At 40.3% G+C, this 144179-nt stretch overlaps 1 protein-coding gene across 2 annotated transcripts; it reads right to left on the minus strand.

Moving 5' to 3' along the window:
- Window positions 1-51507: 51507 nt before the first annotated feature.
- On the minus strand, window positions 51508-109713 carry LOC149244438 (heptahelical transmembrane protein 4-like). Of its 2 annotated transcripts, none has more exons than XM_089374862.1 (3): window positions 108599-109713; window positions 106006-106345; window positions 51508-52401 (listed from the first exon to the last, which is right to left on the minus strand). In XM_089374862.1, exons 1-3 carry the CDS (start codon window positions 108883-108885, stop codon window positions 51748-51750), a joined length of 1281 nt encoding a protein of 426 aa, XP_089230988.1. In that variant the 5' UTR covers window positions 108886-109713; the 3' UTR covers window positions 51508-51747. The 2 variants fall into 2 exon arrangements, with proteins under 2 accessions (XP_089230988.1, XP_089230989.1); XM_089374863.1 differs by having other exon boundaries at window positions 106021-106345; window positions 108599-109712.
- Window positions 109714-144179: the final 34466 nt, after the last annotated feature.

Here is a 144179-nt window from a genome sequence, read left to right on the forward strand (position 1 = left end):
TTATGGAGATGTTGCAGATAAATAAAGAAGACCAAAGGCATGGTTGTGTCATAAGGAAGAAATTAAAGTGGCAGAGTCTACAAGAGAAGAGAAATCAACAGGTGAATATGCAGTTAGCAGAAGAGATGATGAAGCTTGAGCAGGTAGTGAATGTCCAATTGAAATCTCAAGAAATCAGAGAAGTTGAGTTGAGAATGGAAGTTTCCATTTGTGAAGCAGAACAGGGTGAAGTTCTGGGTGAAGATGAAGATTGGAGATCTGTGGTAGATCTTATGAACTATTGTGAGAATTCAAGACAACAAGAAGTTTACTTCACTGAAGAAGGAACCACTGATGATTTTTTGAACTGTTGGACAAATTCAGATCAACAGGAGGATGTAAAACCTTGTATTTTTGAATCTAATAATTTTGATGTGATTACAGGTTTTGCAGAAGATGATTAGTCTTTTGAAGCTGTCAAAAGTATGGAAGAGTATCTTTTAGAAGATAAATACTCTGAAGTAAAGAATGATGGAGAATGTCTCTTAAATGGGAAAAGAAGTGAATTATTGCAACAAAAAGAATTTAGTAATACATTGATGTTTGAAGCAGTTACAACACAGGAACAATTTTTTGTGAAAGGAGATGCGATTCAGTTTGAAGAGCTGATATGTGAAGCAATAGTTGAGACTGTTGAACCTTGTAATTTTCAAATTGATAAATTGTTTACAAATGCAAGAATTATAAGTGATGATGAAGTACTTATGAAGTGTCAAAGAGAAATTAAATTTCTGGAATATTTGTTGGAAAACTTAGAATATGACAGTGTGGTTGCAGAAGAAGGAGTTAACTACACTGGACAAGAGCAGAAAGACATCATTGAAGCATATGGTGTGGAAGAGAGTTTTGTTGATAGTTTCGAGAGTCCTTTGGAGAATTCTTTAAAGAGGTTGAATCAACATATTGATGTCTTGATAAAAGAGGAAAATCAGAGAAGCATACTGAAATGTTGCCAAAGGAAGAAGAGGCACTGAGGCCTTATGTTTTTTATTTTAATAATTTTTTTGTGAGTGCAGGTTTTGTTGCAGATGCTAGAGAAAATTTGGCACAGATGAGCATCCAAGTAAAGATGGAAGAGGAAGATTCTGTGGAAGTATTTGATCCATGGAACATAGATATTATGTTGCTGGAAAGAATGCTAGAGAATCATGATTTGATGCAGAAAGAGATAATCATGAAAGAGGAAGGAAAGTATGCTAGAATTGATGAACATCATAGTGATATATTTGAGGGGAGTCAAGTACAAAGGAAATTGGAGGACAATTTATTTTTTGAAAGTAAATTTGCAGATATTGAACAGAGATTGTTTGGAAAGTCACAAGAGGGTAAGAATGAAAGGTGGAAGTAAGAATCCAACAAATTCAAAGAGAAGACAATAACCAACAGGTTGAAGATGAGTGGACAGAGTACAAGAACAAATGGAAAAGTAATTATCAGTCAAAAGATAAATTGGACATAGAGATTTAAAGAATAATAAGATTGATGATGAAGGTGCCTTAGAAGAAAGCAACGACAAGAGAAAGACATCAACAGACTGTGAAATCATAGCTAGTGGGGCAAAGCAACATAAATTGTGGAGACCTGGAGAATAGCAACAAACAACAGAATCAACCAAAGACAAATTATAGAACAAAGTATGGGATCCAGGAGGACAAATGTCGAAAGCACATGATCAGGAGATCATGATTATTTTAACCTTGGGAGTCTGATGCAAGAGCATCCAGCTCATTAATTTCATTATATTATAGTTAACTTAGGGGGTCTTGTGTTTTCAAGGAAGTTGGATTCCTATGTATCAAATTAATGTTTTGAGTGATTTGGAATAGGAATTAATTAAATATTGAGAGGATTTTGTAAATGTTCTCGAATGTTGGAGAACATGAGAGAATTAGGACAATTGAGAGTTCATAGGGATTGATAGGTTTGGAAATTAATTGTAAAAGCTTAGATTAAGAATTAGTTGATGATTTTGTGGATTAGAGAGGATCCTTAGAGATAAAGAAGAGATTTAGGATTTTGTTGAGAAGGTTATGGATCTAAACCAGGAAATGGGTTACAAAACCTTTTGTATAAATGTAAGCCTAAAAGGCATAGAGGAGAGTTAGTTAGTTAGAGATTTTAGAGTTCAGAGATTAGATAGGGTTTGACTGTAAGCCTACGGGAAGGAAAGAAAAAGGCCACTGATAGTGAAGATCAAGCCAGAAAGGAATTATTTTGTAAATATTTGTTTATTAATACATATAACTCAATTTCTGAGTTTGTGTGGTGTGGATTGAGTAATTGAATTATAAATTGTGTGGATCAGAATAAATTTGGGTAACATAGGTTTGCAGGTGTGCAGAACCAGAGACAAAGTGCAAAGAAGAGCGTTATGGATTTGCACACAGACAGTGTCAGAGAAAACCTTCAATGTTGCAGCGAAGGTATAGCTACAAGGTTTCCTAAAATGTAAGGATTTATGAAGGAAGCGTAAAGGCGTGAAGAAATGAAGTAACAGAGTGGAGATCAAGATCAGAATAAGTGAAGGCCATAAGTGTAGGTTTTAACCCTGTACAAAAATTACCTGCATAGGTTTTTCATTATGTTCCTTTCAATGTTACAATACATATTTATACATGCCGAAGCATCCAATACCATGGATCGAAAACCATCGCGTCCAAAACCATGGACCAAAAGCCATCGCATCCAAAACCATGTGCGCAAATCATGCACAAAAACATAGGTAGGTCTGCCCAACCTAACATAGGGTCCAAAACCAAAATTTTCCGGGGCGTTACCCCGAACCCCATAGAGTGGGGTTACCTGCACCCCTCAAACCCCCTGTGACTCCCCCCGCTATGCAATCAGCGCAACGAAGGGGGGGCTTTGCCCCCCTCATAACCCCCCGGTTAACTACGTGGGCTGGTTGTGGAAAGAATATAACACAACCCAACATTCTCCCACTTGTTTCTTTATTTCCACAGGGGGCCACAAGAGAGCTTAGTCATTTATCCAGCCCTGCAATGCCCATTATCTGTCTACACCAAGAGAACTTCTTAGAGCTCACAGATTTTGTCAATGTATCTGTAGTATTATTCAAAGTGTCCACCTTTACCAACAACACATTTTTTTCTTCTATCATATTCCTCACAAAGTGATACTGAACATCAATGTGATTTGTCTTTGAATGGTTTTGCCAAGAAGATTGCACTTTGGCTGTCACAGTCTATCCTTATAGCTCCCTGTACTAACCCCATACTTGAACACAATCTCTGCAACCAAACTGCTTCCTTGCTTGCATGAGTGGTTGCCATGTATTCTACCTCTATAGTTGATAGTGCCACTACAGATTGTTTCTTACTCATCCAATTGACAGCACCTCCAAATAGGTTAAACACATACCCACTTGTAGATCTTCTCTGATCTAGATCTCCAGCCCAGTCTGCATCAACAAAGCCATGGATATCCAAAACTTTGTCCAATCCTGGTCTTCCTTGGTAGCACAAACCATAATTTCTAGTGCCACGCAAATACTTGAAAACCTGCTTGACTGCTGTCCAATGCTCCTTCCCTGGTTTTGACATAAACCTGCTCAATACTCCCACTGCATGTGCAATGTCTGGTCTAGTACAGACCATCACATACATCAGGCTAATGACTGCACTTGCATATGGAACATGGGACATATCCTCTTCCTCTTCTTGTGTCTTGGGACACAGTTCAGCAGATAACTTTACACCTACAGGAATAGGAACCTTCACCAGTTTACTATCCTGCATATTAAACCTATGCAATATTGTCTCGAAATACTTCCTCTGGTTTAACCAGAGATTCCTCTTTGCCCAATCTCTTTTAATTTCCATGCCCAAAATATAGTTTGCAGCACCAATATCTTTCATGTCAAATTTGGAGGACAACTGGGTCTTCAAATCCTGGATAATTTCTTTGTCATTTCCAACCAGCAACATATCATCCACATACAAGACCAGATAAATAACACGGTCACCAATTAATTTAAAATACACATAATGATCTTCTTTTCTTCTGGTGAGGCCAAGTCCTTGTATAAATGTATCAAATTTATGATACCACATCCTTGGTGACTGTTTTAACCCATACAAAGACTTCTTTAACTTGCATACCAATTATTTCTTACCCTTCACCGCAAAGCCTTCAGGTTGCTTCATGTAGATCTCCTCTTCCAGATCCCCATGAAGAAATGTTGTCTTCACATCCATCTGTTCTACCTCAAAATAAAAAGTAGCAACAACATATAAAAGTAATCTAATAGAAGTTACCTTGGCAACAGGAGAAAAAATATCACCAAAATAAATTCCTGACACTTGGGAATAACCTTTTGCTACCAACCGAGCTTTGTATTTCTCCACCTTTCCTTCCGCATTTGTCTTCTTCTTGAACACCCATTTTCTGCCAATGGGTTTCCTTCCAGCCGACAACTCCACCAGATCCCAAGCCTCATTTTTGTGCAAAGATGCCATTTCATCAACCATGGCCTCTTTCCAGAGTTTTCCATCCTCTGAATCTACTGCTTCCTTCACAGTTCTGGATCATCATCAGTAATAGATAAAGCAAAATTTGAACAGGAAGCAGATGGACTCTACCTTTATGGCTGCCTTCTTTCTCGAACTGATCTTCTCACACCCGGAGTTTGTGGCTCTTCATCTTCTAATTCCTCCTCTATTGTAGAGTCTAATTCTTCCTCCTTTAGCTCAAACTCTATCTTCTCAAGTTCCTTTGGTTGGAGTTCATGTTTAATAAAATCTTTCACCTCTCTGAACACCACATCTCGGTTGTACACAACCTTCCTTGTTACTGGGTTCCAAAGCTTATAACCCTTTAAACCATCCTTATACCCAATAAAGATGCATTTTTCAGATTTACTATCCAACTTGGTTCGTTTCTCCTTTGGAACATGTACATATGCATCACATCCAAATACCCTCAAATGTGAAAGAGAGGGTTTCTTACCAATCCATACCTCTTGTGGAGTCTTATCCTCCAACGCTGATGAAGGTGATCTATTGACCAGGTAACATGTTGTCTCCATCGCCTCTGCCTAGAATTCCTATCCTAACCCGACACCACTGAGCATGCTTCTTGCCCTTTCCATCAACATCTTGTTCATTCTTTCTACAACTCCATTTTACTGAGGTGTATATGGAGTAGTCTTCTACCAAGCTATACTACACTTCTTACAGAATTCTTCAAATTCCTTACTGTAAAACTCTCCACCGTTATCTGTCCTCAGCACCTTTATCTTCTTCTCTGTCTGGTTTTCCACCAGAGCCTTAAATTTTTAAAACTGTCAAAAACTTCAAATTTCTTCTTAAGGAAATATATCCATGTATTCCTTGAGAAGTCATCTATAAATGATACATAGTACAAAGACTTACCTAGTGATGGAACTTTCACAGGTCTAAACACATCACTGTGCACAAGCTCTATTATCTGTTTCACCCTCTTACAACTAGAGGGGAAACTCACCCTATTCTGCTTCCCATATACACAATTTTCACAGAAATCAAAATCAAGAGAGCTATTACTCATACCTTCTACCATACCTTTACCATGAAGTATTCGAAGGCCCTTCTCTCCAATATGTCCAAGCATTTGATGCCACATCATAGTCTTCTCTCTAGAGACCACTAGATTTTCTCTTCCACTTTCAGGAACCACAAAACTATTGCACCCATCAACAACAGTGCTACCTTGTAGCTTGTATAGAGTTCCAATCCGAACTCCCCGCATCAATACCAGTGCTCCCTGAACCATCTTGTAGGTATCCTTCTCGAACACTGTTTTTACACCTGCATCATCCAACTTACTTACAGAAATCAGATTTCTGGCTAATGAAGGAATATGTAGAACACCCGGAAGTGTTCTAACCTTTCCACCTTGCAACTTCAACTTTACTTTTCCACGACCAATGATTCTAGCCTTCCTATCACCCCCCTAAGAAGACATCACCACCATCGTATTTCTCATACTCGCAGAACCACTCTCTATGGGGAGTGAAGTGAAAGTATGCACCTGAGTTAATCAACCATGCCTCATGATCTACATGTGTACTTGAAGAATCCAAGTACACATCCCCACCTTCATCTGAGGTGGTTTTCGTCTCTGCAGAAGGAGCATCATCAGATCCCTTTCCTTTGTCAGGAGCTTTAGATTTACAGTCCCTTTTGTAGTGCCCTTCCTTTCCACATTTCTAGCACACCACCTTTACAATTTTTCCTAGAGATTTAGATCTCCCACTCGATGACTTATTTTTGTTTCTATTCTGGGACTGTCCTCGTACAGACAAGGAATCACCATTCTAGCTCTCCATATTTTTTTGTCTCATCTCCTCCATTAGCAAGGATGAGACTATTTCATCAAACTGCAAGGCAGTTGCATTGCTACCTATTGCAATAACCAGACTATCCCACGAATCTGGTAGAGAACACAACAAATTAATGCACTTATACTCATCTTAAATTTTGATGTCAATAGACGATAATTGACTTACCATAGTATTAAACGCATTCAGATGCTCTGTCATCGAGTCTCCATCTTTCATCCTCAAGTTATACAACTTTTTCCATAGGAACAATTTATTCACCATATACTTAGATTGGTACAAATTCCCTAACTTGTCCGACAAAGCCTTTGCCGTAGATTCCCATGATACATTCAGTAATACTGAATCTGATACACACAATCGTATTGTGCTCTTTGCCTTCCGATCCAACTTCTTCCATTCTTCATCAGACATTCCCGTTGGTTTAGTACCTAGATCTACCACAATCCACTGATCTTTATCCACCAACAAATCCTCCATCTTGAGTTTCCACAACTCAAAACTCTGACCATTAAATTTATCGATCTCTATCTTTCCACTGCTCGCCATCTTCTTTAACTACCAGAATCGATCCCGTAGATCTCCCACTGAACAGGGTCTACCACAGGCCCGAGTGAAACCCCTCAGCAATAAAGGCATCCCCTTGAAGCCAAAACAACTCTGATACCAAATGTAGGTTTTAACCCTATACAGAAATTCCCTGCATACGAATTATAAAACACAAAAAATAAACAATGTGAGAGTATAACACATAAAACACATATACATAGAGATTTCCCCTGTATCCCAAAACCGAGACTACCAGCTTGATTTTTCATTATGTTCCTTTCAATGTTACAATACATATTTATACATGCCGAAGCATCCAATGCCATGGACCGAAAACCATCGCGTCCAAAACCATGCACTGAAAACCATTGTGTCCAAAACCATGTGCGAAAATCACGCACAAAACCATAGGTAGGTCGCCCAACCTAACATAGGGTCCAAAACCAAAAATTTTCAGGGTGCTGCCCCGGACCCCACAGAGTGGGGTTACCTGCACCCCTCAATCCCCTTGTGACTCCCCCCGCTATGCAATCGGCGCAACAAAGGGGGGGGGGGGCTCCGCCCCCCTCCTAACCCCCCGGTTAACTACGTGGGCTAGTCGTGGAAAGAATATAACACAACCCAATAGTAAGGCGAGAACAAATACACAAGCAGAAAGCCGAATGGGGTATTACACAATAAGAAACAAAAGAACGTAATAGTGCACATGAACCGTTGGATCAGTTAGATCAATAAACATAATTAATGGAAGATGAGCGGCTGAGATCTTATTGCAGGAGATTAAGTTAAGAAATGGATGGATCACATCAAGGCACATGTCGACAGAAGGGTGGAAAACATGCAGAATAATGGAGTGGTCTTCGTAGGCTGTAAGCAGTATCTCGCGCGCCCTAAAAGTTGTAAATGGTATTCTACAATTTCGCACGATTACCCTTAGCAAGCGACACATAGCACGAGAAAACTACTTTTCTCACACGCTCTCGACCTGATATCGGTCGCACAAGATTTCACGTGAGATTGTGCAATAGTCGTTGGATCAAGCAAGATTGATCAACGATGGAGATCGGCCAAGCTAGTTGGCGAGCAAGTGACGTGATAACCATTGGATCGGATGAGATAGATCAATGGTGGAGATTTGGATCGCATAAAGTCAAACATTGAAATGAATATGTCAGCTATGCGACACGCGGTTGACAGTGATTGGTCAGGTTTGTGGTGGATCAGATGGTAAGGAAATCCACGAGTGTAATCTGATTAATATATGATTAAATAGCTTCTGCTTAAGCATTTAATTAAAGATAGTTAAACCTTGGGTTATGGAAGGTTTTACCAAGTAAGGAATTGGAAAATTCCCGGGACATGTATATGACATGCATACTGTGGGTAGTTCGGCTTGGGCTGCATCATTTCTTCTCTAGTTGTTAGGGAGGGTTTGTTATCATCCATATGGAAAATCATGCAATGCTTGGTATTATCAGTTTGTTGGGTCCCTATAATACTAGTGATTACCCCATTACTATTGTAGTTATACCCATTATTTATATTGTTGTGCCCCTATTACCCCCATATTGTTATTTCTGTGCCCCATAGAATCCCTCTATTGTTATTTTTGTGGCTTTATATTATTATTGTTAGGTCAGCTGGATTATATTGTGACTCCTTAGACTCCTATATATAGAAAGGAGGTTTTGTCATTTGTATCATCCAAGAATTGTTCATTTATGTAATGTAAAGGAGGTTGCCCCCTCGAAGAGGCTGAATTCTAAGGCGTTGATCTATCTTTTCTATCTTTTCTTGAGCTGGTTTCATAACATTTGGTATCAGAGCTTTGGATTCTAGGGTTTCGCTGCTCCAAACAGGTCATCGTGGAATTTTCGCTATAAATTTTTTTCTGTGACGTTTCAGAAGTCTAAAAAAAACCCATTTGAGAAGAAATCACGCTGAACCTTGGCTCCGAATTTCAGAGCTTTTCGCGAGATATTTTCGGAGATATGATCTGAGGAAGTTGGTCTTTTTGCAGACTCCTGAATTACACTCAAAACAGGTGACCTAGGGAAAATCGTCATAACTTTCTTTCTGAGCATCGGATTGAAATTTCGTAAGAAGGTACAGAAAGAGGACGGATTGTAGTTTCTTGGGTGTGTGTTTCAGATTCAAAGGTTGAAACAGTGACTCGTGGCACGTCGTACAAGTTCGCTCTACTGAACCAGTCTAAAATCAAGTCACTGTGGGAGATTTCACATAACTCTTCCTTGGAGAATCCAATTTGGCTCAGACTTGTGGCATTGGAAAGAGGACGCAGAAGGCTAATACAGGTAGCAACTTTAGAACTGGATGATTTGAAATTACATAGATACATCAGATTCAATATCAGGCTTCTATAAAGTGAAAAAAGGTGTGTAGTTTTTTTTTTTTTTTTTGTGTAAGCTGGGTTTAACGGAATTCAAAGGGCATAGTAAAACATTATTATCGGTAACTGATACCCCGAGGAAAGAAAATGCAAACACCTAATAAGGAACCTGAAAGCTCTAGCATGACTCATGAAGAAGATGAAGAAATGCTACATGATATATCAAAATTACAAGAACAAGTGCAACAAATGTCACGCTCACAAAAGCTAACAGAAGCTAAGATAAGTGGCGTGGAATCTAAGATAAATGGCGTGGAATCTAAGATAAAGGGCATGGAAGCTAAGATGGAGGATTCGATGGCAAATTTGAAGATAGACTTGAAGACAGACATGGAAGAATTGAAGAAGTTGCTACAAGAAAGGGTCACTAATGGTGAAAAGGTAGTAAAGGAAACTCATGATGAGAACAAAAGAAATGTTAATCATGATTCCATAGACGCTAATGTTGGATCGAAGAATCACCATATTCCAAAAATCGATATGAGGAAGTTTGATGGCAAGGATCCCGCCACATGGATATTACAGATGGAGCAATTCTTCGATCTCAATAATGTGCAAAACGCACAAAAGGTACGTATGGCAACTGTATATTTGGAACCAAATCAGTTTGTATGGTATCAATGGCTTTGCTCTCGTAAACAATTTATCACTTGGGCAATTTTTACGGAAGAATTGATAGCACATTATGAAGATACAAAAAGCAACACTTTTTTTAGCCAATTGATAAGTCTCAAACAAAAGGGTTCAGTAATGGAGCACATTGAGGAGTTCCAAAAATTGAACATAAGGGTAAAAGATATTCCAGAGGAGCATAGGATTGATGTGTTCATAGGGTCTTTAAAGGATAATATCCAACATGATGTTCGCCTTTGGGAACCTGATTCATTAGAGAAGGCATTCAGGTTAGCAAGAAAAATGGAAAGCAAAATTATGGCAACCAGGAAGCATACCACTCACAACTATAAAGACGGAAGTGTTGTTGCCCCTAGTCTTCCACAACCTATAAGGTTGACACCACAACAATTGGAAGAAAAAAGAGCAAAAGGGCTTTGTTACAGTTGTGATAGCAAATACACTAAAGGTCATAAGTGTGCTGAGAAGAAATTATTCTACATAGATTGTGAAGAGGAAGAAGAAAAGGAGCAAGAAAGGTCAAAAGAAGAAGATATACTCCAGGAACAAAGCCTAGATGAAGAACAAATAAATCCGACCATATCTTGTAATGCATTGGCGGGAATTACCACTCCTCAAACCATCAAGATAGAAGGACAAATCAAGAAGAAAAAGGTAATAGTGTTGATTGATTCAGGAAGCACCCACAATTTTATTCATTGTAGGGTAGCAAAAGAATTGAATTGCTTCCTATATCCAGCACCAGAGTGTCAAGTGATGATTGCAAATGGAGGAACAATAAATTGCTCTGGAAAGTGCCATAATATCAAGCTATCCATGGGAGAATATGTATTGACTAGCCCAATGCTTTCCATTCCAATGGGAGGTGTTGATGTTGTACTAGGAGTCCAATGGCTACAATCCTTGGGTACAATAGCTTTTAATTTTCAAGAACTTTTCATCAAATTTTCTTCGGAAGGAAAGGAAGTTGAATTAAGGGGTATTGCAGGGAAACCAGGAAAGATAATCAGCTCTAATGGCATGACAAAGCTTCTAAAAAAGGAGCAAAGAGGTGTAATTGCACAATTATGTTCGCTAGATGTTTCCACATTGGAATCATCTATTTCTCCAGATCTCCAAAAAGTCCTGGACAATCATTCCAAGGTATTTGAGACTCCCAAAGGTCTCCCACCTATGCGTGATCATGATCATGCTATTCATCTGATTCCAGGAAGTGTTCCTCCAAACATCAGGCCGTACAGATATCCCTATGTCCAAAAAAGTGAAATTGAACGTATGGTTGCAGAAATGCTAGAGGCTGGTATAATTCAACCAAGTCAAAGTTCTTTCTCAGCTCCAGTAGTATTGGTGCACAAGAAGGATGGATCATGGCGCATGTGTCCGGATTATAGGGAGCTCAACAAGCTCACTATTAAAGATAAGTTCCCCATTCCTGTTATTGATGAATTACTGGATGAATTGCATGGATCAATTTACTTCACCAAGTTGGATCTTCGTTCGGGATATCATCAAATCAGAATGAAGATTGAAGACATTCCGAAAACAGCATTTAGAACTCATGAGGGTCATTATGAATTTTTGGTCATGCCTTTTGGCCTTACCAATGCACCTTCAACATTTCAAGGTTTGATGAATTCAATTTTCAAACCATTCCTTAGAAAATTTGTGTTAGTATTTTTTGATGATATACTAATCTACAGCAAGTCTTGGAAGGATCATGTTGAACATGTTGACAGGGTGCTACAACTATTGGAGGAGAAACAATTATATGCAAAAAGATCCAAATGTTTCTTTGGAGTCCAGGAGGTGGAATATTTGGGTCATATTGTATCTCATGAAGGAGTTAAGGTAGACCCTAGCAAAATTAAAGCCATTAAGGAATGGAAAATCCCCACATCCATAAAGCATCTGCGAGGATTTCTTGGGTTGACAGGGTATTATCGCAAGTTTGTTAAGAATTATGGGAGAATAGCAGCACCTCTAACAACATTATTGAAGAAAGATTCATTTTCATGGACTCCAGAAGCAACAAAGGCCTTTGAACATCTTAAAGAGGCAATGTGCCAAGCACCGGTCTTAGCTACACCGGACTTCACAAAAACCTTTATTGTGGAATGTGATGCTTCAGGAAATGGAATTGGTGCTGTTTTAATGCAAGATGAAAGACCCATTGCTTTTGAAAGTCGTCCAATCAAGGGAAAGTTTTTAAGAAAAGCTATTTATGAGAAGGAAATGTTGGCAATACTCCATGCACTTAAGAAATGGCGACCCTACCTAATGGGAAGACACTTCAAGGTAAAAACGGATCATGATAGCCTTAAATACTTTTTAGAACAAAGATTATCCTCTGAAGAGCAACAAAAGTGGGTCACAAAGATGTTGGGTTATGACTTTGAAATCATCTACAAAAAAGGGAAGCAAAATGTGGTGGCAGATGCACTCTCAAGAAAGGATGAGGATGTGGAAGCATTGTTGTGTGCCATTTCTATTATCCAACCAGATTGGATAAACGAAGCAAGGGAGGAATGGAAGAATGACGAAGAAGTGTGGGCACTTATTCGAAAGCTACAACAAGATTCCAGTACTTCTGATACATTTAGCTGGCAAAATGATTCGTTATGGTACAAAGATCGCTTATACCTCTGTAAGAATTCCCAGCTAAAACAAAAGATTCTTATGGAATTGCACACTTCTCCCTTAGGAGGGCACTCAGGATTTTTAAAAACTTACCACAGGGTTAAGAAGGAATTTTTTTGGGATGGCCTTAAATCAGATATTCAAAAGTTTGTGGCGGAATGTTTGGTTTGCCAGCAAAATAAAGTTGAAACAATTAAGACACCGGGTCTATTACAACCTTTATCCATTCCAAGCCAACGTTGGGAGGAGGTTTCAATGGATTTTATCACAGGTTTACCCAAGTCTGAGGGAAAGAGTGTCATCATGGTGGTAGTTGACAGACTTACCAAGTATGCACACTTTTGTGCATTATCACATCCATTTAAAGCCAGTACAGTTTCTACTGCATTTATGGAAACAGTTCAAAAGCTACATGGAAACCCAAAGATTATTGTAAGTGACAGAGATCCCATTTTCACTGGAAATTTTTGGACAGAATTATTTTCTTGTCTTGGTACTCAGTTAGCTCATAGCTCATCTTATCATCCTCAATCTGATGGGAAAACTGAGATAGTAAACAAATGTTTGGAAGGATATCTTCGTTGCTTTGTATCTGATAAACAGACACAATGGGTCAAATGGTTGCCTCTGGCTGAATGGTGGTATAACACTTCCTTCCATACAGCAACAAAAATGACCCCATTTATGGCACTTTATGGGTATACACCACCATCCATCACATCATATTTAAGAGAAAATTCTAAGGTTCAGGCAGTGGAACATCACATCGAACATCAACAACAAGTCCTCCAACTCTTAAAGGATAACCTCGTGTTGGCACAAAATAGAATGAAACAACAGGCAGATCAACATCGCAGTGAAAGAAGTTTTGATGTAGGTGATTGGGTATTCCTACGGCTACAACCATATAAGAAAATGTCCCTAAAGCAAGCTAAGAAGGATAATAAATTATCACCAAAGTATTATGGTCCGTACAAGGTGTTGCAAAAGATTGGTACTATGGCATACAAATTGGAGCTTCCTGCAGCTTCTCGATTGCACCCAGTTTTCCATGTTTCATGTTTAAAGAAGGTTATAGGTGACAAGCTCCCAATTCAAACAATATTGCCAGAACTTGACGAGGAAGGAAAAATTATATTGGAACCGGAAGCAGTCACAGAAACAAGAACTCGACAGCTACGAAATCGATCAATTTCAGAGTATCTTATCAAGTGGAAGAACTTATCCGCTGAAGATTCCACATGGGAGGATGAGAATTTTATGCAGAAGTATCCAGAACTACTCAAGCATTGAGGACAACACTTTTTTGAAGGAGAGGGGCATGTTGGGTCCCTATAATACTAGTGATTACCCCATTACTATTGTAGTTATACCCCTTATTTATATTGTTGTGCCCCTATTACCCCCATATTGTTATTTCTGTGCCCCATAGAATCCCTCTATTGTTATTTTTGTGGCTTTATATTATTATTGTTAGGTCGGCTGGATTATATTGTGACTCCTTAGACTCCTATATATAGAAAGGAGGTTTTGTCATTTGTATCATCCAAGAATTGTTCATTTATGTAATGTAAACGAGGTTGCCCCCTCGAAGAGGCTGAATTCTAAGGCGTTGATCTATCTTTTCTATCTTTTCTTGAGCTGGTTTCATAACACAGTCTCATTTATATTATCAGTATTTATCTCACCTTGAGGAATTTCTAGTTCAATGTGTTCAACATCTTTTGTTGTTTCTAGTTGCTTCTCTAGATGATTTTCAGACACCTCTAAATCTTTAGACACCTATGAAATTTTATCAGTTTGCATGACTTTTAAACCTAATCCATTGTTTAGAGATAAGGCACAACTATGTTGAAATACATTTTCATTCTTGTGACCTGGGTTAGTGAAATATTAAAATTATGTGATGGATAATTATTTTTTTCCTCCTTATCTATAACTTCTACATCTTCAATAATTTCATCCTCATTGATATTAAGGCCAACTTCTAGAGTAGGTGCCAAGATTGGTGTTTTAAAAGTCTTTAATGATTTTGCAAGTGATATTTGTATTTGTTGTAATGATTCCTGAACTTCACTTAATGGCTCAATTGTAGATTTATGAGATTTTCTTAATTCTATGATTTTAGGACCTAAACTTGATGGAAGATTGTGCAGCAGGTAACGTCCAAAGGCTCGAATGACTCTGATACCAATGAAGCAAAAACCTATAGCTTGTTGTGTTTTAAATGTAAAATACCCAATTGTATTATAAATAATATGTTTATTAATAAGTTGATAATACAAGGATTATCAAATGTTACAATGAGGGCCTACTTATATACCTAGCCAATTGTCCTTTCATGATTGGCCATGATTGGCCATGTCTTTAAGACATGTCTTTTCATTTAAATAATGACTATTAATATAATCATTACTTTGATAATTTATTATTTACATTTATTTTTATTTATTTTATTTTATATAATTTATATTCATAATAGAACACCCGATCAAGGTGCGTGCAAGAGGATCGTCCCACTTGGAACCCAAGCCATGAATGATATTATGGTTATTAATGTGGGAGGGTGGTCATGGCAGGTGTGTGGCATGTATGTCAGATATGACATGATGCGAGGAAGCGTGGGAGAGAGAAAGTTGGGCGGCAAGGTGTGCCGAGAATTAAAAAACCAGGTGGTGGAGGATATCATCAGTTCTTTGAATGCAATTTGGTTGTGGTTTGTTGCGGTTCTGGGAGTTGAGGATCATGGTTGAGCTCCTTTCCTGTGACAAGTTTGGACGACATGCCTCGGTTGCAGAAGGTCTCGACAGAGGCTTCATGGCGATGGTTCTAGGGTATGTGTTGTCTCTTCCCTTTAACCCTTTCTAGAGACATACCAAAAATGTGATAGTAGTTCATAAGATTTTAGTTCCCTCCTGTGAATGGGTGACTGTGAGATTTAGTATGGTCTATTCGTTAGATGGGAATGTGGTTGAATATGTTGTTTCTAAACTAGTTTCGATCCTGTATGGTATTTTATTGCTTCGCATGGGAATGTATGGCGTAGTATGGACCTTCTGTCTTTGCGAGAAGGGTATCTGTCATGGTTGGTATGATTGTTTCTATATTTGATAGAAATTGATATATAATTAGGACCTGTAGGACGTCGGTTTTGGTTCATTGTTACTCTGAATTTCGATGTGGGAAATGACCTAAGGAGAAGGTTGGAAATCCCTTCCTCGGAAGGAGATCAACCCACCATGGTTTGCATTGTTTCAATGTGGTGTTAGAGCACGAGATGCTAGTAGATGGAGAAGAGTACCAATGGTAGGGGGATGCCAATTTCTATTGTATTTTTATCAGAAATAAACCTAATTTTATATGCGTTGTCTTTTTGGGGCCTCACCTAGGTTCAGAGTTAATTATCCAAACAAATCTCGTTACTACTGGCCCTTTCGGCAATAGTACGCGGAGCGCGAACTGAGGTCTCACCCGAAGTAGTATGGGAGGGTGCTAGAACCAAGTTTCCGCACCCTGGAGATGTCTGATGAGTTCGACTGGTCCTTTGTTTTCTCCTTCGCGCAGGTGTCTTTGTGCACCTTCAGTTCCTCGCGGCCTGATACCTTGCCTTCGTGCAGCCCTAACCAGGGGTTGTGCCACGCTCTATGCTATTTCCCGAGATCTTATTTATCTTCTCGTATTATTTAAGAACCTTCGCCTACCTAAATGTCTTAAATTACACTTAACAATACAAAACATTCATATAGGTTCGCGCAGTAAATAAACATTATATTTGCAAATTATATCCAATCATGCATTAAACTAAGAAAAGATACACAAAATTATAGAAAAACTTCTCTTTATTGATTTTCCAACGGTTACAGACTCGACTCGCCCTGCGCACTTAGCTGGAGGGGTCCGTGCACTCAGCTGTAGACTACTAGGCCTCTGCGCACTTAGCTGCAGAGCCTTCTCCTACTCTACAACCCACAAACACAATTTACACTTCAACTCAACTTCTTAGACTTCTCATCCTTTCATTTCCGTTATTTATTAGTTATCTTTTACACTTAGAGCCTCGCTTTATTTATACAATCCCATGGTCTGCGGACCATGTGTAGGCCTATCCAGCTGACATTACATTACAAAACTAGGGCAGACAACCTTGTGACTCTATCATACTTTCGCACCCCGTGCCCGCAATTTGCGGAGCTTTTACAACAAGGTTTGGTCAAAACTTGGGCTTTAAGCCCTAAAACATGCCTTGGGGGGATTCCATGCCCAACAGGCCCACAACACAAACATCGTGATTCGCCCTCGAGTCACTCTGTCGGCGCAAAGATCTTTGTACGGAGTCCCTCCAAATGTTCTCGAACTGCGGCAAGGTCAGCAGCACACTAAGATGCTGCTTGCTGGATCTGTTGCATATGTTGTTTCGAGGCCTCTCTGTTAGAACTACTTCTCTGCATCTGTGCTGCTATCCCCTGCTTTTGTTTATAGTGCCGCGCCTTTGTCCGGATCCTTGGAGCGCTAAGACTGTGCTTCTGCAGGTTAGTCAGATAGTCGAGCCACCCATGTAGGGCTTTAAATGGCTGCCATTCATTTTGCCTGGGAAAGGCTCTCCATTTAGTTTGACTAGCTGTACCGCGCCTCCGTCTATGACCTCCTTAACAACATATGGTCCCAGCCAATGCATTCTGAACTTCCCCGGGAATTTATCAAACTTACTAAAAACTAAATCATTTACCTTAAAGGTGTGCAATTTAATATGGCGATCGTGCCATGCCTTCTCGCACTGCTTTTGCACCTGCTGATGGAAACCAACTAGGAACCATTCTTCCTCCAGTTCTTCCAACTGCGTGATCCTCTCTTCCAAGGCTTCGCGGCTCACCATCCCTGTGAGCACAGCTATGCGTAGACTAGGTACAATATACTCCATTGGCATGACAGCTTCCATGCCATAAACCAACCGGAAAGGTGTTTGTCCCGTCAGTTTCTTGCATGTTGTTCTGTAAGCCCATAGTACTGCAGGTACGTGCAGGTCCCAATCACTCCGCTGCGCGTTGCATACTTTGGTTAGCGCAGTCTCTAGTATTTTGTTGAATGATTCTACTGTTCCATTGGCTTGTGGGTAATATGGCGTGCTTTTCTAATGATAGACCTGGAACTCTTCTGTTAGTGTGATGATGGTTTCATTTAGGAAATGTGTACCATGATCACTCAATAAGATTTTCGGACAGCCAAATCGGGTCAACACGTGTTCAAACAAAAACTTCATAGCTGTGGCGGCCGTGAAATCTTTGACTGATTACGCTTCCACCCAACAAGTCAGGTACTCTATCGCGGTGATGATGTACCATGTGCCCATTTTTCCCTGAGGTTTGATAGGTCCTACAAAGTCGACTGCCCACTTTTTGAAGGGCTACAGTGTCATTTGCAGATTCAAAGACATCTTGTTCCTTCATGATGGTTTACCTGTCCTTTGACATATATCACAGGCCTTGCATTGTGCTTTTGAATCCTGGTGAAGGGTTGGCCACCAAAACCCTGCGTGGAGAATCTTTTGCACAGTTTCTCGTCCGGCATAGTGTCCTCCTGCAGCGCCCCCATGTGCTTCCACGAGGATCTGACTTCATTCAAACTCAGGTACGTAACTTTGCAGTACCTTTTCATTTCCCATTTTGTATAGGTGCCTCGCGATGACAAAAAAATCAGCCGCACGCACCACTAGTTCCTTCTTCTGATGGACAGAGTATTCCTTCGGCGCAGTCCCAGTTGTCAGAAAGTGGATTATATCTTCAAACTGTCCATCCGTGACGTGCACAACAAAGAGTTGTGCGTCAGGTAATCCTTCCTCTAAACTAGTAGGTTCCTCACCTGTCTCAATACGTGACAAGTGATCCAGTCCCATGTTTAGGTGTCCAGGCTTCATCACGACCTCAAAGTCATATTCTTGGAACAATAAGAGCCACCTGCATATGCTCCCCCTCAACAAAGGCTTATTGACCAAGTATTTTAGTGTTGAATGGTTTGTATACATCTTGAAATGTCCTCCTAGCAAATAGTGCCAGTATTTTTGGAGCGCATACACCATAGCCAACCCCTCACGTTCGGTTGTGGAATAGTTCTTTTCTGCTTTGGACAACTTGCAACTTGCAAACGCGATATGGTGATCCAAGCCCTTTCCACCCTCTTGTGTTAGCACCGCTCCCAGCGCTATACATGATGCATCAACATGGACATGAAACTCCACATCCCATTTTGGGAAGACCAGGATTGGGGCGAAGGCCAATTTTTCTTTTAGTACATCCAGGCTCTTCATGCAGTCATCATTCCAGCAGAACATGACATCCTTTTTCAATAGTTTCTCCATTGGCGCGGTGATCTGGGCATAGATTTTGATGAACTTCCTGTAGTACCCCGTATGTCCCAAGGTAGCGCACAACTGTTTAACACTGTGTGGTGCTTCCAAATTCAGAATTACTGCAATCTTTGTGGGGTCTACCATTAGTCCATGTTTGCAGACCACATGTCCCAACAGGTTCCCAAAGGGAACGAGGAACGTACACTTTTGAAGGTTCATCATGATTTGGTGTTGTCGAAAAGTATCCAACATCAAGCGCAAGCTTGCTACGTGATGCTTAACCAATCCAAATACAGTCCATTCATCTAGATAGACCTATAGGAATTTGTGGATATAGTCTTTGAATTTGGAAACAACTATGCGTGAAAAGATGGCTAGCACATTCTTTAACCCAAACGGCATAACGGTGTATTGAAAGCAGCTCCACTCAGTCATGAAGGTGGTCTTGCTCCTATCTTCTGGCGCGATTTTGATCTGGTGGTACCCTGAGAACCTGTCCGTGAAAGAATATGCTTCTTGCCCACCAACATTTTCTAATACTTCATCAGTGAACGAGGTCGGGAATGGGTCGTGCACACAAGAATCATTCAATTTCCTGAGGTCCATGCATATTCTTATCTTTCCCTTCTGCTTCTTCTCTTGCACTACCATAGGGCTTACCCAGTCGGATTCTTCCACCGGCTCAATAATTCCAGCTGCGAGCATTTTGTCTAATTCTACACGGACCTTTTCCTTGTACTTCGGATTCAAGCAGTAAGGCCTCTGCTTAACCGGCTTTGCGTCGGGTTTTAGGGTGATCTTCATCATCCCTAAATTGCCCACGATCCCCTTTAAGTCCGTAATCTTGGTCGGGAATAAGTCTTGGTACTCACGGAGTAACTCAGCGACCTTATCCACCGTGGCATCATCCCAGTAGTCGCTGAGCGTTGCATACTTCGGTTCGACCTCCGTACCAATGTTCACCTGCTTCGTTTTTACTGGCGCGGTAATGTTAGGGTCTTCAATCAATGGTCCTTGAACCTCGCGATAGCCTTCAGTTTCTGGAATGCTAAATTTTCACGGATCTTTGTCTTATTCTTCAATGTTTACATCGTAACACTCTAGGGCACAGCTCAATTGGGTCGCCCATTCCGACTGAAGCACTTCCATTGGCTCCTGGGGTATTTTAAAGATAATTGCTTTTATTGCTTGTAGCGCATCATCAACAATATCCCACCAATGATCCTCAAACGTGAAGGTTAATAGGAATCCTTCGTGCAGATATCCCATTCATTCGTGCCATGGCGGAGCTCCATTTATATATACCAATTCATGGGTATACTGTCCAGGGTATGACAAAACAAGTGCATCCACTCGGGTTGTGGCTCTTCCCCATAGACCTTTGCGCATTTTGCGAGGCGTACACGTGGATCATCCCGTCCGTCATATTTTTCTTTTAACCACATCTGAGGATTCCCAAACCACGAGCGCATCATCCTTTGGCAGTCGTGCCAGTCCTCAAAACTCTTCTGGTGCTTACCCCACCACCTTGCGGGCGTAGCACATAGTACCCATTTCAGAGCGTCAAAATGTTGTTATTCCGACACTTCTCTTTCAAATTTATTCAGGAACTCGTCCACTTCACCTAACCCATCGTACGTAGGCAAATCTCTTCTCTCTGTTGTTACACAGTGCAGCGATCTCATCATCATGTTATAGTTGAGCGTGGTTACCTCGTGTAACCAGTTCTGCCATCGTTCTATCTCTTTGTCAGAATATGATGTACAGGAGATTTCGCATTCCCATGAGATTCGGCCATCCGCGGTTGTATTTACCCAATCTTGCTCCCCGCAATTATTTTGTAGATACAGTCCAAGTCATTGTCATTGTCGTAGTCGCGCATTGGCTCTGTGTAGCACAATCCTTCTGCAAGGTCTAAAGGTACCACTACGCCCAGTGACATTTTCTAAAAAATCATCTTGTGCTTCTTTAAATTTATCACTCCATTCATGTCAGTGGCCCAATCTATTCCCAGTAGCGCGGGGTAGGGATTGCTGTCATCAAAAATATCTATCACTTCGAAATCTGCTAGCGCGCTTGCTCCTTTGACATCTACTGTGATTCCTTGCAATCTCCCCATAGGTAGGATCTTTTGTTGGTTTTCCATTCGTAGTTGGATAGGAGACCATTGCAACGCAAGCCTGCCCATGTGCTCCCATGTCTGTTTTGGCAAGACGTTCGCGTCCGATCCTAGATCTAGAATCACTTGATCCATCTCGTATTCCCCAATCTACGCGTTCATTCTCATCTCCCTTCCTGTTCACGTCGTGTGATTCCCGAGCTTCTAGACTACACACAGTTCTCCTGGCGCGGTCCCAACACATCTAGTTATGAGTTCTTGCCACCCCTTTACAGCCTTGCTCTTGCGTAGCAGCTTCATGCAGGTCTCTAAGAATGTAGTGAACATTGATGGGTCCATTTATGACTCTAGTCCGTCTTTACTTCCTGAAGTGGAGGCATCCATGAAGCTCCTCTTAGCTTCCATGAAGGTCTCCTTAGTGCGCTCCAAATCAAATTTTGGTTCCTTCATTGGAGCCTTGCAAACCTAGGTACTTTCTTCAGGTTTCTTGCCTTTGTCATCCCCTATCGTAATACCACTCTAGAGCATGATATTTACATTAGGGTCTTCCTCACGTGACTCAGACCTCATCATTTGTAGGTTCTGAGTCGGGGGAGGTTGGAGTGCTCCTTTATCACACAACCTCGATATCAGTGTGGGACAGTCCTCCATCTCATGATCAAACTGCGTACAATATAAGCATGATGGTCTCGTTGTATTTATACAATTGCGGGCATAATGCCTCGACCCTTCACAATTGTAACATATCAGCTGTCCACGACCTCTTCCTGGTCTCATTCCACCTCGGCCTCATCCGCGCCCTGGAAATCCAGTGTGCGCCATTCCTGTGTTTTGATCGAGGGGTTGGGTTTTGGCTTGAAATCTGTAGGTAGGAGTTTGATCCATCATCATATCATAACTTCTACAGGGGCTCTCATTGTGTCGTACCGATTCTGCGTATACTTCTGTAATAGATGGCAGTTATCTGTAGCATTCTTTCCTCCTATCTGAAAAATCGCACACCATAATGTAGGCGTCATGCTTGGTCCTACTTGTGCCTCCAGTCTCAATGGCATTGGTCCTCCTCCCGCGAGGTAATTCGCGAACACCTGACATTGGTCCTTGTCATGCCCCTGGCCCTTGCACTTTATGCACCATACCTCGTCGCGCACTTCTGGACGAGCCATCCTATCTTATTTCAAACTATGCATCTCAAGGCACAAGTTTTTCCACTGCACGTGAATCTGCTGGACTCCCAAGTTAGGATCTTGTATTGAAGTCTCGTGCAATCTCATCGTGACCTCCAAAGCCTCAGCCTGAGTGGTTAGCATTTGTTGCGACAACGCGTTCCATAGATGCGGCGTTAACGATGCTACAAACCATTCATGGTGTTGCCCATTTGTTAAGGTCATGTTCACTTCGCAAATTGTGCACTTCAGTCTTTGATCCAACTCCCATGGGGTTTCACCTGGTAGCATTGTAATTTCCTTGAATCCAATGATCGAATGTGCGTCCGATTTTGGCCTGCTAAATTTCTTGTTTAGCGCAGCTTGGATATCCGCTATCCCCGCATCAGATTGTCATTGGAATTCTTAATGTACTAGGTCAGCGCGCGATCCTGCAGGGTGCTGACCAATGTTGCCTTCTTTATATTGTCGTCCGTGACACCCTATGCTTCCCATACAACTTTTACCACGAACCAAAATTGGTCCAGATCTTCATTCCCTACTCCCTTGAACACTGGTAGCTTTATTGCACTGGCCATACTGCTTCGCGGTGGTGGCGGAGGTGGGATGGGCGAAGTCGAGGGTGAAGATGGTGAAACTGGTGGTGGTGTGGGTAGGGGTGGTATGCACAAAATTCTCCGCCTTATTAGATTGATCACACTTCTTGGTGAGACCTTGGCGAGCTCTTCTTCGCCTCCTTGCGGAGGTGAAATCACGGGGCTAGTCTCTAGTTCTATGCTACCTTCGTTTCTGTAGATTCTCCCACTTCCCGTATCCCCAAACATCAATTTATTCACATAATCTACTTTTCACACAGTCACATTTTAATCCAAGTGTTCAAATATTTAACGTACTTACCTTGCGGTCCTTGAGGAAGCATCGTTGTGCCTCGTTACAACTGACTGAAATATCTACCGCGAATTTGATGATGAATCCTCCTATGATTTGATCGAGCCAATGATCGAAAATGCACACGATCTTATCTTCTGATGCTTCCAGTCTACGCACCAATTCTAGAGTCCACACAATAGGTTTGTCGAGTTTACACCTTCCTTGGCTATCTGCTAGCTTCGCGATCCACTCGTACAACTCAGTGGGGAAGGATGCAAAGAAAATTTCGTGGATCTCCGTATATAAGTAGTAGTCTAACCACTCTTCCTTTGATAGTCGCGGATTCCTATTTTCCTGCGCCATGAACTCGTGAATCTTCTTGTCCAACCAATCTTCAATTCCTTTCTTTGTCGGATTCTAGTGATATGACATCAGACATCTCTATGTAGATCCTGGTCCCAGCAATGGAACCATTTGTTGGCTTGTTGGGGCCTGACCTAGGTTCAGAGTTAATTAGCCAAACAAATCTCGGTACTACTGGCCCTTTCGGTAATAGTCCGCGGAGGGTAGACTGAGGTCTCACCCGAAGTAGTATGGGAGGGTGCTAGAACCAGGTTTCCACACCCTAGAGATGTTTGATGAGTTCGACTGGTCCTTTGTTTTCTCCTTCGCGCACCTTTCGTTTCTCGCAGCCTGATACCCTGCCTTCGCACAAACCTAACCAGGGGCTGTGTCGCGCTTTGCGCTATTACCCGAGATCTTATTTATCTTCCAGTATTATTTAAGCACCTTTGCCTACTTAAATGTCTTAAGTTACACTTAACAATACAAAACATTCATATAGGTTTGCGCAGTAAATAAACAGCATATTTGCAAATTATATCCAATCATGCATTAAACTAGGAAAAGATACACATAATTATAGCAAAACTTCTCTTTATTGATTTTCCAATAGTTATAGTCTTGACCCGCCCTGCACACTCAGCTGCAGGGGTCTGTGCACTCAGCTACGGATTACTAGGCCTCTACGCACTTAGCTGTAGAGCCTTCTCCTACTCTACAACCCACATACACACTTTACACTTTGAATCAACTTATTAGACTTCTCATCCTTTCATTTCCGTTATTTCTTAGTTATCTTTTACACTTAGAGCCTCGCTCTATTTATATAATCCCATGGTCCCTGGACCATGGGTAGGTCCATCCAGCTGATATTACATTACAAAACTAGGGCAGACAACCCTATGACTCTATCATACTTTCACGCCCTGCGCCCACAATTCACGAAGCTTTTACAACAAGATTTGGTCAAAACTTGGCCTTTAAGCCCCAAAACATGCCTTGGAGGGATTCCATGCCTAACAATATGTCCCTTCCTTTTGTTCTTTGTTAATGCACCAGGTGTTAGTAGGTTGAAAGCCCGCCCAATCTGCGAGCCATGGGCTTCTAGTTGACTGGTTGTTTGGCTCAAAGATTGTTTTGTTGTTCAATGGGAGTTGGCGAATATGGCTTGACCAACCGCAATGAAAAAAGAAAATGATATAGGAGGGCGTAGGAGTCGCCGAAATGCGATACCTAGGGAGGGAAGAGGAGCTTCATCCTCGCAACTGCCAAGGAAGACTGGCATAAAATCACAGGTTCGGCATATCAGTGCTGTGACTCAAGCTTATGTCATAGGAATCTTTTCCCAGTTGAGACAGATGATTGCAGGTTGGGAAGCAAACCTCAAAACACTTCGAGTAGGAGATATAGGAGGAGGAATGGAGGTTGTTGGTTCTGGATCCCGACAATACCCACGGTAAACTTATGCAGTATAAACAAACAATTCATCTCTACTAGATGATGGAGAATATAGTGGCTAGGGAAATTATGAACACAACAAGTTTCATTAAAACTAATCCAGGATTTCAAGAAATCCAAAAGGAATTCCAACTTGTCCAATTCCAAATTCAGTAGAAAAATGTTCGGTTGGGTCGTATTGAATGACACATTAGGTGCCCACCTCAGTCAGAGATTTTGGGTTCCAGTGCAAAGGACCCAACTCCAGTGGAGTCCTCAGAGGACTAGCTCTAGATGCTTCTTTTTTTGTGGTTGTTGTTAAATTTTGATGTTGTATATGTTGTTAAGTAGTATTATTGTTAGTAGGTTAAGAGTGAACTAGGTTTTAGACATTTAGGCCTATAAGGATACGATTGACAAACTTAAGAACTTCAGATTTTGGATGGCGTATAACGCATTTCGATGGACAACAAACTTGGTTTCCCGATGGGCAAGTTGAGGCCACAGAATGTCTGTTATGGTTGTAATATGTTTTTTATGAATGAATGAAAGGTCCTACTAATATTATATATATATATATATATATATATATATATATATATATATATATATATATATATATATCTAACAAAAAAGTGTTGGTCAATGCAGGTTGTTTTCACAGAAGTGTGATGACCCTTGAAATGAAGAAAATTTTAAAAACAATTTTGAAGCTTCCACTTCTAGAGGCTTTTATTGTGGAAGTTTCCATTCTGTGTTAAGGATGTCCTCGAATTCCTATAGATGAGGTCTTATCTCTTATCCTATGGATCTTATCCCCTTCTAAAGTGGATACCCTAGTTTAATGGATCTACAACCTCCTCACTTCTATAAATTCATTGCTTTCTATTAGAACTAGGTTGGCTTTTGGAGACTCTTAGTTATGCCCTCATACTTGTCATTTAGGTCTAGAGGTCCATAATCCATCCATGTACTTGAGGAATGATTGAAGACTTGCTTTTATGGAAAAGGAAGGACAAGATAGCTAGAAGAGATCTACTTATTAATACAAAAATGTCTTGTTTTACAATACATTATGTCTCATTTATGCACATGTAGAACAATAACTCCTTGGTAAGATTTTAGTTCTCTCCTTTGAATGGGTGACTATGAGATTCAGTATGGTTTATTCGTTAGATGGGAATGTGGTTGAATCTGTTGTTTTTAAACCAGTTTCGGTCCTGTATGGTATTTTATTGCTTCACATGGGAATGTATGGCGTATTATGGACCCTTTGTCTTTGCGAGAAGGGTATCTGTCATGGTTGGCATGATTGTTTCTATATTTGGTTGAATTGGTTTACAATTAGGACCTGTAGGATGTTGGTTTTGGTTCACTGTTACTCTGAATTTCGATGTGGGAAATGACCTGAGGAGCAGGCTGGAAATCCCTTCCTCAGAAGGAGATCAACCCACCATGGTTTGTATTATTTCAATGTGGTGTTAGAGCACAAGGTGCTAGTAGATGGAGAAGAGTACCAATGGCAAGGGGATGCCCAATTCTATTGTATTTTTATCAGAAATAAACCTAATTTTATATGTCCCCTCTTTTTGTTCTTTGTTAATGCACCAAGTGTTAGTAGGTTGAAAGCTCGCCCAGTCTGCGAGCCATGGGCTTCTGGTTGAATGGTTATTTGGCTCAACGATTGTTCTGTTGTTCAATGGGAGTTGGCGAATATGGCTCGACCAACCACAATGAAAAAAATAAAATGATACAGGAGGGCACAAGCATTGCCGAAATTCGGTACCTAGGGAGGGAAGAGGAGCTTCTTCCTCGCAACTGCCAAGGAAGACTGGCCGAAAATCACAGGTTTGGAATATCAGTGTTGCGACTCAAGCTTATGTCATAGGAACCCCTGCCCAGGTGAGATAGATGATTGTAGGTTGGGAAGCAAACCTCAACCAACACGTTGAGTAGGAGATACAGGAGGAAGAATGGAGGTTGTTGGTTCTGGATCCCGACAATACCTGCAATAGGCTTACACAGTATAAACAAACAATTCATCTCTACTAGATGATGGAGAATATAGCAGCTAGGGCAATTAGGAACACAAGAGGTTTCATTAAAATCGTTGCAGGATTTCGAGAAATCCAAAAGGAATTACAACTTTTCCAATTCCAAATTCAGCAGAAAAATGTTCGGTTGGGTCGTATTGAATGGCACATCAGGTGCCCACCTCAATCAGAGATTCTAGGTTCCAGTGCAAAGGACCCAACTCCAGTGGAGTCATCAGAGGAATAGCTCTAGATGCTTCTTATTTTTGTGGTTGTTGTTAAATTTTGATGTTGTATATGTCGTTAAGTAGTATTGTTGTTAGTAGGTTAAGAGTGAACTGGGTTTTAGACATTCAGGCCTATAAGGCTAAGTTTGACAGACTTAAGAACTTCAGATTTTGGATGGCGTATAACGCATTCTGATGGACAACAAACTTGGTTTCCTGATGGGCAGGTTGAGGCCACAAAATGTCTATTATGGTTGTAATATGTTTTTTATGAATGAATGAAAGGTCCTACTAATCTTATATATATATATATATATATATATATATATATATATATATATATATATATATACATATGAAGTGTTGGTCAGTGCAGGTTGTTTTCACTATAAGTGCGATGACCCTTGAAATGAGGAAAATTTTAAAAATAATTTTGGAGATTCTGCTTCTAGAGGCTTCTATCGTGGAAGTTTCCATTCTATGTTAAGGATGTCCTCGAATTCCTATAGATGAGTTATTATCTCTTATCCTATGGAGATTATTCCCTTCTAAAGTGGATACCCTAGTTTAATGGATCTACAACCTCCTCACTTCTCCTATAAATTCAGTGCTTTCCATTAGGACTAGGTTGGCTTTTGGAGACTCTTAGTTATGCCCTCATACTTCTCATTTAGGTGTAGAGGTCCATAATCCATCCATGTACTTGAGGAATGATTGAAGCCTCAATTTTATGGAAAAGGAAGGACAAGATAGCTAGAAGAGATCTACAAGGTCAAGGTCTTCAAGGGTTGCAATATCCTCCTACTTTTATTAATACAAAAATGTCTTGTTTTCTTATACATTATGTCTCATTTATGCATATGTAGAACAATAACTCATTGGCTTATTGTTTAGAGATGTTTTCATATGCTATTTGTACGTTTTGGTTCTCTTGATTGTTTTAGATGTTTTTCAAGTTCCACTTATAGCATTTGGAGTTGGAGATAAAGCTTATAAGCAGGGAGAGGAAGAGAGTTGACATTGTTTTCCAAGTAAGTCTTTCTTCCATATTACAAATTTCTTTAAGGAAAACATAGCAGATTTGTCTTAGTTGTTTCTAGATCAAACCACTTGGTCTATGGAGATTTCTTTTGTCTGCGGAAGGAATCTATCCATTAAACACCATGTGTAGACCGTCTTTGAATCTTTGGATGTCTTGCATACAATCATGTTCCAAAATACAAGTGAAAGAAGATAGAATCTACAAGTATAAAAGCCATCTAAGTTGAATATAGCCTTTCATCAAAATTTTATAGAATCTACCTCAAAAAATAAAGAAAAATTGAAGTTAGCAGAGATTTTTTATTTGATTCAAATCATGCCTAAAAGAGATCCAAGGATATATGTATCGAGTCCAATGAAGAAGATGTCCCACTATTTGAAGAACAAAAACAACAGGACAAGTCACTTGCAAACCTAGAGGAATAAGGTCCAAGTGAACGTATCATTGGATAGGAGAATCTACCAGACAAGCCACCATGCTTTTACTAAGCAGACTGAAAAACATCACGGTTATGGGTGACCCACAAAAGCAAGGTTATGGGTCAACCACAAAAATCCCTTATCATCAAAGTCCATTTTCTAGGCCGCACATTGGTATCACAGTCGGTCACGAGCATTACAGCATATCTCTATCCTAGGAGCTTCATTTTTCATGGTTATGGGTCATCCACAAACCCGTGCTTCGTTGAATTCCATTTTCTACGCCACACACTTTAGTTTCACAGTTGGTCACAAGTATTACAGGTTATCTATATCCTCGGATCATCGTTCATCACGGTTATGGGTTAACCACACAAAACCCCTCTCTTCAATGGTTCTTCATATTCAACAAAGGCTTCTTAGGAGGAAACTTTACGCAATGGGGACTTGTTGATGGTGTTGGACCCACCAAAATGTTAGAGGATCTCCCCGGTAAGAAGTCCCAACTAGACCTCAGACCATTTGGTGTAAGAGTCCTAGCAGTGGGTCGTACATTATCGCCTTAACCGTGATTGCGCGCAAAGGCTAGTAAGATGTCCTTGTTAGTAGAAAGGGTGCGACAGACATAACAAGCCAAGGAAGGTGCATGAACGGTTCTAACACACAGAAAGTGAGGTGAGTGCACCCCTTGGAAACCTGTGGAAGCACGTGGCTTGGAAAGGAACACATGAGCGAAGATGCATCACAAACTAGAAAGCAAGTAAGCTAACAATCCAAAGTGATGGTTAAACCAACAACACATCTCAGTAAGATTCATACATACTTATATAAAAAGAGTCCATACATTCATGCGTAAGTAGACATATACATACATCATTAGAGTAACCAAGATAACTAAAACACAATAACAACATATGCATGAAACGTGTTGCCTCTGTTATATTAAAAATGAAAATTCCAATCATACATTACAACCATGACCAATCACTAGCCTCGGTAACAGAACGTTACAATCACTGCCGCCTGCTCCTCTAAAGAGATGTACTAAATTTGCACTATGGAGAAGCCAAGGCTCATTACAATACTCTCCAAGCTTTCTCTAAGATACTCCTATCGAAAGCTTGGCTGACCAAAATACTCTACAATGAGTTATGATGTTCTATAAATAGCAAAGGGTGGGGTGACCTTTGACATTCCCCTTTGTGGCTTTTCACCTACCCTCATAACTCTTCACCTACTACATGACTATTACATTCAACTATCGACACTTGGAATTCCACTTTAGAAGATGTTACATATAATCTTCACATGTACCCATCTGAGACAAAATAGGCTTGAGCAAGCCATGCAAGCTATCACTAAAACTCGGACATTATCGAAAGACCAACTCTTCGACATCCTCATGACGGTCAACGGTGGTGAATTGATGCCAAGCTTGGTCGACCGTGATGATGTCCATGCACTCGAAGGTGACATCCTGCTGAAAGCAAACTCTTGCCATCGTTGCATACGGGTACACTGATATGGATCCTCTGTCCAACTCGTCTGATAACATGCGCATCATCGTCTTGAGTGGAGCTGGACCAACAACATATTGATGCATAGTGTGTGTTGGTGACCATGCACATCAACTTGTCGAAATACATGTCAAGCTCCAGTTGGAAATGGTTTTTGTCTTCGCCTCAGTGAGTTTGCAAAATGGGTGGGATCGCATGCGTGCACACAATGACATCCATGCTCCTGAATGCCCTTGCATGTAATCGACAACACTGCTCACCCTGTCTACTCCATGCCAGCTGTTGGATGGGTCCATAACCTGTATGGGCGCGGTTTCATCAGTGTGTGCATGTTGTGCCTCCTACTATGCATGTTCCCGCTGCAAATCCTATTTTCTTTGAAGCCCCTGTTCTGCCTTGAGTTGTCGCTTCAATACCTGCAACTCCTTCTCTGTTTCTCTCTCTACCTTCACACGATCCTCCTGTCACGCTGTCACCTCATGTAACTTTTCTCCACCTCTGCGCTGTCAACAACCTTCCTCTTGCATTTGTCGCATGCAGGTGTGCTCCCTTCTGTTGCTGCTGATGGTGCTTCTCGCTATGATGCCACTGCCATTTCATATTGATATCCTTGTCCATGAACAACTTGATGTATTCATAGATAGGAAAGTTCATAGATACTTGATCGACTGCATCCTCAGCTGCGCTCTCAACGGTGTCTTTGACTCTGCGCTCTTAGAAGCCATTGTTCCTGTGTTGTTGAGAGGAAGATGAACACCTGTGATACCTGGAGACATAAAAACACTCATGGTAAGAAATCTGTCAGTTGAAAACCAAAACAAACTGAAGGATTGACATGCAACATACCTGGGTGACTATCTGTGAAGATTGCACAATTTTCACCAGGAGGCTGGGAGACTCACTACCAAAAATGTGCAAGGCACAGTCTGGGCAGTTGGGAGGCTAACTGGTTGTTGGAATTGTGCAATGCACAATCCATCCTGGCATGCTGAGGACTGAAACTAGGAAATGCGCAATTTCATTCAGCAGTGACATGCAAACCAACAAACTACATTATGCAGTTTCTAGGGCCAACAAGGCACTGCCTTCTAGAATTGTGCAATGCAAGCCTGGAGGTTAGTGTTGGGCCAGACTTGCGCAATTTCTAGAGGGAACATAGAGCCTTCACTTCCAGAAATGCACAATGCTAGCTGGGCAAGGCAAGGTTCGGGCCAAGGTAGCCTAGACCCACCAACAGGCGACTGAAAACATGAGAAGTTTGAATGCATGGTGATACATAGTGTAAATAGGAGTGAATGATAATGCATGCAAACAATAAGTGCAGGATTTAGAAAAACGGTAAAACATGCATGCGTGTGAAGTGAGTTTCTGCAACGACAACCATTAGTGCAAAAATAGTGTCATGCATGCGAAAATAGTGAGATGCGAATGAAAACTAAAACAGTGCTTCTACAAGCTAACATACATAAAAACGACAACAATCGCTCATTGAAATCAAGCAGACAACACTTGCACAAAGCGAAACACAAAAAGTGATAGAAACGTAGCGCAAGACATGAAGACCAGACTTACCTTGAAATAGTTAAGTTGAAAGTGTCAAAGACTCCTAAATGCAATGTGGGATGTCAGAGTTGCAAGGTCGATGTGAATAATGAGCTCCGCAGCATCTAGTTCACAAGTTTTGCTAAGACCGAGGTTATGATGCACATGCCACAAATATAGGAAAAAGAGACACTTGGCGAGAGGTTTCTGGAATGATCTTTGCATGTAACCTCCAGTGGCTAAAAATAGATCCCTAGATCTAGGGATGCCTTTTGCATGCTGCCTTTTGCTATTTCGAGAAGAGCAACCCATGCATGCAAATCAGTTTTGCTCGGTCCCAGAGGGAACTGGTCAACCTGAAGGCACATGCAACAACCTGCTTGACTGAGAGATGGATTTGCGCAATTTGTGAGAGGAACTGGGTTGGCTGCCCGAGAGGGATTTCATAATTTTTGGGAGGAGCAAGTGACTGCTGCCCAGAATTGTGCAATTTCTAGGCTGAACTGCAGTGTTGGGCCAGATTGCGCAATTTTCCCAAGGAAGCCTGTCTAACTGTTCTACACAATTTTGGAGCTCAATAGTCTGTCCAACAAATTTGTGCAATTTCTGGGGGGAAGGCTGGTTCCCCTCCAGAATTGCGCAATTTTCTGAGGGAGATGCTCAGCCAGCAACTAACCCAAGTCCGGAATGGCAACCTGTGAGGGGAGTGAAGCAAACTGACATGCACAGGATGGCAAGCTGCTGAGAAATCAATGAAGTCTATGTACTTGACAATGCAAGACATGCTGCTAAGAATGGTTGGTAGGGAGGCTCCAAAACGAAGCTAAGGAAAATTTTTGAAGGGTGGTTGTAGCCACTACAACACTTGGTAACACACTGGTAGAACTCCAGCTCTCTGAATGGACCTTGTTCATGAAAAGAAAGTCTAACACCTCTGGAAGTATTGTTCAGTTCTCTTTTCATCTTGGTTTCCACACTTGCTTGATTGTAAGATGTAGCATCTTCCAAGATCTTGGTCGGTCGACACACATTCCAAGCCAAGCCAACATAGTTGTTTCGATTGGGGACTGCACAATTTCTGGGAGGAGCAGGTGGTTGTTGCCTAGAATTGTACAAATTTTGGGTTGAGCTGCAGTGCTGGGCTAGATTGCACAATTTTCACAAGGAGCTTGTCTGATTGTTCTGCACAATTTTGGAGCTCACTAGTCTGTCTAGAAAATTTGTGCAATTTCTGGGGGGAAGGCTGGTTCCCCTCTAGAATTGATCAATTTTCCGAGGGAGCTGCTCAGCCAACAACTAGCCCAAGTCCGGAATGACAGCTTGTGAGGGGAGTGAAGAAAATTGACATGCACATGCTGGCAAGTTGCTGAGAAATCAATGAAGCCTATGTACTTGACAATACAAGACATGCTGCTAAGAATGGTTTGAAGGGAGGCTCCAAAACAAAGCTAAGGCAAAATTTTGAAGGGTGGTTGTAGCCGCTACAACACTTGGCAACACACTGGTAGAACTCCAACTTTTGAAATGGACCTTGTTCGTGAAAATAAAGTCTAACACCTCTGGGAGTATTGTTCAATTCTTTGTTCATCTTGGTTTCCACGCTTTCTTGATTGTAAGATGTAGCATCTGCCAACCTCTTGGTCGGTCGACACACATTCCAAGCCAAGCCAACAGAGTTGTTTCAATTGGGGATGAGGGGTATATTGGTGCACAATTTTTATGGTCATCAAAGTTTTATTTTCATTTCTAGTGTTGCTCCGCTGCTAGCAAGCCTAGACAGTACCCCAACGGAGTCACGCAGAAACACAAGCATCACTCCACTGCCAGCGAGTCTAGTCAGTACCACGGCGGAGTTACTTGCATCATCTCTCTGCTCAAGAAGCCTTTCTCTTATTTTGCCTTATTCATTTTCATTTTTTTGAATTTTTTTCACATTTTCATTTTTCGTAACTGTGCATAGCACTTATTCATTTCAGAGGAGGAAGGAGGATCCCGACTTATTGAGAGTAGAAGAGGTTGTTCCTTTAGAGAATTAGTTTGTATAACTCTGACATGCTTGTTAAGGTTTTCCCTCTCACCTTACTCTACTTGACTGAGTTGACAAGGATTAACCCAAAACAAACAACTCGAGTAGGTGATACTAGTTAGCACGCAAGCATTGTGTTTTCACCAAGGTTCACTTCGAACAACACGTATTTTCCATTGATGTATCATGGACTAAAGACAACAAGTTCTTCATACATAGGCAGGACAACAGATAACCAAGTATTGATAACTGCACAAGTCCTCTTGTACTTTACCCATCTAGTTTCAAGAGTTGCGCATGGTGTCATGCGAGATTAACCTACAAACATGAACAAACAAAAAACGCCAAAACAAAGAAAAAGAAAAAGTAAATGCATAAGCAAAGCGAGTAAGCAAACAAGTAGACAAACAAACAAACATGCAAAGTAAGAAGCAAACATGCATGCAAGCAAACAAACCAAAAACAAACAATACTCCTACTCCTAAGCTAACGCTGCATGGGTCTACTCACATGAAGTGATACTTCCAATGCAGCTACCGACACATTGGTTGACCCAAGTTGGTGAAGGCATGGTTCGCGAACAACACAGCTGTGCGAACCAACAAACAAGAAAGATATAACAATGAAGACATACACACTCCGAGTTTAGATGTGTCCACAGAACATAAGTGAGTGCAAGTGCATGGCATGTAATTCGTGGACTTACCATGATGTTGTGCGACATTGCACACAGACGTTAAGCATACGCATACTCTTTACTGTGACATGCAAGAAAACGTGAGAAAGGTAGACCACTTACGTTGCGCAAGTGTGCTTGCTGTGTAAGATTCCTCCAATGCATGAGGGATGGGATCATGTAGTTCGAATGGAGGAAGAAAAATCTATGTGTGAGATTGATATTCAATGCATACAGATGAGTGATGAGGAGCCTTGGGTGTTTCAACAATTTCTTGATTGGAAGTGAAACCAACCTCATGACAACGAGGGCCTAACATAACCATCAACTCGAGCTGAAGTGCCTCAACAGTCTGCGGGTTTTCAACTTCATCAACAAATAGATCATCGTAGACTAGTTTCTTAAAAAAATTAACAACAGTTGAGTCAACATCATAACCAGATGAAGAAGTAGAGAAATCATGACAACCAAGATCAGAAAATTCAGGATGTTTGTCAGTACCCTCATGATTTGATGAATCACACAGAAGGGTAGATGAGAAGCAAGAATGTTCATCCTTTGCGTTTCCAAAAAAAGAAGATGAAAAATCAAGTGGATTTTCAATGAATTATTTGTCCTCTTCGTTGTCGGATGATGGACTAACATCCGATGTGTTCTGCGAATGATCAACAATGGGTGCATCTCTAGACAGAGATACACATGCAAAATCAAGGATGGTAGAATCAACAAAGATATCAAGAAAGAATGGGGGAGGCTTGGACAAAAGGATGACATCCTTCACCGAGGGTTGATGCTCAAGCTCCCGGTCATACTCCTCATGAATGACAATGCAGGTTGGTTGTGCAACACCAACTCCATCAATGGATTGATCCTCATTCACAACAAGTGTAGAGTCCAAAATGGAAGAACACAATATAGTGTAATCCAGAGGATCATCAGAATATGAAGACGGAGGTTGAGGTACGAAATACATGTGACAACTCTGGGATTTGCGACCAAGTTTGCGCGAAAAAATGAGAGAAGTGGTGTTGGGAGGATGTGACGGCTGAACATATGTGTGTGCCTGTTCTCACACATTACTCTATAGTGGTGAAGCTATTTGATGAGGGGACGACAGATAGTCACTTGTGACAACGACCATGTTTGTCTATGATTGCGCAGCTCCATCACCGAAGTATGTTGAGTGGGGCTTGGGCTTGAATTTCTTCTTAGGATTAATAGATTTGGTAAGAAAGTAATCAAATCTATCCATGAGATACTGGAATTTCCTCTGACTTTTCAGAGCTTGAAACTGCAATACACGGAAGCGGTCCCAAAAATCCATAGGCGATTCTTACGGGGTCTTCCATTGTTGTAACCGTTTTTTGTCAAGAGGTTCTGGATAAAAATGATGGAAAGTAGATTCAATGAGATCACAGCACTGGTCAAGTGAGTGCACGTTATTGGGTGGCAGACTCCAGTACCACCGTAGTGGGGATTCACGAAGTGTGTATACAAGCAGCACATTGGCCTCTTCTGCATAGAACTCGTCTGCAAGGAATGCATAGAAGTATTCTAAGTCCTCAGGCCAGGCTACTTCACCTTCACCATCATACGTGAATTCAGACAAGAGATCAACAAACTCCCACATGATGTTGAGAGGTTTGACATGCGAAATACATCGCGGAGGGATGAGTGTGACAATATCCATGATGGATGTGCAAAGATTCAAAACATGATGTAAGGGCTCAGCTTGTCATCTGGCCCTCCTTCTAGCGCCAGAAATGTTGATGGCGCTGGATCCGCCAACATGTCAGGGGATCTCCCCGGTCAGAAGACCCAACTAGACCTCAAATCGTTTGGTGTAGGAGTCCCAACATGGGTCGTACAATATCGCCTTGCCGCGGTTGCACGCAGATACAAGTAAGATGTCCTTGCTGGTAGCAAGGGTGTGACAAACGCAGTAAGCCAAGGAAGGTACATGAACAGTTCTAACACACAGGAAGTGAGGTGAGTGCACCCCTTGGAAACCTGTGGAAGCACGCGGCTTGGAAGGGAACACACGAGTGAAGATGCATCACAAACTGGAAGACAAGTAAGATAACAATCCAAAGTGATGGTTAAACCAAAAACACATCTCAGTAAGATTCATACATACTTATACAGAAAGAGTCCATACATGCATGCGTAAGCAAACAAATACATATATCATTAGAGTAACTAAGATAGCTGAAATACAATAACAACATATGCATGAAACATGTTGGATTTTTTATATTAAAAGTGAAAGTTCCAATCATACAATACAACCATGACCAACCACTAATCCGGATAGCGTAACATTATAGTCACTGCTGCCTTCTCCTCCAAAGAGATGTACTAGCTTTGCATTGTGGAGAAGCCAAGGCTCGTTACAATACTCTCCAAGCTTTCTCTAAGATACTCCTATCGGAAGCTTGGCTGACCAAAAGCCTCTACAATGAGTTATGAGGTTCTATAAATAGCAAAGGGTGGGGTGACCCTTGACATTCCCCTTTGTGACTCTTCACCTACCCTCATGACTCTTCACCTACTACATGACTGTTACATTCAACTATTGACACTTCGAATTCCACTTTACAAGATGTTACATACAATCTGCACATGTACCCATGTGAGACAAAATATGCTTGAGCAAGCCATGCAAGCTATCACTAAGACTCAGACAGTTGTGGGAAGACTAACTCTTCGACATCCTCATGATGGTCGACGGTGGCGAACTTATGCCAAGCTTGGTTGTCCGTGATGGTGTCTGTGTGCTCAAAGGTGACATCCTGCTGAAAGCAAACTCTTGCATTCATTGCATCTGGGTACACTAATATGGCTCCTCAGTCCAACTCGTCTGATAATATGCACATCATCGTCTTGAGTGGAGCTGGACTAGCAACATATTGATGCATAGTGTCTGTGATGATATCCAAGTGTGTGTTGGTGACCATGCACATCAACTTGTCGAAAAGCATGTTCAACTCCAGTCAGACTTGCTTCTTGTCTTTGCCTCGGTGAGTGTGCCAAATGAGTGGGATCGCATGTGTGCGCACAATGACATCCATGCTCCTGAATATCCTTGCATGCGATCGACAACACTCCTCACCCTATCTTCTCCATGCCAGCTGTTGGATGGGTCCATAACCTGTATGGGCGCAATTTCATCAGTCTGTGCATGTTACGCCTCATGTCATGCCTGTTCCCACCACAACTCCTTCTGTTGTCTGTGCAACTTTTGTTCTGCCTTGAGTTGCAACTTCAACACCTGCAACTCCTTCTCTGTTTCTCTCTTTGCCTTCACGCGATCCTCCTGTTGCGCTGTCACCTCATAGTCTCAATCTCCAAAGCTTCTTTCATCACAAGTGGATCTTCTTGAACTTGCAACTTTGCTCCACCTCTGCGTTGTCAACAATCTTCCTCTTGTACTTGTCGAATGAAGGTGTGCTACCTTCTGATGTTGCTGATGGTGCTTCTCGCTGTGATGTCGCTGCCATTTCATATTGATATCCTTGTCCATGAACAAATTGATGTCTTCATAGATAGGCAAGTTCATAGACACTTGATCGACTGCATCCTTAGTTGCGCTCTCAACGGTGTCTTTGACTCTGCTCTCCTGGAAGCCGTTGTTCCTATGCTGCTGAGAGGTAGACAAACCCCTACGATACCTGGAGACATAGCAACACTCATGGCAAGCAATCTGTCAGTTGAAAACCAAAATAAACTGAAGGACTGACATGCAACATACCTGTGTGACTATCTGTGAATATTGCGTAATTTTCACCAGGAGGCTGGGAGACTGACTACCAAAATTGCGCAAGGCACAGTCCGGCGGTCAGGAGGCTCACTGACTGCTGGAACTGTGCAATGTGCAATCCAGCCTGGCCTGCTGAGGACTGAAACTACGCAATGCGCAATTTCAGTCAACAATGACATGCAAACCAGGAAACTACATTACGCAGTTTCTAGGGCCAACAAGGCATTGCCTCCCAGGATTGTGCAATGCAAGCCTGGATGTCAGTGTTGAGCCAAACTTGCACAATTTCTGGAGGGAACGCAGAGTCTTCACTTCCAGAAATGCACAATGCTAACCGAGCAAGGCAAGGTTTGGGCCAAGGCAGCCTAGACCCACCAACAGGCCACTTAAAACATGAGAAGTCTGAATGCATGGTGATACTGAGTGTAAACAAGAGTGAATGATCATGCATGCAAACAGTAAGTGCAGGATTCAGAAAAATAGGAAAACATGCATGCGTGTCAAGTGAGTTGCCGCAACGACGACCATTGGTGCAAAAATAGTGTCATGCATGCGACAACAGTGAGATGCGAACAAAAACTGAAACGGTGCTTCTACAAGCTAACATACATCAAAACGACAGCAAGCGCTCATTGAAATCAAGTAGACAACACTTACACAAAGCGAAACACAAAAAGCGACAGAAACACAACACAAGACATGAGAAGCAGACTTACCCTGAAACAGTTAAGCTGAAAGTGTCAAAGACTCCTAAATGTGATGTGGGATGTCAGAGTTGCAAGGTCAATGTGAGGAATGAGCTCTGCAGCGTCTGGTTCATAAGTTTTGATAAGACTGAAGTTATGACGCACATGCCACAAATATAGGAAAAAGAGACACTTGGTGAGAGGTTTCTGAAATGATTTTTGCATGTAACCTCCAGCGGCTAAAAATAGATCCCTAGATCTAGGGATGCATTTTGCATGCTTCCTTTTGCTATTTCGAGAAGAGAAACCCATGCATGCAAATCAGTTTTGCTTGGTCTCGGAGGGAACCGGTCAACCTGAAGGCACATGTAACAACCTGCTTGAATGAGAGATGGATTTGCACAGTTTCTGAGAGGAACTGGGCTCGCTATCTAAGAGGGATTTCACAATTTCTAGGAGGAGCAGGTGATTGCTGCCCAGAATTGCGCAATTTCTGGGCTAAGCTACAATGTTGGGCCAGATTGCGCAATTTTCCCAAGGAAGCCTGTCTAATTGTTCTGTGCAATTTTGGAGCTCATCAGTCTGTCTAACAGATTTGTATAATTTCTGGGGGGAAGTCCGGTTCCCCTCCAGAATTGTGCAATTTTCTGAGGGCGCTGCTCAGCCAGCAACTAGCCCAAGTCCAGAATGGCACCCTGCGAGGGGAGTGAAGCAAAATGACATGCACAAGATGGCAAGCTACTGAGAAATCAATGAAACCTACAGTGCAAGACATGTTGTTAAGGATAGTTGGTAGGGAGGCTCCAAAACAAAGCTAAGGCAAAATTTTGGAGGGTGGTTGTAGCCGCTACAGCAGGACCATTGTTTCTTAAGTGGGGGGGAATGATTTAAATGGAAAGTGGCATCCACCCATGGTAATCATCCCCACATGAAATTTACCCATGGTATTGTAAGTGGTATACACCCATGGTATTCATCCACCCATGGTATTTTAAGTGACATCTACCCATGGTATTCATTCACCCATGGAATTTACCCATGGTATTGTAACTAAAAAACGCTATAAGTAACAAGTCACATTTTGTAAAAGGGGAGATTGTCCACCACAATGTAGCTTTTATAGTTATTCTTTGTTTTAATAAAAAGTTTATTTGTGGTTTTGTTTACTGTATGTTCTCCTCTTCTCTTCTGGCATCTCAATTTTTTAGATTGGGATCATGGATTTACAAAATCAAACATGTCGTTGATGGAAGCATAGACAAATGCAAAGCAAGATTTGTTGCAAGTGGCATACACCCATGGTATTCATTCACCCATGGTCTTTTAAGTGACATCTACTCATGGTATTCATTCACCCATGGAATTTAACCATGGTATTGTAACTAAAAAATGCTATAAGTAACAAGTCACATTTTGTAAAAGGGAGATTGTCCACCACAATGTAGCTTTTACAGTTATTCTCTGTTTTAATAAAAAGTTTCTTTGTGGTTTTGTTTACTGTATGTTCTCCTCTTCTCTTCTAGCATCTCAATTTTTTAGATCTTGGGGGCCTCCCCACAAGATCTGGGTCATGGATTTACAAAATCAAACATGTCGTTGATGTAATCATAAACAAATACAAAGCAAGATTTGTTGCAAGGGGTTTCTCTCAAAAGGAAGAAATAGATTATGAAGAAACCTTTGCTCCCACTGCGAGGTACACTACTATTAGATCCTTGGTTTTGCTAGCTGCAACTATGGGATGGAATATACATCAAAGGATGGAACCATTGATGAAGAAGTATATATTGAACAACCAGAAGGCTTTGAGATAAATATAAGGGATACTCATGTTTGCAGACTAAAGAAAGCTCTATATGGATTGAAGCAAGCTCCTAGGGCTTGGTCCACGAGGATGGATGCTTATGTTTTAAGGATTGGCTTTGTCAAAATTTATGTTGATGCAAACCTCTACATCAAGATAGTGAAGAATGAACTATTTATTATACTTTTATATGTGGATGATTTATTTGTTGTAGGTGTGGAGCACAAAATTCTAGAATTTAAGAAGTTGTTGGCCGCTGAATTGGAAATGAAAGATATGGGATTCATGCATTACTATTTGGGCTTAGAAGTTTGGAAGAAACTCAGTGAGATATATCTTGGTCAAGGAAATTATATAATCAAGATGTTACAAAAGTGTGGTATGATGGATACCAAGCCTATGACTACTCCCATGATCACAAATCTAAATAAGTTGAGAAGTTCTGACTCTAGTCTCGTTGATCCTACAAACTATTGTAAGTTTGTGGGCTCTTTGATGTACTTGGTGAATACCAAACCTGACATACGCTTTGTTGGAGCCTCATCATGACCATCAGATAGTTTCCAAGCATATTTGAGATACCTACGTGGAACAATTCATCATTGCCTAAAATATGATGGAAAAAAGAAGTTAAACTAACTGATTTTGCTGATTTTGATTGGGGTGGCAGTTGTTAACACTCAGGTTGTCCCTTAGCTCCTTAAGGGATACGGCCGAGGTAACCACAAACCAATATTTGGGCTGCAGGTCCTAGCCTACCTGCAGTTAGAGAGGGCTCTCTCTTTATGATTTAACTTTGTTTTGGGTTTATTTTAGTCTAGTTATGGTGTACAAGGGTTTTGTTTTGATTTTGGTGGGAAGGAGATGTTTTCAAGCAGAGTTGGGATGCATACTATGAGAAGTTCAAACCATTGGGCATGGAGTCATGGATTAAGGCTTGCTGTTGCGTTTTCTTGGTCACAAGAGGAATATAGAGCAGAATAGATACACATAGAACATTATCAGGCTGGAATAAAGATGGAATGAAGGTCAGAAATGAAAGGCAACTAAGAATCTTTCATTAGCTAACATAGAGGGAAGGTGGATGAAAGTTTGTTTAGGAGCAGTAAAGAATTCCTAAAAAACAGCCATATGTGAAAGAAACAGGGTAAACATGATCATTTAAGTATGCATATTCATAACCATTTCTGAGGAAAACATATAGAAATAACAAGAATTGAGCATAAGGTGCAGTCAAGCAAAACCTAAGCTATTCATTTTTCTTGCTATTTAGATGGTAACACAATTGTGCATAAACATAATAAAACTGTAAACAGAGGTAGAAAAACTTATTGAGCCATGTAGTAGCACAGGAATTCCACAGTCACTCTTTAACCATTAATAACACAACAGTCATTTCTTCATCCAAAGCATTCCAGCAGTCTTTGATTACAGAGCTTCTCAAAAATACAGCGCAAGTCCAGCATGAGGAATATCAACCAACCAACCCTTAAACAATGAATCAGGGTGGTTTATATAGAGAAAATAATATCCAAAAATATCTATTACAGCAGACCTAAACAGGTCTGAGGGAAATGAGTCCTTTTAACCTAATCTTGTCCTGAAATTAATGCAAGAAAATATCTTTGAGCTACCCTGGGGGCAGCTGTATCAAAATGAGTTAATGTGGTGTCCTTATGGCTCTGTATAGTGTTTCTGCAATAACTGTGTCTTGTCTTTTATCTTGTACTTCTAAGGCGGTTGTGCTGCTTTTAGGTGGCTTTAATGTGCACTAATCCCAACCTGATAAGCTTTGACTGGTCTTTACTGCTTCTTTGACTTTTGCTCGGGGCTTTCAATGTTCCCCTACTTTGGTATTGCCGATCTGATACTCTTTGTCGCTTCACTGATACTCTTCAATTTAATCTAGGCTTCATCTTTCCTCTGATACTCTTTCACAGTTGATTCAGGCCACTTTCTCTCCCTTGATATGCTTGAAACTGTCAAATCGCCCCTCTTCTGCATTTTCAAGGCAAAAATGGCTGCTGCAGATGTTTTTCGTGGCCTCTGGAATGATATCGGCGCTGGCCGATTTGAATATGAATATGAATGAAGAAATCCTGTCAAACTGCCAATTTTCGGGCCTGCTGGTAGCCGAGCCATGAGAGGGCTTCAATTTTGGTCAATTTTTCTTAGCGATGCGCGATTAGCGCTAAGCGCTAATCGCGCATCTAAAACTGCCTCAGTTTTTCATTCTGGGCATCCTTCGCTGCAAATTTCGCGCTTCGCGCCCTTTTTGGTGATGACGTCAGCAGTGGGTCCCAGTACAGCGGTGACGTCAGCAGGGTGACGTGGCAGTACGACAGGGTGACGTGGCACAGGACACGATGGCGGGGTAGGGACGGAGGAAGATGCGATGGCAGTTGACACGTAGCAGTGGGGGGTCGACGCAGGGGTGACGTAGTGCTGACGTGGCGCTGACGTCAGGGGCGGAGAGACAGAAGGCGATTTGTGGTTTCATTGGGCCGCCTCCTATACGAGGGTGGTAAATGTCAGAGGGGCTCTGATACAATCAAGGGCGGACACGCGTCCTTCTATACGATGGAAAAACCGCCAAGCTATCGGAGGATAACCGTCGGATGTCAGGGCGGCTCCGAGATGCACCTGGGCCGTTGGATCTGGGCAGGCGGATCGGAGGGCTGACGGAGTGCGGAGCTGGCGGCAGGTTTGTGTGCGGGGCCCGCTGGAATATTCGAATATTTATACAATGTTGCGGGGGTTTAGACTTTGGGTTTATGGGTTTTAGATATGGTTTGTGCGCCGGGGGTAAAGTTTAATCAAAATATTTAAACAAAACCCAAAAATATGAGCGCCAGGGTAAAACATTAAGGTTTTATGGGTAAGAAAGGGGAAGGGAATGGTTATTAACTTAACCAAATGTTAAGTTAATCCCAGGGTTAGGATGCGGATGGGCTAATGCTAAGCCCCAAATGGACTATCATTTCCCAAAACCCTATACACATAGCTATAATGCTATAAGGTGGGATATGTACATAGGGGAGCTATTTGGTGCTTTTAGTAAGGGGAAGGGGAAATAGATGGGGATTTACATAATGATGTTAGAAGTTAATATGAATTTGTGAGGTGAAGTGTAGGGAGCTAAGTTTGTGAACTGAAACTTAGGCATAGGAAGTGAATGGACTGTGGAGAAATGATTTTTACACAAGAAATGTGGCTTCTTTTCACTGAAAAAAGTCAAAGCTTGACTTAGTTTTTTTACAAAAAATGAAATGATAACAGGACTGGTTGGGCAGATCCTAAGGTCCTCAAGGGGATGTTAGTGAGTGATTTGGGGAATAAGAAGAAGGGGGAGTTAGACATGTCTTACATGAGCTCCACCAAAGGAAAATTGCCTTGTACTTGTGATCTGAATAGATATAACATTTGAAAACATGAAATGGATCACATAGCTTGATTCTGCAACCACAAAACTACTTACCCAGCCTACTTGCCTAGTATTTTTTCTTCTTTTTGCATGGGTGCACTTGGACTTGCAGACCCTGATTGTCCTCTTTTCTTTTAACTGCCTTCATATCTAAATGTACCCTTATTTCTTCCAAGGGCCTAGATTAAGCAGTTGGGCTCCTTCATTTCTCTACCTAGTTACTGATCTGCCAAGTTTAAGCTTTTTGGACAGATATTCATTCTCTATCTTCTAAAACAAGCAATTTAAACCTAGGGAAGCCAAGATTAAGCTGTTTGGCTTTCCCTTAACTCTTCAAAAAATGGTATGACTCTTCAAAATGGAACTTCTTGAAAATATGGAACCTTGCAGCATGCAAAGATGACATATTTGGCATGTAAAACAATCAATCATGAAATATGAAACCTATTGCAATAGGAGGCTAACAGTGGCTCCACTTGGGGATGGATTTTCCAGATGAAAAGTCAAGAACAACAGGTCAGATTGCCTTGATCTTCAAATGTTGTTGTATTCTGAAAAACTTCCCTTTGCTGGCTGCTTTATTGTATAAATATGATAGCATGCTTGAAGAGCTTAGGGCCTTCACTTCGGGCTTCAACTGCAGCAAGCTACTGTCCACAACAGAAAAACTTGAAATCCTACCTACTTACTCTAATCAGCACCTTCTTTGCTATTAGGTGAAATGAAACAGCCAATGCAGCCACTTAAGTATTATGAACATCAGTGAGCTTTGCTGCTTGTGCTTGTTGGTACTTGAAATGGAGATCTTGCAATCTGATATAGCTTTGTTGACCATTGAGAAGATCAGGAAACTGCTGATCTCCTTTGCTGAATCTAAACGTTGTACAAAAGGGTCCTGCAACATATATACACAATTGCTGAGCTGAATTAAAGAGCTGTACCAAGGTTTAGGATGACTATCATGCCTTGGAATCTGGAAACCATCAACATTTTGATATTGAGGCACACAGCCCGCTAATGGAGAAGAGCACTGATTTATTTGATCACTCAGCCTGCCATCTAATGGATTGCACAAAACTTGGAGCGATACTTGCAACTCATTATAAACAGGCTCGAATGGGACTTGACTGATCTGCACTTGTTGTTCATCTTTTTCTTTAAATAACTCAGAAGACTGAAAACAAAGAGGCAGGAGGTCCACTTGGACCATTTGATCATAAGCAGCTGCTTCCGAGTCTCTCTCTTCAATCTGACATTCAATGGCTCTTTGGGGCTGCAAATCTAGAGGTGATGCATTATAAGCAAAGATTTGATTCTCCTCTAGATGGTCCGTATCAAAGCAGGCTGACACTTGATTATTAATTGCATGATAATTCTCCCTAATAGACTGAAAAGACTCAAAACAAAAAGGTAAAGTTGCTTCACTGGTTTCAATATTTTCTGCATTTTCCTCCTCCTCTTCATAGCTGAAATGAACAAGCTGATCACTAGGTTCGAGCTGCTGAACCTGAACATTGCTTTCTGCAAAAATAGGTTCTGATTCCTGTGCAAGGTTAATTTGGATTTGAGGCGCAAAATCTGCATCGTATTGATGATATTTGGGCAGACCACTGAAAGAAGAAAAGCAATTATACTCATACAATAGATTTGGAGATTCATCCATATATTGCTCAGAAAATGAAGTTTCATTTTCGAAAGTAGCCCTTCTCTCAGCGCTTGCTCTGTCTCGTTTGGAAATCAGGTTTGCCTCCACACCAGTAGCTATATTCTGCATGTCTACTAAGGTTTGAGGGGATCTTTCCCTTAACTGATAAGCCATGTCTGAATCAAATCCATCAGGGAATTTGTATAAAGCAAGATCAGGTGGAGGTCTAAGGTTTTGTGGAATAGCGTTGTAAACATTGTTGAACCTGGCACAATAGTCCAAGACAACTTCTTGAGGGCCTCTTTTGATAGTGTCATACTCGGATAATATGTGCAACAGGTGCTTCTTCTTCTCCCATCTGTTAAGAAATGTTTGGTAAAGGGCCTCTGGGTCAGCTATGGAATTTGCAGGAAGAGCTCTAAACCAAGGCCTTACATCTCCTGTTAAACTTTGGACAAAAATCTTCATTCTTACACCTTCATCATCTATTTCATAACTCTCAAAATAGTCCTGTATTTTCTTGGTACGCTGCAGGGCTGTGCAAGAACTAGTACCATCAAAATATGTGATTTTGGTTTGATAACCCTGAGGCATATAAAGGTGCATATCTGTTAGCCATATTTGTCGGGATGAATGGAACAGCAAGAAGAAACAGAACAGTCGGAACAGCTGGGATGGAAGAGGAAATAATAGAAGCTGGAATGCAGCGTTGCTGAACTGTTTTAGAGGAAACTTAAAGATTTTCTCTTTCGGGTTCGTTCCTCCAGTGGAGTCTTGATTGGAAATCACGTGGAGTCGCCAGGTGGATGACCTAACTTTGAAGTGCCTAATCTCTGTCCACCATCAAAGATCAGAACTAAACATGAAAAAGTTCTGAAGAAAAGGAGCACTTTCTCCAGAAAACGAGATTTCCTCTTCGGAGCCATCTTCCAAGTTGTTTCTTGGATTTTTCTGAATAAGTCCCCAGTGGAGTCGCCAGCGGTGACACTGATGGAAGAAGCAATATCGGTGGTTGTTTCAATTTGGGATCTGCAATGATTCCATAGATGAGTAGAAAACAAGATCTTGTTGCTTTAAGTAGTGTTGGAGTTGAATATGTTGTTGCATGTGAAGTAGGAAAATAAGAAGTTTGGTTAAGAAAACTCTTGTCAGATTTGTTTGTAAGGCCATTGGATCCTACCATGATAAATTGTGATAATCAAAACAACATCAAGATGTTTGAAGACCATGTGTTTCATGCCAAGGATGAAGCATATCAATATAAGTACCACTACATAAGAAGTTTGGTACAGGATGGGCTTGTGAAACTATAGTATATTCTAACAGATGAACAGGTCACTGAGGTGTTGACAAAATCTCTTCCAAATAAGAAGTTTGAATATTTCAAAAGCATGCTTGGATTGGTTGATATTATGGATTTAGTAGATAAGGAGAGATGAAGCATCCTAGGGAGACAAGATGCTTGGGAGGACATCTGATTGGCTTGTGATGATGTCTAGATCCCGAAGTAGGGAGGGTGGCATTGGTCTTGGAGCTCCGTCCTTGGATATGCACCTAGATCCCTGGGTTGGTGTTAGAGCTAAATTCTGATGGTACCTAGTGGCTAAAGCTTGGAACACGCCTTAGTCCCACCTAGTTAGATACTTTGGTCAGGTATCTAACTGTAACATTGTGTGTGTTGTGACTCTTCATAGAGCATATTATTTTGAGATCTTCCATGTACCTTTGTATATATGTAATTATGAATACCTCCCTAATTAAGAGGGAGTGTTGAAGAATGTAACTAGCGTCAATCTTATGTATTTGTCAAAAGAAAACTTTAGTGTAAAAGGAAAATATTTTTGAAGCATGGGTTTCATGCACTTTTATTTATTTTCTAGGTCATAGCCCCCGTTGAATAATTCAAGGTTGTCATGAGTCAAAAGAGTATTTTCCACGTTTAATAGACCCTTCTTGCGCATTTGTTTCATGTAAAGAAATTTATTTTTAAGTCAAAAGAGTCATTTGTCACCTCCTCACCAAGTCGGCCCTATCCTGATGAAGTCGGCCTGGATAAGGGATATTTGACCCAACATAATCATTGTAAATAGAGGCAATTTAACTCATTTGGAAGCACACTCAAAAAAATTCGATCTACAAGAGAAAGAGGACATAAAAGAGAGTGAATTGCATAAGAAGACCTTATTGAAGGAAGAAACAAAATCAAAGCTTTGGGAATCTATCTCTTAGACGTGCAAAGACTCCTAGGGTTTATGGACGAGTCGTTGGGAACTGAAATATTGGAGTAGTTGCAGGTCTGGAATTATGTAATTGGGCGCTGAAATTCTAGAGTAGTTGTAGGTCCGAAATTTTGTAGCTAGGGGCCAAAATTCTAGATTGAAGCTGCATTTGGGGAGCTGACACTTGGAGACTTCGGAAAAATACATCTACTTGAAGGAGGGATTGACTTGGTGATTAAAGGTCTTTGTCTATGTCAAAAGGGTCTTGGATTGTCTCATCTTGATTTGAATGTACAGTGGAAGAGTTGGACTAAGTTTTCCCCTAGATAGGGATTTTTCTCTGGTTGAATGCCTATATCTTGTGATCCTTGTTCTTGTGATCTTCATACATATTAATTTTGTAATTGCTTGATGAAAGATAATATAATAAAGAAGAAAAAGAAGCCAACATAAATCACAATTATCAAGAAAAGAGAGATCAAGCCCTAATATCTACATACAATGATTTCTCAACATCTTGTAGGTTGAATGTTATGTTATTCTTCTTCTTCGTATTGTGGATATTGTGTTTTATAAGATAGATATAGGTATCCCAGGTTACACAAAGCTTCTTGGGTTGATCCAATGAGGGACTACAAATCATGTGGAAGGAAAGGCTAGGGCGCTAGCCCTCGTCTTCTTCTTTGTTGGTGGTTGGGTGCTATTAAATCCATTTTGCTTGACAAACTTTTATGAGAGATTCCTTCTATGAAAACAGGATCTCATTCAACACCACAATCGACTTAGTGGTTGGAGACATTTCAAGGGAAATCACTCCTAGTTGGATTTGGGAGCCAATAGAACTATCTTACTTTAAGGTGGATGTGAGTCTTTTCGACTCCAATCTCATTTCCTAGTCCAAATCACAAGGTTAAATCTAGAAAGGGTTGAGATCGCAATCTGAAACTTGGAAAAAGTAAATTGCAAAGCCAAGTAAGCCTCACCAAAATAACCAATATATTTTAAAATCCAAAACTTTACATTTTTGTTTTATAAAAATACAATACTAAAAAAATTATTACTAGCTTGTGCTCCAAGTTTTATTTCAAGTTAGCTAGTGGATCCAGGTTTTGGGCTTAAATTTTATATTTTATCCAATGAATGTTTTCATTCTTGTTTTCTGCACTCAACAGATCTGCGGTCATTTACAGGAGATTATAAATCAGATTTAACAAAATATTATATACAAGGAAAGCCCCCAAGTAAATATAAACCATATACATCCTCGTTTTATTTCCAAAATTGTTCTATGACATATTATTAGTATTTTGGATGTATATAGACATATTCTAGCCATCAAAAGTTAGAAATGCTTGCTAGAATAATTTCTACATTTTGTCCCAAGGGGGATTTGACTCCAAATCTCCACAAGTAGTTTCTAGCTCGCTGGAAACTCCAATTTAACTGTAAATCTAAACCTCTGGGTGTTAAATTGTTGTATATTGTCTACCCTAACTTCACGCACCTGTAGACCATCAATCTAGAGTGCTTCCACAATTGTGGGTGGCCCCCATAGGGGATTTATCTTGTTGTTTTCTACATTTTTCTACATCCTTTTAAACTTGAAGATACAAAACAGCAAGCAGTTTACAGCTTACAAAAACACTTCATATTCAGCAAGGGTTTTATTTGTTCACTCATTTGTGTTTAGAATATTATATATTTAAGTTTTGAGTGATTCGTATTTGTTGGTTTGTATTATTTATGCATTATCATTTTTAAATCAACAATTAACTCTCATCTTAACCCTAGACTCCATTACTAAGCATTGGTTTTTTAATGTCTTTGGTGAAGCATCTTACATAGGTAATCCTCTCATAGCCTTTGAATACGAGTTGAGCTTAAAGAATGGGGACCCACTCCGAGGTGACAGTGGACACTTGTTGTGTGTGGTACCACCTTAATGTCTCATGAGGACCTTGATGAGACCATTACTTTGGGCAGTAACAAGTTCCCTTCTATTTCTATCTAATATTTGTTTTGCAATAAATACATTGACTCAATGTATCATTGAATCAACACGTATTCACTATACTCTGGCAAGGCATGTGTTGCACTGCTTAAAGGGAACATTTTGTTAGGGTTGAGGTATGGAGGATGGAAGGAGGATGTTGCATGGCTTTATGGATCTACAATAGGCAAGGGGTGCTAGTGCTAGTGCTAGGAACAACACTTTTAAGGTTTTGTTTCAGCTTTAGTGTCAAGTATGATACCCTAGTTCCACAAGGCACAAGAACCGTTAGCATTGAGCTCAATAGAAGCAAAGTACATGGCAGCAAGTTTATAAAAGAGGTGATTCATGTATGTTGGAGCCAACAATTGTACACTATGATAGCCATAATTGCATTAGGCTCTTAGAGAAGCCACTTTTTCATGATCTTTATAAGCATATACACATTCAGTAGCATTTCCTCGAACAAAGTATTCCAAAGCGAGAAATGCTTCTTGAGCATGTTCCCTAAGATTCACAGGCAACAAACACTTTTGACTAAGCCCTTGGCAAAGGAAAGTTCAAGAAACTAAGGGTGACATTACCTTTGCTGGAGAACACCTTCCTCACAAAGAGAGGGTGTTAGACTTATACTTTGTTTTGCTCGACAGTTATTCTTCCTTGTAGCATGGCCGTGACAATATATATATCTGTAGGTAAAACAAATCCATACCTCTAGAATACAATATTGAAGGCAAATGGAACTAGGGGTAGGTCAAGTTTTTTTTGAAGGAGCATTGTTGTTTATGTGATTTGTACTATGTAGAGGGCACATGCATGCCTCCAATGTGCATGCACCATTGTTAGTTAATCTCTTGTTTCTTTTTTTAGTTTTAAACAAAGACAGCTCTCAACGGGCAGAGAGCACATTAGTTAATTTCTTGTTTCTTGTTTTAGTTTTAAACAAAGACACTGCTTTCTAGGGGCAGAGGGCACATTGCATGATTTGGGTTGATCTTCTCTATGAGGTGCATAGACCACAAGGAGGCCATGTATTGGTGTATCTTCAGTTTGGAGGCTTAGTGTGTGCATGTAGTGACTTCATGTTCTCTAATTAGGCACACTGTTCTTGGCAGCATTATCTATGCATGAGGGTGCTCTCACCTAGGGTTAGGTTTTTTACTCTATTACCTAGGTTGTATCACTAAATGTCTATATGCATTGTATCTGCCTTCAGTCTCTTGTTCCATAAAATAAACCTAGTGCACACCACTAGGACGGTTAGTGGGTTTTAGCTTTTCTTTTCAAATTTTCTAAAGATGTGCTTAAAAGTCCAGAGCTATGTATTTTGTTGTTTGTATTTTCAGCAGTTCTTATTTGTAGAGTATTACATTCAAAAGTTGTTTTAAATGGAATTTTCAGTTTTTTAGCTACCTGGTGTTTGAGTTATTTTCAAAGTGCAGAATCTGCTTGCCATGCTCTGAAAATCGACATTTGTAGCTTTTATCCCCCAATCCATATGTTAAATATGAAATATTATTGAAAAACTACAAAAATCCTTATACAGAGGAGAAATCACAAAGGCCATCAAAGCAAACCAAAACATACAATGGATGCACATACTATAACAATATAAGAAAGGCAAAAAGCACATGGAATTGATTTAATCATCGACTATAGCATGCAAATTGTTCAATTTATATAGAGCTGCCTACTTTAAGAATGCCCAAAACTGGGAATAATATTTACCCACCAGCCTTGGTCCAAAGTAGAGGTTTGGGAAGTTCTACATATTTTTAAAAATTTCCAGAATATATACAATGTTTTCCATTGCAAATGTACTTTATACTTAACATTGATGATTGAATAGGACTTAGCATTGCTTTGCATCACGCCATTCGAGATATAAAAGGCTAGCTTTGTAGTGTGTGCAGGCACCAGCAACTACGAGTACATGAAAAAGTTGGTGGCTGTTACCAGCAATATCAAATTTTCCAGGCTTCCATCGTTCTGGAATCCTTGTTGCATACACCACGGCTCCAAGGCCATAGCATACACCCATGGCAATTTCATATGCGGTAGTGTAGAGCGCCACTGGGTCATCCTTATAAAGTACCACCTTATGGAGAATAGGTGCAATACCAGAAACTCCCATTCCAAAAAATAATGATGCCCTGAACGTGCGAAATTTTGGATGTTGAAAAACAGGCAACAGGGATGCCAGCATCGTAACAACTCCCCCAAAAGTGATGATACCCAAATACATATTCCTGAAGAATGGCTTGCACATAAATGAGTAATAAACTGGAGGATAAAATGAAGTTGCTATAAGTGCAGCAATTCCAGCATAATCAAATCGTAACATGACATAGGAAAGTAGTTCTGAGTGGCATGAAAGCAAATGGCAGCTGCTGCTGGCAAGAAGACAAAACATTGCACCTCCAAGGAACACAAAAAAGGGCCATCGAGTAATTGGTCTTTGCAAATATGGAGCAATTATGTTTGCAATATCCTGTTTCATTGTTTGCTGCAGATGAAAGAGAAATTAGATATGAACAATCACATAGTTGCAATGCGCTCGATAATTTTCATGATTTTTTCATTTGACATTATCTTCTGAACAATAACAACATAAGGATTACAACAAAAACATGAAAGCAAGCAATAACATATTCACGAAGCTAGAAACAGCAGGATTCTGTTAAACAAGACATGGTAAGAAACATGCAAACAAACAATAATATATTCATGGAGCAAGACATTGCAGTCCATTTAAGTATTTGATCTAAATTCTGCAAGAGATGAGCCAAACTAATGTATGATGCAAATATATCACCCGTTAGTCCAAAAGTTCTCAGGTATGTGCCACTTGAATGAAAATCACAGATTTTCATCACGGTAATTTCTGGAAGTCCTTTAGGAGTTGCCATGAGCAAGTAAAAGACCATGCAAATTGTAACAAGTTTATTATTCTGGAAAATTTTATTTGTACATTGTAGGTGTTTGCCAAATTAAAACAGTCATAGGTGACTTTGTTAACCAAACTAAGATAGTAATGTGTTTGCAGCAATTGTGCTTTATTTATAGGTTCATGTAAAACTTTTTACTTTAATACATCATCCATAATGCTGACAAAACAAAAATAGAAGAATATGAAAGAAACTAAAACTTGCATGGCATGATTCTTGCAAAGATTGCACTAGCTGCCTTTCCCTCTATCCTAAAAAATAGAATATATTGCACAGAAAATGCAATAAGATATGACATGTTCCTTCACTAAAAATAAAAAGGAAAGTAGAATACCACAGCATGTACGGGGAACAATTGTCAGTCCCCACACAAAGGCTCTAGCATCATTTGACAATGTTCATTCAAATGGCAAAGTGAAAGTATGTTACAACCATTGCACAATCCAATTCAGACAAGAATGTTTGAATCACAAAACATATCACTTATCAGCAAGAACTGCGTTGTCACTATTTTACAAGGAATTTTTCTATTCTACTATGGAATAATCTTTAGCACTTTTTGGTGGAGATGTGTACGCCATGATTTCTCGATCTTATTTATAAAGGAAAAGACTATCTCACCACAAATAAGCATCATCCACTGGACAACCAGGACAAGGGAATTAATGCTAAGGTGTGGTAGCCACTTGAACCATCCTTTGGTGGGTAGGAGAGGCAGACCTTGGCTTGACACACATTCTAGACATGTCAGAGAAGACAGGCACAAGTCAAGGGAGTCATGTTTGGTACGACCAACCTATGAGACCCAACAATCACGATTCACGAAGAGAAAATGCCTGGCAGCATACAAGCAGACCAAATCCCAATTCTACAGGTTATTAGCCCATTGTAGCGGGCATAGGATTGATAAGGTATTTACATCGGCTTGATGTATAAATATGCACTGTACTGTAAGAATGTATGTAAGATGTCTTGATGTAACAAGATGTAACGATTACTCTTCAGGTGAATTTGCTCTAATATAAAATAAGAGGACAAGGATTTATGCTGGAATCATATGTGAATTTGGGGATATGTGCATGTTATTGGAGTTGATCACTGTTACATGTTTTTGCTCAAATGTGTGTTTATTATCATTTCCGCTGACCCCAATCTTTCTTGGAGATGCCAAATGCCAGTTATACAAAATACTAGATAGAGCCTTTATTTCTTATTTTCATCCCCCTCCCTATGCATTATTGGTTTGGAAAATGACCTTAAGCTTTCTGCTTCCATTGTCAATATCATGCCAATTATCCCTGTTCTCTATTTTCCAGGGGCACGAGAAGAAGTTATTGATAATATGAGGTTTTTCTTCAAGTCACTGTAATCCAAAATCCCATTCTCCAATTTTTGTGGCAGAAGTTGGTGATACCAGATCCAGATACCTTATTTGCTCTTGGCAACCACTCACCTTTGTAAATCCGTTTCGTCATGGGCTATTACGTAACATATTGATAATTTGATACCAAGCTGTGTTTGCATTTGCTGATGCCCAGATGGGATTGCAGGTTTGTCTCTTTGACCGTGTCAAAGCTATTGGCCCTCAGTTTTGGTCTATTTTTGCTTAGGGAAATTCTTATATTTTCCATCCATTTTCCATCATATCCATTTCATTTTGATGTATTTTATGCATATTCAGGTGTTTAATTTTAATTTTGCAATTTCTAGAAGTTTTTATGAAAATTGAGTTTCAAGTGCAATTTTGAACTGAATCAGAAATTCCCGTAATAGCTATATGTGAATGACATGTTTGCAGGACACTTGGGCTCGAGTTTGATGCATGGATGGACAGCTTGGGAACTAGGACTAAGCTAACTCCAATTGGTTCGGCCAGAACAAACTTTATTAGGCTTGGTCAAGGCTGGTTAAACATGACTAGCCACCAGAAAATCCCTAGAAAATAGGGCAATTTTGAGATTTTATGGGATTGACCATATTTCTTGGGATGAATTGGATGAGTTCGACTTAGATAGGTGGATAGGAGTAGATATGAGTGTTAGAGATAATATAGATCAGTTTGTTTCATTAAACCTCTATTTAAAGCCAAGACTTTGATGGCTTTTGTAATGGAAAATGGAATTTGTATGTAACTTTTGTATAATTGGAGTTGGGGGCTAATTTGAAGAACTTGTTTCATTCCAATTTGTTTTTCATGCTTGGTTGATTTACTAAAGTTGCTGTAGCTGAGATTTCTTCAAGTGTGCAAGGCAAGGGTGGAGGGCCCCCACACCAAGCTAAGTACACTTCTTGGTTCAATTTTCATAGTTTTCATAGACTAGTTTTTGTTTCAAATATATTTAGATGTGTGATGATTGTTGAATGAATATTGGTTTAATTCTAATCTACATATGAAGGGACACAAAGGAATTTAAGTTAAATTCCCCTTCTATTTGATCTTGAACTAAAACTGAATTTCATTCTCCATTTCTCATTTGAAGTTATTTTTGCATTTCTGGTTTGAAGCAATGGTGATTGTGATATAGTAGGATTGTGAAGAAGGACAATCTGGACCTCCTTAGTTAGGAGCATCTTCTTCTACATCTTCTGCATCATAAACCATTGTTAATAGTGCTCTTAGATTTATCTTCATGAAAGTAGTATTGTAGGGAAGGACAACCTGGTTCTCCTAAGTTAGGAGCCTCTTCCCTCATACATATATTACATAAATGAAGTAGAAATTGTTAAAATAGGTTTATATTTATAATATGTACTTCCTTAATTCTTCAAATTTTATCTTCTAAACTTGATTATATCTGATGTCCATATACAGTGGATTTGCCTCCAAGTTTTACAAACCCGAATTGATAATTAAATACTTGTGTTAATTTAGTCAATAAATTAGCCCAACAAAAGCTATGGAGGAGTCACCGGCCATCATCTTGCATGGCCCAAATCTATAAGGAGATTCCCCTGTTTTCACCAATTTGGGTGGGATGGAAGAATGGAAGAGTGAGAACATGAAACTTTCCAGATCTTGATCAAGAAACTAAATGGGAATTTTTTCCTTTTCTGGGCAGCAGATTCAGACTCGGTGATAAACCTGAAGCAACATATAGAAAGTGGGTTGGGCATTCTTGCAAAGTCACAGTGTCTTCTTCTTTAAGGAAAGTTGCTCCAGGATTATTCTCAGATGAGGGACTACTACATCACAAGAAACTCCATTATAATCCTGACCCTAAGGTTGTGTAGAGGTGCTTCAAGATCTAGGAACTCTGAAGGTCTCATCTCCTATAAGGATGCGGCACAAGGGAAAGGCTACAATCTAGCAGATCTGCCTCAGTACAACCCAGGACCTTACATTGTTGAACAAATGAAACAAGTGCCTTCCATGTGTTGGAAAATACAATGTGGCAGCTATTAATTCAATTTTTCCTTAACCATAATAATTGCTTGTGAACTTTATTTACTTTCTTGTGATTCTTTATTGGATCTTCTTCATCAAACAATTACCAAGAACAGAAAAACAATAAAGACAGTGAACACAAAAATTAGGCTCCAAAAAACCCCTCCAGGGGAAAACCTAGAAAAAACTCATCTCTTCTTATAGAATCTACTTCAAATGAGACAACAAAGACCCAAACCCTAGACCAAGTCCTCCTCCAAGTACCAAGTCAGCGCTCCAAGAAGTCCTAGATAGATTAGACCATCAAGGCTCAATCCAGCATCAATCTGCAAGTTTGACCATAGCTTCGACCCTGCAACTTCAGCCTTGTAGCAGCTGCAGAAACCCTAATTTATCTTCTTCAAGAGATCCTTCTTTGAGCAAGACAGATCTTCCCAAGGTCAACGAAGTCAAAACATAATATTTTCTCTCCTAACAACTTGATACTGCAACTCAGACCTACAATTTCAACCTTCCTCGAAGTTTCAAGTACCCTAATTCTCCCGCATGTGAGAGAGATAGAGCCCAAAAACAAGTTTTGTTCCATGTTTTCTCCTTCTAGATATTCGCTCTTCTTTTCTTCTTGCTTCCTAGCTACAGATCGAACTTCTCATGAGATCAAACTTGTGAGTGTGAGAGTGCCAAATGAGGTCGAATCTACTCCTTTATATAGCCTTTCCAAGGGATCGAATTCCCTCCTTTAGGCCGACTTGAAGCTGGCAAGGCTGATTTGTACTTTAGAGGTTTCCAGGATTTTTAGACTTGAAATAAATTCTTTTACAAGATATATTTTGCCTGGAAGGGTCTTATAAACATGATGTTGACTCTCTTGACTCATGACAATAAATCCTATGACCTAACAAACCCTAGAAGCATGAAGAACATGCTTTTACCTAGAAGACCATCAATAAAGAGCATGAAACCCATGCTTTAAAATAATAACTTTTTCTTTTCTTCTTTTGTTTGTTACATAAGATACATATTGAAATGAGTACAACAACAATTATGAAGACCGAAACTAGTTACATTTCCAACACTCCCTCTTAACTAGGGAGGTATTCATAATTGTACAACCAGTACAACATCATTCTCAAATTGAAGAGTTCTCATAAGAAGAGTCAGATTGATAAGCCAACTGTAAGCATCATCATTTTAACCAACACAATTTTCGAGGCCTAACTAGACAAGCTCATCTTCATTCAAGAGCATTATGCTAGGAGGCTTTATGTGTGATACCACACTACCTCTACAAGGCACATACCCCATCTGGATGTTCACAAGGTATGTCCTTTTAGGACTATTCTTATCTTGGATTTCCAAACCTGAATCCTCAAAGAATATCGGTCCTCTTCAACCACTCTTATCTTGGACACTTATCCTATCCTCAAAGAGTGTCGGTCCCTTTCCTTTCTTGGATGCTTTATCCTCAAGGAAACCACAAATGCTTATCCAATCCTCCACCATTCTCTCTCCAAGGCCTTCACTTAGACTTACGGTTGTTAGTCTTGGTCAAGTGCATGACACATGAAGAAGAGAATGCATATGTGATGTCCATCATCACTCCCTCTCAACCAAAGAGGATATCCCCATTCCCTCTTAGTTTAGGGAACAAATCTTTGCTCCTATTCAAGGAGACTCCTTTACTTCCTCTCAAATCCATAGGAGATTCCAAACTTCCTTTCAATTTGGGAAGTCAACATCACAAGCCTTATAGCTTGTTTTTATAAGAATATCAACTACGAATTATTTATAGCTGCATGGATCCCTCTTTCCTTCGCATCTCAATATATCGAGCTTTCTTCCTTCCTGGATATCATGGAGCCATCTTCTTCCTTCAATCTTGTGACAGATTTCAGGTCATCAATCTTGCACATCACTTTTGTCTTGTCATCATCAACGAAGGCATTATATTGATCCTTTTCAAACTTCAAGCTTAATCATAGCTTCTTTCATGAAAGTGAGCTCCTTGTTGTTGTACGAACTTGACCTTCAGGTTATCTTCTCATACTGCTACCTTTCAATCTCAAGATGAAGGCATCTTGACTTCATAATTGCCAAGTATCATATGTTGAGCTTGTCTCAACATCCTTCATATATTCTTGCAATATCCTTCCAGGTAGCAAAACAATATGTTAGCCAGATAACCAACAATAATTAAAATTAGACTTACCTCACCATGATAGCTTTCTCAGCCAAGCATCAACATCCTCATGGTCCATCTCCACTCGAATCTTCCTTCATGCATCAGAGTGCCCAAGGATCAAACTTGATTACCAAGTTAGAACTTTCTTCCAGAGATTATACTGGATGTTAATCATTATTCTACATAATCTAGAGTAAGTCAAATTCTTCCATTATCACATAATCATATTAAGCATATTCCAAGATTTTGTACATATGAATCTTATTCAAGAGTTAATTTCAATATGCATTCCTATGCTCTTATTCCATCATCTAGCTATATGTCCTACAATGAGCCTGCAACTTGACCAATTGCATTACTTCATCCCTTAAGAGTATTGTTTCCATACTATATGGAATGTATACTAACCTTGTCATAATGCTTCTTCCAAGAACCTTCCATGATGATGGTTCTAACAGGATCATGATGATCCACTTTAGCAAAATGACTACCTCTAACATAATGTTAGATAATACTTGGATGAATATTATGCAAAAATGGTCCCAATCTTCTCAATTTTCGAAAGACTAGATGATTCCTACAAAGCAACTCAAGGCTACCATCATATGCTTCTATCTATGATGCCATAAATAAAAGTTCTTCTAGAATAAACACTAATGCATTCTATTCTAAAGGAAAGACCAACATCCCAAGGAGCCTAATGAAGAGGATGCCTTCCTTAATAGTAAAGACTTTGACATATTCTTTTTTCGGCTTCTTCTCAGGTTCTCCCATTTCTTCGGCTATGTGTCCTTCGGTTCTTTCCTTTCTTTTGTTGTTCTACGTGTTTGGACATGTTGGAAAATGTAACTAGGTTCGGTCTTCATATTGTCTTATGTAATCTTGATTTTTGTATTTGATGTAAAAGAGAAAAATAAAATTTATTATTATTTTTATAGCATGCGTTTCATGCCCTAGGTCAAATTATTTTTAGGTCAACCACCCATTGAGTGCTTCTAGGGCTTCGTCATAGAGTCAAATAAGTCAAAAAGTCATTATAATATGTAAAAGACCCTATTGGGCATCATGTATCAAGTCAAAGGAATTTATGTAAGTCAATTGTGTCATGAAGACCCACCAAGATCAAGTCGGCCTAGCAGTCAACAACTTGGCCTACAAGAGAAGTCAAGTCAACCTATTTAGGGCTTCCTAGAAGACTGTATATAAGAGGCATTCGACCTCATTGGAGAAGCATCCAAGAAGTTCATACAAGGACAAGAAAGAGATCTAAAGACAAGTGAAGAAGAGGAGAAACAAAGAAAGGAAGAGTGAAGTTTTCAAGGACTATTTTAAAGCTAAGTCACCTCACATGTGCAAGGAATCTAGGGCATCATTATGCTGCAGCTAGACGGAAAATTACAACCATCATAAAAGTTAAAGTTTGGGGCTCAAAAGGATAAAATTTGAAGGCCGAGTTATCAAGGAAAGAAGATCAAACCAAGCTCAGGAGAGAGAAGGAAAAATTCGCCATCTTTTCCCACACGTTCGAGTTAGGGTTTCTACAGTTAGGCCAAAAATTGAAGTCATAAGTTATAGGTCTAAAATTTAGGTCGAAGGAGAAGTTGCAAAAGTTTTGAAGCAAGTTTGACTTGGGTTAACAAGCTCATCAAGGAAAAGTTTGACTTGGTCTTGGAGGGGTTTTTGTCAAGGGTCTTAGGTCTTGGAATTCATCATTTGAAGATTCTATAAGAAGAGAAGAATTCTTGTGGGTTTTCCTCTCAAAGAGAGAGGTTTGGGCCTTGGCTAGCAACCTACATTTTGTGTCCTCTTGTCTCATTGATCTTCATAGTTTGGTAGTTGATAATAAAGTGAAAGAAGAAGCTAATTACAAGTACATCAATTTAAGTAAAAGAACAATCACAAGCAGTTATCAAAGTAAGAGAAATCACTCTAATCTAGCTGCCATTGATTTCTCAATAGGACAATCCCTCTTAAAATGTCCACATTCATTGCATCCAAAGCATTGAACCTTGGACATATCAAGGTTCTTCATGGACTTTCCAAGCTTTCTCTTCTTCAACTTCTTGATTCTAGCAGTGAAGGCTTGAGATTGTTCATCTGATTCAATGTCATCCTTTGCCTTGATCCTGGTCTCTTCCAAAATGCATTGACCCCACAACTCATCAAAAGGAGTTGAGTCCTTCTTAAAGTAGATGCTCGTTCCAAAACTGCTCCATTATGGTGGCAAACCATTTAGTACACATGTTCATTTCGGAGTCAAAAATTGTCTCCCAAAGCCCCTACAACTAATCTCTTATTTGAGAAATCTTCATTAGAAAGGAGGACATGTCCTCATCCTTTGATTTCTTCATCTTATATAGTTTATTCCTCGAAGACGTCTTTTGCCCCGATGTACTTATAGAGTAGAAATTCACTAGCTTGTCATACTAGCCTTAGAAGTCCTCAAATGAGCAATAAATGGAACAAGTTAATCCTTAATAGACTCAACAACGATACTTTGTGTCCTTACTTCCCCCCTCTTGTATTTTGCTAGTTCTTGAGTCTTGTCTTTGCCAGGTTCAATAATTATACCGAGAACAAATTTCATTACTTCATGCTCTATATGTGTCAGATCAATCATTTTCTTCCATGCTAGGAAATTTGTTGAGCCAAGGAGCTTATTGCTTTCCTTATAGAAAGAACCTATATGACTTGTAGATTCAGACATAGAGCAACAATATGATACTTGTTAACCATGATTCTTTCCTCTTCTGATGATGTCTTCAACTATCTTGAGACTTTCAAGATCTTCAAAGAGACTTCAATATCAATTTCCAAGAGTGACAAATAATGCCAAGATCCTTTGATGCTTCCTTCAAGGATGTCTTTCAATGATCCTTCAAATAGAATTTTTCCCAAGAGAGAACAACAACCTTCTCATAATCTTCCTCTTCAGGCTTTACTTTGATGAGAGCGTGATGTATTCCTTTTCAACGAAGACTTTGTTACCCACCACCCGTGGGTGACACCCATAGGAGAAAATTTTCTCCTAGATGGTCCTCAGCCGACAGCCAACAGCGCCTCGCAGCCATCAAATAGCTCAATGTGCCACCATCTCTGCCATCTAAGCCAGCCATTATGATTCCTCAACCATCTATTATGATCGTATGTTTAAAGGTGGTCCTTCCAACCTTGAAGGTACGGCTTTTCATTATGTAGTTGGGTACTTTTGCTTACTTGTCATGGACACCTTGAACATGGATTAGTGGGGGGATTCAGTTGAAAGAATGGGCTTGGTTTGTACTCTTGTCCCCTTGTCCAATTTGGTGGTTAACCTTGTATCCTAGTCCCGTGGGATCTCCTTTATTGGCTACTAGCTTTAGGAGTGCCACTACATGGGAAATCCCGATTTTGTTTGCATGGTCCCGCTTCCTGACACCACATACATCACTCCCCTCCATTCATTATAACCCCTTTTCACATATTTCCCATCTGGGTCCACATTTGTCCATTGGGCCCACAAGGAGTTAGCTTCCCCCTCCCCTTGTCCACACTTTGGGTCGGGCCTGGAACGATGCCCCGGCGATTTATGCAACTAAAAAGAAAGTTAAAACATAATTTGGCCACTCTCAATAAGAAAAGTACCATAAAATGCAAAAGATGGTCAGCACATACAAATTTCGCACGTGGACAAAAGCCATCATGAGCTCTACCCCTATCATCATGGCCATCACCCTGGTTCCTAGGGCCCCTCATATTGGTCCCTTGCGTCATTAAAGAACCATGATTGTCCCAACCCCTGGTGGGCGATGAACTGCCCAACTTTAAGGGGGTATTCATTGCTATATCATTCACATCATGTTCTCATCCCCTAGAGCCCCAAGTAGTTATAAAATAAAAGAAATCAATAAAAGGCAAAAGGCATGTGAAAGGGTGGAAAACAAAGGTCGGGGTAACTCATGTACCACAATTTCTCCCTCCTACATCTACATACCCAAGTGTGGGCTTCCCTTATCATAACTACCCTTGTACTATGGCATGTGGCTTGGAGCCTTCCCCTGATGCCCCTATCCCGTTCCATCATTATACCACATGACACCTACCACTTGAGGGATGTACCATGCACCTGTCACTCCCTTAGAGGTTGAAACCACCTAATAGGGTCCTTGGTTAACGTTCTTCTTGAACTTGGAAACACTTGTACATTCTAAAACCCATTAGGGAAAGGCGTGCCACTATGAAGTGTCCATGTGGTTGCATGATTTATAAGCTCATTTACTGAATTGCAGTAATGATTTATTGTACTAGAAGGTGAGGAGACGCATTGGATCTTATACAGGATTGCGGGTGGGTCTTCATCTGGGGTATGGTCTCCCTATATGGAGTCCACGCCCTTCAGAGGGTCATATTGGCATTTGTAAGGTGAGCATTGAGAGCCATGGGCCTCCACTATAGAAGAGAGTAGATTGCCACATCATGGGATCCTTTAGTACTTGTTTGTGTTCCATTTATTTGACAATGTTGATGCACCTAAACCACCTTTCCCAACTGGCTACATGTTTACACCACACACTTGGCAATTGATCCAGGGCCCAGATGATGATGTGTCTCGCCATGGGAGACAATGGGAGGGCTTGCATCATTGTTCTAGCACTTACAGATGGGATATAGGCTTTTCGGTCCATTTGGAGACCCATGAGGATGTTTTTGTGCCCCCACAGCCACTTGGGGGGCACTACAGGTCATTTGCTTGGGTCCAACCCTTCATCACTATGTCTGGAGCCCATCCATTCATTTTGGCACACATTGGACTCCACTAGGCCTCTTCAATGGCCCTTCTATCTATTGCATCTATCATTTTGCCCTCTTGAGAGGCTTATTTTTGTACTGAGTTATCTTGGTGGGCTTGTCACAAAGCACTATTACTTTGCACAATATTTTATCAGTTGGGGCATCATTAGGCCTAATTAGTAATATCAAACCTTTAGAGGATGTTATAGATTGATGAGAGGTTCATTCTCCTCTCATCATCACTTAGATTTGGATTTTCTCTCTTCTTGAGAATTTCGATATAGCTATTTGAGGATGAATTCGATAACCTTTGATACATTTTGATATTTGGAAATCTTGTCTTAGGCTTGCAGCTTTGATTTTTGTCTCTTAATGATTGCATAGATTCGCTATACTTGTAAGTGCCTTTTTCATTATCTATCTTTCTATTCATGTCACATGTATAATGTATGAAATTTTCACTCATGAAGTTTAAGTTGTTGCCCTAATAAGAAATTTAAATTTGTTGAGACTTGATTTCATGAGGGTTTTTCATGCGTTTCATGCTTAGTATAGTGAACAAATGTTCCTAGGGGTATATGATTTCCATAATTGCCTTTACAAGTCATCAAATGCAGCATTAAGAAGTATAGATTTTCCTAGCGACCTAATTGTTGCCTTTAGAGCTATACGAAGTTGCTAGGGAACTCCTTCATTGGGTAAAAGAAACTCTAAACATTAAAATATCATTGTCTCCATTCTCCTAATAGACTAGGCACTCGTCTAATCCTTGATGATCTCCTAAATGAAAACCTTTTCACCTCTCTCTCTCTCTCTCTCTAAGCCCTAACCGTAGTGTATTCTAGGGCATCACCCGAAAGTTATTGTAGCTATCCATTTGGTGAGCGAGTTGGTCCATAGTTGCGTTGGGGTGTCCTCTAGCCCTCCACAAATTTTGAGATCAATCCCATGGTTAGATTTGGAATTATTCGAAGCCTTAGCTCCAACTCCATTCTTCGCTCTAGGTCTCATTTGGTTAGTGACTTCATTGAGGATCATTACACTAAATCTCAAGACAAATCCAATCTCTTTGATCCACTTCCTATCCCTTACTTGGTCAAGACCTTTTGTTTGAAGTTTCACCCTAAACCTTTGACCTTGTTTGGGTCCACTAAGGTTTCTTTGTGGTCCCACAACCATGTCACCCTAACTTCACATGGATCATTTAGAGAACCACATTCTTCTAGGATTCTTCGGTCTAGGGAACGTTATATCAAGAAATACCCCTCATCCTGTTGAAATGTAACTAGTATCGGTCTTCATAATTTGTACTTGAGTCATGAATTGATGTAATTATTAATGTACTTGACAAAAGAAAAGAAAAGAAAATGTATTTGTAAAAAGAAAAAGATTATTTTAAATGGGTTTCTTGCCCATCATGTTGTAGTCCTAGGTCAAAGCACACATTGTGTGCTCTAGGGGTCTTGTTGTCAAGTCAAGAGTCAAAGTCATGATCGTCTAGCCCTTGTAACAAAAAGGAAATACTGAGAGGGGGGGGTGAACCAATATTTAATTTAAAATTGTTATCTTTTATGCTAGTTAAGATCACTTGTAAAACAAAACACAAAATGAACAATAAAAATAAATAGTTTTATTAATAAGATTGATGAGGACTCTGATCCTCTTTACAACAAATCAAATACAATATTGCTTTAGGGCTCCAACCTTAGATGAAGACTCCAATCTTCAATCTACTAGGCACCAACCTGTACTTTACACCAAGCATCAACTTGGTCTTCTTGAGGACTCCAATCCTCTAGGGCTCCAACCCAGGGTTGCGGGGAGCACGCCCCCCCCCCCAACCTTGAATTCGCTTCCAGAGCGCACTCTGCTCGGGAGCGACCTCAGTCTCATTTTACTTTTGCATAGAAGCCGACAAGCTTCTCTTACTGAATGCGTTCAGCATTTACAAAATATAATTTTGTTCCTTGTTTAAAGTTGAATAAAATTACAGGGTTTTTCCCTTTGGAAAAAACATATTGATACCAATGACATATTCGCATAAAAATATCTTCAAAGGAATCTCGTTATTTATCTATTGTTTAAGTATCCATATTGTTGGAAACACTGGGGGGGAATCAGTGTTTCCTTTTAGAATTGTTATTTTACCAATTAAGATCACTTAAATAAAACACAAAAATGAACAATAACAAGATAAATAATTTTATTAATAAGACTGGCAAGGACTCCAATCCTCTTTACAATGAAGCAAGTACAATAAGAGTTCAGAGCTCCAACACTAGATGAAGACACCAATCTTCAATCCACTAGGCTCCAACCTATATTTCGCCAAGCACCAACTTGGTCTTCTTGAGGACTCCAATCCTCTAGGGCTCCAACCTAATCTTCTTGAGGACTCCAATCCTCTAGGGCCCCAACCCTCTGCTTCAGATCTTCAATGTGGGTTCAACAATTCTTCAAGGCTTCCAATATCTTCTACAACAAGCCCTAATAATATCTTCAAGATTGCCTTCAACAATGCCCCTCAATTAATCTTCAAAAATACTTAATTCATCAATGACAACTTTAGTAACCTTAGTATGTGTCTCCAAATCTCTTCTTTAAGGTTACTCCATGAGGGCTTCAAACCTGCCCTTCAAACATGCATCACGAGGTCAACAAGGTCTCCAAGAATAACTCCAAGTTCTGCTTCTAGAAGTGACTTTAGTAGGTCTTTAATAATGCTTCTAAACAAGATGTCTTCAAGGAACTGCTCCAAGATACTCTTTAAATCAAGTTGCCTCTAGATGACTGGAACGAACAAAGTTCGTTCTTAAGGTTAAATACTCTCGAAGACTTGGAATATGTATATCTCCATTGAGATACAAGAATATATATTAAAAATGTATGAATGAGAATATGATACAAATGAGAGTGAGGGGCATCCTTATATACCAAGCAAGTATCCCTTTATGAACAGTCATGTCTCCTTAGACATGCCTCTTTGTTTAACTAATTATTATTTATTTACATATTATTATGATTATTATTTATTATCTATATTTATTACTTTTACATAAATTATATTCATAACATTGCCTTCCTCTTCAAAAAGCTTTGTCCTCAAAGCTTGCTGATGAAAATGCTTGATCTCTTTTTCTGTTTCGAATGTCTTCTCGTCTCAGAATTGTCATCTTCGTTGATACAAGTTGATATGATCCTTGGAGTGATAAATAAAATTGTTGAACTAAGAAAGGATCTGACCATCTTAAATTAATCTTCTGTGGAATCTTTCAATTACTAGAAACTTGTGATGAATTGTTATCACTGGACTGGATTGAGCTTACTTCAATATTCTTTGGAACATCAGTTTGTTGTTTCTGTTTTGAATGGTACATATACATAGCTTGATTGAGTTGTCTACTCTCATGATTAAGATGTCGATAGAGAATTATTTTGGTTTGAATTTCCATTATTAAGTGTGTAGCAATTTTTTGCTTTTCTTCTGGTACTGTGGTTGTTGAGTTGGGTAAAAAACCTTCACTTGGGATGTTCATTGTCTGAGTTGTAACATCTAAGTGCGTCTTTTCTTCAACCGGTTTGCCTTCTTGAGTTTTGATATTCACTGGATCGATATTCGTTCCCTTATCTTCAACTTGAACAGTTACAACTAGAGATTTCGATACTTCTTCTTGAGTAAGTTGTTCTAACTTGTCTTTTAATGATTTCTTATCATCCTTAAGTTTCTTAATTTGAGTGAGTAGACTTTGATTATGGTTTCTCAGACGTAAAAGTTCTTTGGTTTTTTATTTATCAACCTTATTTTCAATGTTTTGACTTTTAAGCTTTTCATCTTTTAGATCTCTGATTTGTTCTAATAGATTTTTATTAAGGTTCTTTAAACGTAAATTTTCCCCTTCTTGTTCTGATAAGTGATTCTTGAGTTCCTTCTTTGTGACCTTAGTCTTCTTGACTTGTGCAATTAATTTTTCAACATGGTCCTTGAGGCGAGAGATCTCTTCGTCCTTTTTCATTACTTGTTTGTGATGCATAACTGCAAGATCTTCATATTCCTGTTGCAACATTTTCTTGTTTTGTCGAAGTTTGGCTATTTTGTCTTTCTTCTGATCTTTCAGCTGCAATTCCTCGGTACATTGGATTACATCGTTTTGTAGGGGTAATGATGGGCATTTATCTTGTAATTTGGATTTCGTCTTCTTCATTTCCTTATTAAAAGTTGTATGTTGTTTCCCAACTGTTGCCATTAATTGTTTCATATCTCTTGCTAATGATTGTTTTTCTGTATCACTTAGACAATCAACTAAAGTTGAAGTTTTGTAACATTTTGTACAAATGACGTTTTGATTTCTAAATGGGATATCCTTCTGAACAAAAATGACATATTGAAAAGAAACGCATATTTTTTTTCTTCAAAACCTTCAAAACTTTATTATTCTTTTGGACCTCAATGATAAATCCTTATTAGTTTTTTTTTTCCTCCTTCCAAATCTTTGTAGATAAATGATTGACTTGAAAAATAGTATATTCCTCTTTAATACTTTCACAAATACCTCTTTATGATCTTAGAAGTATAATAATTTGACTTTGACTTTAAAATAATAAAGTATATTTTATCAACCTTTTTAAATACTTTGAATTTGAGAGGTACCTTTCATATTATTTTATTATAATGCTTCCTCTCCCTTTTCTTTTATTTTTTTTTCTAAATTTGTACTTTTAAATACCCTTTTTTTAATTGATTTCTCTCTCTCTCTCTCTCTCTCTCTCTCTCTTTTTAAATGGCTAAAGGCCTAAATAGTGAAACTGAGAATGGAGAAACTCCACGGACGATATAGCGAAACACTTCGATCACAACGACAACAAAGTTGGCGAATTTCAACAGTGAAAGACCTATATCAAACTGGCTTTGTGCAGGAGTTGAGTAGCCAGAGGATCAACCTGGCTCTGATACCAAATGGAACAAACAAAGTTCGTTCTTCAAGTTAAATACTCCAAAAGTTCGTTTTATAGACTCATGCTTGGATGTGCCTATGTCATTTTAAGCAATGGATCGATAAGATTGCGAAATGCACAGACAATGAAGCAGTAAACAAAACATAATAGACAACACATGACACAGCGAATTTAATGAGGAGTTCACCCAATACTCCTAGGCTACATCTCCTGGTCCAGCCTTCAATGGTGGCCTCTCTATTATGTCTTCAAGCAGAGTTCTTTTTACAACAGTGAGCTCAATCTGAGCCTCACACACAACAGAATACAATAACAAGAGCTTTAATTGAACCTCTCAAGTTTTCTCTGAGTACACAGACTCCCTCAATGCTCTTTGTCTCTGTCCTAACTCTGTCTCGGCATTTGCCTGCACTACTGCCTCCTTTGTTGCGCTCTCTGTCTGTGGCTTTAAAGCCAACATTGCCTGTTCGTTTCAGGTTCCTGTCTCTCGGTCTCCTCGGCCTCTGCACGCTTTGAATCCCTCTGCCAGCGTTATACAATCATTGCTTAACGCATAGAGAGGAGGTGGCCACCCATTCTGTAACGCCAGAGTGCCTCGGGCCTCTGCAACTCCTGAAACAACCGCGCTCTGTTAAACATAGGGAAAATGGATTTTAACAGAGAAAGTCCGCCAAAACTCAATATATCGGACTTCAAAAGTCCTTAAATCCTCCCTATTCTCCCATCGGGTCTGCCTATTGTCGCTATCGCAAATCGCAATGGCTCTGTCCCTTTGTGTTTCGTAAATATTTTAAAAACTTTGAAAATGCATTATAAATGACTTTCCTCCACACTTGAAACTATATCTAATAGCCTTAAGGTACCCTTCGGGGTTCGGGATATCACATCAGCACTTTCCCCTTCGCATTTCGTTTAACAAACGAAACTGCGAAAATACATTAAAACTGGCTTTTCCCGCGGACCTCAAATCTTATGAAATATTACCGATAAACTCGTCGGGTCCGGTTCATCGGATCGCACCTTATGGTTGCTAATAACCCCTGGGCCGTTGTAAGTGCTTCTGCAAGCCTCGATAGCGATCCAGCGATGTAATATGGGTCGTCAATTTGCGCGCTTGATCGACGGTCCAGATTAACTCCGCAAATTATCATCGCAACTTTCATGAGCTCTGTGCCGATACCCACTGTCTGTCTTGGCCAATTGCGATTCGCCGATCGGATCTGGACCGTTGATCGGCCAAATCTGGCGGCTCTGATTCAATGCTGCTTTAAACTACTGATATGCCTGTTTCTACTATTTTCTCAGTCTTTTTGCTTCCCGATAGTGATTTCTAGCCATTCGAAGGGCTCTTGGCATGTGGTTTTCTTTGGTCTTCGCTGATTTTCTTTAAGTTTTGAAGACAGAGAGTGTTTCTTGGATCCATTTGGATCAATGTAGATGTCCATTGACATACAAGAATATATATTAAAAATGTATGAAAGAGAATATGATACAAATGAGAGTGAGGGGCCTGCTTATATACCAAGCAGGTGTCCCCTTATGAACGGTCATGTCTCCTTAGACATGCCTCTTCATTTAACTAATTATTATTTATTTACATATTATTATGATTATTATTTATTATCTATATTTATTACTTTTACATAAATTATATTCATGACAATGACTCTCTAAGGAACTCACAAGACTAATCTTCAATCTCAACAAGACTGCTCTTAAAGTATCTTCGCGTGCACTTAACAATGCTCCCATAGATCTACTTCAACAACCCTTCAAAAATATGTCTCCAAGATATGTCTTGATTCATGTAATGTCCCAAACAAGTTATTTTTTTTCTAAATTTGCAGAAATTGAACTCAACCCAAATTTCACCATTAAATTATCATTCATTTTACAGAACACTGCCATGTAAAATATAATAGATAAAGTGCATGCAATTCCATGAAACAATAGGCAGAAAATAATCTCAACTTTATTATAATATAAATTGGGGTTCTACACGCTGATACAATAAAATAGCTGAGATGGGAAACTAGCCTCAAGAATTTTCTCCCATACTGTGTTGGGCCCTGGCCCTCCAAAACTGAACTGAAATATCACTGTTGAGCTCTTCTGTGAATTCTAGATGAATTCACCAAGGGGAGACGGGTACTTGCCCAATCTCACTGAATCACCCAAGGGTTTCCGTCCTGGGGCTACTGCTGGAGTAGAAAACCAGGTTCTCAACCTCTCATACAAGAAGAAATATCAAATCCAAGATGTCCTCTAATGGCCTCCTCCTTTTTTATAGATCAGATGGACCCCTCTAGAAGCTCCTGTTGACCACTACCGGTCAACTACGCATGCTGTACACCCCCTCTTTTCTTGGCAGAAAGGGGTAGCACCTAAACGACGTGTCCATGCCAGCCTGCAATCATCAGCAGTTTCATCATTTTAATTGTAAACCCAGTCTGCATGTATGAATTGTAAATAATCCTAGCAGATATGAGTCGTGTATGTAAATTGCCTAGGTGGACCTAACTTTCTAGTGGTAATCTACGTCCCGGAAGGTTTTTCGTCTCACCGATCCATGATCGGCAGAGTTTTCCTTCAACCTGACCCCAAAGCCGGGATGGATTTTGTCATTAGAATTTTAGGAGAATCCTAGTGTGTTAATCTGCTAGATTATAGTTGTGTCGCAGAACTGGGTGGTTTATGAGGGTCTATGTTACGTGGGTTTGTCCCCTTAAGATGTAAATTGTAAAAGTCATGATGTAATGTGTCTTGAGGGTTGAAAAATGTTTTAAATCCCCTCATGAGTCCTAAGTCCTAGGTCCTAGGTGATGTTTCCGAAGGCTTAGTTCGATGATCCATTTGAGAAAATAAATAAAAATAATAAAATAAATAAAAATAAAAAATGAAATAAATAAAAAATTATAAAATAGAGCAAAAACCCTAAAAATAAAAAAATAATAATATTTTAAGTGAATGCATGCAAAATATTATTTTTAATAATAAGTTAACAATTTCGACGGATGAGATTAAGAGATGTCTTGATCCTCATCGACGGTCGAGATCATTTCGACATGGATCACTCGAACTAGCCGTTGGGATCATTTCCTTTAAATAGGGTGCTAGGGGTCATTTCAGATCATTGGATCTGTGAGTCTTGTACTGAAGAAGCTCTCTTGTAAACTGTTTCTGGTTAATAAAAGAAGACTTTGGGGTCCAAATCTTGCTGGTGTTACTCTCTGGAAGTGCTGTGAGCTAATTTAATTTCTGCATGTTTTATTTTTCAGCCATTAATAATAGCTTATTGTAGACTATTGTGAGCACAGGTATCTTGTTCACTTGCTAGGGTTTGAGTGCTGTTAGGGTTTCTGAAGTAATGGCAGGTATCTCCATTACTTTCTGAGATCTAGCAGCATTTTTGCCCTCTTTACTGATGGTTGAAGTGAGCTGTGCAGGAAACCCTCATTGAAGAAGAATTAACGGGCATTTGGGGAAGTTCTCGGCTGAACCAGCCAACTCCCGCAAGCATTTTTTTTGCTGAGCCCAGTTGGATTTGATCCTGGGTCTATCATTCAGTTTATTTTTCTAATTTGCATGAAAGATTTTCTGAAGTTCTTCACAGTGAAAACCTAAAATCTTTATTTCTTTAAAATATTTCTGTTCTTATTGTTGAATCTGGCTGTTAAGGGGCCAAAATTCGTAAATTAATCAAGCTGATCTAGGGTTTCAAATTTTTGCTTTATACAGATTTAAAATTAGGGTTTTGTTTTCTTGTGTTTGTAGCTGCGAGGCTTTTCAGTGATGGCTTAACGAAATCGGGCATACTTCGTTCATTTTCACTTCCTGCCTTCCTTGATCCTCACTGTATTAAGCATTATCAAGTGAATATCGAATTTGTGTTATCCTGTGAGCATCAAGTGGAGAAATCTGTTTCAAACCAGTTGCCGCCTCAGCTTTACTGTTGCCTTTACATTTCCTTCCTTCGCGTTTCAGATGATTAGTGTCTGCCCTTTGTTTTATTTATCGTTGAATATCTGTTATCATAAGCGTTACGTGCCGAGCATCATTGCGGCTGTATAAAATATTATTCCTAAATCCATTTCAAGCCGCCGACAGTGATTGACAAAGTTCTGGTGAGGTGTGCGTTGAAGCTTCTCCCGTCAAAGTGCAACCCGTGAATAACAAAAAAAGAAAAACGAGTTTTATTCTGCATGAAGGAGTTCTCAATGAAACGTGTATCTTGCGGGGAGGTAAAAGGTAATGTTTGCTGCGTGGGAGTAATCAGGTAAAATCTGAAACGTGAGCCATTTGCCATATTCATCATTTGAGCCAGGTTATGCTTCTGTCGCACCCTCGATCACGCCTTTCAGTCATTCAGGATTCTGCAATCGTTCAGTGCTCAGGTAAGTATAAAATCGATTCACAGCTCAAGGTATCCGCCGTCTTCATTCTCGAACAGGTAGCATCTGCGTATCGTTTTATTTCAAGCATGAGCTTCATTCGATTTTTTTTGGGCAGCATTTAATCGATTTCCTTAGTTTTATTGACGTATGCATTTTTGTTTTTTTTAGTTTTAGTTTTAGCTTTAGGATATACGTAGATTTTAATTAGATTTTAATTTATATTTTAGTTTAGTTTAGGTTTTATTTTATTTGAATTTTAATTTAGTTCTAAATTTTGCTTTTAATATGAAAAATAAAAAAACAATAAAAGGGGCATTGTGGAAATAATAAAGGTTTTTTTTTAGGCATAAAATTTATTGATTTTGACTTTAGAATAAATTTTTAAAATTATATTTTGATAAGATAGTTCAAAGTTTTAGTTTTATTTTAAATAATTTCAATTTTTCTTACAAAAAAAAAAAAATTTAAAAAGATAAAAAATTTCTTGGGAAATATTTTTGCCAGTTTCAGTCTTGGCTCGGGAAATACCTATGCTTCATCTTTTAAGTTGAGGTTGAAAATTTTCAAGTCTGGATACGAATATGATATCTGGTTAATGATTTATGATTCTCGTGGTGGTTTAAAGCATTCATCTTTTCAAAATTCTCAGTTGCTGGATATCGTTTTGGTCATTCTAAGAGTATTGTGAGTTTAACTGATATCTTGTGATGACAAATGATTGCTGTTCACGGTTTATATTTCTATATCATCTAACAAGTAATCATTTTAACAACAATCTCTCAAGGCACTGGTCTTTTTAACTTCTAAATCCATCTAGTGCTTATCGTATCGTGTCTCCCAACCAGCTGGTCGACAGTTGGTCTTCATCACATCATAGGGTCTACCCCCCTTAGCCGCGGGAGACAGGCTTAAACGGAGAGATCGGGGATCAGAGTGACAGCCCCCGGTATGAGCGTTGTCGTGTCAATCTGCGCGACAACAGCTCCTATTTTATTATTATTTTAATCATTGAACACATTTCCCTTAATTAAAGTATTCTTTTTAATGTGGGAAAATGGTAAATTGGCCACTATGCTTCCTCAAGCCACCGAAAATCACTTCTAGCCATCCCATCCTATAGACATTCTCGTTCCGATTCCAATGAGCTATTACACTAAGTTGTTCTGCCAAGTATTCCTCCCGAAATTCCACCTTAAGCGAAATTAATGGAGTCAGGCCCATTAATAACTCAGTTTTTTTAAAGTTGTTGGAATGCAACGGAACGAAAGGCAAACTGTGCGGATGATGGAATATACCAAGCGAATGCCATCAGACCTCATAAAAACTCCTCAAAACCCCATGAAACACCTCTTGAAACCTCTGGGCCTGTTGATGAAGTAAACCTGCCCCTGTGACCTCTCTGCCCCAGCCTTGAAAATCCATCCTAACCATGCCATGAGGAATACCAGAAAAAGGAACATTACAATTCAAACAGCCCAAGGTCTGCACAACAAAGCTCCTCTAACAAGTACTTCAACAACAACTTCGAAAGACTTCTTTGACAAGGATTTCAAAGTTCAAACTGCTCCACAATTCTGCACAAACTGCTCCAGGTCTAAGATAAAACTTCAGAAACAGTGCACCTTCAAGACTGCTGTAAACACCTTCAACAAGCAGCTCAACAATGTCAAGATAGCCTTCAAGTCTGCTTCAAACAGTCCTCACAGAACCTTGTACAAATAATGGCTTCAAAATGCCTCCAATGTCTGTCAACACTTGTGCTTCCAGAGATCAGCAAACCAAGGCCAAAAATGTGCTTGCAAACAAAAAACTATGCCTCCAACCAAAGTCTGCAATACTATGTCACTGTAGGTCTGCAATAGAAGTGCCTAGATGCCTCCACAGGTCTGAATTCAAATGCTCCACATGTCTTGACTTCAGGACTTCAAATATCCTCCAAATGGTGCCAAATATTCCAAATCCAAACTGCCAAAGGTCAAGCCCAAGTCTGATCACTGATCCTTAACAGATCTGAGCTCCTTCTAGATGCTAAAACTCAAGGGATATTACAGATCTGCATTCCTTTTTTGATGTTGCAGGTCCGAAATGGATGGCACAGGACCAAATTACAGATACAGGTCCGAGTTGCAGTGCTGCAGGATTGAATAGCAGAGCTACAGGTCCGAATTCAACAGGGTAAGCTCTGTAATGTTACAGATCTGAACTCCAGAAAATAGGTGCAGCTACAGGACCAAATTATAAGGTTGTCTTCTAGAATCTAAACAATGCTCTGAAAAAGCAGTTATTAGAGATCTTCAACAAATCTGAAGTTTATTAATTTGCAGGTCTGAAAATATGATCAACACAGTTCTGCAACGATTCTGGAGTTGTCTTCTACAGGTCCAAAGAATAACCACAGAGTCTCGTCCTTTTCTATCCTTTCTAGTTCACGAGTTGTGAACTAAATCACTTCTTTTACTGATCTTGTGCTTGTCTTCGCTGAGTTGATGGCCTAGAATGATGAACACAACTTTATATTTATAGTGACTTGCCTATATATAAATAGACATGAATTTTGGGGAGTTATGTGAGCCGACTTATGTTGGCTAGCAGTCTTCTATGTTTTGTCTTCAAAAATTATTTTTCTTCAATGACGAGGAATGAGGAGGTGTATGAGCACTCATTTGAAAGATCATAAAGTCTTCTATAAGCTGGTGTAAAGACATTTTCAAGATGTCACCTCTAAAGCCAAGAATAATAATTTTATTTTAAGGAAATTCCTTTACGACAGCCTTTTTAGAGTTTTATGGCATGGTCTTTTGAATTGGAGCTCCTTGGGATTAGGGTATCAGGATTAGATTTAGGGCTTTATTCATGTATACATAGCTAAGGTCAATATAGGCATCCCTTAGGGTGTCATCATGCTAGGGCATAGACCTAGGTTTCTTTATTTATCCATCAATGCATATTAGAGCTAGGGCATCTTTAATATATTAGGTCTTGCTTCAACACAACTAGGGCATCATATAAGCATCTATGTTTTAGGGCTTGATCATTTAGGACTAAGGGCTTCATTTGTGCACTTAAGATATATGATCCTTTTAGGGTTTAGGGTAGCAAAGTATTAGGATTACGGCTTCAAGGGCTAGGGCATGATGGACATTTTAATAGGGTTTCAACAAGGCTAGGGTACCTAGGACTTATGCTAGGGTTAGGGTTTTCACTTCAGGATTATCAACAACCATTAGGGTTTGCACTTAGGGTTAGGGTTTTGTTATCTTCAACAATGCTCCAACATATTGACATCAATGACAACTTTGTCCAACAATGGTACAAAGATTGATGATCTTTCTTCTAACCAGGATCTTGGAGATTGGTTACATAATGCTCGCTCTCTTTCAAGCACACGGTAATTCTCTTTTTCATCTCTCTTCTTATCTGGCCCGAATGTAAAGAATAGTGAGATCTATAGGTTGATTCCATAGAAAGGTCCGCCATTTTCAAGTTCAATCGTAGAACGGAGAGAAAGGGACTCATATCACTGTTGATTTGATGTTCTATTGTTGATGTTGATATAGTCATCACGACAACATGTCAACATTTCTTTCTAACAAGTTGTTGGAACTTGTACTAATAGACATTATCAAAACTGAGGGTTTGCCTTGGGGAGAGATCTGAACCAAAGGTTTATTTCAAGGAGATTATTGAAAATGCAACAAGAAAATCCTGATTTAATTTTCCCTTGAATTAAATTAGGAGAAAAATTGTAATTCCACATCACAAGACAACTTGTAAGAGTTAACTAAGTTAATTTCACTTAGTTGACTCAGTTAATTTGAGTTGAGGGTCTAACTTGAGTCATGTAGAGTGGCTCCTACTTTATAGGAGCCCTGGTTGAGTTTATTTTGAGTTGTAATTAATTAATTCAGTTTAACTGAGTTAAAGTCAGTTAAACTAGTTCCAATTGTTGGAGGAACTAGTAGGAGGTCTAGCAGTGGGGTGTAGCTTCATGTGTTCAACCAATTAACTGATAATTCAGCCATAAATAACTCATGCATGTGTGATCTACGAGTTACCCAGTTGAGATTGGAGTTCAAGGGTAGTGTACTATCAGTTGTATAATCATCCAAATTATACAAGTGGTGCATGCAGTTAGAGGATGGAGGCAGTGTTGGAAGATAACGGGTTGAAGGAATTCGTAGATACTAATATTCCTAAACCTCCAGCATATGATGCTCAGGATCTAGCAGAGTGGAAGAAGTGTGTTGCAAAAGCGAGGAGGATCATATTGGAAGGAGTTCGAGATCATATTGTCTCGAACCTCCACGGGAAGGAAACTCCATATGCAATGTGGCAAGCCTTGATAGACTTGTTTTAGAACAACAGTGACCACAGGAAGCTGACACTGAAGGACAAGCTTTGGAAAATCAAGATGGAGAAGGGCGACACAATACCATAGTACTTGAGCAAGTTCACCCAATGTTGGGATGAGCTTGGGAGTGTTGGTGTTACAGTTGTTAAAGATGATCTGGTCAGCCTAGCACTTCTAGGCCTTCCCAAGAGCTGGCACAGCTACCAGGATTCGGTAAATGGGAGGGAGAAGCTACCAAAGTGGGAGCATTTGTGGTCCAACTTGGTGCAAGAAGAGATAAGGCGGAACACCAGAGATGGAACCTCATCCAAGCATGATGATGAGGAGAATTGTGCCTTGGCTGGAAAGGCAAAGAAAGGGAAAGGAAAGAAATTCCAATCCAAAGGAGATTCTAGTCAGGCGGGCAAGAAGAAAGACTTGTCGAAGATTAAATGTTTTCATTGTCATGAGCTGGGACACTATGCCACGAAGTGTCCGCACAAGAAGGCTGGCAAGAAGCCCTCAGGAGGAGCGGCAGGTGAAGCTCTAGCTTCACAATTCGAGTTGGATTTCACCCTCATTGCATGCATGGTGACATCGGTGATGGGTAGTGTGTGGTATTTGGATAGTGGAGCCTCATTCCATATGATAGGCAACAAAGAATTTTTCAGTGACTTGGAGGAGAAGGACCTCTAGATGCACATCGAGATGGGAGATGATGGAAGGTATAGCGCAACCAACATCAGTACTGTTACTTTTCAGAAGGAGTCTAGTTCTCTTCTCACATTAAAAGATGTTGTGTATGTTCCGGGTTTGAAGAAGAATTTAGTTTCAGTTATGTTGGAAGACCGTGGCTACGATGTGATATTTAGCAAAGGAAAGGCTTTTCTTCGTCACATAGCCACAGGACAAGTGAAGCAGATTGGGGTTCGGGTGAAGAACCTCTACAAATTGGATGTAGAAAATTGTGCAACATTGAGCACGAAAGCAGAGAAAGTGCAAAGCCGAGACATTGGTGAATTATGGCATAGAATATTGGGCCATTTGCACCATGGAGCTTTGAAGATCATGCAGCAGATTTCTATAAGACTTCCCAACGATGCACTAGAGCAGCAAGATACATGCAAAGGTTGTGCATTGGGGAAGTACAACAAAGCCACCTTTCATGATAAGGACAGTCGAGCGCAAGCGATCCTTGAAAGAGTTCACTCAAATGTGTGTGGACCATTCTCGACAACCTCCACGGCCAAGCACAGGTATTATGTGATATTTGTAGATGATTTCTCACGTAAGTGCTGGATATTCTTCATGCAGAAGAAAGACCAGACATTCTCAAAATTTTGTGAATTTAAAGCACTTGTTGAGAAAGACACTGGAAGGAAAGTGAAGGCTCTCAGGAGCGATAACGGTGGAGAATGTGTCGAATGAGTTCAAGAACTTTTGTGCATTAGAAGGCATTCGACGGGAGTTAATAGCACCCCATAACCCACAACAAAATGGGGTGGCTGAGAGGAAGAACAAAAGTATTGTGGGAGCTGCACGGGCGATGTTACATGATCAGGGCCTATTGTTGCACTTGTGGGCTGAAGCATGCAACACAGTTGTATTAGTATATGTGCAGAACAGGAGTCCTCATCGAATTCTCAAGATGAGTACATGAGAAGAAGCTTTTTTAGGGAAGAAACCAAATGTGTCACACTTCAAGATCTTTGATTCATCGGTTTACTATCATGTTACCAAGGATGCAAGGAAAAGATAGAGCCAACAACTAAGTTGGGCATATTTGTGGGGTACACTGATACACCTCACAACTATCGTTGAAAATAAAGAGGGAAAGATAATAGCTAGCCGTCTAAATGCATTAAAGATGTTGGTTCATCAACTTGCAACAGTTGGAGTCAACATTTCAAAGGTGAATCAAGTTTGCAACAGTTGGAGTCAACATCTCAAAGATAAATCAAGCTGTGACTTTACTATCCATCCCTCCAATATAATATGAAAATCTGGAGATTACATTGGGGAACAAAAGGAAGCTAGGGTTAATTCATACCACCATTCAAAGGCATCACTATGAAAAATCACAATTAAAAAATGTCAATGACCAAGTTTCCTTGATCATATTCAACCTTTCTCTAGCATCCATAGGCTCTTCATCTCCTCTAGCTCTGGGCATTGTCATCCACTCTTTTCTCAACACTCAGGGTTTAGTCAAAACCCTTCAATTCAAATTAGAGGCTCCAATCAGAAGTTAACCTAAATTTAACTTTTTAAGCCCTTATTTGGGGACTGTTCTGCAGACCAACTCTGTATCTTATGTAGCACCATGATTTTTACACCATTGATTCTAAAAGTTCAACCTGTAATAGCATAATATGTTTGCTCCTCAATGCCACAGATCCCTCTGAATTTAGATATGCCAAGAAAATGTTTGGTCTTGTCTTCCCACACCTGCTGTTTTTAACCATTATCAGGAGAGCAAGGTTGTATGGATGGTAACTCCATCAAGTTCACACTAACAACTGCTATTTTCAGACCTGTAATGTTAGACCTCTTAATCTTCAGATATGCCATTTTATAGAACTTTACTATTTTTATCCAATTTTCAAGATTGAACTAAAGCACCAACTTGTACTTCCAGTACCTCCAAGAGTCACGTGCCTCTATAAACACAAATTGGACCAGATATACTAACAGATGTCGTCTTTCCAAATTTCCAATTCTCATTAGATTTGGAGTTCCCCACCCAAAGTTATAGATAAAATCAAGCAAGGTGTTGTTTGAAGGTGTCCAAACAAAAAATCATTTGTTTTGATACCAAATGCTATGAACCTAATTCTTAAAAGAGCATGAAAAACCAACATACACACAATGTGTATATATATGTATGGAAAACAACACCCAAAGTTATAATCATGATGAGTTACATAATATCAAATAGCCGCTTGTACATTAGCAGAGCAACTCCCAGATAATCCACAAACATCCATATTACAAAATCACAAGTCTGTGGGCTTCATGTAGGTGTTGAAAATGGTTCATATTGATGTCAAAGGCTTTCCAAATGAAAGAGAAAGTTACATAGTCAAATAGCATATTTTGAGACCTTTCCGACAATAGGTGGCACGCTTCCTAATTCCTCACGGTTGATATATATATATATATATATATATATATATATATCCTGTCAATTGCACAAGTCGGCCCTAAAGTCATCCCCAGCTTAGACGCCCAAAACACTCTAAATAAGAGTTATATTTTAGGGTAGCGTAGGAGCAGGTCTGAGGTAAATTGGAGCTGGAGAAATCTTGGGTGACATATTCGCTGCCTCTACCCAAGCTGTAAGAGGCACTTTTTAGCACGGTTCTAGGGTTATTTCTGATGATTGTAAGTTTAAATTAGCCCTGGAAGCAGGTCCGAGGTTCATACTTCATGAACCAACTCGGTGATTGGAATAAGGTCTGAAACAGACCACAGAAGATCCGAGTTGAGGTAGAGGAAAGCCGAGTTGAGGAAAAGAGAGTAGAATAACCAAGCTAAGGAAGAAAATGAGGCCGAGCTGAGCAGAGGTAAATTCCGTTGCTTATTCTTTATGGAGTTACTCTGTGACAGGACAAAATTTGTGTTGTTTTTGGAGGGGGGCGAGCCCTAGTTTATAATATATATATAGGCAGCAGGTCAAATATTGGTGTTTCGCTCTTGCTGTTTTTAATGGAGGCCAAGCCCTAGCTTATCCTGTCCACAGGTCCAAATTGTGTTTTTACTCTTGCTGGCTTGGGAGGAGGCCGAATCCTAGACTGGAGGTCTGTAAGATATCCAACACAGAAGTGACAGCAGTGTTGTGAAGATTGAGTCTAGACAGCATTGGGTACAAGCTGCTAGGTAAGCAGATCTACCTTTCTCAAGTCTAAACAGTGAACAGCGAAACGCTGAAAGTGAATTAAGGGAATGGGTTACTGCCCTAGTGAAGTTGGAGGTCAATGAGGAGGTTGGTGCTGATGTCCATTTCAAGAATTTTTAGTCGAGTGACCAGTGTGTTAAGGAATGGTGGATGTGGCGATCCTCGGGAAAGATACCAGGAATATTGACAATGATTTCTTTTTGGTGCTATTACTACATCGGAACATCCCAATGGAAGCTGACACTTGATGGTCCCGTAAGAGAGAACATGATATACAACTGTTGAACCTTCTGCAAGAATCTAAACTTTTGTGGAGATATTCTATTTGCAGTACTTGGCAGTATTATACTCTGAGGAAGGATGAAACAACTAACTAACATCAGATATCTGGGAGCTTTCATTTTTTGTTGAACAGCCAAACCAAGATTAAGAGTCAAGCTAAGTTAGCAGAGAAGTTAACGAGTATAGGAAGGACAGGTAGTTGGATTAAGAATCGCTGATGACATATCTAAAGACCAAATTGAAGAACTAGGTTGGTGCTTACGATTCCGCTGATTTGGCGCTCAGTTAGGGGATTGAAGTCTCCTACAGGTTGGTGCTTACGATTTCGCTGATTTGGCGCTCAGTTAGGGGATTGAAGTGTCCTATAGGTTGGTGCCTACAAATTTGTTGAGTTGGTGCTGAGCGAGGGGATTGAAGTCTCCTATAGGTTGATGCCTACTAAAGTTATAAGTTGGTGCTTACTTTGTACAAGGAAGTCTACAAAATATTTACAAAGATAAGTTGTATAAGTGTTTTTGATATAAACATCTGTGTTTCATGATTTATGTGCATCGAATGTTTTAAAAACTAAAAATTGTTAATAGTAACGAAATACTGATTCACCCTCCTTCCCTCCCCTCGTGACGAGGTGGAAGACCCTGGATCTAGTTTCATCCATCCAGGTTGCAATTTCAAGATTCATACAAGATCTACAAAGCATGATGGCTATGGTCATAAAAGTCATCCAAACATGGGTCCACAATATGTCATCAGTGGATGTGACTTTGATTATAGTACATGTAAAATTGTAGGAATTTACAGGGTAAGTTCCTCAGACAGAACACCAAAGGACACCGCTCACAAACAGATCACAGATCAATACACCAGTACTTTTGACGTGGTTAAAACCCTCAAAGAGGGAAACAGTCCACGGCCTGAGCCAACGCGGCCACTTCAGGCAATTTATTAATAAAAGAATGAAAATTTACATAAGCTTCTCTCATGGACGGTTAACCTACAAATGACCCTCCATGCTCTTTAAATAGAGGTCATGGACCAATCGGGTGTTAAGCCACAGATCAAGTGTCGGTAATACCGAGGAGAGAATGAACCGTCGGATCACTACATATCGTGACTGTTGGATTGTAAGTTACAAAATGTACATAGTAAAGAAACACACTTTACCTAACTCTATATTAGACCAAGTTATACTTAACTATTTCCTATGTGTCGGAATATCCTAACATCCCCCCTTAAGAACAACTTGGGATAGGATTGAAGGATTTACAAATATGACACAATGGGAGAAGGAAGGAGGCACTAGACCCTATCCCCCCTTAGTGACAACTTCCTGAACTCCAACCATAAATCGAAGTTTAGTGAACTTCACCTCTGTGAGAGCCTTTGTAAAGATGTCTGCAACTTGATCATCTGTTGAACAATATTGTACTTCAAGAACATGGTCGTGAATGAGCTTTCTGATGAAGTGCATGTGCAGTTCAATGTGTTTGCTACGCTGATGTTGGACTGGATCTTTGCATATTTGAATGGCACTTTGATTATCACACCAAAGTGTAGTCGGATGTTGCTGCTGAAAGCCAAACTCTGACAGGATCTGACGAAGCCACAAGGCTTCCTTACTAGCTTCTACAGCACCACGATACTCTGCTTCTGCTGAAGAAAGAGAAATGGCACCTTGTTTCTTGCAAGCCCATGTAATAGGTCCTGAACCAAGAGTGAACACATAACCTGCAGTAGACTTCCGATCATCAAGGTCACCAGCCTAATCGGAATCAGTGAAACCAACCAATAGAGGAGATGCTTCGGCACTGTAATGAATCCCAAACTGAACTGTACCTCGAACATAACGAAGTATTCTTTTCGTTGCTTTCCAATGACTTTTACGTGGGTTTTGCATAAACCGAGCAACAAGGCCAACAGCAAAGGAAAGGTCAAGACGAGTATGGGTTAGATACAAAAGTTTTCCTACAAGTTGACGGTATAAGGTAGCATCAACTTCAGGAGAAGTACAAGTGACTGAAAGTTTGATTCTAGACTGAAAGGGAGAAGGGGCTGGCTTACAGTCTTCCATGTGAAAATGGCGTAGAATATCACATGCATACTTGGACTGAGAAAGGGAAATACCTTCCTTGGATTGCAAGACTTGAAGACCAAGAAAATAATGTAAGTGTCCTAAGTCTGTCATTTCAAACTTCCTTTTAAGGCTAGACTTCACATGGTTTATAAGGTTGGGATCACTACTAGTCAGGATAAGATCATCAACATAAAGAACAAGAATGATAAGAGACTTGCCCACTTTCTTGGTGTAGACAGTATTGTCAGAATGACACCTAGAAAAGCCATTTTCTAAAAGAAAGTTATCCATTTTGGCATACCAAGCTCGAGGAGCTTGCTTGAGACCATAAAGGGATTTCTTAAGCCAACATACAAGGCTGGAGTCTGTTTGTATAAAGCCAATAAGTTGTTCCATATAGATTTCTTCATGCAAGTCCCCATGCAGGAAGGCGGATTTAACATCCATCTGATGGACTTCCCATTTGAAAGAGGCAGCAAGGGAAAGAACAAGGCGGATAGAGTTCATTTTGGCAACAGGGGAGAAGGTTTCAGTGTAGTCAATGCCTTCAACTTGTGAAAAACCCTTAGCAACAATACGAACTTTATGTTTATCAACTTTCCCATCTGGTCCATACTTGGTTCTGTAAACCCATTTGCATCTAACAAGTTTTCATCCCTTTGGTAGAGGAACAAGATCCCATGTATCATTTGCCAATAATGAATGATATTCTTCATTCATAGCTGCTTCCCAATCTGGATGGCCTGAAGCTTCTGCAAAGGTGTCAGGATCATAATTCACTGAAGCTTGAGCCAGTAAAGATGAGAGATGAGGGGTTTCAATAAGGTGAAACTATAATATCTCTTGTGATGAGAGATGATGGATTTATTAAATTGATGGTCCTTATGGATGTATTTTCAGCAAGTGTGATACCTAGGAGGACCTATGGATTTGTTACCCACCAAAATGGGTAACCCCATAGGAGGATAATTTTCTCTTACATTTGACAGCTAGTTGGAGAGCCAGGCAGTCGGCAACCTCTGATATTCACTATTTAATGATGATATGCCATAAGCCTCTACCATCTGCATCAACTACATACCTCTCACTATTCGAATCACTTGGATGAAGGTGAGCTGCTATTCAAAAGGCACTTTAATCATTTTCTAATCGAGTGCTTGTACTTGTTTGTTTTGGGCATTTAGCATAGATAAACAGGTGATATGGAAGATTGAACGATCTTGACTATAAATCTATTCTCTCACCTTATTAAGGAGAGGTTAATCTCTAGCCCTATGCCAATGATCCCTTGAGGCCTTAGGGTTCTAGGAGAGACACTACTTGGGAAACCTGGATTAAGATAGCATTTTCATTATCCCCTACACCATACTTGATACGATCCATTCCACATTATGAGCCCCATATACCACATCCATTCATAAAGTCTAACTTATTGAGAAATCAATAGGGCAGCAAATTAGGGTTGATTTCTCTTACTTGATAATTGCTTGTGAATATGTGTTGCCTTCTCATTACTTTTATTATGTTCTCTTCATCAAACAATTAACAAAAAATAAACCATGAAGATCATAAAAGACAATGAACACAAGATATAGGCTCCAAACCAGGCAAAACCCAACCAATCTTCTCTTCTTATAGAATCAGATCAAAGTGAGAAACCCAAGACCAAGACCTTCTACAAGACCCAAGTCAACCCTCCTTCAAGTCCTCTTTAACCAAAAAGTCTAACCAAGTCAACAATGGTCAAAGCTCTTCAAACTAGAATTTTGGACCTGCAACTTCGTAGAGTTGCCCCAACACCTTCGCAAAGTTGCCCCAACATCTTTGTAGAAACATAATTTCGGCTCTGTAATTCGCAGAGTTGCCCTAGCATCTTCATAGAAACAGAATTTCGGCCATATAATTCACAAAGATGCCCCAGTACTTCGCACTTGTGAACAAAAACAAACAAAAGTTCGTTTTTTCTTCCTTCTTGATCTTCATTCTCTCTCCCCTGACTTTTGCTCTTTCTTCCTTGACCTTCACTTATCTTCTTGCTCTTTTCTTGCACATAAATCGAAGTTGCTAATGTGTGTCCAAATGAGATTGAATTTCTCTCTATATATACACGTCCAGGAGGTCGAATTGTCCCTCCTAGGGCTAACTTGGTCTTGTGGGTGACAAAATGACTGTTTTGACTCAAATAAGATTATTTTTCCTTTTTATTTCAAAAGTCCAAATGGGACTTGACTCCAGTACAATAAGATTGATTCATGACAAATTATTTTGACTCAATAAACCCTAGAAGCATGAAGAACATGATTGACTAATGAAATAATAATAATATTTATAATAATTTATTTTTCTTCTTTTGCTTGTACATGAAATATACAATGACATAAGTACAATGATGATTATGAAGACAGAACCTAGTTACATTTTCCAACATAACTTGTCATTGGCTCATTGGGATTTGGCACCCTCATGTTTGTTGAAGAAAGTGTAACTAGGTTCAGTATTTACAAATGTAATTTTGATCTTTGTACTTGTCAAGAAAAATAAATATTATTTTTGTAAATTATAAGAATGAGTTTCTTGCTCATTCCATAGGTCTAGGAAAGTCAAAGAGTCAATGACATGTGTAAAGAGCTCTTCTTGAGCATATATGAAATGTATACAAGTCTAGAACAACCCTCCAAGACAAGCACAATCCTCCAAGGCAAGCACGAAGAAGTCTGCCTGCAAAACGATGAAGAAAACAGTTTAGTCAGCCTTGAAATGAATATTAATGACAAGTCAGCTTAGAAATAAGGACACATCGGTTCACCCTAACATGTCGGCTTATTTGCAGAGACCTAACTACTATAAATAGGCATGTAGGATCACCACAGAAAGGTAGATTCTCGGATCTCTCTGAAACTGCAGATGATTGTAGGTTTTAACCCCGTACAAAAATTACCTTACGGGTACGCGTCAAACCCCCTATGACCCCCTTTGTCACGCCCCCAATTCTTTTTTCGTTTAATTGAGCGGGTGCGGCACCGCCTAAGTTAATAACTTGTTCACCGTTAGTTAACTTTACGAACTACGCCTTAACAATTCATAATAAACATGAATTCATATTATTAATGTGCGAAAACCATTAACAATATAACAATAATAAATCAACTCGGCAATAATAATAATCAATCTCTTTTATTATATATGCGAAGTTACATAACCGGGAGGGCGCCCGCCCGTGCAAGAGCGCACGGCGGTCTGCCAAAACTCCACCGAGAATACAAGTTATACAATGTGTTTACCCCTTGTGTCGTTGGGCGGGTGGGCGCACCCGTGCACAACCCACACCCGAACCTCAACACACAACCAAGTCACATTACCGTGCGATGGGCGCCCGTGCGCACCACGCACAACCGACTTCCAACTGGAACGCCCGACTCGGCGGGCTCATCCAACCGTATGTCGCATCCAACCTGCGCCTCTCCTTCTATGCGCACTACACCTTGTGCGTTTGGACAAGAGCGAAGATTCGATGATGAAATGTACCGCAGTCCTGCCATATATATACGCACTACTCCTTGTGCGTTCCACCTTGGCCGACTCCATAAAACATTACATGAGCGCCCCCTCGCCTTCGTTTACCACCGTCGGCTTGGGTATGCTCAACATCGTTTCTTCCTCGCATATAAACACCCCTCGCACGCTCATAATACTTCGTGCGCCCAAGTGTGATGCGACCAATACTTAGCTAATTTCGCGAAACGGAGGTGCGCACGCCCGGTTGGAACTGCAGGGCGTTACATCCTCCTCCACCTGAAATCGTTGTCGTCCTCGACAATATACCATCCTGGTAGCCATCCACCAAGATCATCACTTATCCGTGATGTGAACTCTTCTTCGCAAGGCAAACATCCTTGCAACATATGTAGAGACTCCTCTCCACTATGTCCCGGCTTAATGACCAGCTGCCACCAAGCTCACCATACCAAGGTATGCACCTCCACGGTATGCTCTCCATCAGACATCTTCTTGATCCATGATTGTTGACTCTATGTCACAATCTCCATTGCAACATCTCATGTAGTCCTCATCATGTGTCCATCCTCCATGTAGTCTCCCTGTCAGATGCCAACACACATGTGTTACCATGTCTTGACTAATGCCAACATATCTCTGCACATTGGTACCCCTCATGACTTGAACTAGTCGGGTGATCAGTCCAACCATACGCCCAAACCATAAGAATGCACATCCTTATGCCACCACAAGTCTTCTCCTGACTTCTGCTACATCTCGGACTCATCAAGAATCTATCAATCATCCCATCCTCAGGTCCATGGAAGCTCCATCCCATCTGCAACATGCTCCATATAACCAACTTGATGTCCATGACTCTTGTTGTCCATGATGTCCAACTCATGTAGACTCCCTCCCAACCTCTGGCCATCTTCATCCAAGTCTGCATCTGTCATAAAGAAGCCTCCTCCAAGGCCCCTTGTAAAGTTGATGTGGTTCCTCCCTACCAAGGCCTCCACACCAACCTTCCTCCAAGGTTGTTCATCGAGAAAGGAAAGCCAGGAAGCTCCCTCCCTGACTCTCATCCACCCATGTATCGGATTGATGTTGTGTCCTCAAATATCTGTGCACAACCTCAATCTCCTCACATGTACATCCAAGCTCACCTAGCTTGTCCTTTGTCAGTTGCCCATGGCATACCTGCAGAAGTCCACTATCCCAGCAGGATCTCTACCTTCATAATCCTCATCAACCACTGCCTTTGAAGTAGCACTCGGGCTTCCTTCATTTGCAACTCCATTGTGAAGATCCTTAGTAGAAGATGCTCCCATCAAATGTCTCCATGTTCGTGAGGTCTTCCTCTCACTTCCTTCATTCTTCCTCCCAGCCTTTGCTATGAAGTCCACCAACTTCTTTTCCTTTGTTTGCACAATACTCCCAAGTCCTCTTTGCTCCACATCCTCATGCTTCACATTAGGATCTTTGGGATACAAGATCATAGAATTCATCCTTGGTCTATAACCCAAGCAACTCCTTCTATTCATAGGCACCATCATGGTCTTCCCTTCAGCTGTGATCAAGAGAATGTCCCGGTCCACCATTGGTATGGCTTGTGCAAGCTCCATAAAGTCTAGCCCCAACACCATAGAATGATCATCCATGTCCACAACTCTCAAGTCCAACTTTCCGAACCACGATCCTACTTTCACCTGTGTGTCCTTCAATACACCATCAACTGCTCTAATGGTAGAGTTGATAGCTTTGAAAGCACTCCATTCCTTTTCCATCTTTGTCTTCTTTCCAAAGGACTTTGCTGCTTTCCTACTCAAAAAGCTATGAGTAGCTCCCGTATCAACCAAAACTGCAAACTTCTTCCCCTTCACGCGGTCACCTGCACAAAACTTAGCTTCAAGGAATCACCTCCTTCTGTTGGCTTTGTCTTGTGTCTCACCTCAGCAACCTTCTTCAAGAATTCGGCCTCAGAAGTGTCAATAGGCTCATGCTCCTTCTTGACATTCCTCTTAAGGTACTTCACCTCCTTGCATGGCCCTTCTAGGGAACTCGGCCCCGGCCTAGCTTGACTTGCTTCAAGCTTTCCTTCCACCGTGTTCTGCTCAAGTGCACCAACCAAGTGTCCATTGACCAAGTTCATGGAACTTAGCTTCCGAATGTCCTCCGGATGATCTCGGTAGTGAGTTCCCAACCTGTCAATGTAGTCGAGCTCCTCTTGCTCAATCACAACAACCTTCTTACCAAGAAGCTTCTTCTTTACCTCTTCCTCAATTTGCTTGATTTCGGCTTCCACCCTGGCACTTTCCTTCCTCAACCGAGCTCTTTCATCAAAGAGCTCTTGAAGACCAAGACCACTTCGTTGGATCTCCTTATCAAGTTCATTGAGTTCAACATCTGTCGTACTTCCGCATTGGCTCTTGAGTTCTTCAAGTTCCTTCTTTAGTTCCGAACAGCTCTCTCGAATCTTCATGTTCGAAACCCATTCTGAACTCCATCGACTCATATGTTCCAATACTTCGTACCGGAGAGCTTTAACTGCACTATGGCTAGACTCACCTTTCGTAGGTTCATCTACCATCACTGCCTTTTCAGCCTTCTCCATGTTCACCAAGTCACCTGCAACCTGAACCAACCCTTGTTCCACTTCGTGTGAAATGGTTTCCTTCACCTGCAAGTACGTGTCATGAGCAACCCTGCTCATCAGCTTCAATCTTCACGAGCAACCCTTGCTCTGATACCAACTGTCACGCCCCCAATTCTTTTTTCGTTTAATTGAGCGGGTGCGGCACCGCCTAAGTTAATAACTTGTTCACCGTTAGTTAACTTTACGAGCTACGCCTTAACAATTCATAATAAACATGAATTCATATTATTAATGTGCGGAAACCATTAACAATATAACAATAATAAATCAACTCGGCAATAATAATAATCAATCTCTTTTATTATATATGCGAAGTTACATAACCGGGAGGGCGCCCGCCCGTGCAAGAGCGCACGGCGGTCTGCCAAAACTCCACGAGAATACAAGTTATACAATGCGTTTACCCCTTGTGTCGTTGGGCGGGTGGGCGCACCCGTGCACAACCCACACCCGAACCTCAACACATAACCAAGTCACATTACCGTGCGGTGGGCGCCCGTGCGCACCACGCACAACCGACTTCCAACCGGAACGCCCGACTCGGCGGGCTCATCCAACCGTATGTCGCATCCAACCTGCGCCTCTCCTTCTATGCGCACTACACCTTGTGCATTTGGACAAGAGCGAAGATTCGATGATGAAATGTACCGCAGTCCTGCCATATATATACGCACTACTCCTTGTGTGTTCCACCTTGGCCGACTCCATAAAACATTACATGAGCGCCCCCTCGCCTTCGTTTACCACCGTCGGCTTGGGTATGATCAACACCATTTCTTCGTCGCATATAAACACCCCTCGCACGCTCATAATACTTCGTGCGCCCAAGTGCGATGCGACCAATACTTAGCTAATTTCGCGAAACGGAGGTGCGCACGCCCGGTTGGAACTGCAGGGCGTTACACCCTCCCCCCCCGCTACACAATCGGCACAACGAAGGGGGGGCGGACTGGTTAACTACATGGGCTAGTCGTGGAAAGAATATAACACAACCCAACATTCTCCCACTTGTTGTTTTCTTTCCACAGGGGGCCACAAGAGAGCTTAGTCATTTTTCCAGCCCTGAAACGCCCATTGTCTCTCTACACCAAGAGAACTTCTCAGAGCTCACAGATTTTGTCAATGCATCTGCAGTATTCTTCAAAGTGTCCACCTTTACCAGCAACACCTTTTTGTCCTCTATCATATCCTTCACAATGTGATACTGAACATCACTGTGCTTTGTCTTTGAAAGGTATGCAGGGTTCTTTGCCAAGAAAATTGCACTTTGGCTGTCACAGCCTATCCTTATAGACTCATGTACTAACCCCATACTTGAACACAATCTCTGCAACCAAACTGCTTCCTTGCTTGCATGAGTGGCTGCCATGTATTTTGCCTCTGTAGTTGATAGTGCCACTACAGACTGTTTCTTACTCATCCAACTGACTGCACCTCCAAATAGGTTAAACACGTACCCACTTGTAGATCTTCTCTAATCCAGATCTCCAGCCCAGTCTGCATCAACAAAGCCATGAATATCCAACACTCTGTTCAATCCTGGTCTTCCTTGATAGCACAAACCATAATCACTAGTGCCACGCAAATACCTAAAAACACGCTTCACTGTTGTCCAGTGTTTCTTCCCTGGTTTTGACATAAACCTGCTCAATACTCCCACTGCATGTGCAATGTCTGGTCTAGTACAGACCACTGCATACATCAGGCTACCAACTGCACTTGCATATGGAACACGGGACATGTCCTCTTCCTCTTCTTGTGTCTTGGGACACTATTCAGCAGATAACTTCACACCTACAGGAATAGGAACCTTCACCGATTTACTATCCTGCATATTAAACCTCTGCAGTATTGTCTCGACATACTTCCTCTGGTTTAACCAGAGCTTCCTCTTTGTACAATCTCTTTTAATTTCCATGCCCAAAATATAGTTTGCAGCACCAAGATCTTTCATGTCGAATTTGGAGGACAATTGGGTCTTCAAATCCTGGATAATTTCTTTATCATTTCCAACCAGCGACATATCATTCACATACAAGACCGAATAAATAACACAGTCACCAATTAATTTAAAATACACACAGTGATCTGCTTTGCTTCTGGTGAAGCCAAGTCCCCGTATAAATGTATCAAATTTCTAATACCACATCCTTGCTGACTGTTTTAACCCATACAAAGACTTCTTTAACTTGCATACCAGTTCTTTCTTACCCTTCACCGCAAAACCTTCAGGTTGCTTCATGAAGATCTCCTCCTCCAGATCCCCGTGAAGAAATGTTGTCTTCACATCCATCTGTTCTACCTCATAATCAAAAGCAGCAGCAACAGATAAAAACTAATAGAAGTTACCTTGGCAACAGGAGAAAAAATATCACCAAAATCAATTCCCGGCACCTGGGAATAACCTTTTGCTACCAACCGAGCTTTGTATTTCTCCACCTTTCCTTCTGCATTTGTCTTCTTCTTGAACACCCATTTGCTGCCAATGGGTTTCCTTCCAACTGGCAACTCCACCAAATCCCAAGCCTCATTTTTGTGCAAAGATGCCATTTCATCAACCATGGCCTCTTTCCAGAGTTTTCCATCCTCTGAATCTACTGCTTCCTTCACAGTTCTAGGATCATCATCAGTAATAGATAAAGCAAAATTTGAACAGAAAGCAGATGGATTATACCTTTCTGGCTGCCTTCTTTCTCGAACTGATCTTCTCACACCCGGAGTTTGTGGCTCTTCATCTTCTGATTCCTCCTCTACTGTAGAGTCTGATTCTTCCTCCTTTAGCTCAAACTCTATCTTCTAAGGTTCCTTTGGTTGGACTTCATGTTTAATAACATCTTTTACCTCTCTGAACACCACATCTCGGTTGTACACAACCTTCCTTGTTACTGGGTTCCAAAGCTTATAACCCTTTAAACCATCCTTATACCCAATAAAGATGCACTTTTACCCAATGAAATTGAACACTCAATTCATACAACAGGATTAAGATTTGATATCCGCTGGGAGAATATGGAATGAAGTAAAAGAAAATTGACCGGGCAGTAGGGTCATGGGAATCAATGAGAGGTTCTACATATGCTCCAATTTAAGATCCAGATTTACTATCCAACTTGATTCTTTTCTCCTTTGGAACATGTACATATGCATCACATCCAAATACCCTCAGATGTGAAAGAGAGGGTTTCTTACCAGTCCATACCTCTTGTGGAGTCTTATCCTCCAACGCTGAAGAAGGTGATCTGTTGTCCAGGTAACATGCTATCTCCACCGCCTCTGCCCAGAATTCTTGTCCCAACCCGACACCACTGAGCATGCTTCTTGCCCTTTCCATCAACGTCTTGTTCATTCTTGCTGCAACTCCATTTTGCTGAAGTGTATATGGAGTACTCTTCTACCGTGCTATACCACACTTCTTACAGAATTCTTCAAATTCCTTGCTGCAAAACTCTCTACCATTATCTGTTCTTAGCACCTTTATCTTCTTCTCTGTTTGGTTTTCCACCAGAGCCTTAAATTCTTTAAACTTGTCAAAGACTTCAGATTTCTTCTTAAGGAAATATATCCATGTATTCCTTGAGAAGTCATCTATAAATGATACATAGTGCACATACTTACCCAGTGATGGAACCTTTACAGGTCCAAACACATCACTGTGCACAAGCTCTAATATTTGTTTCGCCCTCTTATTACCAGAGGGGAAACTCACACGATTCTACTTCCCATATACACAATTTTCACAGAAATCAAAATCCAGAGAGCTATTACTCATACCTTCTACCATACCTTTACCATGAAATATTCGAAGGCCCTTCTCTCCAATATGTCCAAGCCTTTGATGCCACAGCATGGTCTTCTCTCCAGCGACCACTAGATTTTCTGCTCCACTTTCAGGAACCAGAGAACTGTTGCACCCATCAACAACCGTGCTACCTTGCAGCTTGTACAGAGTTCCAATCCGAACTCCCCGCATCAATACCAGTGCTCCCCTAACCATCTTGCAGGTATCCTTCTCAAACACTATTTTTACACCTGCATCATCCAGCTTGCTAACAGAAATCAGATTTATGGCTAATGCAGGAATATGCAGAACACCCGGAAGTGTTCTAACCCTTCCACCTTGCAGCTTCAGCTTTACTTTTCCATGACCAATGATTCTAGCCTTCTTGTCATCCCCCAAGAAGACATCACCACCATCATATTTCTCATACTCACAAAACCACTCTCTATGGGGAGTGAAGTGAAAGGATGCACCTGAGTCAATCAACCATGCCTCATGATCTACATGTGTACTTGAAGAAGCCAAGTACACATCCCCACCTTCATCTGAGGTGGTTTTCGCCTCTGCAGAAGGAGCATCCTCAGATCCCTTTCCTTTATCAGGAGCCTTAGATTTACAGTCCCTTTTGTAGTGCCCTTCCTTTCCACATTTCCAGCGCACAACCTTTACAGGTTTCCCTAGAGACTTATATCTCCCTCTAGATTTAGATCTCCCACTCGATGACTTATTTTTGTTTCTGTTCTGAGATCATCCTCGTACAGACAAGGCATCACCATTCTGGCTCTCCATATTTTTTCGTCTTATCTCTTCCGTCAGCAAGGATGAGACTATTTCATCAAACTGCAAGGCAGTTGCATTGCTACCTATTGCAATAACCAAACTATCCCACGAATCTGGTGGAGAACACAACAAACTGATGCACTTATCTTCATCTGAAATTTTAATATCAACAGATGCTAGCTGACTTACCACAGTATTAAATGCATTCAGATGCTCTGTCACCGAGTCTCCATCTTTCATCCTCATGTTATACAGTTTTTTCCACAGAAACAATTTATTCACCAAAGACTTAGATTGGTACAAATTCCCTAACTTGTCCCCCACAAAGCCTTCGTCGTAGCTTCCCCTGATACATTCAGCAATACTGAATCTGAGACACACAATCGTATTGTGCTCTTTGCCTTCCGATCCAACTTCTTCCATTCTTCATCGGACACTCCCGTTAGTTTAGTACCCAGATCTACCGCGATCCACTAATCTTTATCCACCAACAGATCCTCCATCTTGAGTTTCGACAACTCAAAACTCTGACCATTAAATTTCTCGATCTCTATCTTTCCACTACTCGCCATCTTCTTTCACCACCAGAATCAATCTCGCAGATCTCCCACTGAACAGGGTCTACCACAGGCCCGAGCGAAACCCCTCAGCAACAAAGGCGTGCCCTTGAAGTCAAAACCTGGCTCTGATACCAAATGTAGGTTTTAACCCCGTACAGAAATTACCTGCATACGAATTCTAAAACGCAGAAAATAAACAATGCGAGAGCATAACACATAAAACACATATACACGGAGATTTCTCCTGGATCCCAGATGCGGGACTACCAGCTTGATTTTTCATTATGTTCCTTTCAATGTTACAATACATATTTATACATGCCGAAGCATCCAATACCATGGACCGAAAACTATCGCGTCCAAAAAACATGTGCGAAAATCATGCACAAAACCATAGGTGGGTTACGGGTACGCCTCAAACCCCATGTGGCCCGCCCCCCCGCTACACAATCGGCGCAACGAAGGGGGGGCAGACCCCCTGGTTAACTACGTGGGCTAGTCGTGGAAAGAATATAACACAACCCAACAATGATGACAGAGGCATAGAACTTCGTATGGGTACAGGACAGAGATCCGCATTACAGGAGACAAAATTTTGGATTCCTCTGTAACTTCGGAGGTACAATGAGATACAGTCTCGGTGATGATTACAGTGTCTCAGTGTAGGAAATTACAGTGGTCTGTATCTCTGTGTCTCGGCCTCCTCATGGTCACAGTCCCGAAATACTGAACGCAGTCATGAAAAAAACACAGTCACTGTCTCGGTGATCTCTTGGTAATATTCTCTCGGTCTAATTGTGATGAAGAAGGATCACGATGATCCCACAGTAGTGTACACAGTCTCGGCACACTTGTTCTGAAGATACACTCTCAGTATAATGATAAGGATAAGGATCTCGGTGAGCCTACAGGAATACTCTCTGTCTCAACATAATCATATAAACACAGTCATGAGGAAGGCATAACTACAAGATCACTATCTCAGTGCAGCTCCCATATATACATATCTCAATATAGATCTCGTTATAATGACAGTGATCTCAGAAAAGGCACAGTAGTGATCTCAAGGTGCAGTAATGATCTCAGTAAAGAAGTGCAGATGAAGGTACAACAATGATGCAAGTGTAATGACCTCTGTGATGCATAAAGTTGACCTCTGTATAGCAGCAGTAATGAAAATGATCTCAGAAGTGACAAAGAAGAGGATTGGTGCCTTGGTCTTGGAGTGGCTTGATAGGTCAAGGGTCATGGTCTTGGTATTCGTCAATTGGAATCTCTATAAGAAGAATTTTGTGCAGGTTTTCCTCTCAAAGAGTGAGAGGTTTTGGCCCTGGCAGAAAGCCAACATCGTGTGTTCTTGTCTCTTTGTTTTTGGTAACTATTTGATGAACTAAGAAGACACACTCTAATAATAAGAGAAGATTGCACTAATAAGAAAAGTTAAAGAACCTCACAAATAGTTATCATGATAAGAAGAATCTCATCAACTTCATTTGCCCTAGATTCTTCAACAATGTCCACACTCCTTGAGTAGGGCCGGAAAATAGGAGGTTGATGCAGCGAAAAGAATGAAAAAACATATCATGGCTACAATGAAAGAAAAAGAAGAAAATCAAAATGCAAAAGATGATTGGGACATTAAATAGTGTATGGGAAAAAGCCTAGCATGAGCTCTACCCTCCTTATTTGGCCATTACCCGATTCCTGAGCACATTATGCTCTATTACATCAAAAGGAACCCTTGATTGTCCCAACCCTAATGAGAAATGCATTGTCTCATCTTAAGGGGTAGTATAAAATGCTACATCATAACAAGCAAGCTCTAACCCTTGAGCTATGCACTGAAATACAAAGCATTATCAAGAAAAAGTAAAAGGTGCACTAGAGGGGTGGAAAAAGTAGGCTGGGCGGGGTAACTCAAGCCTCCATGATTGATCCCTCCTTATATTCATACACTCAGGATGTGGGCTCCCCATCAACTGGTCCCCTTGACCATGGCACTTGGCCATGAATCATTTTCCCCTTTATTGTCATACATTTACATTAACACCTATTGGTTGAGGGGTTGACCTTGGAAATGTCACTTCCCCTTCAAGGCTGGAATCACCTAATAGATGACCATTAGCCTCCTCTATCAAAGTAGGGAACAACTTTACGAGACTTGGTCTAGTTAGATATGATCCTTGTTTGAAGTATTAATATGCCCTTAACATTCAATTTTCGTCCACTTAAATGCTCATATGATCTTAAGTCTTTGATGGATGGTTGCTTTCACTTGAGTTCATGTTGTTTTTGTCAAGTGGTCCACAATAGCCCAGGCCTTGAGGGCACATACTACACAAGTACCCAAGCCCTTTCAAAGGGATAGATGGCTTAGCAGATGCAACGTTGAGAGAGTTGGGCCTCCTAAAGACTCAGTAGTTGTTACATGTCCCACAGTGTTGAGAAATCAGTAGGCTTATGTATTAGGGTAGATTTCTCTGTCATGATAATTACTTGTGAATTTGTTGGCTAGTTTATTAAATTTATGTTCTCTTCTTTCATTAAGCAATTATCAAAAGAACATAACATAAAGATCACAAGAGACAAAAGAACACAAAGATGTAGGTTCTCCAAGCTAGGGCCAAAACCCTACAAGGGGGAAAACCTAGGAAAATTCCTCTTCTTATAGAATTAGATCAAAGTGAGATATCCAAGGCCCAAATGCAACCTCTAAGATGCCAAGACAAGCCCTCCACGTTTTGCATCAACATGGTAGATCAGTGTTCGCCACAACCACAAGAAATTCTTCTTATTTCAAATCATATGTTACAAAGAATTCCCATTTATCACATATCATCTGGCACATAAAAACTTCACATTTAATCTCAGACATATATCTTAGGATACTCGCAATTCGTTGCACACATCTAGCTTCAGGAAGCTCACATATTTTGCAAACATATAGCTCAGGAACTCGTATTTTTCGGACATGCAGCCTCAGAAACTCACAGACCCTTACAGACATATAGCCTCAGAACTTTGCATCTTCTCACTTCAATGCTCGTCACAAAGAGCACTGAAAAATTGCTTGCTCAATTGGAGGAGGCCGCATGCCTATATATAGTTGTTCTCATATGAAAAAAGACACATCCTTTCGTTGAGCCGACTTGGCTTCTTGAGGTGAATTTACCCAAATTACATTTTCAAAAATTATTTTTCCTTTTTCTTTTCAAGAAGTCCAAATAGGACTTTGACTCTTTGACTTAACAAATCTTAGAAGCATGAAGAACATGCTTAATTTAATGAAATAATAATAATAATAAATATTTTTCTTCTTTTTCTTCTTTTTCTTCTTTTAGCTTTTTACACAAAATACATAATCATATAAGTATAGTGAAAATTATGAAGACCAAACCTAGTTACATTTTCCAACACTCTCTTAACTAGGGAGGTATTCATAATTACATAATCAGTACAAGGATACTCTCAAATTGAAATATTCTCATAAGAAGAGTCGAATTGATAAGCCATCTTCAAGCATCAACATCATAACTAGCATTGTCAAATTGCAATATAGCAATGCTTTGACTAACAAGCTCTAACTCTCCACTAGATTAGAGCACAATGCTGGGAGGCATACATATGGACACCACCACAACTGCCTCTCAAGGCACATACCCGATCCGGATGTTCAGCAAGGATGTCCTTACAAGACTATTCTTATCTTGGATTCCCAATCCTCAAAGAATATCGGTCCTCTTCGACCACTCTTATCTTGGATACCCTGTCCAATCCTCAAAAAGTGTCGATCCACGGGACTACTTCTATCTTAGATTCCCAATCCTCAAGAAGTATCGATCCCAAATGCTTATCCAATCCTCCATTCTCCCTACCAGTGCCTTCACTAGACGTATGGTTGTTAGTCCTAGCCTAGTGCATGACACATGGAGAATACGATGTCCACCATCACTCCTTCTCAACTAGGGAGGAGATCCTTACTCCCTCTCAACTAGGGAGACATAACCATAAACCTTAGCTTATCTCATACTTCACCAATACATCAGCTACTTGTTCTTCCATGGAGATATAGTTGTAGTTGCACGGCTCTTGAGCTTCAACTTTCCAAATTCTTTCACATTTTATCTTCGTGACAAGGTTTCTCGGCTCCTAATCACATCATATCAAACTTCGAGCTTCCTAAATCTTAGACAATCTTCGAGCAATTTTGTCATCAATTGGTTCATTTGCCATATACAAGGAGCCAAACTACCTCACAAATACTAGCACTTGCCTTTCGTCCTTGCATAGCAATATTCGGTCTCCATGCTCTTCAAGCCATCATCAATGCCATTCACTCGATTCATGTGCATCCAAATTGAATCAAACAGCAGTCGGTATAATATCATCAAACAAGCTATCTTTCTTTACATACTTCTGCAATAAATCCTTCCAAGGAACCAAATTATATCCAAAACAAATCATCAATAGCCTTTGGTCAAGGTGTGGGATTCGTCATGACAGATTCTACTACTTGCTTCTTCTAAGATCAACATTCTTTTGCATGATCTATCCTCATAGTGTTCTGCTTCCTGATCTTTCAATCATCAATCAATGTGAATGAATCAATCAACAAGCTTCAATATCGTATTCATCAAGGTGTTTATAGCTCCCTCTTTCCATCTGAGATTGGTGACTCCTTTTGCCATCTAAAAGTCTTCTTTAATGCATACATCAAACTGCTCCTTCCTTTACATTCATCATGCTATGCTACGTTCCTTCAAATCTTTCACCTACTTAGTCAATCTTTAAATACAACTTGCCTTGACCTATAACCTTGGTTAGAAGACTTATGAAAGAATAAGGACACAAATTATAAAGATAGTAGCATTAGTATTAATCAAGAAGATGTTAAATACTTACCTCTTGAGGAAGGTTGAATCCCTCTTAATTTTGGACCCCTTTTCATCAAACCTTGTCTTCACATTAGCATGATATGATACTTGCAATTCTTTAAGAACTAGGTTTCTTTTTCCTCTCACAGTGGAAACAATCAGTTAGGGTTTCTATTTCTAGGGGTTCTCCTTTTATTCCATACTCATCTAGGATTTACAAACCCTAGATGTTAAGACCTATCACTTACAAATTGTAGAGTTCTACAACCACACAAGAAAGTTAGTTGCAAAACCCTAGATCTTTAAGGTCTTCAAGATTTGTCACGAAAGGAATTACAAATTCTATGTAAACCCTAGAAACTTCATAGTCATCAAGACTTGTCATCCAAGCATTGCAAAATTCTACTAGCATGTTGCAAAACCCTAATGATACTTAATGGCATACCTTGTATCGATTCCATTTCTTAAACTAGCCTTTATATGCAATGATCTTCTTGATGTGCTACCAAAATAACAATATATTACTACCTCTAATCTATATTTATGCAAACTCTTTTACCATTTTTCAAATGATCATCACTATGATGAAATGCACAGAAAAAAATTTACATACCTCTACAACCTTACCTTATATCGTCCTTGCAAAGATCTGGTTCTTCTTCAAGTGTCAACTCTCTTCAACAAATGTTTATTTTCAACACAGGTTTCTCAACTTCTTCAACTTTAGAACCTTCGTTGAGTTGTTAGCTTTGTCTTGGTTCCATCAATTGACATGTATTTGACTTTATTCAAGATTGCTTCTCATATTCGCAATGCAGGGATGAACTTCATAATTCTTTTAGTCCATTTGTGCTCCAAGTACTTCAGATTCTAGTGACAACCTAGGTTTCTTCTAAATAGATTGGTTTCAAAACGAAGTCTTCACAATCCATCTATGTTGCACTGGTTTTGGGGACGGGGGAACGGTGGGACGAGGGGCGAGTCCTCGAAACGGCTAGAGCGCACCCCAAAATTTTCAAGGGACGGGGTTGGGGATGACAATATATATATATATATATATATATATGCATAATTCAATATTAACATTTTTAGTTGTTTCAAGCTAGTATTTTGCACAACCCTTACACTCTGCAATTAAAATCTCACACAATTCGAAAAGGGGTTGAGTGATATTCCATTATTGGCCACTATACATGAGTTTTAACTTTAGGAAACTTAAGTGTAACTACTTTAAATTTGTAATAAGGTCCATGAACAATCTATCAAGGAGAATTGTCTTTATATTAGTTTTTTTTCCTCATATTTCTTGTTAATGATGACTATGTTAAACACAAAAGGCATTCCCTTTTCAATAGGTTTTGCAAACTTTTATAGCTGTGTTGAAAACCACTATAAAATAATTTGGTTTTCTAATAATATTAAATTCATATTTCAAATTAAGAAGGGGATTGAATAGGAATTTATTTAAACATTTAGTACTCAATCCAATTCACAACTATTTGATTGTTTTCACAATGCTTGGGGTTGGGATGATGGAAGCACTGAACTTGAATGAGTCCTCGAAACCCACATACAATATGTAAAAGCTGAGATGATCCTAAGAAAGAACAAGAAAAATAACCACAAGGATCATCCTTTTAAAACGTTGTATTTTTTGTTTTCTTGACATGGAGGGTGCTTTTTGTAATTTTACCATTGAAAATCCAATATCTAAATCACTAGAAATCCAAAATGAAACCCATCATACAAAACCCATGTTTTGAGCTGCAACTTGTACAAAAAATTTAGATTCAATGCATTCCAAAAAAATGAATGGGAAAAATGATCATATTGTTCAATCATCAATGTCCATGATTGTCAAAACTAAAGCTCTGTGCTTGGATTATTCCCAAAACATCCCTGAAATATGTCTGAAACATCTCGGAAATCTGTCTAGAATGTCTTGGGGACAGCTAGCAAGACCCCAGTGGAGTCCCCAACAGTTTGGGGACGTTTCCTAAGGGTACAAAAGTCCCCAGAACATGGGGTACGTGAGTATTTTTTGGGGGGACGGGTCCCCGTGCAACATAGCAATCCATCATTGTCATATATATCTAGGTCACTGTCATGCCATTTCAAAGGTCACTGCTATAATGTCGTAACAGTCATCAAGAGTAGGGTTGACACTGTCATCAAGCATTGTTGTCGTTGAAGGTTACTTGCCACAACCTTGTTACCCACCACCCGTGGGTGACACCCACAGGAGAAGTTTTTCTCCTAGATTGTCTTCAGCCAGCAGACCCTTGTAGCCCCCAGATAGCTCGATGTGCCACCATCTCCACCACCTGAGCCAACCATTATGCGCCCTCGCCCATCTGTCATGATCGTATGTTTGAAGGTGGGCCTTCCAACCCCGAAGGTATGGCTTTCATTATGTAGTTGGGTATTTTTGCTTACTATTTATGGACACTTCTACGCATGGATTAGTGGGGGGATTCGATGGGTTTGGTTTGTACTCTTGTCCCCTTGCCCAACTCAATGGTTAGCCTTGTATCTTAGTCCTATGGGATCTCCTCTAAGAGTGGCACTACATGGGAACCCCGATTTTGGTTGCATGGTCCCACTTCCTGACATCACATACATCACTCCCCTCCACTCATTATAACCCCATTTCACATATTTTCCATCTGGGTCCACATTTTTCCATTGGGTCCACACGTTTTTCGACCCAGTTAAGTTCTTCGTGAGGGTTTTCTACTGATACAACTCTTCTTGAAGTTATAGATAGAATTTGATTCCTTCAGGATTGTGTTCAATCCACAACCAAGATTCTCGACACGGTCGATGCCTTTGTTCAAACCAAGCTCGATCCCAGTGCCGCCATGAAGTGAATACGCAGGTCCCATGACCACCACGAAAACGCAGCGAGTTTATTTTTCGTTGTCCACACTCAGCCGCTTTTCTGTTCCGAATTAAACAGATGTTCTTATTATTGTGGCGGTTGCTGACTAGGACCGCATGAACCCTTTGACGCTCCTATTATCAACATTGCCCAAATATCACATACCCGTAGATCTTTGGTTCATGACAAGACTAGATGTGAGCCACCGCTTCGACTTCGGTGCTTCTACAGTAATTACGATTCATGTAACGTTCACCCGCACAAAATTCCTTCGATTTTCCCTACAACACGATCTCAGGAAACCTTGATCAGCCTCTGAGGATTCGAAACACCAATTGAATCACTTTCAGGGTCTCGACTTATACATAATTGCTTTAATAACCTTGGATTATCTCAAACGATTCAAACACCTCATAAAAGCATGACGACCTTGAATTATGGTGGAAATATCTTCGCTTTGCTCCCAGAAACATTTGATTTCCCTCGGGAAAGTACTTTGATAGCCACCGGGTAAATCAATCTTGGTCTATCCTAGAATTCGACTTCAACTATACGTATTGTCTCAGAAATAGATTCTAATTACTTTTGCTTCAGAAGGATATTGTCGTTGATAATCTTCCTCAAACCAAAAGTTCTCCCAATAACCTGTGCCAATGGCAGAACCAAAAAGAAGAAGAAAGAAAGGAACTAACTAGGGTGGAATCTTTCACCACCGAAATTAGTTGGAGGAAAGGGGCTTAAACCCTCAGAGCCTCAGGCCCAAAAGAACAGAGATAAATGATCCAATTCATGATGATTCAAATGGATCCAATCCTCTTGAATTTATAGATTTCTTTGAGGGGTTCTCCTTCCTTAACTGATTAAGTAAACTTTACTCCAAGCCCCAACTTTGGGTTTCTTCACCCAGCTGCCCCAAAACTCACTCCATAGTGTAAATTATGGGGTTTTTCCCCATTATGGAAGACTATAACCTATGGGGATTGATGGGCTACTTCATCCCCTGATCAATTAATTTTTTGGGAACATTACAATTAAACGATATTTCACACTATTTGGTTAGAGATTTAGGCATAAAGGGGAAAAAACACACTTGTCTCATCGCAAATAGATGTCATCCACCCAAAATAGATGCAATCTACCAATTGCCAGGAATTATTAGGATCCACTTCATGGAAAATTTTATTGTCAGCTCATGAGAAATGACATCTTGGTTAATAAGAATAAATGCACAAAATCAATTGTAGAAAATAACAACACCACAACTAGGTGCAATTTCTAAAAATTTTCAAAACGAAATCTTCTATCAACATCACCATTCATAGATGTGGGTCTGGATGATAATTGATCATATATAAGGAGTGAAAGAGATCAGAAAAAACAAACTCTCTTCCAGGTTTAATAATGCTCGTGCTATCAACTGGCAGGGATGGATTTGAATGTAGTTGCAAGTTACAACTGACAACTTACAACAATTACCAAGGTGTTTTCAATGGACGGCTTACATTTAAAAATAAAAACCACAATTCTCTGGTGCTGCTACTACAAGCTTGGATACAGTTATAACGTGATCAAGTAAGATTGTCATACTCTAGATATGGCCTGCTTGAACTAATAATGTCACATAATCATTTGACCAATTAATCATGATAGGAGGTCTATCCATGCTCCAGGTTGAACTTGACCTTCTTCCCCTTGGAAACCACTAATATCATTCCATCTATTTCAACCTCTTAGTATCTGGAAAGTTTATTGGTTTGCCTAATTCAATAGAAGCTTCTATAGCAGGTATTTATGTGTTTTCAACTTCGCAATTGCAGACATGCAGTAATACGGAAACAAAAGTAATAAAAACCAGAACAGTCATACAGTAGACAACCTAAGACCAAATGAACTGATCAGTATACCCAAAAGATACCTCATAAATGAAGTTTTATGCAGAAAACAGTCCACCAAGGAATTTAGTGTGTCTCTTATATTGTTCTCAATTTTAAGAATCAATCTACGGGGATTGATGGGCTACTTCATCCCCTGATCAATTAATTTTCAGGAACATTACAAATAAACGAAATTTCACACTATTTGGTTAGATATTTAGGCATAAAGGGAAAAAAACACACTTGTCTCATCGCAAATAGATGTCATCCATCCAAAATAGATGCAATCTACCCATTGCCAGGAATTATTAGGATCCACTTCGTGGAAAATTTTATTGTCAGCTCATGAGAAATGACATCTTGGTCAATAAGAATGAATGCACAAAATCAATTGTAGAAGATAAAAACACCACAACTAGGTGCAATTTCTAAAGATTTTCAAAATGAGATCTTCTATCAACATCACCATTCATAGACGTGGGTCTGGATGATAATTGATCATATATATGGAGTAAAAGAGATCAGAAAAAGTAAACTCTCTTCTAGGTTTAGTATGCTCGTGCTATCAACTGGCAGGGATGGATTTGAATGTAGTTACAAGTTACAACTGACAACTTACAACAATTACCAAGGTGTTTTCAATGGGCAGCTTACATAAAAATAAAAACCACAATTCTCTGGTGCTGCTACTACAAGCTTGGAAAAAGTTATAACCTGATCAAGTAAGATTGTCATACTCTAGACATGGCCTGCTTGAACTAATAATGTCACATAAACATTTGACCAATTAATCATGATAGGAGGTCTATCCATGCTCCAGGTTGAACTTGATCTTTTTCCCCTTGGAAACCACTAATATCATTCCATCTATTTCAACCCCTTAGTATCTGGAAAGTTTATTGGTTCGCCTAATGCGATAGAAGCTTCTATAGCAGGTATTTATGTGTTTTCAACTTCGCAATTGCAGACATGCAGAAATACAGAAACAAAAGCAATAAAAACCAGAATAGTCATACAGTAGACAACCTAAGACCAAATGAACTGATCAGTATATCCAAAAGATTCCTCATGAATGAAGTTTTCTGCAGAAAACAGTCCACCAAGGAATTTAGTGTGTGTCTCTTATATTGTTCTCAATTTTAAGAATCAACTACTATGCAAAGACCTCAATGGGTTTTAGTTATTTCTGTGTCGAAGTACCATATCATTGAGTGCCAACCAAAATACTATAACTCTCTAAAACCTAAAAATATTCACAAAGAGGCAAGCAGGCAGAGAAGAACGGCTCATGATTTCTACTTTCAAGGTAGTGTCCCACGTAATCAATTATGCTCAGGTCTATTTCATATTAATCCCCTATTCATTTCTTCCTTTGGTCAAATGTTGAATATTATTTTTGAATGTGTGAAACAAGTAAAAATTTAAACTATTCACAATTATCATAAGAGGCTGGCTAGAGTTGGGTTGCCATTCTATCTTGGCAAACTCTAGATGTGAGAATCGTGTTACCTGGCTAGCCAGAGTTGGGTTTGCTACTCTAGCTTGCAAAACTAGAGATGTGAGTACAAACCTACAATTTTACATGACATCTTAACAAGAAAGGTAAAATTTGAGTATAACCAGAAAAATACGACAAAATTGATAGAAAATTTTGCAAGCCCAAAATCCACTGAATCTAAAGTCCAAACATATCCATCCAAATCCACGCAAATAGTGTTTTCCAATTTACCCTGACTGAGAAATATTTATAATGTATTCCTGAACAGAAAAAGATAGTAAAAGACTAACATGCAGTCACATGTTTAGGGAAAAGTCTAGTTACTAAACCATCACTATGAAAAATATTAAACAATATCACAACAGACCTAAATAAGGGGAATATTTCATGTGTGTGATTGAAAAAAGCATTAGCTTGTCTTGGGCGAACCCAACATAGAAATATTTTGGAACAAACAACTTATCAAAACATAAATGATAAGACAAATAAAAATCTTACTATTTCAGAACATACCAGAACACAGTGCTCTGTGCGATTGATATGTGATAAGCTCTCTGGTAAACAGTTGGCCAGCAAATCAGGAAGATGCCAGTTAGAAAAGGATGAAAGTGATGACATAGAAGGCAAAGCTGTCTTTAACTCCGCCTGCAACTTTTGAAAATTCACTTTATTGGGCAGAGAAGGAAGTGCTGTCATAAGTTCCGTCTGTAATTTGTGAAAATCATCCCTACTCGGTATATGAGGCAAATGATGCACTCTTGTGAGATCAACAACCTTCGGTAGTTTTGTCACCGTGTATATTGTAAGGCAGAGAAAAATGAAGAATCCCACCAAATGCCTAAAACACAATATATCTCCAATTAGGTGAACATTAATTAACTCTCTCTTTGTACGGAGCTAAATCAGAAAAAAAAGACATTTCAAAATCTACAAGATGGAAAACTACAAGTTCACAAAGAGTTAATGTATGTTTGACTATAAAAATGTTACAGAAACCTCAAATACAAGCCTGCACATACAATTGGTCTAAAATAGTTAAGGAATCAAATAATATATATATATATATATATATATATTCTACAACAAACATATTTAAAATCTTTTGTTTTGTTAAAGAAAGCTTCCCCACATTCATAGATTACATTCTTAGCAAATCCATCTGCATATATTAGTGTTCCTCGTCCAAAGGGATTTGAGCCTAGCACATACTAGCACAAAACTTGGCCGACAACATTTGCAATTATTTAAGCTAACCGCTTAGCTTAGGCTATATATATAGCCCTGAGGGTTAGCTTGATCAGTCGTGGAGCCAAATCTGAAACCTCTCAAACTTGAGAGGTCATGAGTTCAAATCTCCCAATTCTCTTGCGGTTAAGCACAATAATCAAAGTTGATAGTTTATCTTGTTTACCATTCATGGATCATGGGTAAGTTAATGAGTGGACAAAAGCCACTTCCTTTCCGGCAAAATTTAGACCCAAATCCAGCAGAGATCTATACCTTGGTATTTATTCTTGGAATTTATACCAGCAATTTACACCCAAGGGTTTTGACATTCTATAAACTATTAAAATAAAATAGAAAAGCATCTACCTGTGAACCATTAGAATTAAATAGGAGAGCCCTTCTATGATATTAAATCCCTGAAAACAAAAATGAACTATGAAATTTTATAGCTAGGCTATTGAACCACAGAAACCAGATAATCCAAAGCTAATATCTTTGATCAAATCTCTAATTAAATTCCAATTTGAATTTTAATTGTGGGAGGAGGACCAACACACTTATCAAAGGGAGCTTGCACTGCTGGTGAAAGCCAACTGTTGTTATTGCTCCCCTCAAAATGATTGCCCAAGTGAGATGTAAACCCTCACGCCCCACAAAAAGTCTTTAATAGTCCAAGCCATTAAGACAATGTCCCACCTCTTGATAACTAGTGGTTTCTCACTTGAAGTTTAAAGAAAGCATCATATATATATAAGGAGTATTGAGAATGCTTCGTTTAGACTTTAATGATATTATCTTGGAAGGTTTTCCAGAACCATGATACAATCCAAAAACCTCCTAAAGTGGAAAATCACACATCACAAAAATCCATTTAATGTCCAAGCCATTAAGACAATGTCTCATCTCTTGATAATTGGTGGTTTTTCACATTCAAGTCTAAAGAAAGTATTTTTCAAGACTTCTTTTGTTATAAAAAAATATACATACAAAGAATATACATGTTTCAGTCATTGAGGGATTACTTGAATTCCATAACACGTCTTGAAGCCATAACAATAAAGCTTGTCATGTCACTTACAGGAATTGAACCTAGGTAAGGAGAATACATTCCTCTCAAACACTTAAAATAAACTCAATTAACAGATTTTGGAACTTTCCATATATATTTGAGTAGGGAGGATAATAATCTCTATATATATACCCATCAAAATTTCAAGAACAATGACTTGAGAATATTGAAATTCAAAGCCCAATATGTGGGAGATATAAATTTTTTTATCTATAATAAGAAGGAATTAATACCTGACATTAAATTAAATGATTAAAAATCTTTACAGATAGAAATTTCATCCAAGTTTTAAATGAATTTATAGTATATACTAGTAATACTATCTATTTGGAAATTTTTCAAGAACGTCTGAAAACCTTCCATGGTGAATATTCACATTGAAGTATCTAAAAATATACACTCTCTCTGCACACAACAGAATTCAAGAACAGTGATATAAACGGAAAAACTTCCAAAAATTAAACTACTCTATGACTTGCAAGCAACCACGGGGGAGCCATTTACTCATAAGCCCAGTGGTTAACTCAATCAATTTAAACTAACCCGTTTAAAGGCAAACCTCTTGTTTAAACTAACCAGTTTCAAGGCAATGATTTTTAAGAGTTCCCAGTAAAGTTCCTAACACACGTTGTAATCTAACAACAATTACTCAAATGAAAAGGCACTTCACAGGAACATTTTCATATATATATATATATATACCAATCAGAATTTCAAAAACTATGATACAATTTAAAGACTTTCCAAAGCCAAACCATTCTATGAAATGAAACCATGAGATGGTTATTCACTTACGTCCAAACATTGAGTGTCTCATTGTGGATTGTAAACATGCTGAGAAGAACCTGTTTGAGAGGCCATTCTGATCTGTAATACCTCAAAATATATTCGTTATCCCGCAAATATTCGGGCAAAGCATGGTACTCCACAAGCTGATACTTGACCTTCTTCCATAGTCTCTTGGCCCTGTCGGGTGAAGCAATATCCCCATCATGATCCGCATGAGGATGACCTTCAGAGTTTCTCGAAACCGACAAATCTCTGAACTTTAAATTCCCAGAATCAGCTTCTGAAGAGCCCATTCTTTACCGCCGCAGACCTTAATCTCGGTACTTGTTAATGAAGTCCACACCAAACGAATCTCGTTTCTATTTTCCAATTGAAGAATTGATTCGGATACAAAATAAAATATTCGTATACCCCAAAATTGAGTTAGGAAAATTTTCTGGACCGGCCCAGATTAGAATTTACAAAAATCAGTAAGAGTTCTGGAACTGATTTGAGCAATTGTGAATCTGCTTGGTATGTTTTGAAGAATAAAATCTGGACCGAATTGGGTAAATATCTAACTCTCCTGAGCTTTAAAAAACCACAAACAACAGGATAAATATATATATGTGATCAAATATATATGTCCAAATATGGACGCAATACTCTGTTTGGGGTTTAAAAAATTAGAAGGAAGGAATGGAATCGAGGATATACCGGAACAGTATCCAATTCCAGTTATATTGGTCATAAATAAAGATATTCTAGTAACCTAAAACCCAGGGAGAAATTGTAATGGACAACCATTATTAACAGAGCGAATTGTTAAGTAGAAATGGGGCTTTCATGATAATCAAATTTCAATTACATTCTTTCCCAAATACGAAAATGGATTGAAATTTTAGACAAAGAGAAACCATGGGTTTTTCTGATGGTCGTATGCTCGGTGGCAACGGTATTGAATAATTCAAACCATCTCCGAGCTTGCCGTTTTATATGCCGAAGGGTCTGACCTTTGGGCACGCAATTGAAAAAACTGCGACCAGAACTAAGGCGAGATATTTTCGGCGAAGAAAAATTATTGGATCTCCTACAGGTAACCAGGAGATACCGCAACTCGAACAGAAGCAAGATATTTTAGGAAACAACGTGGATGTGTAACTAATATTTAAAATAATAAATATATTATTTATTTGATATATTTTACACCCGAAATATTATTTGTGGATGTGTAACTAATATTTAATAATATATATATTATTTATTTGATATATTTTACACCCGAGATATTATTTATATATATATATGACGTTATTTCAGTTTTGCGAATCTTTCCAATAGCTTGGCCAGAAACCTGGCCCCGCCCATGAAACCTATCAGAAAATTGAATCTCAAAAATTCTTCCAAAATATCACGAAAATCCTTGGTCGCTGTTTTTAACGGACACGATACGCAGTGTCGGTTAACATGAAAGTTGGAGGCGGTATTTTCAAGAAGTTTGATAATGTCTTTTTATCTTTTTATAGATTAGAGAAGTATTGAACACCACACTTAGAAGATGTTACTTTTTCAAGAGTATTCCAAAAATAAATGGAATAAAAATGATACCTAAATTAAGTAATTCCAATCTAAACACCATGTGTATGATATCTAAAGTAATTTCAAACCAAACATGATACGTATATAAAAATGTCAGTTTTATATATATATTTATTTATTAGGTGAATGGGTTTATTTACATTACTCGTAGTGTTGTAGTAACTTTGAATTTTGATATATTTTTGCCGGAGGATTTAGTGGTTGTGGTTGTTACAATGAGATGTTATCCTTTCTATTTAGTGTTAAATTTTTCAAGGACATTTTTGGCACATTATGATGAAACTTAAAGAGTGGGTTTTCCCACCTTTACCTCTTGCTAAGTCATTCAAGAAGTGGGGTCCCCCACCCTCATGGAGCCTCCTCCCCAAATTACACTATTGTTCTCAATATATACTCTTGATGTTATAGTGGCAACAACTAGGTGTTATAGTGACAAAAACTAAGTTTGATCTTGGGTCTCACCTAGATTACTTTCCTCTTATTTCTTAATCTATTATTCCCAATATATACTCTTGGTGGTCTCACCTAGATTACTCTCCTTTGATTCCTCCCAAGATTACTCTATTATTCCCAATATATATTGTTGGTGTTATAGTGACAACAACTAGGTTTGATTTTGGGTCTCACCCATATTACTCTCCTCTTTTTCCTCCCCAAATTACTTTATTATTCTTCCCCAAATTACTTTATTATTCCCAATTGATCCAAATGGATCCTAGAAAACCCTCTAAGTCTTCTAAAGATCAAAACTATAGCAAAAGAGGAACTCTTAGAAATAGCAAATAGCACTATTGGAAGGCAAAAACATGGAGAAAACAAGGAAATAAGGCTTATCGGAGGCTTAAAACTATTTTGCATGAGAGTCGTCAGATCTGGCCGATCAACGATCCAGATCCAATCGGCGATGGCAAGCGGAGGCAATCGGGGGCTATCACATGACAGTTGTGATTGTGATCAGCACAGGTCAACGAGGACCGTCGATCAAGCGTGCAGATCGACGGCCCATGTTAACACGCGATATCGCAATCGGCAAACACAGAGGAGCGATTACAAATGGCCTGGGGTATCTGCGATATGCAATTGTGATCAATCGCATCGCAACATTACAATGGAACGGGGTTGATATAAAATGATTCGCGATAGCCGGACCCAATGGAAATATAGATGGTATCATATATATTTTGAGATCTGGAAAACAATGTTTTCCTTTGTAAGTCGCATTTTCGTTAAATAAACGAAAAACAAAAGAAAATGCGTTGATGCGATGAAACCGGGCCCAAAAGGGCTTATGGATGGATATATATAATATTTCAAGTCTGTCTAAAGCCATTTTGTGAGGTTTTTCAGTGTTAATGTATTTTTCTAATACAAAGGAAACAAGTGGGATTTCGGGAGGACCGAAGGTGGAAAGAGGTTTTGGTCGAGCTCCGCCCGAACCCATACATTGGCTACCACGTGTCCAGGCTAAGGAAAGAGAAAACCACCTTCATCGGACGGTTAACCCCCATATGAAAGAGCCGCCCGAAATGAACCACAGCCGTTGGATCTGGATCTCCTAGATCAACGGTGGAGATGCGATGTCGATATATAGGCGGACCTGATAGGAGTTATAAGGCGGATTCATAATGTTTCAAGTCTGATAAACGGCAATTTGGCTGAATTTCACAGTTTTGAATGTATTTCTCTATGTAAACATAGAATGGTTATTTCGGGGTTTTCAAAGCCCTGATGACCCACTTCGTTACAAAACAGGTGGCCACCATCCCTGAAAGCGTTTAGCAATGATTGCTAATGATCAGAGGGGGATCTAAGTGGACAGAGGTTGGGAAGCCAGAGAACCCGAGAAGGAGAAATGAATAGACAACGTCGATTGGTTTTAAAGCCACAAACAGAGTGCAAACAGAGACAAACAGTGCTAAAACAAAGCAAAGAAAGAGGCAGAAAGTGATAGAGAGAATCTATGTACTCAGAAAGGCTTGAGGGGTTCAAACAAAACTCTTCCTATTGTATCTGTTGTGTGTTGAGACTCAAATTGAGCTCATAGTTTTGTAACACTCTGTTTTTGAAGACATAATAGAGAGGTCCCACTGAAGGCTGGACCAGGAGACGTAGCCCAGGAGTGTTGGGTGAACTCCTTAAATTTGTTGTGTTTATGTGTGTTGTCTATTATGTTCTTTAATTGCTTCATTGTCTATGTATTTTGCAATCTTATCAATCCATTGCACAAAATAACATAAACATATCCATATCCATGCACATGAGTCTGTCATACCTTAATAATTGTCTAAAATCTCATTATCAGATCACCAGTATTCCAAAAAATCACTGAATCACCAAAAAAAATATTAAATATAAATAGTCTCTCCAAAACCCAAAATAAAACTAAAACAAAATAATAAAAATTTATAAAACTTTATCGGCCGTATAAAATATTTAAAAAATAAAATAAAATAATAAATTAACGCCCAAAATCCAGGTACATTTACTTTTATACCATCGCAAACAAAAAATTCTTAAATGATAAATAAGAAAACAATGAATCATTTCAGTCTTATAAATAATATAATATTTAACGACGATAATTTTCTTTATCAATTGATAATTATAATATATATATATTATAATTATAAATAACAAAATTAATAGAAACTAAATAATCTACGGCATATAAATTTTATATTAAAATCTTCGGAATTTCCAACAACGAATATACATTTTAAAAATACGAATATGCTATTTAAGAAAATGTTTGCTCCTATCATTGTCTTTTACAGAGCAATCAATTTGAAGGTGAATTAAAATCCAAAACGCTAAATACTCCCAATGATGAAATGACTTCACGCCTTCTATACAGCAACCAATATGACTTTGCTGGCTTAAGAATCCTAAAGAAAACGATAAATTTATTGGTCCCCGTTGTACTTATCAAGTACACCACGTCTAGCGTAGGTGTGTTATGTTCTCATCTCATTCCTTTAATTCAGATGGGAAAGGAAGGGTCCTCACACACTCCATCTCTTTTTTGATGTTTGATTGAGTATGGACCAAGCAAAAGTGACAACACAAATTGGTTTTTTTTTTTAAATAATAAAGAGAAAATTTTTTTTAAATAATATAAGAGAAATTATATATGAATCATAATAGATGGTTTGAAATGTCGATTTCAAAATAATAATGTGATTATTCTCAAATTTATTTGATAAAGAAATTATATAATTTTTATAAAAAAAATAAAGTATATTGGATATTATTTTTTGAATTTAGTTAATGGATTTTATATAATTTAATTTAATTTAACAAATATATATAATAATAATAATGGAATAAGTTTTCTATCATGGATATTTGAATGTAGTTATGAACGTGGATGGTTTGTAAGCAAGGCAATAAGTAGGAGGGAAGGTGTCTTTTATCTATAACATTATTGTTGCTATTAATTTGAATATCTCTATCGATATTTTCGTCATACCATAATAAGCATTCAAGGTGTCTGTTGTTGGAAACACTGAGAGGGGAAGTAAATCAGTGTTTCTTTTCAATTGTTACTTATACTAGTTAAATCAATTATATTTAGAACACAAAATAAGTAATAGGAATAAATGCTTTTATTAATATAATCTTTATAATGAATCAAGTACAATATATATAGGGCTCCAACCCTTGATGAAGACACCGATCTTCAATTCCCCGAGCTCCAACCTGTTACCAAGCACCAACTTGGTCTTTTGTGAGGCTCCAACCTCTAGGGCTTCGACCCTATCTTGTCAAGGCACCAACCTTGGATTTAGAAGCACCAACTCTAGGGACACCAATCCTTCCAATTTTGAGGCACCAACCCCAAGGGCTCCGACCCTATCTTGTCAAGGCACCAACCTTGGATTTAGGAGCACCAACTCTAAGGAGACCAATCCTTCCAATTCTGAGGCACCAACCCCAAGAGTTCTAACCCTATAGTTTTGCTTTGTCAAGAAAAGTTTTGATTATATTACATTGCTCTCAAAATCTTCTTCATTGTGTTATGTTAATCTACAACTTCAATGTAGTCTCCATGTTACATCATCAATGACAATATTGTCTCATAGAAGGTGTCACCATTGCTCTTCATATTTACCCAAACAAAATTTCCAAGTCACATCATGATGACTAATACATCATGGTCCTCAATAGTTGGTGGGCTCCAGTATTGTAGCAATAATGCTACAACTCCTGGAGCTTCCTTCTCTAATTTTATCAACCCGGTAGTTCGTAACAAACTTGGAAGCGACAGTGCTGTATGCACAAGTACTAGCTCTTGTCACAGCTGTCACTTGGTCAGACGGCACAAGTCCGCTAGGGCTCAAGCCAACTTCTATATGTTCTCAGAAGAAGCTTTCTAAATGATGAACGAAGGCTATCTCAAAGGAAATTAACCTACTTTGCAAGAATGAACTGAAAGCCAACCAAACATGGAAACCCTAGTAAACCCTAATCTGACTAGCTTAATCTTTATGATGCAATGGTGGGAATGCAACTTCTAGAAATGATGCCATTACTTCTAGTGAGATGAGATGCATGAATTTAAACTACTTCCATTGAAGAGAACACGTTTTTGTATTTTTGCTCAAGTGGGTGGAGTTATTGTGATTGTGCTTCTTACTGGGTCTTGACTGTGCAGGGGTAGTTCAAAGGGGAGGAAGGCTTGGGAAAGGTCAGGAGGACTCTGAGAGGTTCCAGGGGATCCCTCACATCATTCCACAGAAGTCCACAATGTTCAGGTGCTTGGCAACCATGTTTGCAGGCTTCTACAGGATGTCTGCAGGGGATCCTACAGGAAACTCGGGATTTCTACAGGAAGTCTGCTAACTTCTACAGGATGTTCTACAGTCAGAGTTTTGGGTGATGGAGGAGTGAAGGAGCTGTGTGGGTGGATAGGTAAGATGAAAGAGGAGCTTGTGATGACCTATGGACAGAGAGATGAGATGGGGAAGGCGTGTGTAAAGCTGGTTGGTCGATAGAAGGGTAGAGTAGTGGAAGGTCAAAAAGATTGAGCAACGTGGACAGTAGAAGGGTTGGAAGGCAAATGAGCTGAACAGAGGATGAGTAGGTGGCTTAGGCACGGTTCAGAAGGATAAGAACACGATGAAGTGGTGCTGCGCAGTGTAAATGAAACAAATCACCCTTATCTTGCATGTAAACGAAAGTTCACCAACCTATTCTAACTGTTTTATTAGGAATCAAAGAACAGCAATGTAAGCTGAAGGAAAACCGTGCATGATGCTGAACCAAAGAGTCATTACTCAAGATATAATCGTATGGACAATTCTGCAACCGAAAACATTACATCAATACTTGCATGCATATGTTAAAACAATATTTTTGGCAGTTGGCACGGTCTACACTTCCGGTCCCCAAACAGAGGTGAAAGTGAGCATGCATTCAACCTTTTTTGAACTCAACGTAACTTCAATCTCCCTACGCTAATTCTGAACTATTGAAACAACTGCATTCATGAAACTAACCTACATAACCAAACCGAAACAGTCAACTCAACAAACTGTGTTTTCCAAGTGCATGTGAACGAAAGAAATGCAATGATAAAAGAAAGACAAGTAACAATACAAAGAAAAGGAGGTCTATTGCTCTCAGGTTGGGCCCTAACCTGAGAGCTATAGCTCCTCTAAGAACTCAGAATTGAATCCAAATCTGCCTGCCTTTTATTAAAAGATCATAATCATAAGTCTAACAACATGCCAAAATTGGCTTACAAAGAGCAAAAACAGAGCTACAACTCGTGATTCAAAATCTACAACAAAAGTTCAAGAGTCTCATCGAAGGCTACAACCTCAATATTTATACATGATGAGGGCCAAGCTGGCCTCCTCAATTAGTAGGGCTTGGCTGTCCAACTAAAAGTAAATTGTTGTTCCTGTAGAATCCGTTGGCTGCCTTCTAGCTCGGTGGTGATAGCTGTTGGAGCTCGGAGTTGGGGTGGAGATCACGAGGAAGGTCATTCAAGGCTGTGGACAACCTCCCTATAAACCCGCAATGCCACCTTGGTTGTCTCCTTGTCTTCATTTGCGTGGTCTTTGCTCCATTTAATGTCAAAAAACCTGAAATCATCATGTATTAGCCACATAGGCATAATGACTGCCCTTCTTCCTACAAATAACACGAATATACTAAGAAATGATGCATAAGTGATAAAAAATGAAGGGTTGAGCAAGGTAAGTAGGCCAAATGAGCCCAAATTGTTACCAAATTTTGGGGCTCATCATCACCCCCCAACTAAAATATTTGCTCATCCTTGAGAAACTAGTCCAAATCTTCATCGTTCATTTCCTTTACTGCTACCCTTACATCCCAAGCCTCTGTAGTAGTGTCCTCCTTGCTGATATGAAACCCAGCCCTTTTGTTTACCTCTTCCCACTGTTCATTATCATCTGTCTCTGTGCTGCCTTCCATCAATCCTAGCAGCGGTGGTGGGCTGAGTTTAAGGCCAATCCAGCTGGCCTGGAGGTTTTGCATGGATTTCTTATAGAGGGCTACCCATACCAGAGCTTCCCTCATCCGAGTTGGGGTATGGTACTCTCGGATTTTCAGACTGTGTGCCAATGTATTCCATCTGCGTGTGCATGCTTGGACAGCGTTGTCTCCTAACAGTCTTTCCATGTCCTCAAAATGAGCTATGGCTTGGGCCTGTTGATCCATATATCTTAATGAAGCTTGAGGGTCAGTGGACAAATGTTGGTGTGCCGAGATTAGTGCAACTGGATCCCCTGCTTCTGGTCTGATGAGCAATGGCTCGTTCAGCTCTCGGTTCATGATTGCTTTGGCTTCTGCTGCTCTTTTGTCCTCATGGTTCAGCCATGAGGCAAATGCCAATAATTGCATATCTCCCAAGGCCGTATTGGGATCCCATGAAACTACATTAGGCAGGGCCAGATTATGGAGGTAGAACTCCGCTAATTTGGCCCTATCCTCTGATGAGCTAGTACTGCGAACCTCAGTGAATTGCTGCGGGTCTTGGAGCTGAGAGATACCTCTTTGCGCCAAGGTATTGATTTGGAATTGCAGCCATTGGTCTTTCAAGTACAAGCCATAGGATTTGGCTAGCTGTCTGCATTGGATAGCATCCATGGCCCAGCTGGCCATGCAGGCCAATTGTGCATCTTTCTGCTGCAGCTGTTCTCTGAGAGCTTGCACCTCAATTTGTGCTTGCTATTCTGCTTCATGTAGAAGTGTGGTTGGCTCCCCAAGACCGGTGTTCAGTTCCTTTTTGCCTTGCTGTTCCTCTGTGGTGTCCTTGGAGGATGTACCTGTCACTGCCCTCAGCTCTTGTAGCTGCAATCTCAACTTCTGGTTTTCTTCCTGTAGGAACACGCGTTGGAAATTTGCCACGTGTTTGGCCATGGACAATTCACTTCTGGCCTCCTTGAGCTGCTCCTGTAAGGGACCTATGTCCGCCACACCCTTTGACTTGGCTATTTTCATCCACGTGTGTGTACGGACTCTTTCTTCCTCTAATGCAAAAAACAGTGGCACAGTAAATTTATGAGGTATAATCTTGCCAGCCTCTAAAAAGTTGTAATATGAACTCAGACTTGGCTGAGGGCTGGGCTCTGGTATATGCTCTTTCTCCACTTCCTTTGGTGGCTCTACTTCACCCTCCCTTGGTGGTGATAAGGGCGCTTCTCCTTCCATTCTCTCAGTTTCTTTAAGCCTGGCTAAGGTATCCTGTAGAGCATTTTCAGCATCCTGTAGCCGAGCTTTTTCAGTCAATTGGTCTAACTTTCCTTGCCACGTAGTTTTCTTCGGGCTCCCCCTCTCATAAGTGACTGATATCCTTGAGGGGGACCTTTCCTTGGGTGAAGTAGGGGCATCTTCAATGATGATCGGGCTGCTGGACGGAGGCTGTGGCTTGCCCGTCTTGATTCTCACGCTTCTTCGAGCTTTAAAGTATAGATGGGTCTCCCTCTTTCTCTTCTCCTTTGGCTTAGGAGGTGTGCTGAGGGCGGCCAACACAGCTGCTGCCTCCCTTTCACGAATGTCAGCTTTCTTCTCCTTGGGTTTCACTTTTTCGGGGCTTCCTGTAGAAGACCCTGTTTTAGTCAATTTCGGGCTTCCTGTAGAAGACCCTTTTTCAGTTAATTTCGGGCTTCCTATAGAAGCCGGTTTCGGCTTTCCTGTAGAAACAGGTGTCACCGCCTTGGTTTGCTTTGCTGCATGAGTTTTGCTTTTTGACTTGGTTGCGGTCGCTGTCGAGGCACTCTTGCTGATGTGGACCTTCTCAGCCTTGTCCACTCTGCCTTGCAACCTTTGCTCTCTTGCTGTCAAGATGGGTGTGTCATCTTTCTCCTTGTCACCCTTTTTCTCTTGTTTCTTTTCTTGCTTTTTCTTCTGCTCTGTGGTCGGGGTCTTTTGACCTTTTTCTTTCTTCACTGCGGGCACGGACTCTTTCTCCTCACTGCTAGATGAACCGAGCTCTTCGGTTAGCATCTTTATGTCCCCATCCTTTGTCAAGTTTCTGAAGGCTTCCCATGAGAGAGGAACCTTGTATGTGTGGAGCGCATCCTCCACAAGGAGTTTGATGAGTCCATGGTGGGCTACCTGGTCTGGTGTGCCTTCTTTTAACTTGGTTGCACACTCAATCAGAGACTGTAGTAGAAAGTAAGGGAGACTGAGTTTGTTTTCTACAGGTAGATCCATCTGGTGCCGTAATTCAGTGAGTAACCGAAAATGATACCCGTATACAATGCTAAAACGGCCTTCGCAGGTGATGTACTTCATAATTTGCAGGCTAACTTCATTCCACGGTGGCAATAAACTGGTTCTACGGACCCCATTTTTGTCTTCTGAGAATTCCTCCTCTGGTGGAAAGAATTCTTTCTTAGCTTGTTGGCCCAATTTCCTTTCTTCTTTATCCCATGGTAATCCCATTGGGAGCTCCGTAACTCGGCTGATGAATTGTGGGGTGAGTTTGAGGCTTAGACCCCTGAAGGTAACGGTGGCCAACGCTTTAGATTTCGGCTTCAGAGCTTGCAAAAAATCTTCTGCCACTTCGTCGTCATAGCCCTACAATTTGTCACAGAAGGATATCCATTGCGCTCGTGTGAAGAGCTCCACCACCTCAGGATTTTCTCTTAACTTCGTTGAATCAGTTGGTTCCCTTCTGATGAACCCACCCGGCATGGTGAAAAACTGTTGCGTTAGCTGGAGGTGGCAAATGCAGACAAAATTTGGTCTACTGGGACAGAGCGTAGGATTACGCCTCTGTCAGGCACATAATTCACAAAGCTTATCCCTTGAGAACCTTTAACACAGCTAATTACACTGACATCCTGTAGGACGACAGTTCATGCACGACAGACAAAAATTGCAACAATTTCCTACGACCAGACTATAGACGACGATGCTACCACCTTCAAAAACCAATTGCATGGAGAGTTCAGGCTTACCTTTTTAATCTGCCAGCTTTTGACGTGAAGAACCCGACTTCCTGTAGGAGCAGCGCGCGATTTCCGGGGGATACTGCAGTGGGTCTGCGCTCTTGGTGTGGCTTCACAGGCGTTCTGATGGCCAAAGACTCGGAGTATCGAGCTGCAGAGGGATCTGGATGATCACTCGAGTCTCAAACAGTGGATGATAAATGCATGGGGTGGCAATCTAGCCGATTAGATTTGAATCGGTGGAATCCGTGGCGCGAGGGTGAGCTGTCCCTGTCGGACCGTTGGACGACGTCATCCCATCATTTGCTTGCGAGTTCCCTTACTGCCGCATCATTCCCCGCAGATCCGTCGCCGTCTCTTCTGTTAAACTCGTTTTTTCCGACAGGATTGCTCTCACGTGTGTACTGCCCGTCTCTTTTGCCACGACCTCCACCCAAACATACGACTAAACCATTAACTGATCGACATGGCCAGCCGAATGGCCATACAACCGCTCAACCCATTCACTTCACACTTGCAAACATTTTCAAAGTAAAATTCATGCAATTCGACGGAAGAAAGGGTCGAGACACTTACCTATGCGGCCGCAACGCGATTTTTCAGTTCTTAGACGATGATGAGTGAATTTATTTGCTGCTGGTGGATTTGCACAGGCTCGGAGGTTCATATTCACAAGCCGCTGATGATGGATTTGATGCTTCAGCTGCATGCGCCCGCGTTTTCATTGTATATGGCAAGCGTTGTGAATGGTGTGCATTCTAGCGGGCTTAACTGTTACGGGACTCCTGCAGGATGTCCTGTAACAGTTTTTTCCTCCTCGGGTGCATGCTGCATGACAAAGGCAATGGCCCCACGATCACGCTCACAGAGCTCATGGATGGCTGGGATGGATATGGTATGACATCTCAGCGTTTTTCCATCTCAAAAATTGCTTTTCTCTTGATAACTCAATGATCTGCTTTGATGGTGCAGGTAACTTCATTGCATGTCGACAGGGATGGTAGAAAGAGGTGACAGCAGTGTATAAGGGTGCCAACAGTAGCTTGCATGCATCCAAACCGACCCTTGGTCGTTAGATCTCCTCATAAAATGAATTCTGGGCCGTCCCGAACTTCTACAGGAAGTTTCCTGTAGAAATACAGAACTTCCTGTAGAAAAGTTGCGTTTCCTGTAGAAAGTCTGCACCTTCCTGTAGAAAGTCTGCATCTTCCTGTAGAAGACTCAAGCCATGATGAAATTGTGCACATACCTTGGAGAAAATGAGTATTCTTGGAGGAGGTGCTGGTGAGGTCTCCTAGCAGCATGATAAGGATCTTTGTCTTTGCGTTAAAAGACCTCCTCTCCTTCATAGAACACCTGCAACCTGCATGCATTTTCACATTATAAACTTGTTGTCCCTATCTTTTTGCTTATTGTCTTCTTTTCTCTTTTTTCTCTTTTTTTTTTTTTTTGAAAAATAGCAGGGGCGCCTCAATGAGGTTTTCACCCTTGCCATCTGCCTTAAGCGCCTCAAAGAGGTTTTCACTCAAGGATCTTTTTCAAATCTCTTTTTTTTTTTTTTTTTTGAAAGACAATAGGGGCGCCTCAATGAGGTTTTCACCCCTACCACCTGCCTTGGGAGCCTCAGAAAGGTTTTCACCCAAGGATCTTTATTATTATTATTATTATTATTTTTATTTTTTTTTATCTTTCAGGGTATGCCCAAAGCAGAGGCAGAACCCTTCTCTATGACCAACACTGATTTCTCCATAGTTTTGATGAACTCTTGTCTTGAGAGAGGTTTCCTGTAGATCTTCAATCGATGCCCATTGACAAGCATGGAGATGGCTTCTTCATCAATAGTTCGAATAAGAACAAATCCATTGTCATGGCATTTTTCCACTACATATGGTCCTAGCCATCTGGTTCTCAGCTTCCCCTTGAAATCTTTGTATCTGGAGTCATACAACAAGGCCCAATCTCCCGGCTGGAATTGCTTGTCATGGAGGTGTTGGTCATGCCACACTTTTCTCTGAAGTTGAACCACTTCTGAGTGAAGGAGGGCCTGCATCCGGTGCTCGTCCAGTCCATTCAGCTGCAATAACCTTTCTTGTTGTGCATGGCTGAGATCTAGATCTAGCTGAGCTGCCATCCTCAAAGTGTTGTATTCAAACTCAATGGACAGCAAAACTTTCTTCCCATAGACCAGCTCATAAGGTGTGAAGCCGGTGGTGGTCTTCCAGGTGGTGTTGTAAGCCCATGTGGCCTCAACCAGGCGATCTGCCCAATATTTCCTACTGCTGCTCACCACCTTAGTCAAAATGCCTTCCAATGCTCTGTTGGTGACTTCCACTTGCCCATTTGCCTGTGGATGATAGGGGGTGGAAGTCCTATGCTTGATTTTGTGGTGAGCTAGCAGGTCTTCAATCAAGTTGGATGTGAACTGGCTCCCTTGATCGGTGACCAGCTCTCTTGGGTAGCCAAATTTGTAGAAGATGTTTTCTCTTAAGAACTCGGCCACCTTCTCTTCTGTTGCTGCCTTGATTGCTTTAGTCTCTGCCCACTTTGTCAGGTAGTCAGTGCACACAATGATGTAAGACCTTTGCCTCGAAGGAGGGTTGATTGGACCCACAAAATCCATACCCCACTTCTTAAATGGCTCAAGAGTCACTTGAGGTTGGAGAGGCATCTCATCCCTTGGAGTCAGTTTCCCCATTCTTTGGCATCGGTCACATTGGCTGATATATCTTCTGACATCTTGATGAAGTGTGGGCCAATAGTAGCTTGCCTGCAGGATTTTGAAGGCAGTCCTCTTGGCTGCAAAATGTCCTCCACAAGGCCCATCATGACAGGTGAGGAGGATATCAAAGACTTCCTCCTCCCTTACACAACGCCTTAAGATCTGGTCAGGGCCAAGCTTGAACAGATTGCCCCCGATCCAAGTAAATGAGGCACTTTTTCTGATGATTCTGCTCTTCTCTCTTGAAGATAGGTGCGGAGGGAACTGTGCTGAAACAAGGTAGTTTGCTATATCAGCAAACCATGGAGAGAGTACTGAGATAGCAAACAGATGTTCATCGGGCATCTGGTCATCCACTGTTCCATCCTCATCTGCAGACAAATCCAATCTAGATAAAAAGTCAGCAACAACATTTTCTTTACCTGGTTTGTCAACAATGGTCAAATCAAACTGCTGCAACAAAAGTAACCATCTAATAATACGGGCATTCACATCTGGTTTATTCATTAAATATCTAATTGCAGCATGATCCGTATGTACAAAGGTTTGATAGCCAGTAATATAATGTCGGAACTTGTTCAGTGCATGGACCACAGTCAAGAATTCTTTCTCGGTTACAGTGTAATTCAGCTCGGCTTTGGACAAGTTTTTGCTAACAAAGTAAATGGCATAAGGAAGTTTTTGTTCAACTTGTCCTAAAGCCGCCCCTATGGCTTTGTTCGAGGCATCAGTGTGGATGTGGAAAGGTAGGGCCCAGTTTGGACCTCTCAAGATTGGGGCTGACACCAACTTGTCCTTTAATTCATTCAACGCGCTCTGACAATCGTCAGTCCATTTAAACTCCACATCTTTTGCCAACAGGCCAAACAATGGCGAGGCTAGCTTGCTGAAGTCTTTAATGAATCTCCTGTAATACCCTGCTAACCTTAAGAAACTCCGGACATCCCTTACCTTTTGGGGTGGTGGAACCTTCTTGAAGAGAGCAATTTTGTTAGGATCCACTTGTAACCCTTGGCAAGAAATGGTATGGCCTAGCACGGTCCCTTCAGTCATCAGGAATTCACATTTTTCAGGACTAAGGGACAGGTTCATCTCAATGCATTTGGTTAGGACCTTTCCCAGATTGGACAATGCTTCCTGGAAGTTGGACCCATAAGGAGTGAAGTCATCCATATAGATTTCCACCGCATCATGGACCAACTTCGAGAAGATGCTCAAGACAGCTCTCTGGAAGGTAGCAGGAGCATTGCATAGCCCAAAGGGAAGAACTCGGTAGGCAAAGGTACCCCAAGGACAAGTGAAGGTGGTCTTATCTTGGTCTTCTGGGCTAATTTGGATTTGGTTATACCTGCTAAACCCATCCAGGAAAGAGAAAAACTTCTTTCCTGCCAGTCCATCCAACACTTGATCTATGAAAGGTAGAGGGAAATGGTCTTTCTTGGTAGCTTTGTTCAGTTCTCGGTAGTCCACACAGATTCTCCGCTTCCCATTTTTCTTGGGAACCAACACCAGAGGGGACACCCATTCACTATCTGAGATGGGGTAAATGAATCCGGCAGCCAACAGTTTTTGCAATTCTTCCTTGACAATGTCCTTAAGTGCTAGATTCATTCTCCTCTGAGGTTTCCTAACCAGTTTACAACCCTCTTTGATGTATATGTGATGGGTACAGACTGAGGGATGGACTCCTTTCATCTCCTTATAGCTCCAAGCAAAAGCATCTAGGTGACTGGCCAACAGGCTACACAGCTCCTTTTCCTGGGAAGGAGATAGGGAGGAGCTGATCTTTAACGTTCTCTCAGGGCCGAACTCCACATTCTTGACTCCGGGAGTGACAGGGTTGGTGGCACAAAGGTCCACTAAGGTGCTGGCTTGGGCGTCCTCCACCAATTTCTCTAAGGATAGTGCACTGGAAGGTGGATTCTGGATCAAAGTCTCAATCAAGTCATCCTCGGTTGGGGGGTCTCTTCTAGTGGTATCTAGGGTGCACAAAGGTGCCGAGTACACCTCATCCTCTTCTCCTTCCTCCAACCACAATGGTAAGTCATGCTCTAAGGAGGGTTGGGCAGGAGGGTATAGGACTAGCTGCTTGGACATAGGACCGTTTTTTATGGTCATGTTTCCTGCACGACAACTTATGTAAGCATCTGCAGTGGCTAACCAAGGCCTTCCCAAAATAAGAGGATATCCAGTAAGCTTTGCCTTGGGTTGCAGAACCAAGAAATCTACAGGGTATTCCCAAGAGTCGACAGAGACCAAGACATCCTCCACAATCCCTTCGGGAGTCACGGTGGAGCGATCTGTTAGTTGCAGGACTGTCGAGGTCTTCCTCAAGGAACCCTGAAGATTGAGTTTGAGCATGGTATCCCTGGTCATCACATTAATGGCAGCCCCCAAATCAATCAAGGTGTGAGGTATGATGGTGCCATTGATGTGGACATCTACTACAGGACTCCCAGGATATAGGTACTTTGGGCAGATGACTTGTCCTAACATAAGGTCAGACAGTTGTCCTAAGACATTGATGGTTGAAGCATCTCTCTTTCGCCTGCCTGGGTGTTTAAAACACTTTTCCTTAACCAGTTTGTTGTATATTGGCACATCCTTGATGGCTTGGAGGAGTGGTATTTTCACACACAACTGCTTGAGCTCTCCTAGAAGCTCATCCTCCTCTGGGTTGGGTTGTGTGGTGGCTGTTAGTCTCTTAGGAAAGGGTGGAATAACCTTTGGTTCACTTTCCTGTTTGTCCTCCTCATCCTCTGGGGGAGGAGGTTGGCGATCCGGAAGAGTCTTTCCAGATCGAAGATTGATCTCCTGGATCTCCACAGCATAGGTAGGGCATGATGTTTCCCCAGTGTATACCTGTTGGGCCTGTCTATTGTTGGGGTTCGGGTTCGGTTGAGCAGGCATTTGAGGTTTCCTTGGAGGAGCAGGAGGTAATGGTTGAGGTTGAACTGGTGGTGGAGGCAAAATGGCGGGAGGAGTGTTGTACTGGGGCCTCCACCCCGACTGAGGTGCATTCCACTGAGGCTGTGGCTGGGCATGTGAATGATATGAATGAGTAGTGGGTTGAGTAGGGTACTGAGGTGGATAAGACCATGGAGGAGGCATAGACCAGGAAGGATGAGCAGGGGGGCCCCAGGAGGGCATAGGAGTCGATTGGTTGGGGTTGTAGTAAGCTTGAGGTGCCCCTTGCATCCCCTGCTGGTAAGGTCTAGGTCCTTGTGGCCTCCTTTGGTTGAGGAAATAGAGAGGTTCAGTGGGAGCTTCTGTCCCTTGGTACATAGCTTTAAGTCCAGGTAAGGTTGGGCATTGATTTGTGGGATGGTCCTCCTCACAAACGAAGCACACTTCGACCGAATGCAATGGGCATTCGTTCTTAGGGTGTCTCCTTGTACATCTAGGGCAGAAGATAGCCAAGGCCCTCTCAGCTTCTTCCTTCTTCTGTTGGATCCTGAATGTGTCCAGTTGCATGGCGATGGTCTGTCTCACCTCACTCTTAAGATCTTCTAATTGATTTGCAAACTCCTGCTTGGAGAAAGGAATACCAGCTGAGAGAAGGTTTCCTCTACCTCGTTTCCGGGCTGCCCTAGAGTGGTTTCTGAACACAGTCTTGATGTCCTCATAAGGCAGCTGGTAAATATCTCCCCCAGCTAACATGTGAAGGGTATCTAAAAGGTCTTCAGGGACTCCTCAGAGCAGGACCAACTTGAGGGATTCAGGGTCAAGTGTGCACCTGGCCCGCTTATAGCTAAGTTGGAACCTCTCCTCATAATCCTCTAAGGACTCATCATTTCCCATGGTCATCCGAAAGATTTCTCCCTTAGTTTCCTTGGACCTACAGTAGTCCCGGTACTTGGTATTGAAAGCTTGCTGCATCTGAGCCCAAGTGGTGATATTATTCCCAGGTAAGCCCATGAACCAGCGTAATGCTGCATCCTTAAGAGTTGAAGGGAAGAGTTTCAGCTTCTGCTCATCTTCAGTATAGTCATAGGTTCTACAAAGGACAACAAACTCAAACAGGAAGGTATCAGGATCTTCAGTAGTCAGTCCATGGAAGTGAGGCAGAGCAGAGGGGCTAATGTTTTTCATTTTCATGTCTCCATTGGTTTCTCGGATGGGGAAGGCACCTTCTATTCTCTCATCTTCTCCTCTATTGTCAGCCATAGCTTCAGATGGGATGGTCTCTAATTCTTCTTCTGCTATAGGATCTTCGTATATCTCAGGAGGTTCACCTATAGGTTCTTCTGGATCACTGTCACCGAAGAAGAGAGAAGGGTGACTCAGTGATGTGGTGGGGGTGTTGGGTAGGAATTTGCCTGTTTTATCTCGATTCCTACGAGGCATGAAATGGAAATACTTTTTGATTGCTTTTGCTTTTTTTTCTCTTTGGTACCTGCAAAACTGAAACAGATTGATCTACAACTAACTATGTTGCTGAAATAAAAATGCAGAATTGAAATGAAAGCAGGAAAGGACTAATCTACTCTGCTCAAATGGAATTGCGGGAATGGAAATGCTAGTCTACGCTTGCAGAAATGAAATGCTAATCTATGAAAGCAAAATTGAAATTGCGGAATTGAAATGCTAATCTATGAAAGCAGGAAATGTCTATGCTACTTTTGCAGAATGGAAATGAAATAAACTACTTGGCAGAAGGCAAGAATAGGAAAATAGAAGAAAAGCAACAATTACTAATACTCTGACGCTTCCCCGGCAACGGCGCCAAAAAAGATAGTGGGCTCCAGTATTGTAGCAATAATGCTACAACTCCTGGAGCTTCCTTCTCTAATTTTATCAACCCGGTAATTCGTAACAAACTTGGAAACGACGGTGCTGTATGCACAAGTACTAGCTCTTGTCGCAGCTGTCACTTGGTCAGCCGACACAAGTCCGCTAGGGCTCAAGCCAACTTCTATATGTTCTCAGAAGAAGCTTTCTAAATGATGAACGAAGGCTATCTCAAAGGAAATTAACCTACTTTGCAAGAATGAACTGAAAACCAACCAAACATGGAAACCCTAGTAAACCCTAATCTGACTAGCTTAATCTTTATGATGCAATGGTGGGAATGCAACTTCTAGAAATGATGCCATTACTTCTAGTGAGATGAGATGCATGAATTTAAACTACTTCCATTGAAGAGAACACGTTTTTGTATTTTTGCTCAAGTGGGTGGAGTTATTGTGATTGTGCTTCTTACTGGGTCTTGACTGTGCAGGGGTAGTTCAAAGGGGAGGAAGGCTTGGGAAAGGTCAGGAGGACTCTGAGAGGTTCCAGGGGATCCCTCACATCATTCCACAGAAGTCCACAACGTTCAGGTGCTTGGCAACCGTGTTTGCAGGCTTCTACAGGATGTCTGCAGGGGATCCTACAGGAAACTCGGGATTTCTACAGGAAGTCTGCTAACTTCTACAGGATGTTCTACAGTCGGAGTTTTGGGTGATGGAGGAGTGAAGGAGCTGTGTGGGTGGATAGGTAAGATGAAAGAGGAGCTTGTGATGACCTATGGACAGAGAGATGAGATGGGGAAGGCGTGTGTAAAGCTGGTTGGTCGATAGAAGGGTAGAGTAGTGGAAGGTCAAAAAGATTGAGCAACGTGGACAGTAGAAGGGTTGGAAGGCAAATGAGCTGAACAAAGGATGAGTAGGTGGCTTAGGCACGGTTCAGAAGGATAAGAACACAATGAAGTGGTGCTGCGCAGTGTAAATGAAACAAATCACCCTTATCTTGCATGTAAACGAAAGTTCACCAACCTATTCTAACTGTTTTATTAGGAATCAAAGAACAACAATGTAAGATGAAGGAAAACCGTGCATGATGCTGAACCAAAGAGTCATTACTCAAGATATAATCGTATGGACAATTCTGCAACCGAAAACATTACATCAATACTTGCATGCATATGTTAAAACAATATTTTTGGCAGTTGGCACGGTCTACACTTCCGGTCCCCAAACAGAGGTGAAAGTGAGCATGCATTCAACCTTTTTTGAACTCAACGTAACTTCAATCTCCCTACGCTAATTCTGAACTACTGAAACAACTGCATTCATGAAACTAACCTACATAACCAAACCGAAACAGTCAACTCAGCAAACTGTGTTTTCCAAGTGCATGTGAAGGAAAGAAATGCAATAATAAAAGAAAGACAAGTAACAATACAAAGAAAAGGAGGTCTATTGCTCTCAGGTTGGGCCCTAACCTGAGAGCTATAGCTCCTCTAAGAACTCAGAATTGAATCCAAATCTGCCTGCCTTTTATTAAAAGATCATAATCATAAGTCTAACGACATGCCAAAATTGTCTTACAAAGAGCAAAAACAGAGCTACAACCCGTGATTCAAAATCTACAGCAAAAGTTCAAGAGTCTCATCGAAGGCTACAACCTCAATATTTATACATGATGAGGGCCAAGCTGGCCCCCTCAATTAGTGGGGCTTGGCTGTCCAACTAAAAGTAAACTGTTGTTCCTGTAGAATCCGTTGGCTGCCTTCTAGCTCGGTGGTGATAGCTGTTGGAGCTCGGAGTTGGGGTGGAGATCACGAGGAAGGTCATTCAAGGCTGTGGACAACCTCCCTATAAACCCGAAATGCCACCTTGGTTGTCTCCTTGTCTTCATTTGCGTGGTCTTTGCTCCATTTAATGTCAAAAAACCTGAAATCATCATGTATTAGCCACATAGGCATAATGACTGCCCTTCTTCCTACAAATAACACGAATATACTAAGAAATGATGCATAAGTGATAAAAAATGAAGGGTTGAGCAAGGTAAGTAGGCCAAATGAGCCCAAATTGTTACCAAAATTTGGGGCTCATCAATAGTCTTCACACAACTTTAATGTGTCTACAATGAACTGCACCGAGCTCTGCACAACAACAACTCTATGTTTCAAGCCTCTGTTCTAATAATTGTTTCAAAGGAGTGACTGTCGCGACTTCAGGTTGTGCGTTCAATTAGAGACAACCCTTTTCACACTCAAATAACCTTCTTAGATCCACAAACGTCCTTTTTGAACTATTATCTGAATTACTGTCAAACACAGGTCCGAGTTGTATGAATGACCCTATGCATAATCAGTCTCGACTTTCTTCGTTCTTCAACTCTTAATGCTCCTGTTGATCCAGGTGGATATTGGTGGCCACCTGCCAAGTCCACCTGGACCCCCACCATTGTTTCTCTCGGGATTTTTAGTTTCCTTAATTGTAGCACAACTGACTATTTTTAACAGTTTTTTGGGTCCTGAACTTCCGAAGCCGTTTTGAGGCCCTAAACGACATTTTTTGGGAAATCACATGTTGCCTCCTAAAGTGGTAGTGCTCGGATACATCTTTCTAATGAGCTATTGTACGCATTAAACGAAGATTGTATGCCAAAGTTACAACCTCAGGAAGTTGGTGTACCAATTTACCCAAACGGGGCCCACAGTTTGGCGTTTCATCTTCTAGGGTTAGGTTTTGGAATGTTAAGTGTTTTCCATTGTTTCTCAACAATAAATAGGCCTTCGAGCCTCATTGTAACACAGTTCAAAGGCATGTAGCCACCACATCTCTTCTCAGAGATAAGCTACCATCGCCCTAGCTAGTTTATTTCCATTACTGTTTGTAAGCATATTTCAATATTTTACATTAATGAAATGAAGTATTATTTCCGCTACATATCTGTGTTTATGGTTATCTCTGTAATTTGTTGCGTTCCTGTTTAAGTCCGGATCAATGGTATCAGAGCGGTCTGCTTTTTCTCTGTTTTTCTTTGCATGTCCCCAACAAGGTCGGGATATAAGGAGTTAGGGCTTGAATTGGTCGAACCTTTGCAAGACCAACCTCGCAAATCCCGGCAGCCTCCCATGGCAGATGAGAAGAAATACGAGGGGGCAGGAGATCCTATCAAAATCTTGTTCGAAGAAGCCCTCGAGCGACAACGGAACGCGATGATGGACAGCGTTGCCCAGATCCTTCAGCGACTACCCAGAAGCGACGCATCGGCTTCCAACAGCTACTCTGGAAACGCCACACCCTTTAAAGTACAAGTTAATTTTGAAATCCCCATATTCGAGGGTCAGATAGACGCAGATGCCGTAGATAAATGGTTAAATCTGCTAGAGGGTTATTTTTCTGTTCATGAATTTTCGAGTCGGGAAAAGATTGTTTTCGCTCTTCTCAAAGCAGCCCCCCACGTCAAGGACTGGTGGGAAACCTACTACGAGCAGAAGGATGAAAGTACTGGCTCACTATTTTCAACCGCACCCACCTGGAATTCATTCCGGGATGCCATCAAGGAGCAGTACTACCCTGTCGGAAGCTATGAGGATGAATACATAAAGTGGACCATGCTGCAGTAGGGAAGGGACCAAGACGTGCCGGAGTTCACTAATCTTTTCCATACCCTTCGCACAAAGTTGGGTATCAAGGATTCAGAGCAGCATTTGATACTTAAATATCGTGGCTGCCTGCACAAGTACATCCAGGAAGAAATACAATTCCTGAACATCTCCTCGCTTGGCACAGCATACCGATATGCCGTCAAGGTCGAGCAAAAGTTTAAACAAAAGAAGCGAGACTTTTGATCTGTGAATCCAAAGCAGGGGAAAGGTGCCCCTAAACCACAAAACAAAGTACAAAGCCAAGGCGGGGCAGCCCAAGACAACCCACCGAAGTTGCAAGCAAAGAACAACGCCGCGAAGCCAAAAAAGGACACGGGAAAATGGTGTGAGTTCCATAAGAGCTCCACTCACAACACAAGTGAGTGTCGGGCCAAGCAGTCACTGGTGGCTGAGCTAAAGGTTTCAGAATCAGATGCATGTTTCAACTCTAAGTCAAAACCCGACAAGGGGAATGACAGATGGAAGTAGATCTTTGATGCGGATCCTAACGCCATTGTTGCTACCGCCAAGATCCAGAAAAATGAACCCGAAGATCCAGAGGAGGAGGAGCGTCTTTTCCACTCCCAGATGTGGGTCAAGGGCTCCCCGATACAGTTCATTGTTGAAAGCAGGAGCCAAAAGAACCTCATTTCGGCAGAGGTCGTGAAGCGGTTGGGCTTACCGACCACAGCACATCCACAACCGTACACCATCGGGTGGCTTCACCAAGGACGAGATCTTCGCATGCGCCAGCAGTGCGCCTTCCATACAACATCAATCCCTTCACGGATGAGGTATTGTGTAACATTGCTCCCCTTGAAGTTTGTGATGTATTATTAGGACAACCATACTTGTGGAAGCGACATGCTATGTATGAATCAAGGCCCCATGCTGTTATTATTACATTGGGAAATAAGTTGTACAGGATACCAGAGGTAGCACCACCTACTGCCATCTCTTTGATTACTGCAAAACAATGCAGTAAGCTCATTTCCAAAACTGGGAAATTTGTTTTCCTGATGATATGCCCTCAAGGAAAGAAGAAGACAATGGCCGCGGCCTCTAGACAGGGCCCCTCCGCACGACAACTACATATGGACAAGGTCGTGGAGGAGTACGAGGACATCTTCACCTCCCCCGCAAGGGTTCCTCTGCACTGTCCGGTCAAGCACTCCATCGATCTGACCCCAGGTGCGCCGCTACCCAATGGACCAATTTATCGGCGCTCCGTTCTGGAGAACGATGAAATCAAGAGGCAGATTCAGGAGCTCTTGCAGAAAGGTCACATCCATCCGAGTCGCCTTGTGGGAGCCCGATCGTGTTGGTACAGAAGAAGGATGGGACGTGGAGACTTTGTATTGACTATCGGGCACTAAACAAGATCACTATCCGTAATAGGTACCCGATCCCGCGGATTGATGACCTCCTGGACCAACTAAAGGGGGCGAAATATTTTAGCAAGGTCGATCTGAAGTCAGGATATCACCAGGTACCAATCGAACCCTCTGATGTGTGGAAGACTGCCTTCAAATCCAAGGAGGGCCTTTTCGAATGGTTGGTTATGCCTTTCGAATTGACGAATGCTCCTACAACCTTCATGAGGCTAATGGATGACATCTTGCGGCCATTCACCAACTCATTTGTAGTAGTATATTTGGATGACATTCTGATCTTCAGCCAGAGTTGGGAAGAGCACCTCCACCACATCCGACAGGTTCTCCAAACACTGCGGCAACACAAGCTATGTGCCAATTTGGAGAAATGCACTTTTGGCATGACCCAGGTTCAGTATCTGGGATACATCATTGATGAACAGGGGGTGCATGTGGATCCAGCCAAGATCCAAGTCATTCGGGATTGGCCATCTCCAACCACTCTAACAGAGCTCCGCATCTTTCTAGGTCTTGCCAACTTCTACCGCAGGTTCGTGTTGGGGTTTTCTCATATTACTTGGCCCTTGAGTCAAGTCACCAAGGGAGGAGCGAAAGCAAAATTCTTTTGGTCTGAATCTCAACAGAAGGCATTCATAGAGTTGAAGGATTGCCTCTGCACGCACCAGTGCTCGTGTTACCAGATTTACAACAACCATTTGAGGTCGAGACAGATGCCTCTGACTATGCTATTGGGGCAGTCCTTACTCAACATGGACATCCAGTGGCATATCACAGTGAAACACTTTCAGACACAGTCCGGAAGTACCCCACTTATGATAAAGAGATGTATTCCATTGTGCAGGCCTGCCGACAATGGAAGCATTACATTTTGGGGAAGGAAACGGTCATCCACACAGACCACCGACCCCTGCAGTTCATACAGACCCAAGGGAAATTGCAGAATGATCGCCATCAGAAGTGGTCTACATACCTGCAACAGTTCCACTTGAATATCAAGTATAAGAAGGGCAACACCAATAATGTTGCAGATTGCCTCAGTCGACCACCAATCATGGTGTTAACCACCGTGCTCAACTCTTGTGGGCATGAGACTTCTGATTGGCCACTTCTCTACAAAAGCGACCCAGAATTCGGCCACACATACTAGACACTCTTGGAGGGTCGGCATGTTCCAGATTTTCACCTCCAGGATGCTATGTTATGCCACCTGGGTCACCTTTGTGTTCCTTCAAGGCCAAGATGATTTGGGAAGCACACTATAGTCGGGCTGCTGGGCATTTTGGGGTCGAGAAAACAGTGGCAGTACTGCAAAATTATTTCTATTGGCCGAATCTTCGACAGGATGTTGGGAAGTACATCAGATCATGTACTGCTTGTGCCATTGCCAAACCGACCATCAAAAAGCACGACCTCTATACCCCGTTGCCTACCCCTAGTCAACCTTGGGAATCCATCTCCATGGATTACATGTCAGACCTTCCTTCCACTAAGCATGGAAATGACTATGTTTTTGTGGTTGTCGACAGGTTCTCGAAGATGGCCATTATGGCGGCCTGCAAGAAGAATATCACAGCAGAAGCCACTGCTAAACTCTTCTTTGAACGAGTGTGGGTGCACTTTGGGATCCCACAGTCTATCATCTCAGATCGGGACAGTCGATTCCTCAGCACATTTTGGTCCAGTCTCTGGTCAATGCTGGACACCAAACTCACGAATTCCACAACCTTCCATCCTCAAACTGATGGCCAGACAGAGGTTGTCAATAGGATGATTGTGCACATTCTGCGCATGTATAACTCAAAGCATCCACGCACATGGGACGAGAGCCTCCCCTATGTTTAGCACAGCTACAACCGAGCTCTTCACAGCTCCACTGGCCATAGCCCTTTTCAGGTGGGTTTGGGATTCCAACCACTATGCCCCATTGATGTGGCCATGCCACTTGCAACTACTCACATAAATTCAGCTCATGTCCAGTCCGAAACAGATAAGGCCACTAGCCTCATTGAGCGCATCCAACATATTCGCCAGCAGGTCCATGACATTCTGGAGAAATCAAATGCCAAGTACAAGAAGCGACATGATCAACATCGGGTGCCACACAAGTTTCAGGTGGGCGACAAAGTCTGTTATATTTGCAAAAGGAACGCCTTACTGGAGCCTATCGGAAACTGAGACCACTATGATATGGTCCTTACACCATTACTAAGGTTGTGGGAGACAATGCATTTGAGCTCAACATTCCCCCATTCCTTGGCCTGCACCCAGTGTTCAATGTGGACCGCCTTCGACCATACTTTCCACCATTACTAGACACATCTGACATTGCAGAACAGCTCACACCCACAGAATTAAATCCAAATTGCATGGAACAAGATGAAACTAATCGGATCATGGACACATAGATCAAGAACACTCACCAACAGAATATCCAACTGTATCGAGTTGTCAAAGTAGGCCAACTCCTTCACCAGGGCAAGTGGCTCACCAGGGAACAAGTTCAGTAAAAGTTTCCTCATCTCATGGAGGAACTCAATGCAATGGGGACCATTGCTTCCTAAGGGGGGAGGAATGATCCAGGCGGATATTGGTGGCCACCTGCCAAGTCCACCTGGACCCCCACCATTGTTTCTCTCAGCATTTTCAGTTTCCTTAATTGTAGCACAACTTACTATTTTTAGCAGTTTTTCGGGTCCTGAACTTCCGGAGCCGTTTTGAGGCCCTAAACGACATTTTTTGGGAAATCAAGAGCAAAATGGGTCGCTCCCAAAGTGGTAGTGCTTAGATAGATCTTTCTAACGAGCTATTGTACGCGTCAAACGGAGATCGTATGCCAAAGTTACGACCCCGGGAAGTTGGTGTACCAATTTACCCAAACGGGGCCCACAGTTTGGCGTTTCATCTTCTAGGGTTAGGTTTTGGAATGTTAAGGGTTTTCCATTGTTTCTCAACAATAAATAGGCCTTCGAGCCTCATTGTAACACAGTTCAGAGGCATGTAGCCACCACATCTCTTCTCAGAGATAAGCTGCCATCGCCCTAGCTAGTTTATTTCCATTACTGTTTGTAAGCATATTTCAATATTTTACATTAATGAAATGAAGTATTATTTGATAAAGAGTTACTATGACATGATTCAACTCCCCATGTGCAGTTAAGGAAGTGGAACCGACAAGGCAAGACCAATCTGACCTTCCTCGGGAGCTACAAAACTTTCAGGAGCCAACCAACCCCTTCAGTTGTCCAACCTGTTGTAGCATCCATTGTCCTTTTAATTTTATTTTCAGTTCTATTGCAAAAAAAAAAAAAAAAAAAAAATATTATGTTATAGCAAAAATAAGAGGAAATGCGGAAATTTGAAAGAAATGACTTATTTTATATTATATATGGCTTTTGAATGTGAGCAAATTGCGAGAAGATATGAGTCATCCACTTGGAAGGCAACAGATCTGACGATAATCGTGCGGTTAACAAGCGCAAGGGTTAATTCAAAATCGGACGCGATAAATTATAAAGTTGAGTTAAAACCTCAGTTGATCAGGGTCATCTGCTTGCAAGTAGCAGATCCGACGCATATCCCGTCAACAAGTGCATGGGTTATATTTTTAAAATCGAACTCGATAAGCCTTTTAACTGCAGTTTTATTTCCTATCGGGTCTGTAAGGAAGTCAAAGGCTTGTTGAAAAAGTGGACGTGATAAGGTTTTTTTAACAGGTTTAAAGTCTTGTTGAGTTCTGAAGGATTGAATTGTGCATTGAATGGGTGATCGGACGGTGATCGCGCTCAAATGTGTGCGTGGGTTCATAGCTCAGGTGGACCCGATATGTAATGAATTGGGGCTTTATTCCTTTGGTTTCCGGCAACGGTGATTGGTTGGGTTTCCTTGCGTTTTAGCCAATCAGAACATTTTCGATGCATACGTGGGCCCAAGTCCACGCATGGAGTTTTGTTAAAATGCAGTGTGTTGTGTTAAAACAGTTTAACTATTATCAGAACATCTACAGAGAAACTTCATCAGTAGCCAAGCCACAGATCCGAACAACAAGCAACCATCATCAGTTTTCTAATTTCTGTTACTTCCTGTTATTTTGTTTTCTTGAGAATGAGGTGTCTTTTACCCTCTAATGTAATATTCTGTAGTGATTTTTACTTTAGACAGTTAGGAGATAGTTAAGCAGTTTGACAGTTTTGGTGATTAACAACTATCTCCTAATGTATAAAACGAAGAAAATTTAGACAGAGAGGGTTCAAATTTTTTGAAGAACTGGAGACTAGGCCACTGTATTCTTGATAAAATTGTTGATTAATGAAAGAATCAAAAGCTTTCCACACATTGTTGGGTATGATTTTGTGATTTCTCTATTATGTGTCATCATATGTCTTCTTCTTTTAAGTATGGTAATGAAGCAACAGGTCTTTATTTGCTTATGTAAATGAAGTTGAAATTCCTTAAAAGAGTGCTCCTATACTTGAAGTTCCTACCTCTACAATTCTTCTAAGTTACAAATATTAGTTTCCATGTAAAACAGTATATTGTCGTTAACTTCTCTAAGTGTCACAGATAGTAGATTCTGTGTAAAACAACATATTGTCTCTGACTTCTCTTAGCATTCTTCATTCAACATTCATATTTAGCAATCAAATGCCATTTTGAGACTTTTGTGTCACCTAACTATTGAGGGTTAAAAACCAGGTCTTTCAGGTCCTTCATTTGAGAATACAACATACAATTAAGTGACAACTAAGTGACATAAACAATAAACATTAATGTCTTAAGCACAATTTCTATACAACCATGAAATTGGTTTCTTAAGGGACAACATTAATTGGCGTCGTTGCCGGGGAGAGAAGACAAAAACACTTTTCCCTGGGTTTTTAATATTTTCCTCTAGTTGTTTAGTGATGAGGAAATATTTGGCTGTATTGAACAAAAATAATAGCTCTGGCTCCAAATAAGGCCCATACAAGGTCAAATACCTCACAGCAGAAAGTTCAAGCCCTTTCAGGCCTTAAGAGGCTATTTTCCAAGAGGGTTGGAAGGCCAAAAACTCCACTTACACCAAGCCCTGCACTGTCTGCGCCTCGCAACAGTTCAACTCATTTTTCATCCAAACATTCATCATTTATTGACCAAGAGTCACCTTTTACATCCAATTCATTTCAAGAACCCAACTGTCAAAAAAAACCTCTAGAGTCTGTTTCTTTTTCATTATCTGTTATAGTTATTCAACCTAAACCTATAACTACATTGCCACCTTCTCATACTCCATTTACCCCTTAGTCAGGTTCCACATCTGTTGGTAATCAGGGTTCATGAGCAAACATGGCAGCACCTGCATTCTTGATGAATAGGTATGCACCTATTCAATTGCCACAACAATTGAATCAAATGCCTCAAGATTACTTGAAGATTCTTCCTCGTTTCACAGGGGAGGATGAACAATAGCAATATTTTGTAATTTTGCAGAGAATCTAAATGTTGAACATCTAGATGTTGTTCTAAGACTATTTTTGCAATCCTTGGATGGAGAAGCAAGAAAATGGTTTAAAGGGCTTCCTAATAACTCTATTACAACATGGGAAGAGATGGAGCACATGTTCACCCAGAGATGGGGAGAAAAAAGAGACCATGGGTATTCACTCACAGAGTTTAATGCAATTAAGAAGAAATCTGATGAAAGTGTTGTTGAATTCATCCGAAGGTTTAATAAATTGTACAATAGTCTTCTAATGGATATTAAGCCCCCTCTTGCCGGTGCAAAAATAACTTTTGCAGGGACCTTTGAATCAAATTTTGGATTCACATTGAGGGAGAGAAGATCTGCAACCCTTGATTAGATCCAAACTGATGCCTTAGAGATAGAATCAAATCTGGTGGTTGCACGTAAAGCACCAGAGACACAACCTATCCAAGGTAAGGGAAGTGGAATCCTCTCAAAGTCAAACATTAGAGGATATGAGTAATGTAATTAAAAATTCGTCATATAAACTGATTAAATTAGAGTTGGAGAGTAAGAATTCTTAGAGGCAAGCACAACAGAACATAAATTTTGATCCTCAATATAGAAGACAACCTCTGCAAATCTTGCAAAAGGAGAGAAAATATCAAGATCAGATTCAAGCACCACTGTATTTTGAGGCAGATCCTGATGAAATATCAGAGCATTCAGGGACCATGATGATCAAATTTCCACATTGTATGCAGTAGATGAAGATGAACTAGGCGTTGAGGGAGAATAATATGAATATGCTGAAACAGATGCCATTTATGATGAGAATGAAATTGATGAGTATTGGAAGCAGTTTTACGATTTTATGCAGGCAGAATTACATAAGAAATATGACTTGAGATCAAGGAAAAGATCTAGAAGTCAAGAAGATGAAGGTGAGCAACAAGTTCCAACTCCCTTACAAAAGGCGACTCCACAAGAACCACAACCTGCAAAGCAATTGAATAAAGGAAAGCAACAACAGAATACAAATAGCAAGACTCAAATGCTTCAAGGTGAGTCTTCTCAAGACAAAAGTGATAAAATTCCTAAAAAACTTGTTTCCATTCCACAAGAGGTTTCAGTCATGAAGAGAAGTGAAGATGAAAATGAAAGAAGAACTAAACAGGTTCATGTGTTTAGTCTCACTAAGGAATTAGAGAAAATCAGAATTCAAGTGCCCCTCACAGAGTTGGTCAAAACACCAATTAATTAAAGGGAGATTGCTGAGTTTATTAATCTGTCTCAGAATGTGAATATAAATGACAATGTGAACCTGCAAGAAGATAAACCAGTAGTGGTTTTTGGTCCACATGTGGAGGAGGTAGATTCTTCAACACCTCCTTTCTACATTTCTCTATTGATTCATGATTTCCTCTTGCACAATTGTATGTTTAATTCAGGAGCTTCACATAACCTTATGCCATTATTAGTGATGAAACAACTAACCTACAAGTTACTAAACCTTACAAAGACTTGTATTCTTTTGATTCAAATAAAGTCAAGTGTCTGGGGGTCATTAAAGACATGGTGGTGTCACTAGCCCAGATCCTAGCTAGAAGCTTGGTAATGGATGTAGTGGTAGCAGATATCCCTGCTAGGTTTGGAATGTTGCTATCTAGGTCATGGGGGGCTAAATTTGGTGGTGTTTTGAAACTAGATTTTACATATGCTATTATACCAATTTTTGGTGGAGAAAAAAGGAGGTTGTACAGAGAAACTAGATTTGTAAAAACATTCGCAAAAAACGAAGCAAGTAATTCACCTGTATATAGCCAAGAGAAAGATGACTTTTCTTGCTTCGTGCTGCATGACAATGCAGAGTTGGCTGAAGATAACCAGAGGCAGCTCACTTCAGCCAATGTAAATACAAAGCTGCAAACAGAAGGGGTACACGGAAGTGCTTCTTTTATGTAGCCTATTTTAAAGAAGGAATAGGCGTTGGTTTCCTTCTAATTGCACCTAGAGGTAATATGTTCCCTTTTTCTTTTAAATTGGAGTTCGAGGAAACAAATAATGTGGCAGAATATGAATCCTTGGTCATTGCTCTGTAAACAGCAAAACAAATGGGAGTACAGTCAATTTCCATCTTTGGAGATTCATAGCTTATTATAAAGCAAATAAAGAATCATTGTGAAACAAAACACCCTAGGCTTAGGGCATACAGAAATGAAGTGTGGGATTTGGTTGAGAACATCTTTGAAGCTTTCAACATTTATATCATTCCAAGAGATGGAAATAGATTAGCAAACTCTTTGGTTGTGGCTGCTAATACTTTTAGGCCTCATATTAATCCAAAGCTAAGATATGAGGTTGAAATGAGGCATAGGCCTTCTGTTCCTGATAATATAAAGCACTAGAATTTTTTTGAAGATGATTGACATATTAAGGAATTCTTGACAAGTATTGAAGATTTTCAGGGCACAGAGATTGATCAAGATGAAGATGAAGCAATAGAAGGTGCAGAAGTAAGTGGTTTGTAAAATTCTATAGTTGATCAAAAGATTATTCAATTGAAAGATAATACTTTGCCAGGGGGACTTGTCCCTCTTGAAAGGCTTTTTAATTCCAATGATTGAGTTGTTAGTTCAAAGAAAATTCCACAGGATGAGCAGATTCAAGATCACAATATTGGAACCTAGAAGGAGCCCAGGTTAGTCAAATTATTTAATGGAGTTCCACTTAATTATAAGGAGATATATCTTAAGCTTTTCAAGAACTATGTTGATATTTTTTCTTAGTCATATGAGGATCTTAAAACATAGGATGTAACTATTATTCAGCACAAGATTCCCTTGAAAGAGGGGATTAAATTGTTCAAGCAGAAACTAAGATAGATAAATCCTCTGCTTTTACCATTGATTGAGAAAGAAGTCAAAAAGATGCTTGACGCAAAAATAATAGTTCCACTCAGGAACTTTGACTGGGTGGCCAATTTAGTGCATGTAAGGAAGAAGAATGGAGAGATAAGGCTATGTGTAGACTTTAGAAATCTTAATAGGGCTTCCTAAAAGATAATTATCCGTTACCTAAAATGGATCATGTACTGCTGAAGGTAACATGATCATTCAGGATGTCAATGCTGGATGGGTTTTATGGGTATAACCAGGTGGTTGTGGATAAAGAAGATCAGAAGAAGATTGAATTCACAATTCCTTGGGGAGCCTTTATGTATGCTAGAATGCCTTTTGGGTTGATGAATGCAGGTGCTACATTTCAGAGGGCTATGGAAATTGCTTTTGTGGGTGATAAGTTTGTAGTGATATACTTGGATGACATCACTGTTTTCTCTAAGTCTGATGAGGAGCATCTGGACCATCTTAAAAAGACTTTTGAGAAATGTAGAAGATTTGGGCTTTCCTTGAATCCTAAGAAGTCTATTTTTGCTCTGGAGGAGGGCAAACTATAGGGGCACATTGTTTCTAGAAATGGAGTGAAGATAGATCCAGCAAGAGTGCAAGCTGTGCAGAAAATACCCCTGACCAGGAGTAAGAAGGACATTCATAAATTTCAGGGAAAAATAAACTTCTTAAGGAGGTTTGTGTCCAATTATGCTGAAATTGTAAAAGAAATTACTAATATGTTGAAGAAGGAGAATGAAGTGCATTGGACCAAGGAAGCTAGAGAGTCATTCTCCAGGATTAAAGAAGCATTACAAGGAGCTCCAGTTCTAATTAGCCCTGATTATCAAAAGCCTTTTCAAGTTTTTTCATTTGCATCACCTAATTCAATAATTGTTGTTTTTTTACATAAGAATGATGAAGAAAAGGAGCAGCTAGTTACTTTCTTTAGAAAGATTCTCAGAGATGCTGAACTAAAGTATAATATTCTTGAGAAACAGGTATATGCTTTGGTAAAAGCCCTAAAGGCCTTTAGGACTTATGTACTGCAGTCACAGGTCATTGCTTATGTGCCAAATGCTGCAGTAAAGGATGTCTTAGTCCAGAATGATGTGGAAGGCAAAAGAGGGAAATGGATAGCCAAGATCCAAGAGTATGACTTGGACATAAAACCCACAAAGCTGGTGAAAGGGCAAGGATTGGAAAAGATGTTGATAGAGTCAAATTTTCAGGCATTGGGAATCAACTTGCTAACACCTGTAAATGAGGAGATAATTGAAGAAGGTGAAGAAAAATCAAATCTAGGTATGAAGATCAGGTATACGTTTTTATGTTCAGAATGGTACAAGCACATGGTCCATTATTTGTGTTTTCTCTCTTGTCCTCAATCTTTGGATAGAACAAAGTATAAAACATTAAAGATCAAAGCACAACCATATGTGATTGTTGATGGAAGATTGTATTGGAAGGATCTTGTAGGAATTTTGTTATTATGTTTAACAGAGGATGAATTTACAGAGACCATTAAAGATTATCATGAGAAGTTATGTGGAGGACATTATAGTTGGAAGGCTACTGCACATAAAATCCTCCAGGTAGGGTTTTATTGGCCTACTCTATTTGGTGATACATATAAGTTTGTCAGAAGCTGTCAGAAGTGTCAGCTTTTTGTTGAGAAGAAGAGGTTAGCTCCCTTGCCTTTGATCCCAGTCTTCATAAAAGAACCATTCAGGCAATGGAGACTAGATTTTGTTGGAGAGATTAACCCACCTTCAAGTGGATAGCACAAGTGGGTTCTTACAACTATGGATTATTTCACCAAGTGGGTAGAAGCTATACCTACTAAAAGGGCAAATGGCCAGGTGGTGATGAAGTTCTTAGAGGAAAATATTTTCAGCAGATTTGGATGCCTTGTCAAAATCATAACAGACAATGCTCAAGTCTTCAGTTCAAGTAATTTTGTTGCTTGTTGTCAAAAGTATAATGTTATTTTATCTCATTCAACAGCTTATCATCCATAGGGAAATGGATTGGCTGAATCCACTAACAAAACATTGATGAAGATCCTTAAGAAAAATATTGCAGAGAATCAGAAAGACTGGGATTCTAAATTAAAGTTTGCTCTATGGGTTTTCAAAGTGACTATCACAAGGTCTACATGCAAATCACCTTTTGAGTTAGTGTATGGGACTCAAGCTTTGTTCCCAAGTCAGCTTGTGAAGCCTGTGATTGCAATGATTCAGGAGGAAAAAGAAGAACCCAATGCTTTGATAAGAAGGATGCATAAGGTAGTGGAGATGAGTGAGAGTAAGGATAAGGTAAGAGACAATTTGATTATGTATCAATCAAATATGAAGGGTATTTTTGACATAAAGGCCAGAGAAATTGATTTTAAAGTTGGAGACTTGGTATTAAGGTGGGATACTAGAAGAGAAGATAAGGGTAAACATGGGAAGTTTTCTCCTCTCTGGTATGGACCATTCATAATCATAGAAGCAAGAACAAATAATGCATTCTTCCTGGAAAATCTTGATGGTGAATCTTTAAAATTGTCTGTCAATGGGCAGTACCTCAAACATTACTTCCAGTTTTGAAGCAAAAACATCCTGTCATTGTAGATACCGAAGTGAATTCATTGTACAAATTCCATAGAATTTTAATTGGCTAAGCAATATATGACTCCATGCCCGAGGTGAAGGCACTGATCTGCGGTTCTTAGTGCTTCTGTGGCAAAAGAACTATCCCCAGGTGGAGCCAGATGTTGTAGCATCCATTGTCCTTTTAATTTTATTTTCAGTTTTATTGCAAAAAAAAAAAATTCAAATATTATGTTATAGCGGAAATAAGAGGAAATGCGTAAATTTGAAAGAAATGACTTATTTTATATTATTAATGGCTTTTGAATGTGAGAAACCTATGAGAAGATATGAGCCGTCCGCTTGGAAGGCAACAGATCCGATGGTAATCACGTGGTTAACAAGCACGAGGCTTAATTCAAAATAGGATGCGATAAATTATAAAGTTGAGTTAAAACCTTAGTTGATCAGGGTCATCCGCTTGTAGGCAGTATATCCGATGGATATCACGTCGAAACGTGCACGAGTTTTACTTTTAAAATCAGATCTGATAAGCCTTTTAACTGCAGTCTTATTTCTTATCGGGTCCGTGAGGAAGTCAAAGGCTTGTTGAAAAAGAGGACGCGATAAGGTTTTATTTAACAGGTTTAAAGTCTTGTTGAGTTCTGAAGGATCAGACCGTCCATTGAATGGGTCATCGAATGGTGATCATGCTCAAATGTGCGTGTGCTTTCACAGCTCAGGTGGACCCGATATGTAATGAATTGAGGATTTATTCCTTTGGTTTCTGGCAATGGTGATTGGTCCGGTTTCCTTGCGTTTTTGCCAATCAAAACATTTCCGATGCATACGTGGGCCCAAGTCCACACACGAAGTTTTGTTAGAATGCAGTGTGTTGTGTTAAAACAATTTAACTATTATCAAAATATCTACAGAGAAACTTCATCAACAACCAAGCCACAGATCCAAACAATGATCAACCGTCATCAGTTTTCTAATTTCTGTTACTTCCTGTTATTTTGTTTTCTTGAGAACGAGGTGTCTTTTACCCTTTAATGTAATATTCTGTAGTGATTTTTACTTTAGAGAATTAGGAGATAGTTAAGCAGTTTGACAATTTCGGTGATTACTAACTGTCTCATAATGTATAAAAAGAAGAAAATTTACAGAGAGAGGGTTCAAATTTTAAAGAACCTAGAGACTAG

This window comes from Pinus tabuliformis, chromosome 8, assembly GCF_031772625.1.
Source record: "Pinus tabuliformis cultivar Carrire ecotype Pingquan chromosome 8, CPIR1, whole genome shotgun sequence".
Classification (NCBI taxonomy): domain Eukaryota; kingdom Viridiplantae; phylum Streptophyta; class Pinopsida; order Pinales; family Pinaceae; genus Pinus; species Pinus tabuliformis.

What these genes read in the sequence shown, in the direction of transcription:
- LOC149244438 (XM_089374862.1), bottom strand. Translation starts at nt 108,885, where the DNA reads ATGGGCTCTTCAGAAGCTGATTCTGGGAATTTAAAGTTCAGAGATTTG. An exon ending in GAGACACTCAATGTTTGGAC is followed by an intron (nt 106,346 to 108,598) that starts GTAAGTGAATAA and finishes ATTGTGTTTTAG; the next exon opens with GCATTTGGTGGGATTCTTCA. An exon ending in TTCTGGTATGTTCTGAAATA is followed by an intron (nt 52,402 to 106,005) that starts GTAAGATTTTTA and finishes TTTCATCTGCAG; the next exon opens with CAAACAATGAAACAGGATAT.